The sequence below is a fragment of the Mchenga conophoros genome, linkage group LG15, assembly GCF_057382185.1.
Source record: "Mchenga conophoros isolate Kocher_MC1m ecotype Shallow Benthic linkage group LG15, M_conophoros_male_GT1.1, whole genome shotgun sequence".
Lineage (NCBI taxonomy): Eukaryota > Metazoa > Chordata > Actinopteri > Cichliformes > Cichlidae > Mchenga > Mchenga conophoros.
In genome coordinates, this window is record NC_140540.1 from 33,924,040 (window position 1) to 34,054,934 (window position 130,895).

At 41.6% G+C, this 130,895-nt stretch overlaps 3 protein-coding genes across 4 annotated transcripts; 1 reads left to right on the top strand and 2 right to left on the bottom strand.

Moving 5' to 3' along the window:
* Positions 1–72,812: 72,812 nt before the first annotated feature.
* On the bottom strand, positions 72,813–77,428 carry gja1b (gap junction protein alpha 1b). Its single transcript, XM_085246196.1, has 2 exons — positions 77,290–77,428; positions 72,813–75,891 (listed from the first exon to the last, which is right to left on the bottom strand). Exon 2 carries the CDS (start codon positions 75,873–75,875, stop codon positions 74,709–74,711), a length of 1,167 nt encoding a protein of 388 aa, XP_085102322.1. The 5' UTR covers positions 75,876–75,891; positions 77,290–77,428; the 3' UTR covers positions 72,813–74,708.
* Positions 77,429–80,681: 3,253 nt separating this feature from the next.
* LOC146558715 (gap junction Cx32.2 protein-like) lies at positions 80,682–83,836 on the top strand. The gene is made up of 3 exons (XM_085246536.1): positions 80,682–80,748; positions 81,561–81,644; positions 82,133–83,836. The coding sequence occupies exon 3, from the start codon at positions 82,142–82,144 to the stop codon at positions 82,910–82,912; it is 771 nt and encodes a 256-aa protein (XP_085102662.1). The 5' UTR covers positions 80,682–80,748; positions 81,561–81,644; positions 82,133–82,141; the 3' UTR covers positions 82,913–83,836.
* Positions 83,837–84,490: 654 nt separating this feature from the next.
* On the bottom strand, positions 84,491–117,046 carry mcm9 (minichromosome maintenance 9 homologous recombination repair factor). Of its 2 annotated transcripts, none has more exons than XM_085246534.1 (15): positions 116,938–117,046; positions 116,049–116,238; positions 113,876–114,041; positions 111,480–111,586; positions 108,395–108,601; positions 108,151–108,232; positions 107,659–107,859; positions 107,446–107,571; positions 106,246–106,365; positions 94,749–94,923; positions 91,517–91,719; positions 91,167–91,370; positions 90,306–90,388; positions 86,821–86,966; positions 84,491–86,382 (listed from the first exon to the last, which is right to left on the bottom strand). In XM_085246534.1, the coding sequence occupies exons 2-15, from the start codon at positions 116,217–116,219 to the stop codon at positions 84,864–84,866; spliced, it is 3,510 nt and encodes a 1,169-aa protein (XP_085102660.1). In that variant the 5' UTR covers positions 116,220–116,238; positions 116,938–117,046; the 3' UTR covers positions 84,491–84,863. The 2 variants fall into 2 exon arrangements, with proteins under 2 accessions (XP_085102660.1, XP_085102661.1); XM_085246535.1 differs by lacking the exon at positions 116,938–117,046 and adding an exon at positions 114,520–114,700 and having other exon boundaries at positions 116,049–116,169.
* Positions 117,047–130,895: the final 13,849 nt, after the last annotated feature.

The following is a 130,895-nucleotide window of genomic DNA, read 5'->3' on the forward strand; positions in this document are numbered from 1 at the left end:
ATCAGATTAATCACAGGATTACAGTGGATTAATTTAGATTAATCACGATTACATATAATTCATTTTTATTGCATATTAATCGCATTTCATTTTGCGTGAACAAACAGACTTGAGAAAAAAGAGAAAATATACGCACGTAACATGTTGATTGAATATCTTGAACATTCATGTTAACAGAAAACTCTGTAAACATTTATCCACTCTCTCTCTCATTCACTCTTTGGGAGGCACTTCAAGTCCTTGAAACGAGGAACCAAAGCTACGTAGATAGAATAGAACAGAATGCCTTTATTGTCACTATACAGTTATTGTCACTATACTGGATCGGGTGAGGAGAAAACAGCCTGTACAGGTAGTGAGTACTGGGTGTGGAGCTGTAGAGGGCTACTGACGAAATGAGCTACTTCTTGAGTTCAGATCGGATTTGCAGAAACCAAGCAGATAGATATTTCAGAGTTTATCTGTGAATGATTTCCACTGTAAATAAACATTTCACTGGTCTAATTTTTTGGATCCACCTCTGTGACACGTCACATTTTATGACTAAACTAGAGACATAAAATACAGTAGGGAACTAACATAGCTCAGAAGAAAATCATAAGCACAAGGAAACCAAAACATACTTATAGGATCTAGAAACAAAAGCCATATCTCACAACCAAAAAAGATTTGAAAAGATTTAAAACAGACTTAAAAGTTAAAACACAAATACTACAAGTTGTTCACAGCTGAGGCCTTTGAAACTGCCATCACTCTAGCAGTCCAAAACCAAAAGGCAGTTGAGGTGGCCTGTCACAACAGGGACGAAGGTACTCAGGGAGCTGGCTTCATACACTTCACGCAATTTAGCTTTTTTTAAATATATGAAAAAAAGTTTATATGTTCTGTGGGTTTGGTTTTGATCGAAAGAAAACACAAAGCAAAACTTGCAAAACAAATAAGAGAAGCCTTAAATTGGAATTTTTTGTAATTAAAAAGAAGAGAATAAAAAAGACACAAAGAAAAAAAGAAGTCAGCATGTAATATTTTCTGTTGACTGACCTAATAATCATTTTTGGCAAACATACTGTGCATTGGAAACTTGCAAGCTGAGGACAGCAGAGGATACAGCTTAATAAAACATGAGATAATGTTCATATTGTGTAAATGAAAAATAATACTTTCTTCCATGAAAATATTAGCTGTGTTAATACTTGTGGGAACTCCTCTCCTACCTGAGTGGTAATTTCATAACTGAGCTATGTTCAGTAGGATACGTGGAGGGCCCCACGCTCTTTGTGTTTATATGTTTGGGATTGTTACAGCTGAAAGCAGGATGAACCCAGATCAGAGTACCCCTGTGGAAACACTATAGCTGTCTTGGTGCTTTTCTCAGTTAGCCTCTGAGCCTTTTTCTGTGTGTCTTTCTGTGTGTGTCTTTTCCTTTCTCTGTGTGTTTCTCTCGCTGTATTGCTACCATAATGAGTCATTGACCAGACAGGAGAAATATCTGCTCTTTTATCCTTCCTGCCTCTGTACACCTATTTCCTAGTATTGTTTGGCACATGCAGTAGATGAGTAACAGGGAAGCAAACATGCATGCACACACACACACAGACACACTTATGGGAACCACAATTTTCCGTGCCTTCTATATTCCAAGGAAAAAGAACCAGTGGTTGCATGTATGCAATCCCTTCAAATTAGGTTATTATACGAGTACCAGGTTAAAATTTCTCCAAATGAGCAAAAATGAACTTTTAAAAAGCAAATGAATATGACAAAATCCAAAATATAACAAATTTCCCATTAGACTACTAATTTAATGTTAACATTCCAGTCTACAATTCAAGAACGCGAAAACAACAGTTTGCTCACATACAATTTCTTGTTATACACCTTGACTTTTCAGTAAACAGTATCCCACTGGCTCACAAGATCTCTTTATCAAACTCCCTGCAATCACGTCTTAATTCCTAAAGCTCCTACAGACTGCCATCAGATGCAGCCTTGCTGACACCACTTCTCAATCTCTTATTTCTTTCAGATTGCACCTTCTGGGTAAGATTTCTGTATAATTCATCTGATATTTATTTACTTGATATTTATTTATACTCACCTCTGTTAATTCTTGATATTTATAACTGAGTGATTTGTATATATTAGTGCTGTTTCTTAAATTTGTCAAATCTGTAACATATTGTATTGTTTAAATCAGTGGTCTCCAACCGCCGGGCCATGGACGTATTGGTCCGTGAGTCGTTTGGTACTGGGCCGTGAGAGTTGAGGCTCGGGTGTGAAATTTATGGTTTTCAGGGTTTTTATCAGTTTTTATTGTTATTTTTTTAATCGTTTTTCTTATTACCTCGGTTTCCCTGGCTCTTTTCCCTCCCGTGTGTTATGAATAAATCTTCTTTTTTGGTACCGGTACTGGTTATTTTGTTGTATTCATCCACGAAGCCTTAAAGGCCGGTCCGTGAAAATATTGTTGGACATAAACCGGTCTGTGATGCAGGTTGGGGACCGCTGGTCTTAATAGTTTAGTCGGTTACTGTTACAGTCTTGGAGCAACTGTTACCCACGTAGTTTTTTTTAGGGATTAATAGTATTCTGATTCAGATTAAGACTTCCTTCACTCTTATATGTTACGCTATAGTCCTCACACAAAATCCACAACATCTATCCTTCTACATATTTCTCCTTAACACCTACCCATGCAACACTTCTGTTTCCTTCCCCTACTTGTCTGTTCTGTCCCCCAGAGGGAAACTCTCTACCACTTAATCCAACTTATTTCAGAATAAGGCTTTCTCTTCTAACTGGCATGTGTGTCACTGACAACATTCAACATCACCCACTTTCAAATTTGTGATCCTGACACTTTGCTCCATCCACAACACCATTCATATACTCTTCCTTCAAGGGTAAATCTACTCTCTACTTTCATTTCCTGTCTACATGGTAGAACAGCTTGAATCCACCTCCAGTAATCCAGGCCTTGCTTTGCTTCCACCTGGTTCCTGAACAAATAATATTGTATATCTACCATCCTTCTCTACATCATATCAGCCAGCTCATTCTGTTTAGTAATAGTCCCTATATTTAACCCTATAATGCCCTTTGTCATATTTGAAGCATGAGTTTCTGAGACCTCTATCTAATCAGTATGATCAATACTTGCCATAACGTCAAAATGTTGTGAACAAAAAAACCCCAACATGATATAGCAAAAAATAAATGTGGATTTTTTTAGAAGGGTTAATAAATATCTCAGTTCCCAAAAATCAGAATTTTCTGGCTTATTTTGATGGGTTGGGTCTTACAGGGTTAAACTCCCTACTCCTGACCTTCATACTTTCTTCTCCAGCTGCCTCTTAGCATTCTTTCCTCTTCTTTCGTCTCCAGCCAAGTAGCACAGTTCCCACCAGCACCATGTTGGCCGTTGTTAACCTGTGCTTCGACAAATCTGGGATGGAAGTCTCATTCTTGATAAGCTACATGTTTGATTTGAATTTTACAATGATTTACACAGATTTTACACTGGATTTCATTCCTGATGCATGGACGTGTATCCTGGCTTTCTAGATTTCTAGAAATCTGGTCCATCCCCCAAAATGTGACTATCCAGTGTTGAAACCAGGAAGCAGAGTTGCAGTCTCACACACCTCTATGTGTTTCTCTTCTCCAGTTATCCCCCCAGACCCCATCCAAAAAACCCTAACGTCTCTACTGCCGCAGATGTTAATTATCTTGTTATCAGTATTACATTATCACATGTAACTCATAAACTGGAGAGGAAATGGCATCTGGCTAATTTAGAAAATCTTCATCTATCCTTGAAAAATACTTTATTGCTCCATAAAAAGCCCTCTGTAAAACTCGAACATCTTACTATTTATCAGTGATTGAAGAAAATGAAAACAGCCCTAAGTTTGTCTTCAGCACTGTAGCCAGGCTGACAAAAGAGTCAGAGCTCTGTTGAGCAAAGTAAAACTTACATATAATGGCCCCTATCATTTGTCTTCAAGAAATGATAGGGGTGAGGAGAGACAGACAGACTAAAACCACAGTGCAAGTAAATATTGCAGGGAGAGAGACAAACTGTCTTATGGACACAAGTCACATCTCTACTCCAGTCCTTTTATGAAGAACATCTTGCAGATCTGACCAATCAAATGATCTACTTGAAGTGGAGGTTGCTTGTTATCAGTCTGTCCCCTATTTATGATATATTGAGCTTACCATCACGTTTTCTAAAGAGTTTGTATGCTCTTATATTGAAATTTACACTTTGGCCTTGGCTATTTCCCACCTCCGCTCTGCAAGCCATGAGCAGGCACTCATAAACACACACTCGATGTCCTCTATTCTGACTACCAGAAGCTCCCACCCTTTCAGCCTTTATTGAATTGACATCAGGCAGTTCTGAAAACACTTGAGATACGAAAAAGAAACTTAAAGAGCTGTTGTCCTTGAACAGCCATGGCTTAATGGTTTCAGTGATTGCAGTCACTTTACGATGCCTATGGCTATGTCACCTCCCTGTTGTATTAAGAAATGACGAATCAATCATGAAATTATCATACCCCCCAAAACAACATTAGAAAAATATGTTAATGTTAGTGATATAGTGCAAGTGCTATACAAAAAACAAACTGTTAGAAAACATAGTGACAAAGTCAAACACTATCAAGCTCAGTGATGTGGATGGTGCGAGACAACACTTACCGGAACGCCTTCATTCTGATGTCATACAAGAGTCTGAGTCCCCATTGTTGCTGTTGGCACAAAGAATAGTTCTGTTCGTCTTTGTGTAGCCTACATAAAGCTTAATCTGCAAACCATAAAGGATGCCTACGCTCTTCCAAAATTGCTCTTGTCGGTTTTGTGGTTCTTTGTTCTAGACCTCAGGTGCAGTTACTATCAGGCCGAAATAGAGGAAGCAGACAACCCTAAGACTGTCATGATGTGCTGTGGAGGCAGCCAGGATTGGACCCAAACGCTGGACTCGTAAACCGGAGGTTAAACTCAAAACACGACTTTATTAACAGAAAGGCAAAGGGCGATATGAAACTACACTGGGAAGAACTAAAACTAACTCACAAGGCGGCATGGGGAAATGCACACAACACTGAGGGACGACGCGACACAGAACAGAGGGAGATTCTGACATAAGTACACAAAAGGTAATGAGGGATGTGGGAACACACGGGGAGCATAGCTGAGGACAATTACGCATAACAAGGCAGGGAGGACACTGAAAATACTGACCCATACTGACCTTAAATGTAACACAGGAAGAACACAGAGATGCGGAGAGGAGGGGAGGGGAGAGGGCACAGAGATAACGGGCTGGGGAAACATGGAATAAAACACAAGGCACAGGAACTCAGAGCTATATGAACACAGATACACAGAGGAAGACACAGGACCAAAGACATGGGGAGATCTAACAATCAAAAGCTAAACATAACAACCTAGGGACTAAGACTAAACTTTAAACTAACAAGGTGGACTCAAACCAAAACACAAAATGACAAAAAAAAAACCCCGAAAGCGCTGGGTCATAAGACCCAGGATCATGACAAAGACTTTATTTGTTTGCCCAATTTAATGGGATGCCGCAGGGGTTGAGAAATACACCTTCAACCTTCAAGATATTGATGAAGATGTGCATGGGCCATATGAACCTAAAACTCGGTAAAATACCTTGCCATATTGTTTCTGAAAGAGGGGTGGAAACTGACCCCGAGAAAGTTGAGGTCCTAAAGACCTGGACAATCCCCTCAAATCTTATAGAACTTCAGTCCTTTTTAAGATTTGCTGGATATTACCAGAGGTTTATTCATGGGTACACCATCATTGCCAGAGCACTTAATGAACTAGCCTCCGGCTTGTCACCACTTAGGAAACTGAATAACAAACCAAGGACAATTGCAAACTCAGATTATAACAACCAAAGGGAGCCCTTTGGTCACTAGTGGACACCCCTACATCAGGAGGCCTTTGATAATAACAAAGCTAAAATAAGCTCCAGTCTTTGGATTTGCGGATTATATACGGATGCCAGTACCACTGCCCTAGAAACTCAATTGTATCAGGTACAAGATGGTCAGTCATCTTTTGCAAGTCATAGGCGTTCAAAGAGTGAGAGAGTGTAAGGTAGTACCCAGCTCATAGGTTCGAGTTCTTGGCCATTAAGTCAGCAGTCACAGAAACATTATCTGACTACGTATTAGGTTACAGACTTCACGGTATTGATTGACAGCAACCAACTTATGTACATTTTGACATCCACAAATCTTGATACAACAGGGTATAAGTGGTTGTCCAGTTTTTTCACCTAATCATTCAGTACAAAGAAAAACAAAATCTGGATGCCAATGCAGTCTCTTGCTATCCTTATGGTATTCCATAGAATGATTACGCAGCCAAGAAGGAAGGCAAGAGAATCTGGCAGTTCACAATGTAACATCATGAACATTAGCTGTAGCTATTGTTGGAGCCACCACTTCTGGGTAGACCTTAGTTAAATCCCTCACTCACCAGTCCATAGCCATTCCCGACTGTTTCAAGCAGGAGTAAGTGGATGGCCTTCCCATTACCCATTCATTTTCAGAGGCACTAAGGCAAAAGCAGACATTACAAACTGCTATCAATGCAGTAGTTGGACTCTTAAAGTGCTAATCACTCTGAGTACTCTTAAAGTAAAATTCCATCTCCCAGCCTTAGGCTGGAGGTACCTATACTTACCTCGTTACTTCCGGTAAGGTAGTCCTAACATCTTACATCAAGTTATGCTACCTGAGGGGTTAAGAACCACAGCACTTAGACGCCTTCATCAGATATGGGCTACCTTGGAGCCAAACGAACAGTAGATTTGGTAAGAGCCATTTTAATGGGTGAAGATCTACATGGCCACAGAAACTTTTTTTTTTCTGGGTGATGTGGCAGTATGGGCTCAATGTATTATCTAAGACCTGACCTTGGAAAGAATATAAAAGAAATTAGCTGGTCTGTTACTGTGTCTGGGTCTTCAGGTTAGTAAACAGTAAGGGTATCTTCCTTAAGTCTTGAATTAATATTCTTTAGCAAAACCAAGGAACCGTAGGAGCTGCTTACAATTAGGAAGAATAGGCTAGTCTACTACTTCTTTAACTTTGGTCAGGTCAGTCTGTCCCTTCTTGACAAGGAACCAGAGGAATAATACTGAATCAATGTGGAACTCACATTGATTTAAACTCACTTTAAGGAGTTTACTTTCAAGGAGACTTTGGCGCACCTGATGGATGCAGAATTCTTGTTTGTGGGGGGATCATGAGAAGATGAAGCTGCATCAGAATAAACAAAGATGAAATGAAGTCTTGGAGGATTTTGTTTACAAGGGCCTGGAAAACAGTTGGTGTTTTATTTAGACCAAAGGACATTACAAAATATCCTAAGAAGTCCAAGTGAGTGTTGAAAGCTGATTTCCACTTCTTCCCCTGGTTTATTCTCACCAAATGGTAGGCATTTTAATGGTCCAATGAGAAGATGATGGCTCCCTGTAACAATTCAAAAGATGAAGAAAGAAGATAAAGGATATTTGTTCTTGACAGTTATTTTGTTGAAACCATGGAAGTCTGTACAGGGACAAAGAGGCTTGTGTTTCTTTTCAACAAAAAAAAAATAATCGAGCATCTACAGGACCAGAATATGTTTCAATTATTCCAGCTACAATACAGGCAGTTTTATTGTTTTCCATGGCCTCTCATTCAGGCTTTGTTAGACAATAGAGTCTGCTAGTTGACAAGGTGGCCCCAAGGAGCAGATCAAAATGAATCAGCAAGGGTTGGCAAGTTGGGCAAGATAGAGAGGTGAGAAATGGGCCCGGCCAAGCTACATAGGCTACGTTCACACTGCAGGCGAAAGCGCATCAAATCCGATTTTTTTGACCCTATGCGACCCATATCCGATCATGGTGTGACAGTGTGAACGGCACAAATCCGATATTTTCAAATCCGATCTGGGTCACTTTCGTATGTGGTACTAAATCCGATACATATCCGATGTCTCAGAAAGCGACTGCTGTGTGAATGGTCAAGTCGCATTAAATCCGTCTTTTACGTCACTGACACAAGACAGACGCCAATTATCAGCACCCGAGACGACATCGCGAACGCTTCCTGGCCATCCGGTGAAACTGCTGGGAAGACAACGTTGGAGAAACGTTAACATTTTATTTGTACTGCATAACCTGCAGGTTCTGACAGAAATCTGCAACTATCCTTTGAAGCACCGCTCCTCTAAAACAGCAATAAGGATCATTATTAGGTTATCTACATTATTATGTAAATAACAAAATAACTTAAAGCAAAAATCGGGAAACATGAAGTCCGAAGTCTTTATATTAAGGCCATCAGTCAAACAATATAGTTTGTTCTGGGTCTAAACAGAGCGCGTTGTGTATGACGTCTTCTTTTGCGCATGCGGGCCGCTTTGAGCGTTCACACTAGAGAGCGTTTGCTGTCGCATTTTATTTGTAGTGTGAACGAGCAGACAAAAAAATCGGATTTGATCAAAAAATCGGAATTGAGCATTAAGACCTGCAGTGTGAACGTAGCCATAGACTGTACATCACTCTCTCTTGACTCACTTTCACTTCTGTCTTTTAGGTCCACTCCTCCAAAACAGGAATACAGTCAGTCCTGCTGACTGCTTTCCTGTTCCTGACCATTGAAGTTGTAGTTTCATGTTCTCAGATGCTCCTGAATGTGGTCATCTGATCTGATACACATAGAAATTAACCTATCTAGTGAGTAAGGGAAATCTAGTTAAGCCTTTAATTTATCATACAAACTATGAAGAAATGTGCCTTGGAGGGCCTTTTCATCCCAGACTGTATCCAGAAATCCACAGAAAAATCTGTCACACTTCTCTTAACTTGTGTGTGCAGGTTCTCAGTTATCCAGGTCATGATAATCTAAGGAGCTTCGAAAGAAAGCAACTGGACTTCTTTAAATTTCTTGACGATGTTTCAGCTTTCGTCTGAGAAGATTCTGAGAAGGGTGTGAAGAAAGGCATGGGTCATTGTCAACAATGGCTTCAGGTGAAACCATTGTGAGACCTTGCCTCACCCTTTATGTAACCTATTGGGGTCACCTATAACAAGTCTTGTAACAGGACTCAGTAGTACAGATGCACCTAAAAGATAAATGTGACTCTTTGGAGAATGATAATGTTCACATTTTGGTCAGAGAACACAGATAGTTTGCAAGATGAGTGAAACAGGCAATTTATGTCCACCCCCTCTGTTCAAAGGTGGATGACATTTGAACAGAGGGGGTGGCTTATGACACCAACAGTCTGCCACTTACAATGCAGTTTTGAGATCCCCTCCCAGACACCTCAAACACTGCTCACATCTTGAGTCAAGTGGCCTCAGTAGATCACATGATAGGGTGAGGCAAAGTCTCAAAATGGTTTCCCCTGAAACCTCTAATGATAATAACCCTTTTTCACAACCTAGCTCATGTGTCACACGATTAATAGTGGGTCCCTCTTTCGGGACAACAGCTACTAGGCTTTAAATACCAGGGAGTAACCACCATGTGGTTTTAAAACTGAAGAAGCTTCTTGGATTAGAGGTAAAACATTTTCAAGAAACTTAAAGAAGTCCAGTTGCTTTCTTTCCAGGCGTCTTAGACTCCTCTTAGCTCGTTTCAATGTGAAGAGTGGCTGTGTCAGGGTTCAAGCCTTTATGAAACACATTTTTGAAATTGGCAATAAGTGCACAAAAGAAATATTTGGATTAGTCTTTAATACCACCTGTCCCCATCTTAGTGCTTATCTCTACAGCAGTTTTACCAAAAAGGCAATTTTAGCACTGTAAGAAGCATGTTTTATTTTTCTATCAGAAAAAACAAAAAAAAACAAAAAAAAAAACCCCACTGTCTTGAGAATCACCAACTCCTCTCTGTCCTACCTAGAGAGACTTCTGATGTGGGTAAGGTTCTCTCGAGAGGATCTGAAAATAGTGGTGATCTGCTCATGTCTTCTAAGTTGAGCTTCCTGGATAGACCGTCCACAACGCAATGGTTCCAAGTTCACTGAGTCCATTTCTTGGCTGGATTTTTCCATCATAACAGCTCAGATGGATTGAATTAAAACACATGACTTCAAACTAAAAGTTCAACAAGTTTATTTACAAACACACAAATATTGAAATGGTTCAAGCAAAAGAGTAGTGCGATCCAGGGTTCCAGATAAAAAAAAACAAAAGTGGATCCTCATTTCCTTTTAGAATCTCTCTCACCAGATACAAGTTCAGCTCACTAGCCTCCAGACAATCTGCACAGAGGACAGCACGACTCACGGAGGCTAAAAAGTGCACTCCACACAGCTTTATTACTAAACACAACAAAAATAACTAAACAGAACACACAGTATGGGATGAGGTAGATCACAATACAGACCAATGGAAAAACAAGGCTTAAATACACAGAGGAAGCAATCAAGGAATGGGAGACAGGAGGGAAACACAGCTGGGACAAATCAGAGCTAACAAGACTCTGATTTGTTAACCAGACACACTGCACACAGGACAGGGACTATCAAAATAAGACAGGAAACACACAGAATAAACTCAAGACACGCAAGCTTAACACTAGGGACTGAACGAATGAAACAGAGACAAGATTCACAAAACATAAGACAAGGCTAGACACTGAGGGAGGTACACATAATTACTGACAGCAAGGAATAAACAACCTAACATAAACCACTCAGAGAACCTAAACTTAACATAAGATCAAAACAGGGATAGGTGAGTTCTTTACTACCAGATGTGGAACCAAAGAGCAGGAACCCTAGTTCCTCTCCTGAAACACAGGGATGAGGTCAACTCGCACACATGTACAAATAGACAGAGTAGAGGAGAGAGAGAGAGAGAGAGAGAGAGAGAGAGAGAGAGAGAGAGCGCAAGCAAAAAGGAAGAGAAAGACAGGAAGAGGTGAGCCAGGACAGGAGGACCAAGAGACCATAATTTGTGGTCCCAGCTCAGAAACTGTATTTAGCTTCGCATAACTTCTCTTTCTAAAGACTGTTGCTACTTGGGACATCCTCAGAGACTGTTGCACCAAAAAAGACTGAGCCTGACCCTATACCTGTCCCTGTTCCCAGGGTCCTGGGCAATCCCATCTCTTCAGCCATGAGCGGGCCTCTGTTAAGTTGCTCCTACTCAGGGCCTCTCAGCAGGCCCCTGGAGTTTCTCTATATTCACCACTGGGCTCCCACCCAACCCCCCTACGGAGTTGTACTGCCTCTGGGAAGCAAGAGTGTACTGGGTTCAAATCCAAAGACAGTGGATATTTGCACAAAGTATTTCTTTATCTCAAGAGATTACTGATTACGGATTAGGGTTAATAAAAGAGTGGTATTATCTTAATAAAATGGCCAACAATACATTTACCGTTTCAGAAATGTATGCACATTAGGTAATATTTTGCAAAGTCTCTCCTAAAGTTATAGATGATATAATGGCCAACACATGGAAAAGAATTGAGTCAAGAAAACCACTGTGGTTATGTATCTGGTGGAAAGTGTAAATATATGAATTTGTTTCTAACTGCATTAAATATCTGCTTCTCCCATTCAAATGTACATGTAGACAAAACTATGCCTAACTGCAAAGCTTTCTGCAATTATGTTGGACACAGTCCATTGAAGAGAAAAACTTCATGGCAGTTAGTTATTTGAAAAGTTAATTTTATTCCTCACATTGCTGAGTGGATCATACAATCATCATTGTATACTAATGATTATAATAACTAGTTTGCTATCATTTCTATAATCTTCACTTATTATTTTCAAATTCAGAAAACATACAGCCCCTGTACTTCAGTTAAATGAATAAGAGGCTCTGCTGTATCACTGTCTACATCCCAGCTGATCCAGTGGAATGCAGCAGCATGGTGCCAAAGCTCAGTGGTAACTGCACTGTTATGTATTTCAAAAAGAGGGGGATTCACCCTACTTTTATTGTTGTTCCAGAGGCCCCTACGAACCTTGGTTTTAGGGGAGATAACAAAGCTCTTAGCAGTGCAGATGGTTCTGTCCATCAATAAACAATATCTGGTCTGCGTTTTTGGCTGTTTGAGCAGATGTGTGAAGTCAAATAAATAGAAGGGATAGTTCATTAGATCCAGATTTCTCTCCAAGTCAGAGAACAACAACAAAAATTTCTATACAATGTTTGCATTGTGTTGATAGCAGAGGTCGGAAGGACTGTATTATAAACTCTTATAAATGCTTGTACTTGCTATGAACTAAAGAATACCTTTTTTTTTAATTATAAACTGGACCTTAAACATTGTAGCTTCTCATCATAATATTCACTGAGATCTAGAAATACAGTTTGAAAAGTATAGAAGCATAATCATTATGTATTCAAAGTGGACAATTGGGTAAAAAATAAATAATAACCCCTCACTATTATTTTTGCTCTTACATTTTGCTAAATACATTCGTTTATAAAACCAGTTATAAATAATTGAAAACCCTCTCTAGCCACTAATAGTAATAATTATCTCAGTAATCTTAAAGATGACTTACTCTGTTCTTATGCTGGATGTCGGCACACCAACTCTACGGTCAGTGTTAATGGCTGATTGAAGCATTGCATTTAACTTTATCTTTTTTAAATTACTATTCACTGTAAACCAAAAAAGATGGAGCTTTTAGACATTCATTTATTACTAATATAGTTTAAATTGATACTAAGTTTGCATGCAAGCATCTGGTTAATGTGCTCTGTTGTCTCCTTAAGACTATGTGGTTCATATTACATACCTTGTACATACCTAGTAAGGGTGCGTTTAAATTGAAGTTAGATGTCAGTGATGCAAAATGCATTGCATATCCTGACGTATTTCACTATATGCAAGTAGGCCCCAAGTTGGCATCAGTTTTCCTTTCTTAAAGGAGTGAAATTAAAACTGGAAGTTGTGTGAAAGGTTCAGGATTTCATCTTAAGATTTCTTCATAACTTGACACACACAGACAATAATACACAAAAAGTGCAGTAGTCATATGACACGCTATGAACAAGAAGGGAAAAGGTCCCTTTAAACAAGAAGAAACTTTGTAGAACTATACTCAGCCATCTGCCATGACTGGTTGGGGGCAAAGAGAGGGAGATTTGACAAAGGACACACTGTGGAAGATATCCAGAGATTAGTAGTAACTAATGATTAAATGTGAAGTGGTGTATAAACCACCACTCTTAGTATTAGAGAGTGAAAAGAGGTGAATAAACAAGAAACTGTGTATCGTGGAAAGCCCCCAGCAGTTCAGGCCTATTGCAGTGTAAATAAGGAAGGGTTCAGTCAGATGAGGTTTCATACAGTACTTTCAGAAATTAAATTTGTCTTGTGGCAACTGTCAGGCAAATTCAACCAAAACCATTTTTTTTTAAAAAGTCACAGACATTAACAACAAAGAAGAACTGCAGAAATATTAGCAAAAATCATTGAACAACTGTTGAACAAATGGGTTCAACAGTAGCTGGGTGCTACTTAGCTCATTTAGCTCAGCGGTTGCTGAGCTAAATGAGCTAAGTAGCCACATAGCTGGAGTGCAGCAGCTTGGGTTTGAGTCTGACCTGCGTCTTTGCTGCATTTCCTCCCCTTCTCTCTCTCTCTCTCTCTCCCTACTTTCTTGTCCATCTTCACTGCTCCACTATTCATGCAAAAATGGCAAAAAAATAAAACAAAACAAAAAAGGTGGAAGTTGTTTTCAAAGGTGCCAAAGGTGGTACTCTGCACCTGCTTTTGAAGGAAGAACAGGAGGGGTAAAGCTCCAAAAGTTCACTGTATTATTTCCATCATGTCTGTCCTCATATTACGTCAGTGCAGAGCCTGGGGTGGATAGAAGCTTGGGAACCACTGTCTAACTTTGTTCTCTGCTATTGTTCTCTTTCAGGATGTCCTTCAGGAATGTTACACAAGAGGTCAAAGGAGCAGCCCTGTATTACTGTGTGGAAGGGAGCCACTCGGGCTCAAATGCTCTGATGTCTTTGCGAGACAACAACAAAACATACTGCTTTTCTTTGACTGGAACTGGACCTTTGTATATACATTGACAACTGCATATCAGAATCAGAATACTTTATTAATCCCTAAGGCAATTGTGTGGGTTACAGTTGCTCCAAGACAGTAACAGTAACAGACTAAACTATTTAAATAATACAATATGGTACAGAGTTTACAAATGTAAGGAATAGCACTAATATATACAAATTGCACAATTATACATACAATTATTAAGAATATTACAGAGGTGATTATACATAAATATCAAGACTCTACCCTGTGAAGTTTGTCATTTTCTACACACACACACACACACACACACACACACACACACACACTTAACCCAAAGTCCCCTTAAAATTAAACACAACTGTCACCCATACAGCTTTGGACTATAAGATGTGCCTCTGTAGGTTCCTCCACAGTCTAAGGAGCAGGAAAGAAAGTGACTATAGTTCTCTATACGATGTGTATATGCAACCCATGAGGTTCATGGGGTTCAACCATTTACCACATTTTTTTATCAAAATAAAATAAAGTATGTCATTATAGCAATGACTGTTATTTGGTAAAATTACAAATAGATTTTGTGAATAGTTACTTTCATTTGACAAATCGTCGGCATGCTACACGTTCAGAGTCATGAGAGCCAGATGGAATTAATGTATAGATGTAAATGTCTTTTACATTCTGATCATTAATTGCTTTGGAAAACACTATGTGGTAGGGTTAAGGTTAGGGGTGTGGTTATGGCTAGAGTCTCTGCTTGAAGCGTGTGTTACCACCGGCATTCTGTTGGATTCAACAGAGGACCCGGAGCGTCCCATAAGGATGTGGAAGGGTACTTTTCGTGTTACTATGAGATGCCTCGGTATCGTCGGTATGTTACACATTGGGAATTAGAATGCTCTCTGTTAAAAAGACACATCGGCCCTAGAGGTAACAATATTATACAAGTACTTTTTCCTGAAGACTGATGATGAAAGGCTCAGTCAGTTATATTATTTTATATTATACAGCAGGGGTGGGCAACTCCAGGCCTCGAGGGCCGGTGTCCCAGCAGGTTTTAGATGTGTCCTTGAACCAACACAGCTGATTTAAATGGCTAAATTAGCTCCTCAACATGTCCTGAAGTTCTCCAGAGGCCTGGTAATGAACTAATCATGTGATTCAGGTGTGTTGACCCAAGGTGAGATCTAAAACCTGCAGGACACCGGCCCTTGAGGCCTGGAATTGCCCACCCCTATTATACAGTATATCATCTCATGATCTTTTAGGTCTATCTTTCTAAGTAGATTTGGTTTTATTTTTACAGTTTTATAAAAATCTTTGTCTCTATCAGTATAATGGAGGTAAATGAAGCGTCTATTACCTCTATCCATACTGTCATGCGTACTGTCATTTTGATCTTAAATTATTTGTAAATCAAGCTATACCTTCTTGGCTGGTTCTTTCTGACTGATAATCCCTTAAGTCCCTTAATTCCCTATAAGTGCTGCTGAGAGCAAAATAAACATAGATATTATGCTGGTTTTGACAGCTGGATTGATTAACACAAGTAGACACAGACAATGTGCTATTGGAATCCAAATTACAACCAGTGATGGTTGGAAACATCTGTCTTTGGTGTGGTTTCCTCTGATCTCTGTTCCCTGTTAATGGAGCGTGCTCTGCTCTGTAATTTGTTCTCAATGAGTCAGGGGTACTGTGACATAGCAAGAGGGCATGATTTGATAATTTATATTTGCGTGTATTTTTGTGTAATACTATGTAATACCATGTTGTGGGAACATACATCTGTTTACAGTCACATTATGAAGTAACCACGACATTATTCATTGTGTTTTAGTACACAGACTTGGTTTAAGGTTAGGGTATAAGTTAGGTTACAGTAAGTAGTAATTGTGTTTACGGTTAGGAAAATTTTCCAGGAAATGGAGGAAATTCATTATAGAGGAAGCATAACTGTATGTGTGTGTGCATCTGTGGTATTACTGAGTATTTCTTATGTTGTGGGGACCTAAATCAACTCACTGTCACATTACGGAGATGTGCCTTCCTTATACAGGGGGGAAAAGCGGTGGAGGTAAAGGTTAAATTAAAGTTAAATCCTTTGAAACTCTGCCTCTCTTTGTGTGTGTGTGTGTGTGTGTGTGTGTGTGTGTGTGTGTGTGTGTGTGTGTGTGTGTGTGTGAGAGGGGGGGTTTCTCATGTATGTATGTTAACATACATACATGAGAAACACACACACAGGCTCACACACTTTATGCATACGCTTGTAGGACCAGGCTAGACAGTGTTCTTCTTATCTGTCTATTTTTTTTTCGGTCAGCAGTGAGACAGTGTAATCTGTGCCATCTCATCATCCAGCCTAAGAACAGTAATTATCCACGTATGTAGATGTCAGGGCAAACATCAAACCCCCTTTTTAGTGCCTGGCTAGCTGCTGAAATCACACAGTAAATAATTATATTTTTCATTTCATGTCCTCATTGGCTTATGTTGTGGCCAAATTACTATTCTTCTCCCAACTCACTTAATTACAGTATAAAACCTGAAGAAAATGATAGTAATTATCTTAATTACTTTAATAGCTAGGAGTACAGTAAGAGACGCTGTGACTAATCTGAAGCTGTGTTTTCTTGTCAACAGTGAAGCAGATCTAAACAGCTAAAATAAGAAATACGAAAATTTTAGCCACCCCTGTTAGATCTGACCATTTTCCCCGTGTTCAGTCACTTTAGACTTCAACATTCAATGTGCTTGTTTCAATTTTACACAATATTTAATTCTCCACTTATAACTGGAACAATGATTCCATTCAACAAACAGGCTGCTGAGAAATGTGAAAAAGTGTACCTCAATCATTTATTATGTTAAAAAAACATTGCATTGGAACGGAGGTGCTGCAGAGCTCACCTTCATATGAGAATTTTCATGCACAAACGGTATGGACTGAGTGTTGCTTTTCACACTGCCAATTATGGCTTACTTATTGAGCATTTGGAACACTATGCAGGAGTCAGTGGCTTCAGTTCAATGTGATTTTAATTAGGGTGCTTTATACTGTAAGGAAAATACTTTACAGTAGTAGAGAGAAAACCCCATCACTCAGACAATCATCTACTGCAACCAGCTGGGGTTGAGGGGTGGAAGACAAGATAAAAATTACACAAGTTAGCCAGAGATGAATAATAATTGGAGATTATGCATCGGAATTTCAAGAGCGGGACCACGCCTCCAAACACGTGCCTTCCAGTTCTTATCTAGGTTTCCCCAGTTCTGCAAGCTAATCATTCTCGTTTACGTGCTCACCCTCCCTCCCCTTTTTAATTCTTTAAGTACATGAGGATCTGCCAGGCCCGGAAGCCGTCGCCAGTCGCCTTCGAGGCTTCCCCAAACCACTGCTCAATTCATGTCCAAGCATTCACCTTTTCCTACTGAAACGCTTTCAAACCTAAAATGAGGACGTGGGCCCAGCTAGTGAACTAATAATTAAAGGAGAGTGGTGTATAAATGCAAAAAAGGTGAGTGAAGAAAAAATACACCAGCCTAAGCCTGTTAGCAGGGGTAGCTGCAGCTCAGGAGAATCACGTACTAATCCCAAAGTTGGTGGTTCAATCCCTGGCTCCTTCATACTGCATGCCAGATACCCTAACTACAGTGGGGCAAAAAAGTATTTAGTAAGCCACCGATTGTGCAAGGTCCCCCACTTAAAATGATGACAGAGGTCAGTAATTTGCACCAGAGGTACACTGCAACTGTGAGAGACAGAATGTGAAAAAAAAATCCATGAATCCACATGGTAGGATTTGTAAAGAATTTATTCGTAAATCAGGGTGGAAAATAAGTATTTGGTCAATAACAAAAATACAACTCAATACTTTGTAACATAACCTTTGTTGGCAATAACAGAGGTCAAACGTTTACTATAGGTCTTTACCAGGTTTGCACACACAGTAGCTGGTATTTTGGCCCATTCCTCCATGCAGATCTTCTCGAGAGCAGTGATGTTTTGGGGCTGTCGCCGAGCAACACGGACTTTCAACTCCCGCCACAGATTTTCTATGGGGTTGAGGTCTGGAGACTGGCTAGGCCACTCCAGGACTTTCAAATGGTTCTTACGGAGCCACTCCTTTGTTGCCCGGGCGGTGTGTTTTGGATCATTGTCATGTTGGAAGACCCAGCCTCGTTTCATCTTCAAAGTTCTCACTGATGGAAGGAGGTTTTGGCTCAAAATCTCACGATACATGGCCCCATTCATTCTGTCCTTAACACGGATCAGTCGTCCTGTCCCCTTGGCAGAAAAACAGCCCCATAGCATGATGTTTCCACCCCCATGCTTCACAGTAGGTATGGTGTTCTTGGGATGCAACTCAGTATTCTTCTTCCTCCAAACACGACGAGTTGAGTTTATACCAAAAAGTTCTACTTTGGTTTCATCTGACCACATGACATTCTCCCAATCCTCTGCTGTATCATCCATGTGCTCTCTGGCAAACTTCAGACGGGCCTGGACATGCACTGGCTTCAGCAGCGGAACACGTCTGGCACTGCGGGATTTGATTCCCTGCCGTTGTAGTGTGTTACTGATGGTGACCTTTGTTACTTTGGTCCCAGCTCTCTGCAGGTCATTCACCAGGTCCCCCCGTGTGGTTCTGGGATCTTTGCTCACCGTTCTCATGATCATTTTGACCCCACGGGATGAGATCTTGCGTGGAGCCCCAGATCGAGGGAGATTATCAGTGGTCTTGTATGTCTTCCATTTTCTGATGATTGCTCCCACAGTTGATTTTTTCACACCAAGCTGCTTGCCTATTGTAGATTCACTCTTCCCAGTCTGGTGCAGGTCTACAATACTTTTCCTGGTGTCCTTCGAAAGCTCTTTGGTCTTGGCCATGGCGGAGTTTGGAGTCTGACTGTTTGAGGCTGTGGACAGGTGTCTTTTATACAGATGATGAGTTCAAACAGGTGCCATTCATACAGGTAACGAGTGGAGGACAGAAAAGCTTCTTACAGAAGATGTTACAGGTCTGTGAGAGCCAGAGATTTTCCATGTTTGAGGTGACCAAATACTTATTTTCCACCCTAATTTACGAATAAATTCTTTACAAATCCTACCATGTGGATTCATGGATTTTTTTTCACATTCTGTCTCTCACAGTTGAAGTGTACCTCTGGTGCAAATTACTGACCTCTGTCATCATTTTAAGTGGGGGAACTTGCACAATCGGTGGCTGACTAAATACTTTTTTGCCCCACTGTATACATTTTAGCAAAAAGGACAGTTGTAAGCCTGATCTTAAAGATAGAGAGGGTGTCTGTTCTACCAAATCCAAACTGGGTGCTGGTTTCACAGAACAGGGGCCTGAAAGCTTAAGGCTCTGTATTTTACTTTTAAATATCATAGGAACTATAAGAAAGCCAGCAATCAGAGAGCAAAGTCCACTGTTGGGGTGATATGGTGTGTGAGGTCTTTAAGACATGATGGGGTCTTTATGTTTGAGACCTTGTATGTGAGTATAAGGATTCTAAATTTGATTCTGGATTCTGGTTTGACTCTTTAAAGGTTTAAATCCTATCTTAAACAAATGACTTTCTGAGTTAACATTGTAAAATTTTAATCTGAATTAGCAGTTAAGACACTTGGAGTTTCAGAAATGTCTCTCTTGGGGCCTTATCCTTATCCTTCTACATGCTCATTCTATAACGATAAGTTATTTGCAAACATAACATCTGTTGTCATTGCTATGTAGAGGACTTACAGCTATATTTACTACTGACTTTTGTAAATCGCTGTAATAAAATGCACAGTGTGTAGAGGTGAGGCCCCAAATCCAAGATACTGAGTTCCAAAAGCAAATGTCCTGATTCAAAACACGGATGGCTTGAGGATAAAAGCTCCTCTTTAGCCTCTCTGTTTTTGCTCAGATGGTGCAGAACCTTCTGCCTGATTGCAGAAGCTGGAACAGTTTATTGCTGGGATTGGACGAATCCTTCAGTATCTGAGCAGCTCTAGTCTAGTATCTCCTGGTGTAAATGTCCTGCACGGAAGGGAGAGTAGACCTGCAGCAGCGTTCTGCCGTACGGATCACTCTCTGACGAGCTTTTTTATCCTTGACACAGCTGTTCCCTTACCAGGATTTGATGTTCTGTGTGAGAATGCTTTCCACAGCGCCTGTATAGAAAGTCCTGAGGATCCCTGGAGAGACCCTGAACTTCCTCAGTTGTCGGAGATGATACAGGCACTGCCTAGCCTTTTTGAACTGACCTGAATGTGGGCAGACCATATCAGGTTTGAGGAGATGTGGGCACCGAGATACTTGAAGGACTGCACCCTCTCCACTGGAGCTCCATTGATGATAATGGGCTTGTAGTCTCTATCCTTACTCCCTCTGAAGTCCACCACCAGCTCCTTGGTCTTGCCGACGTTCAGCTGGAGGTGGTTATCCTGACACCACGATGCCAGATTCTTCACTTCAACCATGTAGGCCGACTCATCATTGTTGGAGATAGCGCCCAACACCACTGTGTCGTCAGCAAGCTTCGCAATGGTGTTGGAGCCATGGGTGGCCACACAGTCTGAAGTATAGAGGGAGTAGAGCAGTGGCGATAGTACAGACCCCCGTGGTGCTCCCATGATGATGATGCTCTCCAGAGTAAAATTGTTTTTAGCGCAATTAAGGTTCTCATTACACTCAGGGTATGGGGTGGCTGGAGCTCAGGAGGTAGCAGCAGGTCATCTACAGATCACACCCATTCATATATAGGTAACTGTGACAGTATTTTGTATAAATGAATGCACTCATTCGAATAAGTTTGTCACATTTTTAGATTGATGTTTCCTTGTTGATATCCACACAGCAAGGGCTATTGAAGATATGCCATAGGTCATATTATATTGAAATTTATGTAAATTGGTACTAAACAGATGAGAATCTGGGAATAACAATCTGGAAACGAACCTCTTCCTATGAAGCGCCATGGTTTTGTTATATCTAGACTACATTGCTATAATACACTCTGCATTGCACTTGGTGTGGCATTTACCTTTACATTTAGATGATTCACTAACTTCAACATAAAGAGTTGGTTGCAGTGGTGTAAAGCACACCACCGCTGGACTAAAGCATGACTTCACTGGACTCTAGAAGCCTGTTTTCTGAAGTGACAAATTGCGCTTCTCTGTGGCAATTTGATGGAAGAGTCTCGGTTTGGCAGTTGCCAGGAGAACTGCATTGCGCTTCATCATAACTGCACTGTGCTAAATGCAAACTCTGTTAGATGGGGAATTACGGGTGGGGTTGTTTTCAGGAGTTTTCCTTAGTTCCAGTGAAAGGACCTCTTCAGCATACCAAGCATTTCAAGTCCCCAAGTTTGTGGGACCAGTTTGTGTATTGTGTTAGTGTTCCAACATGACTGCGTTCTAAACCAAATTCACTCATCCGTGTCTTAATGGGTCTTGTTTTTTGCACTGATGCACAATCATGTTGGAATATGAAGGCGCTATTCCCAAAATGTTCGCACAAACTTGGGAGCATGAAATTGTCCAAAATGTCTTGGTATGCTGAACTTTGCACTGCACAGTCAAACAATTACTGTTCTCCTGACAACTGCCAATCCCAGACTCATCCATCAGATTGCCAGTCAGAGATGCGTGATTCGTCACTCCAGAGAACAGGTCTCCGCTGCTCTAGAGTCTAGTGGTGACATTCTTTATGCCCCTGCATCCAGCGTTTTGCAATGCACATGGTAATGTAATGGAAACCCATTCCATGAAACTCTCTACACATTTTTTTCTTGAGCCAATCTGAAAGTCACATGAAGTTTGTAGGTCTGTAGTGAACAACTGGCAACCTTTGTATACTATGTGCCTCATTATCTGCTGAGACTGCTCTGTGATTTTACGTGGCCTATGACTTCATAAGGATATTTCATGAGTGGACTTGTTAAACAGGTGGCATCCTATCACGGTATCACACTGGAATTAACTGAGCTCCTGAGAGAGACCTATTCTTTCATAAATGTTTGTAAAGGTGTCTGCATGCCTTAGTGCTTGATTTTATACACCTGTGGCCAAGGAAGAGATTGGAATAGATGGGTGAAGGAATTATTTTTGCAAAATATTATATATGTGGCATCTAGTGTCTTTATCCAGAGAAAATTGTGGAATTGGCTACATTTGGACCTCTTACAGAACAAAAGCTACATAATCGACTACTCCCAGTGTTATCTTTGTAGTTTTCCACAGTGAAAAAGTAGAGATTTATCCATTCCTGTGTTGTGTATTAGTGGTATGTGGATAAAATATATAAAATTTGAAAATTCTGAATTAAATTGAGGCAAGCAAATATTTTCAAATATCAAATCAAATATATATATCAATTTTCTACTCTTCTTGAGGACTCAAAGCACTTTATAAAACATCCTTCATTCATCCATTCACATGAGTACTTTTCTATATGCCTAAGTAGCTGTTTATGTGCCACTGCAAGCTAATGCTAAGTTAGCCATGGAGCTGCGTTAGCTTCTTTAAAAAATGGCTAACAGCACACCTGGACTGTGCTGTGATCGAGGCAGGAGATTTTAACCATGCAAACCTGAAATCTGTCCTGTCTGGATTCTTTAAGAACATGAGCTTTCCAATGAGGGAAAATAACACACTGTACCAGGTCTATACCAACTTTCCAGATGCTTACAGAGTAGGGTTGCCAACTCCCTGAAAAATAAATAAGGGACACCTCGTGGCCAGGGCCGGGCAACCCAGTTGTCTTCACCCTTCCCAGTGTGGTAGCTCTTTTTTTTGTGTGTGAAATTATTTTTTAAGCATTTGACTTGAATTTGATTTAAGCAGATGCATATTCTTTGTGATATGACCATATGGGAAACAAATGATCATTTAGCCATTTATTTTTAGCTCAAAATGACAACATTAACACAGTAAAACAGGTCTCTTTCTTAAACAGAAGCCTGTCATGCTTAACTTTTGAGAATATAAGTAAATCTTTTTTTAAAAGAACTCCGTCCTGCTTAACTTAAAATTATATAAATTAATAGAAAGCAATAGAACGAAAAATATTCTTGTAACAGTGCACATATAGTGCATTTAGTACAATTGGCTTCAGTTGAGGTATTATTTCAGCTTTTATACAGCACTGAGCAGCTCCTTCAGTGGGAGACTGCGGCACCCACGGTGTGGGACGGAGAGATTTCGCAGGTCTTTCCTCCCCACTGCTGTCAGACTCCATAATAAAGACTTTAACTGATCAAGCACACACATCCATACATATGCAATAATACTAAGTGCAATAATCCTTTCTGTCATCGTTGTATTTTTACTCAGTTGTATATAGTATTTGTATTTGTATTCTATTTTTATCTTATTGTATATTTATTTTATTCTACTGTATATAGTATTTTATTTTATTCTATTCTGTACAGTTGTGTACTGTATTTATTCTTATTGTATTCTAATTTTTGCCTCATAACTTTTGCACTGTCCACTTCCTGCTGTGACAAAACAAATTTCCCACGTGTGGGACTAATAAAGGTTATCTTATCTTATCTTATCTTTTCTAATGCTAATCAGCTGCTCCTGTTTGTAAACACACTTGTTCCCATGATTACGCATCTTAACTCATCATCATTATTCATCTATGTATTACTTTTATGTATTAGTGATCTATTTGTTGTAATCATCTATCCTTGCAGTTGTTTATTACACAAAATAAGTTATATTATCACACTTCTGGCCACATAGCCCTGATATTCACTGCACATGCCCATATTAACCTTAACCAGAGGGTTTAAAAAAAACAAACCAATGTTTACATACCATATCTGCTTCTGCCGTGGCCTGGTGGACAAGAAATTGGTTAAGGGTTCCCCGAGCTTTCACGCCCCTCATGTTCTTCATGTGCCCACCACTAGAAGCATGCCTATGGAAAAAGTGTGCCGGCACACAGTGCAGTGCGCTGTATAGGTGTTATCGTGCACTTTTCCAGCCAGGTGTTTTCCTTTTCCCATTCCTCCCTGTACTTTTGCAGCCTTTTTTTTCTTTCTCTGAGCGAACAAACATCGCTGCTCTAATGCTGGGCTTACATTGTGCGATTTTTGGCCCATTTTGAGCCGATTTTTGCGACTGATTTGGTGATCGGCCCGATTTTGGCCTTCATCGTGCATCGTGTAGTATACGTGGGGTAACGAGAAGCGATTAACACCTCAGCACCAGCTCCCGATCATCAATCACGGGCAAACACGTAAACGTCGGTGAAAAAGATGGAGCAGCACGGCTGTGCAGCCTGTGATCTGGACCCAAGCGATGGAGGCACAACTTGTAGAACTTTGGAAAGCTCATCCGAGCCTTTTCGATGTGGCATCACAAAATTATCACGACCACAACAACCGTGAAAATAGTTGGATTTACATGCTGCTCAATCACAGCTGCCTGATCAATGTTTTTCATTAGCAATTTAGCAAAGTTGATGGTGGTGGTGTGTCTGTGTGAGTGAAAGACAGAGAGGGAGAGCGACAGATTTTCTGTTATAACCTTCATTTTATGGACGCACAGTGTGAGCACTCGGGTCGCATCGGAGCATCGGGCCGTATAGTGTGAGACCTGCATCGTGACCTATGAACTTCTAACCCCTGCGAGTCAATCGTGCAGTTTGAGCAGGAGCTGAATATCGCGACTGAAAAAATCGCACAGTGTCTGCCCAGCTTTAGGTGTACTGTCGTCCGAGACTTGCACCGCAGTGTCGGCGTTTGTTTCCCTGTTGGCCATGCTTCTTGTTGTGGTCATCTGTTGTCTTCTGGTATTTTCTCCGCCAGCGACCTTTCCTCGACCAATGAGATAAGCGGTAATCTGAATTGTCATACTCGAATTGTCATAAGTGTGCTGTCAGCTCATTGGTCACAAAGCAGGAGAGGGTCTGGGAATTGTGTTTTCAAACAAAGCGTTAATTCCATTAACATTTATAGACTACTTTTGATTCTCACTGTATTACGGGACAAAGTGCGTCCCTTATTAGCTCAATACGGGACGTGTACTTTTGTTTCTAAATACGGGACGATTCCGTTTTTTAAGGGACGGTTGGCAACCCTATTACAGAGCCACCCTCCTGCCCCATCTCGGAACCTCAGATCATCTCTCTCTGTGCCTGATCCCTGCTTATATTGCACCTGCTCCTTATAGACCTCTAATTCAAAGACAAAGACCATCTGTAAAAACAGTACGAGTGTGGACCGTGGAAGCCACCACAGCCCTACAGGATGGTTTTGACAACACAGTATGGAGTATATTTGCAGAACGAACAGGAGGGCCACACATCTGCCGTACTCTCATACGTCAACTTCTGCACTAAAAGTGTTATAACTACAACTACTCTTAAAGTGCTCCTCAACCAGAAGCCATGGCTCAACAGCCAGGTGCGAGCTCTAGAAAGAGCACGTGACAATACCTTCAAACCAGGAGTCCAGCAAGCCTACAAGGAGGCACGGCAATCCCTGCTTAAGGTGTCAAAGAGAAATTAACAGTTATAATAGAAAATGCCTAATCAAGGTATTAATTAGGAGGATGAGGTATTAATGATTTAAAGTTAGCTGTTAATTATGAAGTCCACAATGAATCATACAGCATAGGAATGAGGCATATAACAGCAACAGTGTCTCAATACAAAAAAGGACAATTTGTTTCCCTTAGTCCATAAAAAATTACCATCTTACCAACTTCAGTTTTTTATATCTATTGCAGACCTGTTGATGACCCAAAGTAATCTATCACCTTCTAAACGTGTTTTTAGTAAATAAAGGCGAATGACTTAAACAAGAATTGAGCTGTGATTTGGAGAAGTCCTCGATGGGGCCTAGTGGCAGCTCCTGGGCCTGGCAGATCCCCATGTACTAATGAGAAGTGAAGAAGTGAAAGAACTGAAAAAAAGGGAGGGAGGGTGGAGCATGAAAACAAGAATGAACAACTTGTAGAACTGAGTGGGCATACATAGATAAGACCTGGAAGGGGCGTCTTTGGAGAGGTGGTCTCGCTCCTAAAATTTAGACAGTTTATCTCCAATTGATTTGTGGTAATGCAGAGAAGTCAAATTGGAATTAATGAGAAATGTAGGTGATAGTACAGACATTTAATTGAATAGACCCATGTTCAAACACAATGAAATTTATTAATATACATTTATTTGAAGAGACAAGAAAGAAAAAAGATTGCTTTCTAAATGCTTTCTTCCTACGTGTATGCCTGGTATTTAAATGTCTTTAGAGATCAGCAGACTGCAATTAAGAAAAACTAAACTTTAAATTAATCTAACTTTTCTACATTTTTTTAGTTTTTTAGTTTTTTTTTAGTTAGTTTTTTTGTCCCTAAGAACAGTTTCTGCTTTAATGGTAGTATATGCTAGTATACTAGTAGATGACCAGAACTCCCGTGTAGTACTTCAGGTTGAAAAGTGAGTAGTTTTTTCCCCCTATTATACCTTGTTTAGTATTCCTCCTCCAGGGAACAAAAATAAAAGACTTTCCACTGTGTTTTTTTGTGTATAAATGTTTGGGTGGGTAAGTATAAGACCAAAGGGTATGATTTCTACAGTCTAAACAGTGTTTTGGTTCCTACCTACTTCCTTTTACACAGTATCTGTATATTGTAACCTTTATGGTATCAAGAAGTGCTATTTGGCAGGCAGGAAAAGGACCCCGATGCAAGACTCACAATCAGGCAGAAACTGGGAACTGACAAGCCTAAAAATGCTTGTTTTTTGAATATTTTTTTAAGAATGAACCACCCAAACACAATCAGCGGGCCCATTCTGCTGTGTGTAATAGACAGTTTAAATGGACTCTGGCGCTTTAAATTCTGAGGGGCTGTAACATGTATTTGCCAATTTACATGATTGACACCTCTTTTTAATCATTTGAGCCAACAGAATCCCAGTAAAGAGGCTGCGTTCACGTCACTTCCACCAACTAGAGGTTACAAGGCGTAATCCAGTCACGTGCGTAACTGGTCCTAAAATGGTGATTGTTGATGGAAGTGGCTCTAATGCGTTGTGTTAGCACTACCGTTATCAATAGCTACAGCGGCAATCGGTGGAGAACAATAGAGGAAACCGGTCCGGTACTGCTCTTTTAATCATTGCTGGTTTTCGCTGTGTTTGGTGCTTGTAGAAATAGTTTATATGACCATTTAGCTGAGATTCTAAGGTTTCTGTGGATATGTTGATGTTTGCATAAAAAAACTTGAAGTCATGGAGGCTTGCATACCTCTTAAGACATCATCATCATTAATATAATAATAATAATAACTATCAGGCCGTATTATTTGCCCAGGGAATTTACCCATGTAATCTTTGCTGCTAACCGCACAGCTGCCTGTGACAGTATTCATTCTGCCATAGTTACAGACTCAGCACCGAAGTGTCTTCATTGCTGTCTCGGGGTGGCTCAAACATGTCACCTTGGACACTACACTGCCAACTTTCACACAGTATGTGCTCTGTCACACCAGGGAGGAGAGAATTTCAGACTTATTTAATTTCAATTTGAATTATTTAGCACCAAATCACAACAACAGCTGCCTCAAGGCTCTTTATATTGTAAGGTAGACCCTACAATAATACATACAGAGAAATACCCAACAATTATATGACCCCCTGTGAGCAAGCACTTTGGTGACAGTGGGAAGAAACCTCCAGCAGAACCAGGCTCAGGGAGGGGCGGCCATCTGCCACGACTGGTTGGGGTGAGAGAAGGAAGACAGGATAAAAGATATACTATATGCTAATGTTAAGGATGCTTACAGTTCCTCCTCCTGCCCCCCACTGGGTAGGTCAGCTCATAACTCGATTCACCTTACCCTCTGCTATGTTCCTATTGTGAAAAGGGAGCCTGTGACCACTGGAAGTATTAGTAAGTGGTCAGATGAGGCCTTAGCAGAACTACAGACTGGGAGACTCTGCAAACCACACAGTGAGGACATCAATGGACTTACTGAGTGTATCACTGACTACATAAACTGCACCATAGACATCAAAGCCCTCCTCAATGACAGGAAGAAGGCCTTCAGTGTGGGCAATGGGGGGGGAGGTGAGAATGGGTGATTGAAGGGCAAAATCAGAGAGGCTAAAAATAATTACAGGAGAAACTGGAGTGGAAACAGCATGAGAGAGGTGTCAAGTGGAATGAAGACAATCACTGGATTCAGGCCATCCAACAGCAGGGGAACTGAGGGCAGTGAGGACAGAGCCAAAGAGCTGAATGTGTTCTTTAGCAGATTCAATACAGCAGTGAATGTTCACCTGACTTACCTGACTTATCTGTAATCAGCCTGCAATCCACTGTAATCACTCTCTCGCTGTGTCCTCAAGACCTGTGTCCGGAGTCCTTCATAAACTGTTTATGTTGAGTCTGAGTCTGCAGAGGGTCCCAGTGCTGTGGAAGATGTCATGCCTGGTTCCTGTACCAAAGACGCCGTGTCCCAGTGGCCAACAGGATTACAGGCCTGTGGCACTTACTTCCCAGGTCATGTTGGCCCAGGAAGACTTCAGATTACTCTGCGGTGGTTGGATGCATCAGCGAGGGTAATGAGACAGAGTAACTTGCTGTTGATGTGTCCTTTGTCACGTGGTGTGAGCAGAATCATCTGCAGCTCAATGTGACAGAACACCAAAGAATTGATTGTGGACTGTAGGACCAGGAAACCTGTGACCCCTGTTTCAATTCAGGGGGCCAATGTGGATATTGTGGAGGACTATAAATACCTCGGAGTACAAATAGATAATAAACTGGACCAGGTTAAAAACACCACTGCACCCTATTGGGTTGCCAGAGTCGTCTCTGAGTTCTTTTAACATCTGTCGGACAATGCTCAGGATTATCCATCAGTCTGTTGTGGCTGCTGCTATCCTCTATGCTGGTGCATGCTGGGGCAGCAGGTTGAGGGTTACAGATGATAAAAGACTAAATAAACTGATCCGCAAGGCCACTAATGTTGTGGGGATGGAGCTGGACTCCCTTAAGGTGGTGTCGGAGATGCAGATGTTGTCCAAGATAAGGACAATGTTGGAAAATACCTCCCACCCACTCCATGATGTGCTGGCCAGTTACAGTGCAATAGTTACACACTCTTTTGCACATCCTGTACAGTAAAATAAAAACTAGCAAAGTTTTACAGTTTACAGAGTAAATGGCAATCACATATATTTAATCTCTGTAATATTCTGGCTATTTGTATACATTAGAGCTATTTCTTATATTTTGTCTCTTGTTATATATTCTATTTAGTGCTGTCAAACGCAAACTAATCCACCATCACAGTCAACGCAATTAAAATTTTTAATGCAATTAACGCATCCGGAGTGCAAAATGACTTAAACTCCCCGAAATGTATCCACAATTGCCAAGTGGACTGCAACAAACTGCAGACCTATTAATATTGTTGAGAACAAGCGGTTTACATAACTTTGGTACTTGTTTCAAGGACTTGAGGTGCCTCCCCAAGAGTGACAGAGAGAGAGTGGATAAATGTTTACAGAGTTTTTTGTTAACATGAATGTGCAAGATGTTCAATAAACATGTTAAGTTCTTATATTTTCCCTTTTTTCCTCGAATCTGTTTGCTCACACAAAATGCAATGCAATTAATATAGAATAAAAATGAATGATATTTAAACGTGATTAATCAAAATTAATCCACTATATTCCTGCGATGAATCTGATTAAAAATTTTAAATTCTTTGACAGCACTAATATATATTTTATATTAGCGTACACTTGCCTATTGGTATATAGATTTTTTTTTTTTAAAGTTGTATTTCACAGGTAAGAACCAGTGTTAAAAGACTGAAGAAAACCCAAATAATTATAAAAAAGTGGGCGTTATCCACTAGTAGCAACATGCATCTAAGAAAAAGGCCATTGAGTATATGTTAAATAGTGGTTTAGCGGGTATAATAATAGCATACGGTATATAATTATTAGTATTAAATAAGCTGATACAGGTTGTTAAGTGATTACATCAAAATGGAAATGAGTTTAAATGTAGACATTTCTATGTCAGTCAGACAACTATGAAGACTTGACAGGAATAAAATACACAATAACGTAAGAAAATCATTCTCATTTAATACATAAGAATTCTGCAATTATAGCATAGAAAAATAAGGCTGACAAATATAACTTTATCGTGTGCAACAAATGTATGTAGGGTTTTTAGTATAGTATCATGGTATGTGTGGTATCCTGGCTGTGTCTAAGAGCATCAGAAAGAACTGGAAGAATATCACTCAAAGCCCACACACACTCAACAGAAGAAGGTCGAAGAATTTCAGATGGTAAATGAACTGGATACGATATTTGACTGTTTCTTGCAAGATGAGAATTTCAGAGTTGTCTTTCGACGATAAAAACTTGCAAGCAGTAATCGGTTTTACTCCCAAGGCCAGCCAATAAGTTTACTACTTTAGCAACTTGCTGACTCAGTCTTGTTAGTTAGAGTCAAGCCAGGCCACAAAAAGAAAGAACAGCTCTCATGTAAAACAACTGGATGCTATACAAGATCTCTCTCTCACATTCTCTTTGTGTGTGTGTGTGTGTGTGTGTGTGTGTGTGTGTGTGTGTGTGTGTGTGTGTGTGTGTGTGTGCGCGTGGGTCTTTGCTGCTCAGTCAGTGCTGTTCTTGCAATTGATTGTGCTGTGGTTTGCCAGCCAAAAGCAGTTATAAATACCCAGCCCAACCAAATGAGGTGCAATTTGTTTGTTTCTCTTCAAGCCTGTAAAGTGGAACCATGTGAAGCAAAGACTTATATCTGCTTAAGGTTCTTTTTTTCTTGTCTTCTTTGAAACTAATTGGAAATCTCGATATTCAAGTTACCACATTTCAAACATAATTACAAGCTGTGGGCATTGTTTTCTTGTCTGATGTGGTGCCATGCCTTTTTTTCCTCGTGTATAAAGAGGCTAAAGAGGATTGTACTTCATTTTTTTTCTCTCTTTTGTACTATCCTTTTATTAAAACTGTGCATCAGAAAATATTGAAAAAAAATTAAAAACCTCATTGTAAAAGCAGTGATTTTATAATTTATATACGTTTAGTCTTGATCTTTATGTCTGTTGGCATGAGTTGAGTCAGCCTAAACAAAAAATCTGTCTAGTCATGAACCCAACACTTCTGCTGACCAGAACCAAACGTGATGAAAGATGCTGGTCTGTCGGAGGATACTTCCTGGTTGCTCGTTCGACAACACCCATGTAAAGTGGTGAGATGGCTGAGATGAAGCTCAGCAATAACCCTATTGAAAACTATAATCAGCAAAAACTGTAATCACAGTAATCTGGTGTGAGCTGTTCTTTGACTCCTCTGTCAGGCCTGGAGCAGCTTTACTACTGGGTGAAACAGCAGAGGAAGGAACATAGTTTCATTTGTAGTTTAAGCATTGTAAGCTTGGGGGGGAAATTATGTGGAAATGGAATATTGGGAAAATATAGCTGTAGTCCTGAGGAAAAGTGCCAAGGATCAATTCAGTTAACTCATTCACTGCCAGCCATTGGCAGTGAATGAGTTAAACCCATTGACTCATTCACTGCAATTGATGGCTATAGACGTCAATGGCAGTGAATGAGTTAAGTTTATATATATATATATATATATATATATATATATATATACAGTAGCACCAAATATTTATATAGCAGCAAATCACAACAACAGTTGCCTGTTCATTATGAGGTAAAGACCTGTTAGGTGTATCCAAACAGAAAGAGGCCAAGGAGACTTGGTAGTGGGATGAGAAAATACAGAAACTTGTTGAAGGAAGAGGAAAAAGCAGGACAGTCAGTGAAGTGAAGAAAGTACACAGGAATACTTTAAGTGTACGGCAAAGAAAGAGGTGGCAAAGGTACAGGAATAAACTATAGTGAGGTTAGATATACAAACGCACTTGCATCGATTGGCTAGGCAGAGATTAAGCTAGAAAGGATGTACAACAGGTCAGGGTGATTGATTATCATCAGAATGATGCTGAATAAATATCTTGTAAATTATTGAAAAGTCGTTCCCTTTCCAGCTTAGGGGTTATTGTCATGTGTAATGAAGAGAAGAATCTCAAATATAATTAACCCTTCTCTAATAATCAGCTATGTAAGACAGGCCTTTCAAGCTGGCAGTAGTAAAGCCATCTCTAGATCCAGCTGTCAAACAGCTAACAGATCAGAGGAATAGCTTATTTGAAGAGTTTCGGTCAGGGTTCACAGGTCATCATAGCAGAGAAACGGCTTTTTTGGAGGGGACCACATAAAATTTCAGGGTCCAACATTTTTTGACTTCTTTTGGTTCTTTGGGTTCCTTCAGTGTCGCCTGCTCTGGTCCCTTAAAGACAATGAACAATGGCTGCTGGTGCCTCTAACTTCATGACACCGAAAACAAAGTAACCAATAACCAGAGTGTTTTCCTCATTGGGTGTGGCAGAGTAGGAAAAAGATTAAAACATGAACAAGTCCGGGGCTTCTGTTGAGGGCACTACTTTCGGTTTGATACATTTGAGGGGAGTTATTGTTTATATCACTGCAGGCCTTCACACATCAAACCGATTTGAGCCTAAACAGTAACGCATAAAAGGCAAACCTGTTCATATATTAATCGCCAGAAGATGTCCCAAAACATGGTTGAAAGAGGGAAAACCACGTGAGAGCTAAATCTACTCAGAGATGGAGAAAGACAAGAAAGGAAGGACAGGAGAGGAAGAAGAGAGGTCAGATTTAGAGGCAAGGACTGCTCAGTCGTATTTGATAAACTTGAAATTTAAAGTTTACATGTAAGTCCATGTGACATTATGTTTTTTCATATTGTGAAACATGCTTAAAACAAACTGCGATAGATGAACTGTGTTATCTAAAGGTTGCCTGAAAAAACTCTGCAGGTTAGTTTATATTACTTTGATTATACTGCCTAGTATACAGTTAGTGTAAACAGTATATTTCTGTGATCTTTTTACCCACAATGAGCCATTTTGATTATTTTTAGGGCTCCTCCACCTGCTGAAACCCACTTTAACCCCTTCTCTACTCATTTTCTTGTTTAGAGGCAAAGTCACCTTCTACAGTGCAGCCAGCTGGGGTGGCTGAAGCTCAAGAGGCAGCACAGGTCACCTACTAATTGGAAGGTTGGTGGTTCAATCCCCATCTGCTTCAGTCTGCGAAATGCCAAATATCCTTAGGCAAGATACTAATACCAAGTTGCTCTCTGATCCCTCCATCAGTATGTAAGAGGAAATGATAGGAAATATGCAAATGTTAGACACCAGCAATATATAGCAAGCTCTTACCTAGGAAGAGCATGGGTTAGTGAGGTAAAGTGCTTTGAGTGCTCAGATAGAATAGAAAAGTGCTGTATAAAAGCCAGTCCGTTTACCAAAATAGAGCAGTTTTGCTTGAGAAAAGAAGTTGAACTCATGTATACACATGTGCAAAATAAACTGGCCAATATTTCTGCTGTTCAGTAGCCTGATGGCTTTTCCTGAACCTGCTGGTGCGGCTGTGGATGCTCCTGTACCTCCTGTCATTAGGTAGTAGGATGAAGAGTTTATGGCTGGGGTGGCTGGGATCAGGGAAGATCCAGTGAGCTTTCTGGCAGTTCAAACCTGGCGATATGTTGTACAGACCTGGCCACACTCCACAGAGCTTTACAGACCATTACAACTGCTGTACCAGGTCATGAATCAATAGATGTTGGTGAGTATTCTGGGGTCCATGCCAAACCTCCCTTAGCCTTAAATGCAACTGATGATGGTGGTGATATCTGCATCTGTTGGAGCTGTGTGTGGCCTCACAGTTGTGGAGCAGTTTGTACAGCAGGGGACTGACCACACATCCCTGGGGGCACTGATGCTGAGTGTCAGTGTAGATGACATGACATGTCCAATCCTTACCACCTGTGGTCTGTCCGACAGGAAGTCTAGGACCCAGCAGCATAAAGAGACACTGATGCGCAGATTCCGAGCTTCGATAAGCCTGGATGGAACTGTGGTGTTGAAAGGGGAGCTGTAGTCTTTTAACTGGTAATTCTAAATTGGTGCAAGTGGCTGTCTGTCTCTCTGTGTTATCCCTGCGACAGACTGGTGACTTGTCAAGGGTGTACCCTGCCTTTTGCCCTGTGGTAGCTGGAATGGGCTCCAGCAACCCTGACAAGGAAAAGCAGAAGAGGATGGATGGGATTCTTGTTGATTTGGGGTTTTTTTTTCAAACCATTAACAAGCTGGCATGGGGTTTTTTTTCTTAGAAAGCAGAGACTTCCTCTTGGCAAGCATTTCAAACACTCAAAGGTCTTTATATAACATGCCTCTTCCACCCATTCACAGTTTCTTCTATGTTTAAGTGCTTTCTATCTACCAATCACACACATTCATTCATACATACTCCGATGGATGCATTGGAGAGCAACTTGGGGTTAGTATCTTGCACAAGGATATCTGGCACGCAGACTGAAGGAACCAGGGATCAACCTACCAACCTTTTGATCAGTAAATGACCTGATCTACCACCCCCAAGTATAAGTCAATGTCTTTTACTCTGATGTGATGGAAAACTGATTTTGTTTGTGTGTGTGTGTGTGTGTGTGTGTGTGTGTGTGTGTGTGTGTGTGTGTGTGTGTGTGTGTGTGTGTGTGTGTGTGTGTGTATACAGTCAACAGCCAAAAACATTTAACTGGAAAAGGATAATTTCTTTGTTTCTGTTTCATGCTGACTGCATTGCCTGGAAACACCAATTTCACAAGGCATTTACGACCCAGGAACATGATAACTACAAAATCAAATAAACAGTCTCAGCTACAGGCAACGAGTCTCAGACCTTTTATAACAATTTCACCGTCCAACCTTTTTAAAGCATAGGCATTTTTACACAAGTCAATTTAAACTTTATTATCCTTCATATGTTTAATCCTTCACTACTCATTTTGACACACTATATTGCCAAAAGTGTTTGCTCATGTGCTTTCAGACACATATGAACTTGAGTGACATCCCATTCTTAATCTACCAGGTTTATGATGTCAGCCCACCCTTTTCCACTATAACAGCTTCCAATCTTCTGCTATGGCTTTCCAGAAGGTTTAGGAATGTGTTTATGGGAATTTTTGACTATTCTTCCAGATGCATATATGTGAAGTCAGAAACTGATGTTGGACCTGGCCTGGCTTGCAGTCTCCACTTTAATTAATCCCAATGGTGTTTTAACAGGTTGAGGTCAGAACTCTGTGCAAGCCCATAAAGTTCTTCCACACCACTGTCGCTTATCGTCTTTGTAGACCTTTTCTTGTGCACTACGTCGCAGTCACGCTGGAATAGGAAGGGGCCATCCATAAACAGTTTTCCACACAGTTGGGAACATAATATCATCCAGAATCTCCAAAAGTTGATTCTGTTCATCTGGATGTAGCGTTTTGTACTTACCTGGATGATTGAGTGTGCATCAAGACATCATCCAGAATGTCTCAGTATCCTAAAGCAGTATCAGTTCCTCTCACTGGAATTAAGGGGCCGAGCCCAACTCCTGAAAAATAACCCCACACCACAATCTGCACAACCACACAAAAAAGGGTTGTTGTGTTTTCATGTATGTTGTTTTTGGCCAGATTGAACAGTTATACTGTGCTGTCTGATCTGAATAAAAACAACCTCAGCAACACCACAGCACTCAGCTTGGCCAAAGTGGTTATTGATTTAACGCCACAGAATGACCAATCAGGTACAAAAGGTAATGGCATTGTAGCTCCACTGGTGGTAGCAATGAATTCTTGTGAATAGTAACTGAGGAGTGGGTATGTTGGAGGCCTCTGGGCCTCCTATTGTTCACCACTTGAAAAAGATGTTTAATTCTTTTTTATTAGGTGCAAGGAAGTCTGTTACACTTAACAGCAGCACATAGGCATTTAAAGACACATAAATATTTATTTCACCTTTATAAAGCTTCACTTTAAAATATAAGTTAAAGTTGGTCTCTGACATTTGTATTTCTCTCTTTCTCTGTGTGTCACTTGGTGCATGTTTTGTACTATAACATTACACAGATACCTCTAGTAAGAAGTTATTTTATCAATGTAAGTAGATCAGGTAAGATAAGATAGACATGTGAATGTCTTATCTTAACTCTCCCATAACTGCTAAACAATTAGCTTTACTCTTTCAAAGTTCGACAAAGATAGTAATAAATGTGTTCTGTGGAAGCAACTTCTTCTTTCAGCAGCTTCAATTAGGGATCACCACAGTAGATCATCTTCCCCTATCTCACCCTATACCTAGCATCCTCCTCAATCACACCAATCCTCTGCATGTCCTCCTTACTACAGCCATGAACCTTCTCTGGGGTCTTCCTCTTTTCCTCCTGCCTGGCAGCTTCATACTCAACATGTTTTAACTTTCTTCAGTAAATCCAGAATCCCTCCTCTGCACATGTCCAATCATCCACCATTTCAGTCTTGCCTCCTTAACTTTGTCTCCAAACTATTTAACCTGCACCTCTGATAAGCTCAATTCTAATCTTGTCCATCCTGGTCAATTTAAAAGAAGATATCTTTAATTCTGCCACATTCAGCTCCAAACTCATTTTTTTGTGAGTACCATTGTTTCCAAGCTATACATAATAGCAGATGTCTACTGCTGAAATCTAGTAAACCACAGCATGTTGCAGGAAATCGAGGAAAAGGGCAGACTACCACCAAATATGAATTCTGCCAACATTAGTCTCCTGCTAAAACCAGGCAAAGACCCTTTATTTCCCTCAAGCTATCGTCCAATTTCTCTTTTAAATGTAGACCTTAAAATAATCTGCAAAGCTCTCTCAAAGAGATTAGAGAAAATGACCCCCCTCTTAATTCATCCTGACCAAACTGGTTTCATAAAAGGTCGGCACTCCTCAACAAACACTCGTAGATTACTTAATTTAATAGACTACTCATACGATAAAAACATCGAAGCCATAATATTATCTCTAGATGCAGAAAAAGCATTTGACAGAGTTAATTGGAAATTTTTATTCGCAACTTTACACAAATTTGGTTTTGGAAACTCTTTCATAAACTGGATAAGAATATTATACAATTCCCCAACGGCTCGTATCAGAACAAATGACCAGACATCCTCCAGCTTCTGTCTCCTGAGGGGCACCAGACAGGGATGCCCACTCTCCCCCTCACTTTTTGCAATTTTTATCGAACCTCTAGCAGCAGCATTTAGACAGGCTACAACAATTAAGGGCATAAAATGTAAGAACATAGAACATAAAATCAGTCTCTATGCGGATGATGTGTTGCTTTTTCTGCAAAACACACAAACCAACCTCTCTGAGGTAATTACTTTAATAAACTGGTTTTCAAGAGTTTCAGATTATTCAATTAACTGGCCAAAATCTACAGTTCTCCCCATTAACTGCTCCTTCCATAATTCTTCCTCTGCCCCACTGCAATCCGGAAATATTAAATATTTAGGTATTAATATCTCTCCTAAGCTTTCAGACTTAACTAAACTAAACCACATCCCACTTCTAAAGAAAGTAGAAGGCGATCTGACTAGATGGAAATCTTTACCCATATCACTCATGGGAAGGGTCGCCACTATAAAAATGATGATCTTGCCAAAAATAAATTACTTATTTTTGATGATCCCTAACAAACCATCACAAGATTGGTTCAGATCTCTGGATTCATATATTTCCAAATTCCTTTGGAAAGATAAACCCCCGCGTATTAGCTTAAAAACGCTACAAAGAACCAAGGATAGAGGAGGATTAGATCTGCCTAATTTTCACCAATACTTCTTAGCCAACAGGCTTCAGTTCATCTCAGAATGGTTAAAACATACCTTCTTAGTTGAGCCCTGGCTAGATGTTGAACAGGCACTATGCAAGGATCTAGAGATTTCAGACCTACCATTTATTAGCTCAAACATCAAAAGACATGAATGCTTTAAAAGTATCAACATCAGCTTTTCTCTAACAGCATGGTGGGAGTTTCTAAAAATAACGGAGTCTTCATTAATCCCATGCAAACGTACACCTATCTGGAATAACCCTGACATATTACAAAACAATAATATGATTAATTTCCCAGAATGGAGTTGTAAAGGAATTAAATACTTAGAACATATATTAGAGGGAACAGAATTTATTCCATTTGACAGACTAGTTGAACAATATGGGATCAACAAGACAAGGTTTTTAGAATATCAACAAATTAAATCCATAGTAAAAAAGAAATTTAACCTCAGTCAAGTTGAATTACAAACACCACTAAGTGCGGCACATTTTCTTACTCTTAAATCCCCCAAATTATTATCTAAAATATACAGAACACTTTCTAAATTAGATGAATCAATATCCCTTCCTACTGCAAAGTGGGAAGCAGATTTATCAGTCAACCTAGACCAAAACTTCTGGTCTCAGATTTGCTTAAAAACTTTTAAATTAATTAAAAATCCCAGTCTGCAATTAATACAATACAAAATACTTCATAGAGTGCACTATACAGGTCATCGGATGTTCAAGATGGGCTTTACATCTTCCAACAACTGCTCACACTGTCAAGGCAATACACCAGACAATTACATCCACGCTCTTTGGTTCTGTCCACCAGTGCAAAAGTTTTGGCGCGAGATATGTGAAGACTTATCAAAATGTCTGAAATGTAATATTCCAACCTCCCCCTTAGTGTGTTTGTTGGGCAGCTTAGATAATGTCACTTCAGAAAAGAATATAGCCCATATGATCTTCACTGCCCTATGCATAGCCAAGAAAACAGTCCTCATGAACTGGAAAAATAAAAATAATCTTAATTCTAACCAATATAGAAATTATCTATTAGATTACATTAGTCTTGACACAGCCTCTGCCACCACATCAGATCAATCGCTCTGGGCCCCTTTTATCAGCTCCATCACCTAGTGGGGGTGGGGGGTCATAGTTTGGTCCCGCCTTCACTGTTGTGATTGGTGAGGGGGTAGGGACAGGCTTAGGGCGTCGGGGGGTTCCCCGGAGGCATCTTCCTTGGGGGGCTCAACCCGGGGTAGTGGTCACGTCCGGTTGAGGGCTCTGTTGGCTCTCAGGTGACTGTTTCCTCGCGGCTGCGTGCAGCGGGGCTAGGGGAGGGTCTGTGCTGACGGACGCGGGTTACTGACCTGGCAACCTGGCTGCCCCTGGGTGGGTCCGGGATGGGCGTGAGGTTCTGGGGGCGCTCCGTCTCTGGGCTGGGGCCCGGGCCGGGCCTCGGGGGCTCGGGTCCTGGTTGGTGTGTTGCCGGGGTTGTGGGCGGGTGGGTGCATGGGGGCCCGGCCCTGGAGCAGGGTGCCGCCGGTGCATCGAGCCGCCTGGGGGGCTCTTCAACTGGTGGGGGGGATGGTCACATCTTGCAGGAGCTTTCTTCTCTCAGGAACTCTCTGCAGGAGGGGGAGATACAGGAGAGGTGGAGGAAGATCTCAGCCTGGGCGTTTACCGTCTTATGTAGTCTGGAAGATGTGTGGTTGGTGGGGTGGGTGCAGTTTTCTCTGTGGTGGGGTTGGGTGGACTGTCCAGGGCTCTGTGGAGCCGGGGGGCGCTACTGCACTGGGCCCCGGTCTGATGGGCCTGGGCCCCCCTTCCCTGGCGGGTCGCGGAGGGTGGGAGTGCCTACTGGGGTCAGCGGGGGAGCTGGCCCCAGGGAGGGGTTACCTGCCCCTCCCTTCCTTCCCTCCCCATCTCCAGCTGCCTCCCTCTTCCCGCTCCTCCACAACCACCCACACATGCAGGGCCTTGGAGTGGGGGTATGTCACCAGGGTGCAGAGGAGGCTACCCCCCCCCCCCCCCCCTGTCCCCTTCTGGCTGCCTCTGCCTCAATTTTATCCCACAACTTAGACATTCACATTATTCACACTCTCATTACACATACATAAAGGATCTTGGGGGTGGGCACAATCACGGAGTCCAAATCACCATCAGGGTGTATACCTCACCCCTGACGTCGTTGCCCACCTCTCAATTTTAAATACACTTAGTCATTGAGGGTTAGCAGGAGGGACTATGCGCTTACCTGCTGCTCCTTGGCAGGTAGCTCCATGCCCTCCTGGGTTTTAATTGCACCTTAGAACACATATGCATCAACACTACAATGAGCGGGTGGAGGGAGGTTTGGAGTCTTCTCCCACCCCCATTCTCTGCGGCCTGCTGGAGCGGGAGGGCTAGTAGGAGGAGTTGGCCGTCCGACTGCGGTCTGGGGTGTGGGGCCTCCCTGCTGCTGCGGAGTCGGGGTGGTCTGCCTCTCCCCACCGCAGGGAAAAGGGTAACACCACCTGGGTCTGGGTGCAATTCCCCCCTCCAGGGGCAAGGGTACCTAGACCCGGTTTGTAGAGTACGCTTGGGGAGTGTGATTGTGTGTACAGCGTCTCTTTATGTCTGTCTCCACGTTGGTTGAGTGTGGAATGAGTGCATATGAGAGCATGAGGGTGGGAATGGATGTTTGTGTCTGTGTGTGCCTGTATGTCTGTGTCTATATGTCAGGTTGGGTATCAGACGCCACCTCTCTGGGGACACCTCAGGCCCTCCAAGGTTTGGAGGCCTATCTCCACCCACCACCACTTCCCCTGCCGGTGGCGGACTCCCTCAGGTGTCGGTGTGTTGGTGGTTCTTTGTGTCTGGGGGTGGGCGTCCGGGTACACACCGGCTCACTCCTTGGCGGCCGCTTGTCGGGGCCTGGGGCCTGGGGCTCGCTCGGGCCCCTTTGGAGGTGGGGTGCCCCCGGCCTCTCGGCCTAGGGCTCGGTCACTCAGGCGCAGCTGGGGGCCGGCGGAGCTCACGGGCGCGTCACTGCAACTCCCCCTGACTTCTGCTCCGCGGCTGCTGGGCGAGCCCTCATCTGGGACTCTCCTCAGCTCTTACTGGAACAGTGGCGCGGCTGCCCCTCTGTGGCTCTTCCTTGGTCTCTTGTGTTCTGGGGGCCTCTGGATGTCTGGAGTTTTGATCTCCTCCATACCCGCTTCACACCCTGGAGGACGGGGCTGTGGCCCCCCCACACTCCCTAGCAGATCATTACATGGAGAAACCTTTGGAATGCAAGCATGCTGATCCACACAGGTGTACACACATGGGTATTCACAGACGCGGACTAAAGCTTTCTTGGCTGCTGCCTCAAAGCACACTGTGCGCTGTCTATCTTGCGTGCTGCACAATATCGTTTATTACTTAGTAAATACTGATATCTATGACTAGCTAGTTTATTGTGATGGTGCTTTGTTTTCTCTATTATTATGTTGCTCTTTGTTGTTTGCTGTCTCCTCTGTTTGTTTTTGTTTGTTTGTTTGTTTGTTTTTTTTCTCCATACAGGTGACCCAGGAGTTTTTTTTTTTTTTTTGTTTTTTTTTGTCTCTCTTCCCCCCCCTTCTCACCGTCTCTTCTCCCCTTTGGTTTTCTTTCTTTCTCTCCCCCTCTTTCTCTCATTCATTCCCCCTGTCCTATTTATTAAAAAAAAAAAAAAAAATGACAAAGGATGAACTGAAGCTCTGCCATCACGTAATGTCGCATACTGCTGTTTCTGATGTCATTTAAAAAAAAAAAAAAAAAAAAAAAAAAAAAATGAAATCTAGTAAACCATCTCTTTTGTTCTTGTTGCTACACACAAATCACTTCTGACACGTGTCTCTATTCGCTCCACGGTGCCTGCACTTTCTTCTTCACCTACTCTCAACTGTATGTTGTTTTCAATGGTGTAACACAAAATGAACCAACGAGTACAACCAAATTTGTGATTAGTAGCGTTATTTTCTGATTCTGCTTTATTCTGCTTTACTAGCATTAAGCAAAAAGTATAGATGAGTTTGTCCTGAAAAAGGCTCTTGCACCTCTCAAATGGTTGAAGTCATGACAGAGAGCATCTTAAGCATGGTCATCAACAGCTGGGAACATCGCCTCAAAAATAAGAGCAAGCCTCCAGAGCATGTCTTCTGCAATCGTAAATTCAAGAACTGAATTGTCTGTAACTTTTGGAAACTTGTTATTTTGGAGTGGAAAATAAAACCTTTTTTTTTTTTTTAATTTGACACTTTATTTGAACTTATATCTATTTGCACTTTTTTTTAAGCTTAAATACTACTAGCACTTTAATTTGTGTTATTCAATATTTTGTGTGTTGTTGCTGGACAGGTGGTGGACATGCTTCTTCTATGGTCACTCCTGGCTTTTTTATTCCCCTTTTCAGAACAGCTCAAGCAGCCCTGTACAGAGATCTGCTGCCTGACCTGAAGGCAGCATTGCGGTCTCTGAGAAGTGTGCCTGGCTGGTCATCTAGTCACAATATAGACCTTGATATATAGCCCATTGCTGATCCTGCAAATGTTTCTAGGACAGAGAGGTGGTTGGACTGGCTGAGGGAGGGGTATGGCTCTATATCCATGTTTAATGTTGGAGTAATCATGATCTAGAGTGTTCTCTCCCCTGGTGGGACATTTGACATGCTGTTAGAACTTTGGGAATAGAGTCTTTATGTCGGCCTTGTTAAAGTCACCTACAACTATGTGAACACCGTGAGGGTGCGCTTGCTGCTGTTTCTTAATTGTGTTCAGCAGGATGGAGAGCGCCATGTTTACATTGATATCAGGTGGAATGTACACAGCTGTGATGATCACTACTGTTAGCTCTGAGCCATGAGCAGCTGCAGCGGTCATATTAGATAGAAAAAAGTGCTGGTGTGAATAAGGAAAAGTGTGTTAAACTGCTTTGAGTGCTCAGACAGAGTAGAAAATGGTATATAAGAACCAGTCCATTTACCATTAAAAGTCAGTGTTCAGTGTCTTTTGACATGGCCACATCATGGTAACTTCTGCTGACCACATAGCATAACTGTGTTTTTGAAAAAAGATTAACTCAACTTATAAACTAATCCTGCTAGATAATGGATTCACCTAAAGATTTATCAGTTGCATTAGTAGGCTCTCGAGTGCCAGTAGTTTTCAATCCCAATTAATTTCACTTTGATCTGATGACAAACTACAGCTTTTTGATATTATGGAAGAGTGTCACAAATAAACACTCCAAATCTATCAAATATCAAGCTTAAAATTACAGTTTCTGATGCGTAACTAGCACTTCAGAAATAAACTGCATCTAAGAGTGCATCCCATGGTACAATAAATCCATCCATCCATTTTCTACTGCTTATCACAAAGGCATCCTGAGAAATCTAAACCTCACTCTGGTCACACAATCAATTCAGTTTATCCACTGCAACATTCCCAAGTAAACCATAAGATGTAATCACTCCTGGGTCTACCTTAGGTCCTCCTCTCAGTAGGGCAAGCCTGGGACACCTTGCCCAGGAAGCTTAAACCACCTCAGCTGGCTTATTTCACAACCAGATTCTTTTGGTTATTATCATAGGGTTGTAAACATAGGTGAGGATGGGTGTAGCTCAGGAGGTAAAGCAGGTAATTGAAAGGTTCGTGGTCTAATCCCTGGCTTCTCCAATCTGCATGCCAAACATCCTTGGGTAAGATATTAACTCCAAGTTGCTCTCTGATGCATCCATCAGTGTGACCATGTGTCAGTGTTGGACAAAAAGCACAGAATTAGCGACTGCCTTTAGTTTTCATTATATTTTAGTTTTGTTAAATGGAAGTTCAGTATTCAAGGGTAGAAAATAGGAAAAGAGAGAGTTTTCCACATTCTTATATTCTTTATTCATTCTTTATCTGGTTCAATATCATTAGTAAAACACACTAGAAACTATGAAATTAAAACAATAAAGTTAGATATGAAAAAGTAGAGAGAAGTGAAATACACTATAGATTTGGGGGGAACTTTGGCAATATAATATGAAGTATTTGCCATATGAGAGGTTGACCAAGCTTTTCTCTTTTGATAAACACAGAGAATGGATCCTAAATTTAGAAGGCGGGGGGATGTCCATGCCAGTCTCTTTGACACAGAAGAGACTAAGAAAGTAAAGGTGGAAAAAGGGGCCATGGGTCTGAACTTTCTCACTTGAGAAGATAAAAGAGTCAGCGAGGATGGCTTTTCTGAGTCGTGGTGGGGACGCTGATAATAAACAACATCTCCTTGGGCAACATCAGCTGCAGACTGGAATCTTCAAGAGCCAGACTTTTCAGTTGTTGGCTGAAAATGCAATGGGTTATGGTGCATATGTGGTTGCATCAGATAAGTCTGGAGCCTCTGATTATTGTATTAACATGTGAATAAAAGAGCCTTACAGAAGAACATGTCAGACTATCCTGAGGGTGGCTATACTATTCAGTTCAAGATAGAGGCAAGAGCCTCAAAAAGCCAGAGACAAAGCTGCTTCATTTCAAGCTGCCATTTCCTCACAGCCCTCCACTTCCTAGCAACAACCTTTACTATCTTTGTCTGCATTCTTTGTTAATTAATTAATATTTAATCATCAGCTCTGTCTGCTGAATCCAACTTAGATCTACTTAAACTAGAACTGCTGGCACTGACAGTGGGGTTTTACTGCTGTACAACAAATTAGGCCGTATGTATTTTTATGAAATATTTTTTCTCTTTCACACTCTCTCCCTCTCTCAAAAAACTTGAACAGATTTATCCCAGGTAACGATTGGACACTGTGACTTTTCCATATAATTTGTAAGTGAAGAATGTGCATCACATTTTCTAAATATTGTCATGCAAGAAATTACAGTCTACACATTTACTGCACAGAAACCCTGGCAAGTGACTCCTTTTTCTAGTGATATCTGGTTGATGGTATTGCAAGGTGCAGTGAGGACAGGAAAGCAGAAAGGAGAGAAGGGACACACTCATATAGTGGCCTTCTTGGGCATGCTGTGAAATAGTGGAATACACAGTGCCATGGAAATACATCAGTATGCATGTTGCTTAGGAGGAGCTTTGTTTGGAGCCACTTCATGTGGAGAATCCAACTGTTCAATTTAATGCAGTTCAGTTTTATTTATGCAGTGCCAAATCACAACAACAGTCACCTCAAGGAGGTTTATATTGTAAGGTAGACCCTACAATAACACATGCAGAGAAAAACCCAGCAATCATATGACCCCTTATGAGCAAGCACCTTGGCCACACTGGGAAGGAAAAGGGGGAAGGAACTCCCTTTTAACAGGAAGAAACCTCCGGTAAAACTAGGCTCAGGGAGGGGTGGCCGTCTGCTGTAACCGGTTGGAGTGAGAGAAGGAAGACAGGATGTCATGGTCTGAGTGAGCAGCTGGAAATTTCCATATGTGCCTAAGCATCCTTGGATCCGCCCGTGGGAAGGGCTACCTCAGCTTCACGCATCTGGAGCTAATTGGGGCAATCATCTCCTCCCGGCCAGTTCATCAGCTACCTGATGTTGGTAACTGGCTCTCACACACGATCTGATATCCTCGTGTCGGTATTGTTCCCACATCATCATAATAAATGTTGTTCCAGGTTCACCATTGCAAGTGACCAATCACATTGTTGTGACGTAATACTTTTGCGACTTTGGAAAAAACTGCCTTAAAAAAAAATCTGCTTAACTTGCGAGAAACCGCCTCTGTCCGCCAATCCAGCAATTTGAATTCTTTGCATTTCAGGATACTGTTCTTTAATAAATGGTAAGCATTATACATATTGTCCTTGCAACATTGGAATTTCATAAATGAATGAATCGCTTGGCTTGCAAAAGTATTACGTCACAACAATGTGATTGGGCACTTGCAATGTTGAACCTGGAACAACATTTATTATGATGATGTGGGAACAACACCGACACAAGGATATCAGATCATCCGGCTCGGCACGTTCATGCTTCTGTTCTCAAGTAGATTGACTCACATTGTTTCTTGTGCTTCAAGACTTTTCTCCAGTGTCGACTGCTGCTCACCAATTGGATATTGGTTTGTTTCCACACACTGGGAAATATCTCCAAACCTCACCTGCCTGCCCTGCTGCTCACTCACCACTTTGGATCCAACGAACCCCAGGTCAGCCGTTTCACCTTTTCCAAACTCTGAGGAATTACATCACCTCCCCCTCAATACCACACCTCCACCTCCTGCAAGTAAGCTGGAAAGACTGTTATACTCACCCTCTCTGGTAATCCACTTTAACCCAGCTCTAACTCTGCTCTCCTCTCTCCCCAGTGTGACCATTACTTACCTGCCCAGATCCAGGTGTCCTTACGTTCATGCCATTCTAATTCACAGCTACGCTTCCAAGCCACAGTTTGCCACGTCTCTGTGTTTACACCTGTATTGTACATTCACCAATAATTTGTGTTAAAACGCGCCCTTGCCTCTGCTCTGGGTGTCTGCGCTTGGGTTCTGTTCAAGTTGCTGGCCTCCGTCCAGTGTGACAAAGGATAAAAAACATGCTTGGAAGAGAGCCAGAGATTAATAACAAGTATGATTCAGTGCAGAGAGGTCTATTAACACATAGTGAGGGAGAAAGGTGACTGAAGAAGAAATACTCAATGCATCATGGGAATCCCCATTTAAGGTCATTACGATAAGATGGGGCCTGATTATTTAAAACCTTGTATGTGAGGAGCAGGATTTTTAATGCAATTCTGGATTTAACAGGAAGCCAATGAAGGGAAGGCAATACAGGAGAAATCTGCTCTCTCTCTCTTTCTAGTCCCTGTCAGTACTCTCGCTGCCGCATTTTGGATTAGTTGAAGGCTTTTCAGGGAGTTTTTAGGACATCCTGATAATATTGAATTACAGTAGTCCAGCCTAGAAGTAATAAATGTATCAACTCGCTTTTCAGCGTCACTCTGAGACAGGATATTTCAAATTTTCGAGATATTGCGCAAATGAAAGAAAGCAGGCTTACATATTTGTTTAATATGTGCATTGAAGGACATGTCCTGGTCGAAAATGACTCCAAGGTTCCTCACAGCGTTACTGGAGGCCAAGGTAATGCCATCCAGAGTAAGAATCTGGTTAGATACCATATTTCTAAGATTTTCAGGGCCGAGTACAATAACCTCAGTTTTATCTGAATTAAGAAGCAGAAAATTAGAGGCCATCCAGGTCTTTATGTCTTTAAGACATTCCTGCAGTTTAACTAATTGATGTGTGTTATCTGGCTTCATGGATAGATACAGCTGTGTGTCATCTGCATAGCAGTGAACATGTATGCTATGTCTTCTGATGATGCCTAAGGGAAGCATGTATAATGTAAACAGAATTGGTCCTAGCACTGAATCCTGTGAACCTCCATAATTAACCTTAGTGTGTGAAGAGGACTCTCCATTTACATGAACAAATTGGAGTCTACTAGATAGATATGATACAAACCACTGCAGTGCAGTACCTGTAATACCTACAGCATGCTCTAATCGCTCTAAGAAAATATTATGGTCGACAGTATCGAACGCTGCAATTAGGTTTACCAGGAGAAGCAAAGAGATGAGTTCACTGTCAGAGGCCATAAGAAGATCATTTGTAACCTTCACTAAAGCTGTTTCTGTGCTGTGATGAGCTCTGACACCTGACTGAAACTCTTCAAATAAACCATTCCTCTGCAGATGATCTGTTAGCTGTTTGACAACTACTCTTTCAAGAATTTTTGATATGAATGGAAGGTTAGAGATTGGCCTATAATTAGCTAAGATGGCTGGGTTAAGAGATAGGCTTTTAAGTAACTCTTTAACTACAGCCAGCTTGAAGGCCTGTGGCACATAGCCAATTATTAGAGATAGGTTGATCATATTTAAGACTGAAGCATTAATTAATGGCAGGACTTCTTTGAGCAGAATTCACTATGTAATTGTGTGACTTTATTAGCAGCATCCTGCTAATAATCATAATAATTGAGAGTAAGATATGTTACTATTCTATTGTTTTTCTTTTGCTGCTCTTAACTTTGTACTGTGCACTTTATACCATAACCAAGCAAATTTCACACTTGTGGGACTAATAAAGGTTTATCTTATTTCATCCTATCCTATCTTATCGTAATAATAATAATAACCAATCTTTTTGTTTGTTTGTTTTGCAGTGTTAATAACGATTGTTTCATATTTTACATAGGTTTTTTTTTTGCTTGTTCTTTGCAAATGAGGGCCAGAGTATTTTGTTTTTGTGAGAAGATTATTATAGCCCTCTAATGTCTTTGACTAAAGTAAGCAGTGCTTAACACAGCAATTGGTGGAATGACAAACAGAGCTAAAAATTAACAGATGGAATTAAAACAAGGTAGAGTAGAGCTTCTTGAAGGGAACTCCGTTGCTAAAATAGCTTCAAATGGTCTGGCTCAGTTTTTACTCCAAAGCACAAAACACACACACATGCATGCATGCACACACACGGTCAGCAGTGGAAGAGTGAGAGCAGTAGCACCAAGCTGAGAGAGAAGGCAAAAACAGGACTATACTTGTAACACAAGTCTTGTGTTAAATCACTCATTCTGTACAAAGACCCGTTTAATGATGAGCCATTAGAATTTGTAAGAAAATGACAAATGGAGGCAAGAATATTTCCTTTTGTAATCCATTGAAAAGAAAAAGAGTCACTTATTTGGAATTCTTCTGTATGAGTTAGGTGATTCCGTATGAGAGAAACTTTCACTGAACATCCTTTAACTAAATTTGTGCCTGTTTCCATTTTCTGCTCCTTTACAACAGTGGTCTTGTGCTTGGACTTAAATGTCATGTGGTTCCTCCTAATGCACTTAAAGCCCTTTTCAGTGCTTTGACACAGATGCATTGTTTGTTGTTACTGTCACTCTACGGGTGACACTGACAATTTTCTGTCGCCCATCAATCATCTACCAGTTAGTTCAGGAGGTAGAGACAGGTCATCTGCGAATCGGAAGGTTGGTCGTTCAATGCCTGGCAGCTCTAGTCTGCAAGCCAAGTATTCTTCTTCAAGATGTTAACACCGTGTTACAGCCTTTAGAGCACAGGTGTCGGACTCCAGGCCTCGAGGGCCGATGTCCTACAGGTTTTAGATGTGTCCTTGATCTAACACAGCTGATTCAAATGGCTAAATTACCTCCTCAACATGTCCTGAAGTTCTCCAGAGAGCTGGTAATGAACCAATCATTTGATTCAGGTGTGTTGACCCAGGGTGAGATGGGTACCCCTGCTTTAGACTGTGAATGTTAGAAAGTAATCAGTGAATGAGGTGTCTTTAAAGTGCTTTTTTGAGTCCTCAGAGTAGAAAAGTGCTAAGTTTGCAGCACTTCATTGCCCCAAACCTTAACAGCTGGGTTTCTTGCCAAGATTCCAGCTCAATTTACCATTAGCCAGTTTTGATGCTCTTCCATAACCATAAAAACATGTACAGGGAGTGCAGAATTATTAGGCAAGTTGCATTTTTGAGGAATAATGTTATTATTGAACAACAACCATGTTCTCAATGAACCCAAAAAACTCATTAATATCAAAGCTGAATGTTTTTGGAAGTAGTTTTTAGTTTGTTTTTAGTTTTAGCTATTTTAGGGGGATATCTGTGTGTGCAGGTGACTATTACTGTGCATAATTATTAGGCAACTTAACAAAAAACAAATATATACCCATTTCAATTATTTATTTTTACCAGTGAAACCAATATAACATCTCCACATTCACAAATATACATTTCTGACATTCAAAAACAAAACAAAAACAAATCAGCGACCAATATAGCCACCTTTCTTTGCAAGGACACTCAAAAGCCTGCCATCCATGGATTCTGTCAGTGTTTTGATCTGTTCACCATCAACATTGCGTGCAGCAGCAACCACAGCCTCCCAGACACTGTTCAGAGAGGTGTACTGTTTTCCCTCCTTGTAAATCTCACATTTGATGATGGACCACAGGTTCTCAATTGGGTTCAGATCAGGTGAACAAGGTGGCCATGTCATTAGTTTTTCTTCTTTTATACCCTTTCTTGGACTTGGACGCATGTGATGGAGCATTGTCCTGCATGAAAATCATGTTTTTCTTGAAGGATGCAGACTTCTTCCTGTACCACTGCTTGAAGAAGGTGTCTTCCAGAAACTGGCAGTAGGACTGGGAGTTGAGCTTGACTCCATCCTCAACCCGAAAAGGCCCCACAAGCTCATCTTTGATGATACCAGCCCAAACCAGTACTCCACCTCCACCTTGCTGGCGTCTGAGTCGGACTGGAGCTCTCTGCCCTTTACCAATCCAGCCACGGGCCCATCCATCTGGCCCATCAAGACTCACTCTCATTTCATCAGTCCATAAAACCTTAGAAAAACCAGTCTTGAGATATTTCTTGGCCCAGTCTTGACGTTTCAGCTTGTGTGTCTTGTTCAGTGGTGGTCGTCTTTCAGCCTTTCTTACCTTGGCCATGTCTCGGAGTATTGCACACCTTGTGCTTTTGGGCACTCCAGTGATGTTGCAGCTCTGAAATATGGCCAAACTGGTGGCAAGTGGCATCTTGTCAGCTGCACGCTTGACTTTTCTCAGTTCATGGGCAGTTATTTTGCGCCTTGGTTTTTCCACACGCTTCTTGCGACCCTGTTGACTATTTTGAATGAAACGCTTGATTGTTCAATGATCACGCTTCAGAAGCTTTGCAATTTTGAGACTGCTGCATCCCTCTGCAAGATATCTCTCTATTTTTGACTTTTCTGAGCCTGTCAAGTCCTTCTTTTGACCCATTTTGCCAAAGGAAAGGATGTTGCCTAATAATTATGCACACCTGATATAGGGTGTTGATGTCATTAGACCACACCCCTTCTCATTACAGAGATGCACATCACCTAATATGCTTAATTGGTAGTAGGCTTTCGAGCAAATACAGCTTGGAGTAAGACAACATGTATGAAGAGGATGATGTGGACAAAATACTCATTTGCCTAATAATTCTGCACTCCTGTAGTTTGTCGTCAGTTCAAAGTGAAATAACCTTTAAGGTGGTTTTAGAGTTCTCCATGGCAACTAAGACTAATTTTTATAATCTTTGCAAAAAAACAAGCCTTGTCCATTTCTCTACACCACCCTTACGATTGCGAAATCCGTGATTCTCCGGCCAGCTAAAGTCTACAACCTCCCACATCCCAATAGAGAAGGAATGGAAAAGTATATCAAGGAGTCACTGGCAGCAAGAATAATCCAATTATCTCCTTAAATAAGTGGATTAAGAATGTGCTGTTTTTTTCACTGTTAAAGTGTGCTGTGATTTTTTTCTTTGTGAAGAATTAAGAATAAGCCACTCAGGCCATGCGCAGACTACTGAAAACTGAATCATATCACTGTTAAAAACAAATACCCATTTCTTCAGCTTTTTGAAGAAGATGTGTAATGCATATCACCTAGTGTGGATAAGGGCAGACTGCTTTCATCACCCCCTTTGGACACTCTGAATATTTATCGATGCCCTTTGGCCTCACCATTGCTCCTGCAGTCTTCCAAGACCTTGTGAATGCCATTTTGAGAGATTTTCTTAAAGTTGTGCTAAAACAACTTCACTGAAGAATTTTCTGAGTGCCTTTCCTGCTGGGCAAAAAAGAATCGGTTATGGCCTTTAAGGACTGCAGCAGAGACACAAGCCACACCCTACCACAAGTAGATTTAGACAACAAGATATTCCAAAACCTGACTGACATGAATTATTTAAACTTTGAAAATTCTCCATTTTGCTTATTATGAAAGAGTTGCAAAGTCTGCTGTATTACAGAAGTGGACTGTTTTCTGGAATAGGAACCTGGATGCATTGGCCCTGTCTACTGATGATCATCAGTGTTGTCATAATGGTAGTAAGCAATAGTTAACAGAGGAGCTAGAGTTGCTATGGCTCTTGTACACTAGAAGGAGGATCAATCAATCAATCAATCAATCAATCTTTATTTATAAAGCACTTTTCATACAAAAAATGTAGCACAAAGTGCTTTCCATAGTTAAAAGCAGCCCACCCCACCCTCCAACTCACTCCCCACACTCTCATTAACATAAATGATGTGAATACACACATAGGAAGTGAACCAGTTGTGTACAGCACCAGAGAGGCCTACCATGTGTTTCAGTCTGTTTAAAAGAATAGCGTGGTCTACTGTATCAAAGGCTGTGCTTAGATCCAGTAGCACCAGGACTGAGAGCTTTTGGGCATCCCAGTTACATCTAAGATCATTTAAAACCTTTAGGAGAGCCGTCTCTGTGCTGTGGTTCACCCTAAATCCAGACTGGAATATCTCCAGGATCTGTCTATCATTTAGAAAATCATTAATCTGAGTAAAAACAAGTTTTTCTAAGATTTTACTTAAAAATGGTAAGTTGGATAGAGGTCTGTAGTTATTAAAATCATTACAATCCAAATTGCTCTTCTTCAGAAGGGGCCTCACCACCGCCGTTTTAAAGGCAGCAGGGAAGACACCCAACTGAAGAGAGCAATTCATCATGTATAAAAGCTCAGCCTCAAAAAATCCATAAAGTGTTTTAAAGAGTGAAGAAGGGATTGGATCTAAAAGACATGTGGTGGGTCTCACTGTGGAGAAAACTTTCTGAAGGTTCTCAGCATTAACCAGGACAAAGCTGTCCAGTGTCTCCTCAGGTACAATTGAGCCCTCAGATGTGTTTACAAACATATCGCGATTAGATAAAATATCAGATCTGATGGCGCTGATTTTTCCCCTGAAGTGGTCTGCAAACTGCTCACAGAGTGAGTCTGTGGGGGTTCTTTGGGAGCTGTTAAAATCAGGGTTAAATAAATGATCTATGGTGGAAAAGAGGACCTTGGGATTATTTTTGTTAATACTGATTATTTTGGCGAAGTATGAATTTCTTGACTTCCTTAATGTATTATTGTACATTTTAAGTTGCTCGCAAAATATTTGATGGTTGATAGAATTTTTATTTTTCCTCCACCTCCTTTCTGCTGCCCTGCAATTTCTTTTGAGTTTCTCCAGGGTGATACGTGTTTTACGTTAATCTTTTTGGTGGTGAGTGGAGCAACGGAGTCAAGGCTTTTCTTCAGTTTGCTGTTGAAATGATTAAAAATCAAATCGCAGGGTGCAGGTAAAATCACAGGGGGGCATTCGTCTAAAACCCTGGTAAAATTTGCAGCCACTTCAGAGGTTAGATAGCGCCTCTTCACAGTTCGCACCGAGGTCTCCCGCTGAATAAAACCGGTGATGTTAAAAAACACACAGTAGTGGTCAGAGACAGCCAAGTCAACAACAGAGGACACGCTGGTGGACAGCCCATGGGTGATGACCAGGTCCAGAGTGTGTCCTCTGTTGTGAGTCGGCTGCGTGACGTGCTGGGTAAAATCCAAACAGTGAAGAATGTTTAAGAATTCTTTTGATGCAGGGTCAGAAGGATTATCTATGTGCAGGTTAAAATCACCGGTTAAAATGATCATATTATATTTTGAATGTATGTTTGTTAAAAATTCTGAGAATTCCTTGATAAAAGCAGCACTGTCTTTAGGTGGTCTATAAATTGTGACAGATAAAACTGGAGGGCTGCTGAAAACAATAGCATGGAATTCAAAAGTGGTAAAATGATCAAATAAAATTTGTTTGGAGGTGAGTGTGTTGTTGGCTAAAGATGCAGTCCCACCACCTCTCTTACCACTTCTAATAGAAAAAGAGAAATTAAAATTTGGTGGGGAGGCCTCAGTGAGAACAACTGGTGCATCCGAACCCAGCCATGTTTCAGTTAAAAATAAACAGTCAAGTTTATTATCTAAAATTAAATCATTAATAATAAAAGACTTGTTCAACAGAGAGCGGACATTTAAAAGTGCCATACTGATTGAGACTGGTGGATTTTTGACAATAGAGTTCAGTGGATGTTGACATCTTTGAAGAGGCCGGAGGTTATTAATGTTTTTGGAGTTACTGGATTTATGATAATTCTGTTGCTCTCTGTTTGTGATTATGACAGGTATTGTGTTGACTGTGGGAAAGAGAGGTCCGAGTCCAGAGTTTTGTGTATTACTGTTAAAAGTGGAACAAATATAGGAGCTGGGACCAGGGGAACATCAGTCAGTGGCAGACAGATCAGCAGGTAATGTCAATTTGGGGTAGTGACAGGGCGATGTGCGGGAGTGCTGTACGCCAAATGCCAAATTGGCGGACAGCAAACGGCGTCCCCAGGCGTTGAGGTGGAGCCCGTCTGCCCCAAAAAGATGTCTCCTCTCCCAGAAGGCATCAAAATTGTTAATAAAACCCACGCCGTGGGAGACACAGGCGGAGGAAAGCCAGGTGTTAAGACTGAGCAGCCGGCTGAAACGGCCTATCCCTCTGCCACAGGTGGGGGTGAGCCCGGAGATAAAAGCACTCACCTGCAACTGACCAAGGAGGCTGAAGAGTTGGAGGAAGTCCAACTTCAGCAGCTCAGATTGCTGTTTGGGGATGTCATTGGTGCCGATGTGGATGATGAGCCGGTTAACCTGTGGGTGGGATGCCAGAATGTTGGGAATTCTGTCCACTATGTCAACAACAGTGGCTCCCGGGAACGACAGCGTGAGCGCCCCCCTTATCCGCACGTTCCTGACGATGGAATCCCCGAGGACCAGCGTGGAGAGAGGAGGTGCTACCGGGGGCTGCTGGCCATCTGAGACGCCCGCGCCGCGGCACCGGGGGTGTTCAGATGGAGATGCGCCAGCCGGACTGCGTGAGTGACTCCCAGGTAGCCGCGCTGTGGGTCCTCTTCTCCGAGAAGCCGGGGTAAAGCACAGCTCTCCGCGGTGAGTTTGCACCACAGCGTCAGGTTGCCCACCGCGGCTCCGGGGGCGTAGTGGTGGAGATGGCGCAGACCTCAGCGACACAGCGGGATGGCGAGGGCTAGCGGTCAGAGGAGGAAAGTCCACAGGATCCAGGACATTGAATTTATTCTCCAGTACTACCGCGCCAGAGGGGTGAGGGTGCGAGAGACTGATCCTCCTGCCCCCTCTGCAGCCACCACGCGTCTCAACCACGGTCCATGGCGTTGGTTGGAGTGGAGCTGACCAGAGCCTTGGATCTGGCCCCTAGCTGAAACCAGGAGTTCTCGTCCTTGGCAGAAGCACCAGCGACGAAAGTTGAGAGCCTGTGTTGACTGTTGGCGGGATCTTGGGACACAGCAGCTGGATGGTGCACTGTGTCGGCTAGCTCAGCGCTAGTAGCGGTGGTTTGAGCTTTGCCAAGGAGGATCGTGTCAAGTTCGCATTCAGCCCCCTGGATTTGGTATAGCGTGGATATCCTTTGTTCCAGCTCGATCACTTTTTGGCTCAGGTTGATGCAGCTTTCACAGCTGGATGTTGAGGTAAGTGGTGCCATTCCGGAATCTCTTACCGGCGACAGCGTCAAAAACAAAAACAGAAACTGCCACTTTAGCTTGCGTTAGCTAAAAAGTCAGTCGTGACGCAGCAAGAAAAGAGTTTCACTAAAAGTTCACTAAAATGACCGTGAACTTGGATGCCAGTGGATCTAAAAATAAACTCCACAGTTTTTGCGCATTCACGCTCAAGTTGCTTTGAAGGCGAAGGTGCAGATTGAGATTGAGTAGGAGGGATAGATGTCATGCGTACTACATCACAAAAGTGGATATTCCATCATTAATAAATACATGCATCAATTTTTTTGTTTTACATCAGCGAAAAGAAAATGAAAATCAGGAGGACCAGAAACCCCTCCCAAGAGAAATGTAATCAGATCTATTAAAGATCAGGCACCACAGCGCCCACGGAATTGTAGTTCTGTTCCACATTTCAACACAAGTTTTTTAACAAGGAATTATTTGACACAATTGTAAACAAAACTACTGACCTAAGGACAGTCGCTCCCTTTAGAGGGGAATTTTGATGCTTTTGGTCATATGGTTGATCTTGTCAACAGCCTTAATAATGACATATCACTATAAATGCCATCTGGTTAGGCTTAACCCAGGGGACAGGTAGAACTGTATGAATTATTATTATGGCTTGAATATTTTATACACCACTTAATTTAAACTATGAGGGCCTGAAGGCCTACCTTCCTATGAGGAAATTATATCTCAGTGGGGGTATACCACTGAGATATAAGTGGTAGAAATAAGTGGTAGAAATAAGTACACCACCAACAAGCTATAGCTTGTTGGTGGTGTACTGCCTTTCTACCTGCCCATCTGTTTTTAGATGGAAGTAGTGTCAAATTTTTGCAAATTTGCCCTCCGCGAATCGCTACCTTATCGTGGTGGAGGGGTTTGTGTGTCCCAGGGATCCCAGGGGCTATGTTGTCTGGGGGCTTTTGCCTCCTGTTAGGGTCTCCCATGGCAAATTGGTCCTGGGTGAGGGACCAGACAAAGAGCAATTCAGAAGACCCCTATGAAAAGACCATCAAGGGAACAGTTCACCCTGCCCGGGATAGGGTTACCAGGGCCCCACCCTGGAGCCAGGCCCAGGGAGGGTGCCTGAGGGTGAGCGTCTGGTGGCTGGGCCTTAGTCCATGGGGCCCGGCCAGGCACAGCCCGAAAAAGGGACATGGGCTCATCTTCCGTAGGGGTCGGATGCAATGTGAGTCGGGCGGCAGCCAGGAGCAGAGGCCCTGGCAGACCAATTCCCGGCTACCAAGACTGGCAATTGGGACATGGAATGTCACCTCTCTGGTGGGGAAGGAGTCTGAGCTAGTGCGTGAAGTTGAGAGATACTGGCTAGATACAGTCGGGCTCACCTCAACACATGGCCTGGGCTCTGGAACCAGTCTCTTGGAGAGGGGATGGACTCTGTCTTAGTCTGGAGTTGCCCCTGGTGAGAGGCGTCAGGCTGGGGTGGGTATTCTAATATCCCCTCGGCTTGCTGCTGGTATGTTGGGGTTTCTCCCAGTGGACAAGAGGGTTTGTTCCCTTCGCCTTCGGGTCAGGGAACGGGTCCTGACTGTCATTAGTGCTTATGCGCCAAGCGGCAGTTCAGAGTACCCAGCCCCTGAGTGGGGCACTGGAGGGACATGCTATGGGAGTATGGTGTGTCTGGTCTGTTGCTACAGGCCATTCAATCCTTATACAACCATCGCAAGAGCTTAGTCCACACAGCCAGCAATAAATCAGACACATTCCTGATGGACATTGGACTGCCCTTTCTCACTGATTCTCACTAATTTTTATGGACAGAGTTTCTAGGTGTAGCCAAGTGGCAGAAAGCCTATACTTGGGTGGTTTCAGAATCTTGTCTCTGCTTTTATTGGATAGTGTGGTTCTGTTGTTTCCATCAGGGAGTGCTTCCAGCTTGCACTGGAGTGGTTTGCAATCAAGTGTGAAGCGGTGAGAATGAGAATCAGTACCTCCAAGTCTGACGCAGTAGTTCTCAGCCGGTACCCACTCCAGCACAGGGGTGAGTAACTGCCCAAATGGAGGGCAAAATCTCTGGGTCCTCTTCAGGACTGAGGCTAGAGGGGAGAAGACAATCTACAGATGCATTACTGCAGCTGCAGTAATGCGTTCCATGTACCAGTCCATTGTGGAGAGAGCAGAGCTTAGAAGCCAAGCTCTCGATTTACCAGCCAGTCTATGTCCCCACCCTCACCTATGGTCACAAGCTTTGGGTTGTGATCAAAAGAGCAAGATTGCTAATACAAGTGGCGGAAATGAGCTTTCTCCGAAGGGTGGCTGGCCTCTTCCTTAGAGACAGGGTGAAGAGTTCAGCCATCCTCGAGGGACTCAGAGCAGAGCTACTACCCCTCCACATTAAAATGAGCCAGTTGTGGTAGTTTGTGCATCTGTCAAGGATGCCTCCTGGGCACCTCCTGGGTGAAGTGTTCGAGGACTTCCTATTCTACAGGTGCATGTCCCACTGAGAGGAGATCCTGGGGCAGACCAAGAACACACTGGAGAGATTTTATTTCTCTGCTGACATAGGAATGCCTTGGTGTCCCCTTAGACCAGCTTGAGGTGTCAGGGGAAAGCAAGGCTGGGTTTCTCTACTTAGGTTGCTGTCCCTGCAACCCAGCCCCCAGATAAGTCAAAGAAGATGGAAGACAAATACCTATGGATTTCCATAGGTATTTGTTTACTGACAGCTGGGGTTGTCTATAGGCCAATACAAGGCAAATTTGAGAGGGGTTTTCGACCTACACAAATGTGTAACATAACTATAATAATACAATTATATTATTATAATTATGTTTGGAACTGACCCAAACTTAATTTTTTTTCCATTTTCTCCATCTAGGCACTATCAGAGCAGATTCACTTCGATCTCCACCTCTACCTATACAGGGAGTGCAGAATTATTAGGCAAATGAGTATTTTGTCCACATCATCCTCTTCATGCATGTTGTCTTACTCCAAGCTGTATTTGCTCGAAAGCCTACTACCAATTAAGCATATTAGGTGATGTGCATCTCTGTAATGAGAAGGGGTGTGGTCTAATGACATCAACACCCTATATCAGGTGTGCATAATTATTAGGCAACGTCCTTTCCTTTGGCAAAATGGGTCAAAAGAAGGACTTGACAGGCTCAGAAATGTCAAAAATAGTGAGATATCTTGCAGAGGGATGCAGCAGTCTCAAAATTGCAAAGCTTCTGAAGCGTGATCATTGAACAATCAAGTGTTTCATTCAAAATAGTCAACAGGGTCGCAAGAAGCGTGTGGAAAAACCAAGGCGCAAAATAACTGCCCATGAACTGAGAAAAGTCAAGCGTGCAGCTGCCAAGATGCCACTTGCCACCAGTTTGGCCATATTTCAGAGCTGCAACACCACTGGAGTGCCCAAAAGCACAAGGTGTGCAATACTCAGAGACATGGACAAGGTAAGAAAGGCTGAAAGACGACCACCACTGAACAAGACACACAAGCTGAAACGTCAAGACTGGGCCAAGAAATATCTCAAGACTGGTTTTTCTAAGGTTTTATGGACTGATTAAATGAGAGTGAGTCTTGATGGGCCAGATGGATGGGCCCGTGGCTGGATTGGTAAAGGGCAGAGAGCTCCAGTCCGAGTCAGACGCCAGCAAGGTGGAGGTGGAGTACTGGTTTGGGCTGGTATCATCAAAGATGAGCTTGTGGGGCCTTTTCGGGTTGAGGATGGAGTCAAGCTCAACTCCCAGTCCTACTGCCAGTTTCTGGAAGACACCTTCTTCAAGCAGTGGTACAGGAAGAAGTCTGCATCCTTCAAGAAAAACATGATTTTCATGCAGGACAATGCTCCATCACATGCGTCCAAGTCCAAGAAAGGGTATAAAAGAAGAAAAACTAATGACATGGCCACCTTGTTCACCTGATCTGAACCCCATTGAGAACCTGTGGTCCATCATCAAATGTGAGATTTACAAGGAGGGAAAACAGTACACCTCTCTGAACAGTGTCTGGGAGGCTGTGGTTGCTGCTGCACGCAATGTTGATGGTGAACAGATCAAAACACTGACAGAATCCATGGATGGCAGGCTTTTGAGTGTCCTTGCAAAGAAAGGTGGCTGTATTGGCCGCTGATTTGTTTTTGTTTTGTTTTTGAATGTCAGAAATGTATATTTGTGAATGTGGAGATATTATATTGGTTTCACTGGTAAAAATAAATAATTGAAATGGGTATATATTTGTTTTTTGTTAAGTTGCCTAATAATTATGCACAGTAATAGTCACCTGCACACACAGATATCCCCCTAAAATAGCTAAAACTAAAAACAAACTAAAAACTACTTCCAAAAACACTCAGCTTTGATATTAATGAGTTTTTTGGGTTCATTGAGAACATGGTTGTTGTTCAATAATAAAATTATTCCTCAAAAATACAACTTGCCTAATAATTCTGCACTCCCTGTAGTTTAGCAGTGCTTCCCTGAGCTCACCTCCTCACACCTGAAGGTACTTGTTAATCGTGAGGGTTAGGAGATGGCTGTGGTGATCCAAAATCCATCCTGTTTGTTCACAGAACCCCTCTGTTCCTCAGCACAGCCAATAGTTTCTGCCTGCTCAGCTTGCCTTCTTCCCAGCCGCACTTTGAACAAAATATAAATAGAATACAACAGGAATAAATATCAAACAGGAGACATATATATGGTAAATGGTCTGTATTTGTATAGTGCTTTACTTGGTCCTAAGGACCCCAAAGCGCTTTACACTATACACAATCATCCACCCATTCACACACTGGTGATGACAAGCTACATTGTAGCCACAGCCACCCTGGGGTGCACTGACAGAGGCGCGGCTGCCGGACACTGGCGCCACCAGGCCCTCTAACCACCACCAATAGGCAACGGGTGAAGTGTCTTGCCCAAGGACACAACGACCGAGATATATATATATATATCTATATATATATTAAAAAAAAAACACCCAGTACGCCCCTGCGGGCGGTTTATCCTTCAAGCTCGGGTCCTCTACCAGAGGCCTGGGAGCTTGAGGGTCCTGCGGAGTATCTTAGCTGTTCCCAGGACTGCGCTCTTCTGGACAGAGATCTCCGATGTTATTCCTGGGATCTGCTGGAGCCACTCGCCTAGCTTGGGAGTCACCGCACCTAGTGCTCCGATTACCACGGGGACCACCATTACCTTCACCCTCCACATCCTCTCGAGCTCTTCTCTGAGCCCTTGGTATTTCTCCAGCTTCTCGTGTTCCTTCTTCCTGATATTGCTGTCATTCGGAACCGCTACATCGATCACTACGGCCGTCTTCTTCTGTTTGTCTACCACCACTATGTCCGGTTGGTTAGCCACCACCATTTTGTCCGTCTGTATCTGGAAGTCCCACAGGATCTTAGCTCGGTCATTCTCCACCACCCTTGGGGGCATGTCCCATTTTGACCTCGGGACTTCCAGGTTATACTCGGCACAGATGTTCCTGTACACTATGCCAGCCACTTGGTTATGGCGTTCCATGTATGCCTTGCCTGCTAGCATCTTGCACCCTGCTGTTATGTGCTGGATTGTCTCTGGGGCATCTTTACACAGCCTGCACCTGGGGTCTTGCCTGGTGTGATAGACCCCAGCCTCTATGGATCTTGTACTCAGAGCTTGTTCTTGTGCTGCCATGATTAGTGCCTCTGTGCTGTCTTTCAGTCCAGCTTTGTCAAGCCACTGGTAGGATTTCTGGATATCAGCCACCTCCTCTATCTGCCGGTGGTACATACCGTGCAGGGGCCTGTCCTTCCATGATGGTTCCTCGTCTCCCTCCTCTTTCTTGGGTTTCTGCTGCCTGAGGTATTCACTGAGCACTCGGTCAGTTGGGGCCATCTTCCCAATGTATTCTTGGATGTTCGTTGTCTCATCCTGGACTGTGGTGCTGACACTCACCAGTCCCCGGCCCCCTTCCTTCCGCTTAGCGTACAGCCTCAGGGTGCTGGACTTGGGGTGAAACCCTCCATGCATGGTAAGGAGCTTTCTTGTCTTTATGTCAGTGGCTTCTATCTCCTCCTTTGGCCAGCCTATTACCCCAGCAGGGTATCTGATCACGGGCAGGGCGTACGTGTTGATGGCCCGGATCTTGTTCTTACCATTCAGCTGACTCCTCAGGACTTGCCTGACCCTCTGCAGGTACTCGGTGGTTGCAGCCTTTCTAGCGGCCTCTTCATGGTTCCCATTTGCCTGCGGGATCCCCAGGTACTTGTAACTGTCCTCTATGTCTGCAATGTTGCCTTCTGGTAGTTCAATCCCCTCAGTTCTGACTACCTTCCCTCTCTTTGTTACCATCCGACTACACTTCTCCAGTCCGAACGACATTCCAATGTCATTGCTGTATAGCCTGGTAGTGTGGATCAGTGAATCGATGTCTCGTTCACTCTTGGCATACAGCTTGATGTCATCCATGTACAGGAGGTGGCTGACAACTGCTCCGTTCCGTAGTCGGTATCCGTAGCCAGTCTTGTTAATGATCTCACTGAGGGGGTTCAGGCCTATGCAGAACAGCAGTGGGGACAGAGCATCTCCTTGGTAGATCCCGCACTTGATGGTGACTTGTGCTATGGGCTTGGAGTTGGCCTCTAGTGTTGTACGCCACATCCCCATTGAGTTCCTGATGAAGGCTCTTAGGGTCCCATTGATCTTGTACAATTCTAGGCATTCCAGTATCCAGCTGTGGGGCATTGAGTCATAGGCCTTCTTGTAATCAATCCAGGCAGTGCACAGGTTGGTCAGTCTGGTCTTGCAGTCTCGGCTGACTGTTCTGTCTACCAGTAGCTGGTGTTTTGCGCCTCTGGTATTCTTGCTAATTCCTTTCTGTGTCCCACTCATGTATTGACCCATGTGCCTGTTCATCTTAGCCGATATGATGCCTGACAGGAGCTTCCATGTAGTACTGAGGCAGGTTATTGGTCGGTAGTTGGAGGGGACCGGTCCCTTCTTGGGGTCCTTGGGGATCAGGACCGTCCGACCTTCGGTTAGCCATTCCGGGTGTCTCTCGTTAACTAGCAGCTGGTTCATTTGTGCTGCCAGACGCTCGTGGAGTGCAGTCAGCTTCTTTAGCCAGTAGGCGTGAACCATGTCAGGCCCTGGTGCTGTCCAACTCTTCATACTGGAGACCCTTTCTTGGATATCTGCCACTGTGATGGTTACTGGACCCTGTTCAGGGAGGTCGCTGTGGTCTGCCCTCAGATCCACTAGCCACTGAGCATTGCCGTTATGGGTTGCGTCCTTCTCCCATATGCTCTTCCAGTATTGCTCTGTCTCCGGCCTTGGTGGTGCTGTTCTCTTATTATTGTTCCCTTGCCACTGAGAGTACACCTTTGCTGGTTCTGTGGAGAACAGCTGGTTTATTCTCCTGCCTTCTATCTCTCTGGTGTACCTCCTCAAGCGGCTGGCCAAGGCTGTGAGTCTTTGCTTGGCAGTTTCCAAGGCCTCAGGTATGGACAGCTTGCTATATTTCTTATGCACCTTCTTTGTCGCACCTTTCTGCAACTCCGTTAGTTGGCTAACCTCCCTCCGTGCTACTTTGATCTTGCCCTCTAGCCTCCTTCTCCATGGAGGGTACTGCCCCTTGTGGCTGTTCAACTTGTAGCCAAGCATCTCACTGATCACTGCTGCCGTATTGTAGATCAGCTTGTTAGTGTTGGTAATCGTGGTTGTAGGTATTGCCCGTAGTGCTGCATTAACATCATCTAGCAGACCTTCTGAGGGTACTTCACGTAATCTTGGTAACCGGCTACGGGGTATCCAGGTTTCAAGCTTGGCCATTATCCTATTTTTCAGGTCAGTTCCTCTCACACTCAACGATCCTTCTCCTATCGCACTTGGGGCTATGTACCCAATCTCGGGTGGGGGTGATGATATCTCCCCCCTGACCTGGCGTCCTGACTCCTCCTTGCCGTAGCATTTGTGTTGTACCTCGTCAATCTCTAGCTGTGAGAGCAGTCCCTTCTTTCGAATGTTGGAACACTGAGCTACTAGTTGTTTCGCCGTCATTGTGGATGTTGGGTATCGAAGAATCCATAGGTCCGTCATCCTATTCATGTAGCCCCTTCCGCCGGGGTTACTTGCGTAGTAGCATTCCAACAACGCCCTATATATATATATATATATATATATATATATATATATACATATACATATTAAGTCACGTTCTAAACATTAAGTCACGTATATATATATACATATAAATGAACCTAAAAAGCAGACTCAATATCACGATGCAAGTTTTTATATATATATATACAGTGGGGCAAAAAAGTATTTAGTCAGCCACCGATTGTGCAAGTTCCCCCACTTAAAATGATGACAGAGGTCAGTAATTTGCACCAGAGGTACACTTCAACTGTGAGAGACAGAATGTGAAAAAAAAATCCATGAATCCACATGGTAGGATTTGTAAAGAATTTATTCGTAAATCAGGGTGGAAAATAAGTATTTGGTCAATAACAAAAATACAACTCAATACTTTGTAACATAACCTTTGTTGGCAATAACAGAGGTCAAACGTTTACTATAGGTCTTTACCAGGTTTGCACACACAGTAGCTGGTATTTTGGCCCATTCCTCCATGCAGATCTTCTCGAGAGCAGTGATGTTTTGCCGCTGTCGCCGAGCAACACGGACTTTCAACTCCCGCCACAGATTTTCTATGGGGTTGAGGTCTGGAGACTGGCTAGGCCACTCCAGGACTTTCAAATGCTTCTTACGGAGCCACTCCTTTGTTGCCCGGGCGGTGTGTTTTGGATCATTGTCATGTTGGAAGACCCAGCCTCGTTTCATCTTCAAAGTTCTCACTGATGGAAGGAGGTTTTGGCTCAAAATCTCACGATACATGGCCCCATTCATTCTGTCCTTAACACGGATCAGTCGTCCTGTCCCCTTGGCAGAAAAACAGCCCCATAGCATGATGTTTCCACCCCCATGCTTCACAGTAGGTATGGTGTTCTTGGGATGCAACTCAGTATTCTTCTTCCTCCAAACACGACGAGTTGAGTTTATACCAAAAAGTTCTACTTTGGTTTCATCTGACCACATGACATTCTCCCAATCCTCTGCTGTATCATCCATGTGCTCTCTGGCAAACTTCAGACGGGCCTGGACATGCACTGGCTTCAGCAGCGGAACACGTCTGGCACTGCGGGATTTGATTCCCTGCCGTTGTAGTGTGTTACTGATGGTGACCTTTGTTACTTTGGTCCCAGCTCTCTGCAGGTCATTCACCAGGTCCCCCCGTGTGGTTCTGGGATCTTTGCTCACCGTTCTCATGATCATTTTGACCCCACGGGATGAGATCTTGCGTGGAGCCCCAGATCAAGGGAGATTATCAGTGGTCTTGTATGTCTTCCATTTTCTGATGATTGCTCCCACAGTTGATTTTTTCACACCAAGCTGCTTGCCTATTGTAGATTCACTCTTCCCAGTCTGGTGCAGGTCTACAATACTTTTCCTGGTGTCCTTCGAAAGCTCTTTGGTCTTGGCCATGGCGTCTGACTGTTTGAGGCTGTGGACAGGTGTCTTTTATACAGATGATGAGTTCAAACAGGTGCCATTCATACAGGTAACGAGTGGGGGACAGAAAAGCTTCTTACAGAAGACGTTACAGGTCTGTGAGAGCCAGAGATTTTCCTTGTTTGAGGTGACCAAATACTTATTTTCCACCCTGATTTATGAATAAATTCTTTACAAATCCTACCATGTGAATTCATGGATTTTTTTTTTCACATTCTGCCTCTCACAGTTGAAGTGTACCTCTGGTGCAAATTACTGACCTCTGTCATCATTTTAAGTGGGGGAACTTGCACAATCGGTGGCTGACTAAATACTTTTTTGCCCCACTGTATATATATATATAAAAACTTGCATCGTGATATTGAGTCTGCTTTTTAGGTTCATTTACAATAAAGTTATTACATCCATCTTAGCTTTTCTTCATGCCTCCTTCTTTATGCCTCCCTGTTAACCCTCTCCAGGCAGACGTTGCAGATTTGCAACAGTTAAGACCTAACAACCTGATTACGCCACATACATATTTTATGAGGTTTTTTTTACTCAGAAGTACCACTGCAGGACTTGGTTGTGCATTAGCAACAAAAAACTTAATTCGGGCCTGAGAGGGTTAAAACAAGAATTGAATTTAAAATCCTTCTCCTCACAAGGTCTTAATAATCAGGCCCCATCTTATCTTAAAGAGCTATCATATCATTCCAATAAAGCAGTTTGCTCTCAGACTGCAAGCTTACTTGAGATTCCTAGGGTCTTTAAAAGTAGAAAGGGATGCAGATTCTTTAGCTTTGGTAAACATCTTATACAGCGCTTTTCTACTCTCCCAGAGCAGTCAAAGTGTTTTATACAACATGGCACATTTGCTCATTCACACAATTACTACGCTTTATGTTTGCTTACTTAACATGCAGACTGGGGGAGCCAGGGATCAAACTACTAACCTTCCAATCAGTAGATGACCTGCTCTACCTCCTGAGCAACAGCCACCCTTCTAAGCTTTTAAGCCCCACTTCTATGGAACTAGGCCACAGTTCGGATATCAAAATAAGATCAGAATACTTTACTAATCCCATAGGAAATTATGTGGTCACAGTTGCTCCAAGACATTAAGAACAGTAACTAACTAAACTAAATTACTAAACTAAACTAAACTAAATATCCCAGTATAGGGCAAAATGAAAAGCAATTTGGTTTCGAAAGATTTGCCTGGTACCTTTTATCAGCTTGCTTCTATTTGTGTGAGACTTAATGAACACCACCAAGAACCTCAGCATTTCCCAAGCCTGTCAGTCGAAGTAGGGACCCTGGGGGGGTAAACTCAAGAATGAATCTTCCCTACCTCAGCTAATGAGTCCTGCAACTCAGGAATTGAAAATTACTCTATTCTTCTATGTGCTTTTAATGATTCTGGGGCAAAACAAAACTTTTTGCATATAAATCTGCCTTAAGAGCTTAACATCCCTCTTACATCTTTTTCCTAAGATCTTGCTACAACCAACCATAATACAAAACAAGTCTTGCTTCTGCTCTTGGGTAACCATTGTGAGTACTTAACTCTGTTCATTTTTGATGCCCCCCACACCTGTTGTCCTTGCACACCCCTTGCTTCAAAAACATAATCACTGATTGGTCCAACAATAAATGTCTGGCAGAAGCCCCCATCTGCAAGATCTTCAACCCCCACTTTTGACAGAGCTTTGACAGCATTCTGAGGGAGACTGAGAACATTGAGCCTGAATGGTCTTAACATCCCTCTTACATCTTTTTCCTAAAATCTTGCTACAACCAACCATAATACAAACCCCATCTTGCTTCTGCTCTTGGGTAACTATACCCATCACCATTTTATATAACTATAAAATCACCAATACACGTTCACGCTGCCATATATTGAACACACCTTGATTATCCCCAGATCGTGGCACCTAGTTTTGAACCTTCCCCATCTATCATGATCTTGCTGAAGTTTTTGTAAGAATCTGACTTTCTCTCTCCCTCCACATGAACTGTGACTGTGCAAGAGACCTTCTCCCTGGCACCCCACAACCCAAAACCTGAAAGAGAAGCCATGGAGCTTCTCTTTCAGAAGCACGTTGTGTAGCTCATAAAGCTTCTCTTCATGAGCCATGGCTCATAAATCCATGATTCATAAGCCATGGCTCTTGTGTCCTAACTCAGTTGAAAATAAGGGCTGATCACAAGTGAAGGAATGTGCAGAGCTATTTCAGCTCCACAAACAGCCAATCTGCAGTTTGTGGCAATACCGCAGACCTTGTCAAACGCAAACAAAAGTAAATCATGACACATAATATGATGAGTTTATGATGAGGTGAGCTGAAAAGGAGGAGAGTACAGAAAGAGAAAATATGGAACTGTTGGCAACATGTAGCACTGTTCTTGAATTTTAGAACGTGACTTAATGTCTAGGCAAGGTGTGCGTGTGGTGATGTCTAACCAACGGGAATTCCCCACATCCCCAAAACTACAGAATCCCCTTAGTTCAAATGTACATTTTAAATAAGTTATGAAATAAATACATGCTGGAATAAATAGTTGCATGTGTTTAGCTTGGAGTAATATGTGTGTCACAATGTGTGTCACAAATGTGAGGGTAACCTAACCTGCTGGCTCACTGAGCAAGGGGCCAGGTGTCAGCTGGGATGTGCAACAGAGGTCACTTCTGACTGCTACTTTGGCATTTTTGGTATTGAGTCCTGGTTCATTAGAAAGGGATTAAATGGGCTTAACCCTGCTGGAAATGCCAAATCTGTGCAAAATAACCGGACACTTCCAGGCAAGGTGTATGTCCAATATAAAGAAAAGCACACATGAGCGGGGTGGCTATCCGACTGTCATGGTGACTATGTTGGACTTGGACTGCACACAGACCCTGGTCCACCAAACCCTTGTTCGGGCAGGGGCATTGTTGGAGGCAGAGTGGGTGGAGGTCAGGTGTGTGCCTTGGGTCATACACAAATGTCCCATAGTGTCGCTATAAAATATAAATAAAATATAAGGGTAGAATATATAGAGTCAAGGCAGCAGTTAGCTCGCACCTGACACATTAATTCTGGGGACAGACTGGCTGGGATTTCATAACCTGTTGGGGTAATATGTGGGGATGTTTTTGTGACCAATTGTGCAGTGTAGTGTCTGTGTTGCACTCAGTGGGGAGACGAGGTTGTCCAACCTTGACTCTGTGGAGGAGACAGCAGGGCCTTCTTGCGAGGCCCTGCCACCTCTAGCAATTTACTCTAAAGGAAATTTCCCACTAGAGCAATTTTGTGATGAAAAAGAGATACTGATTTGACCAGGGGACATTGTTCAGGTTTCACACACTAAAAGAAATGTACAAATTACTGGGCATTAAATCTTTTTAGACCAGTGACTACCACCCTCAGACTGAAGGGTTGCTGGAGCAGCTGAATAAGACTTTAAAATTCATAATTCGTACGTTAATTAACACAGACGGACGCAATTGGAACTGCTAATTAGATCCTACGTTGTTTGCAGTGTGGGAGGTTCCTCAGGCCACCATGGGATTTTCGCCCACCGAGTGACCGTTCAGCCGGAAGTCACAGGGGATGTTGGACCTAATTAAAGGAAACTGGAAGAAAGCTCCAAGCCCAGCTAAAAATGAAATTCAGTGCCTCCTGGACCTGAGAGCAAACCTGCACATGTTGGAGAGGTTGTCACAAGAGAATGTGCTCCAGGCCGAGGAACATCTGAACATCTGCACTGTGGTGCGGCCACAAGGTGGTTGGTGCCTGTCGTGGTGGTAACCCCCGAAACAAATGGTGGACACTAGAGGTGAAGGAAGCCAGTAGGCTGAAGAATGACAGGTACTGACAGGCCAAGTGGAATGCGGATCGGACAGTGGCTAAGGCCAAAACTTGAGAGTGAGAGGAGTTTAGAGAGGCCAAGGAAAAAGACTTTCAGACTGCCTCAAAGACATTTTGGCAAACCGTCGGGCAACTTGGGAGGGGGAAGTGGCGTTCTACCTGTACTGTGTATAGTGCAGGTGGAGCGCTGCTGACTTCGACTGAGGACCTCCTTAATCCCACTGGCACGTCTTCCGTGGTGGAAGCAGGGTCTGGGGACAAGGGGGATGACTCACCTAACTCTCGGGGTGAGGTCACTGAGGCAATTGGATGGATGTTGTAGGAATGTCTTGGTTGACACAACTCTACAATGTTGTGTTGAGATCAGAGGCAGTGCCTCTGGATTGGCAGACCGGGGTGGTGGCTCCTATCTTAAAGGGGGACTTGGGGGTGTGTTCCAACTATGGGGGAACACACTCCTCAGTCTCCCTGGGAAGGTCTATAGCAGAGTGCTGGAAAGGAGAGTGCATCTGTGAGTCGAACCTCGGATACAGGAGGAACAATGCAGTTTTCGTCCTGGTCATGGAACACTGGATCAGCTCTTTATCCTTTCAAGGCTACTTGAAGGTGCATAGGAGTTTGCCAAACCAGTCAACATGTGTTTTGGACATGTATAAGGCATGTGACCGTGTGCCTCAGAGTGTCCTGTGAGAGGTGCTTCAGGAGTATAGGGTGTCTGGGCCCTTGCTACGGGCAATTCAAACCATATACAACCTTTGCAAGAGCTTGGTCCGCATACCCTGCAATTAGTCAGATTCATTTTCAGTGGGTGATGAACTAGGTCAAGGCTGCCATTTGTTCCCGATTTTGTTTAGAATTTTTATGGACGGAATTTAGGAGTAGCCAAGTGGTGGAAGGCTTTCACTTGGGTGGTCTCAGAATCTCAACTCTGCTTTTTGTAGATGATGTGGTTCTATTGGCTTCATCTAGTGATGGCCTCCAGCTCACACTGGAACAGTTTGCAGCCAAGTGTGAAGTGGTCGGAATGAGAATCAGCACCTCCATCGTCCTCAGCCGCAAACGGATGGAGTGCCCATTCCAGGTCAAGGACGAGTTCCTGCTTTAAATGGAGGAGATTAATTATCTCGGGTTCTTGTTCACTAGTGACGGGAGAAGGGAGCAGAAGATCAATAGATCAATAGATGGATTGGGGCTGTGGCCACAGTGATGCAGACGCTGCACCGGTCCGTCGTGGTGAAGAGAGAGCTGAGTGTGAGAGCTCTTCATTTTCCAGTCAATTTACATCCCCACCCTCACCTGTGGTCACAAGGTGTGGGCCGTGACTGAAAGAACAAGATCGCAGATACAAGCGGCGGAAATGAGCCTCCTCCAAAGGGTGGCTGGCCTCTCCCTTAGAAACAAGGTGAGGAGTCCAGTCACCCAGGAGGGGCTCAGAGCAGAGTTGCTGCTCCTCCACATCGAAAGGAGCCAGTTGAGGTGGTTTGGGCATCTGTCAAGGATGTCTCCTGGGCGCCTCCTGGGTGAGGTGAGGAGGAGGACTCAGGGCAGACCCAGGACATGCTGTAAGGACTATATCTCTCTGCTGGCATGGGAACACATGGGAACTGGTGTTTCCACGGACAAGCTGAAGGAGGTCATCATCGGTGTCTGTAATAAAGCAACAACACATGTACCAAGCTGAGTATCTAATAAAGTGGCAACATGAGTATCTGAACAGATATGATTACGATTAAGTGCACTGCATTCTCTGTTGTGGCTATGGGTTGTTTATAACTCCTGAAGGTCTGTCTAATAATTTGACAATAAATTTTAAGTATGCTGGTGTTAGATTTGTTGAAACTGACTGTGTGATTTGCTGTTATTTGCTAATTTCTGAGGCAGGATTGACGGACTGGTGATAGAGAAAGTGATTTTTTTAGAGCATAATATATTATTTCGGGGATTCCCTTCTATTACATAATGAACCTTATAGAATAATGTTGTTGTATTATGGAAGTTGGGCGTTTGCCATTTGTAGTGAGACTAGTTCTTAAACAGCACTTTTCTACTTTACCTAAGCACTTACATGCCTCATTCACACAAGCACTTTTTCCAAAGCGTTCCAGCAAACATTCTCTCTGATGTTAAAACTGAGAGTGGACCACTATTATTCCATTAGTCTTTTTGTTAACTTTGATGTGTGTGTGTTTTTTTAAGGTGTAACATACAGACAAGACTGTGAGAAATTTTGTGGAGGCACCCAGTGAAAAGTTTTTAGATAAGTATACTCAAGACTATCTGTTAAACAACTGCTCAGAATTATAAAATAGGTTTTGGGAATAAAGTCTTAAAAGAATGTGTGAAAGTACATTGTAAAAGTATTTTAATAATAATTAAATGTGTTGTGTGAGGCTTTAGATATTGCTTCTTCCTCAAGGACACTGAGGACTTACCATCGTTAAGCCCTGGAGTTTTGTTTTGTGACTTTTTTTGAAGAAACTGGAATTGGAAAAAATAAAAGAAGCTTTGGAAAAGGAAAATCTAAAACCAGTAAAAACCAGAGGTGGAGTTTAGTTAAAGAAGGCATGCTGAATGATGGTGTTGTGCACATGGACGTTGGGCATTAAGTGTCTGGTATCTGATTTTCTGCATAACTTGTAGTTGTTCCCTAAATTTAATAAGAGCGATTCAGAGAGTTTTTTTTCAGTGTTTGAATGTTTGGCTGTGGCTCTGTTGCACTGGAGTTTTTACCAGCAATACACAAGGAGGTTATTCTTCTTTGAGCAACACAGACTGTTTTAATCTGCTGTTCTGAAGTAGTACTAGATGAAAGTAGCCATGTGACAGATTTTCAGGTGAGACAGAATTGGCTGTAGCAGAGGAATGCTCAGATTTTGCTCAGTTCAGGTAAAAATTTGTACATTTTGTCAAAAGTGAAGAAAAATGGTTCTGGCTCAGAAGGCTAAAGGAAAGAATAAAAAGTTCAGCATACCACTGACCCCATCACAAGACACACACACACACACTTACACTTCTTTGTCTTTTTAACTTGAGTCACATGTGGTCTTCAAGCTGCACCTTAGCTCTCTGCACACATGTGGTTTGATTTAGTGCTGTGGAAAGATTAAATGGGAAAGTTGGAAATGTGAAAAAGAGCCATGTCCTTCCTATTATGAAATTTAACTCAATTTGTCAGAAACCAAAGGTACCCTTTAAGAATAACTACCTCTGGAGCCAAACAACTCTCATGGATCTGGATTATGACTTGGTTTAAGAGGTGATCAGAAAGTGTTGAAAGCATTAAGTGTAGACTATTCTACAAATGCCATCACAGTGACGTTATAAAACATCTAATCTTAAAATTGAAAATGTATGTCTGTTTATATTTGGTAGCGCAAGTCACATGGCACATTCTTTGTAATCTTGCCTCTGTACACCACAAAAGTGGATTTTAAATGAAACAATCAAGATGTATGTGAAGTGAAGATTTTGATCTATAATTCAAGGAGTTAAATTTTTATGCATAGTAATACATTTTAGCAATATATAATTCACCAAACAAGTGAAACAAACTACAAAAAACATAAGCATATATCCATCCATCCATTCGCTTCCGCTTATCCTTTTCAGGGTCGCGGGGGGCGCTGGAGCCTATCTCAGCTGTCAGCTGAGGCGGGGCACATTTTTTTATTCAAAAATAATAATTCAAGAACTTTAGCTAAGGAAAAAATATTAATTTTACTTGGCAAACCTTTTGACAGCTCTAGCAATAAGAGCTGTCAAAAATATAAATTAGTCACACTGTCTGACAATTGACCTGCTCATCTCCAGCTACATGCAGGACTTGCAATTGGCAAGTGTTATTTCTCTTTAAGCTTGTAAAACAAAAAATAAAGATAGAAAAAACTGAAACCTAACTTACCATAAAAGTAAACTGTAATGACATGTTGTACAATAAAGGGCTATTCTATACATGTCTAAATATGTCTGTTCTAAAAATGTTAAAGATGAAAAATATTTTTTGTAGAATAAACCTTGACTAACATAACATTAATCAACACCAAAAATTTTATGTGAGGTAAATAAGTATTTTTGAAAACATCTTAACATAGATGACATAATGTACTTTAACAGTTCTTTATTGGCAGGTGTTTAGTTCTAACAACAGCAATGGCTAATAATGGCCACATATTAAAAAAAAAAATCAATCACTGCTTAAGAAAGAAAAATGTTTATTGGTTAAAGAAGTATTTAAAAACGTTTTATTTTACCGTCATATACTCACACTTTACAGCAGTGGACCCCACACATGAGCATTGTCTGAATACTTGCAAGCAGTAATTATTGCTTCTCTTCTGTCATTGAACAACATTACTGTACCTCACCGAGATATTTGGTGATTAAAAGTCTGATGTTATTGATTATAATAATGTCTGTGTTATAAAATAAATTAGTAACATGTTCATCATGTCATCAGAAAACCACATACTATGTGTATCATAATGCTTCTCAGTCTCCCATGTCTCAGTGCAACTCCTATTGTAGCCAAAATATCAGTTACATATGCAAATACTCCAAAACAATGACCAACTGGCAATTGAAGCAAAATCGCAGTAAAAGACATTCAAATTGAGATTTATCTTAGTGTTTGGTAGTTGTGGAGCTACACTGGCATATCTTTATTAGAAATGACTAAATATTAGTCCGCATCTATAAGCAGTCTTCTACAAACTCACATTTTGATTGCGACACAGTTAGCTTGATTTACATTCCTAAATATCTACTTCTCAAGCAGCAAATTAAATTGAGCTACACTAAGTTTGAAAAACAAAAAAAAATCGAATATGTAAAATGCAGAAAATCATTCGAGTGTCTTTGTTTCTCACAATAGGTTAAAAAAAGGAACACATTTCAGCAAATGACTGACAGTAATAAAGCCTTTCTTAATAGAACAAACATATTTTGCTGAGTGACAGCAGCTTGCTACCATCATCCCTGCCACCCCTGTGCACACTTCAAAACATGATAAAAGCACTAAAACCTTACACTACACAAATTCAAAGTTTATCAGATAATAAACAATATTATCTGACATATTACCTGATAATAAACGGCAATAAACAGTTTGTGGGGGACTTGTTTGCTTTACTGAGTAGTAGTCAATTTTCTGTCTTAGTGGTAGTTCTCCTAAAGATCCTGGCAATAAATATTAATTTACAAAACATATAAACCCTTTACTGTTAGTCACTGTCAAAGAATTAACCAAGTTATTTATACAACAGCATTGAGCAATAACTTTGTGTTGTGACTAGGGCAACTGACAAATTAGAAGAAATCAACACATCTTTGGGTGAATGAAAATGAGAATGAAAGTAAAGAAACTGAACCAAACTGCACTGATTGGTTGTGGTACCACACTTCATAACTGCACTACAAAACTCAATTTTAAACAGTGTGTTTTTGTTATCCCAAATTCTCTATTGCATGACATTTATATCATTTGACAACATTAGGAAATTTAGATGCACAGGTATGAAGATTTGTGGCTCGCTGTCGTTTATCAGACAAATACAGTGTTCACTGATCTCGACTAAACATAAATGAAACTGAGTGTGTAGTAGCCACTTTACAAAACATTAATGCTGCAAAGCTACTAATGCTTCATACTATCGTATTTCATGAAAAAGGACATCATCAACTGGAAAAACATGAGGAACATTGAAAGAAACAAAAACAGTAAATCTTTTATGTAATATCAGTAAATTGAAACCAAAGCTGTCAACTTATGGGGCTGTGTTCTTGAACAGATTATTAATGTTGGTTGTGTTATACTCTTTCAAATCCCAATTCGTGTGGCTACAATATTCTCTTGAGGCTGGGTTAAAAGCACTAAAAAGTAAAACTCAGTCAGAAAATACTTGTACCTTTGATATTATTACATAATGGTTTTAATGTTTCTTGAACTGACTAAAAGTCTCTATATTGAAGACGGTGATTGAGATTAGTCACACCTCTCAAATAAACCTATGTGATAAAGTGTTTCCTGATGTTTCTGGCTTCAACCAGAAATTCTGTCAGCCAGAGAGAGGTGGAAAGAGACGAAACCGTGTTTTAAACATCCAGGTCATCTGGCCTGGCTCGGCTGCTCATTCTGCTGCTGGCCCTGCTACAAGGCCTGGCATCCATCAACCCTATCGGCTGCAGCTCGTGTCCTGCTGAGGAAGACAGTTTCTTATGCTCGTGGGTATCATCTGGGAAATCAAAGGCTTGTGCGTGGGAGTTTGAAATAGTGCTTCCTCCACCAGTCTGTCCAAGACGGTTCTGTTCTGTAGAGTAGTTAGCCCAGTTCTGCTCGTTGGCCTGCTTATTATAATTACGGCACGAGCCAGTTCCCCGCTCCCCTGTGGCAAGCTTGTAGCCAGGGGGGGACATTGGTGAGAGTGGGGCAGTTGGGGATGAGCAGCCATTATAGTAGGCATACTTCGTAGTAGAGAGTTCTTTAGGGGTAGGGCTTAAGGTGCCTCCGCTGGGGTAGAGTGTGGGTTGTTGTTTGCCTTTTACACGATCTTTGATCCTCTTAAAGAACACATAGAAAAGTTCAATGACATTGAGCAGCAATGACACCAGTGAGACCACCAACATGAAAATAATGAATACGGTCTTCTCTGTGGGACGAGACAAGAAACAGTCCACTCGGTGTGGACATGGGTTCCTCTCACAGGTGTAGACTGCACTCAGACTGAACCCATATATGTACCACTGAATAACCAGGAAGCCCACTTCAAACATAGACTTGAAAAAAATGCTCACTATATAGGTTCTAAGGAGGGCTCCTTTCATCTTGACTTTGCCATGTTCCTCAATACCATACTTTAGCTTTTTCATCTCAATTTTCTTTAAAGGTATGTCGACGTCACCTCCGTCATTTTGCACAGCTTTGAGATCCTCTTCTTTCCTGTTGAGTTTCTGCTCTTTCCTGTTCAGATAGAAGACATGAGCCAGGTATAGAAGTGTAGGTGTCGACACAAAAATAATCTGGAGAACCCAGAAGCGAACGTGGGAAATGGGGAAGGATTTATCGTAACAGACATTTTCACACCCAGGCTGCTGGGTGTTACACTTGAAGGCTGACTGCTCATCTCCCCAGGCCGATTCGACTGCAGTACCGAGCACCAGGATCCTGAATATGAAGAGCACCGACAGCCAGACCTTCCCACCAGCAGTAGAGTAAGCCTGAACTTTGTCCAGCAGACGACCCAGAGCACTCCAGTCACCCATGTTCAGGGAGTATTAGCTAGTGGGAAAAAAGAACAATGTTGAAGTGGTTGCAGTGTACAAACTGTGTTACACAAACAGTTATCAAAGTTAGGAGCAGGAACCCTGTTTTTAGGAAAGATCCCTAAGATTCTTGCCATTAGCTTTATTTTGGGTTATTTTTTCCACAACTATCCAAAAAACTAAATTGCGCTGAATAATACAAAGTCTGATGTCTCATCAGTACTCAAAATAATTTGGTATATTCAGTTTAATGTCGCCTTTGAAAGAGGTCATACTATTTTAAGACGTCACGGAATCGTTTTCAGCAGGCACACCAAAAAGTAGACTGTACTGTTAATTATACTACCAAATGATAAATCACATGCTTGTAACACATAATACACACACATTAAGACATGTTACTTCAGAGAGCAATGGCAGCGTTGGATATATGTTTGTAAGGCAACTTTTGCGGGGAAGTGTGAAACAGCAGCCTAATCCCCATGGTGCCTGTAGTAAGTAAGTAACTGCATGTGATCTCACTTATACATGTAAATGGTAAATGCACTGGTGCTTTCTATCTAATATTACACACATTCACACTCCAGTGGACATGTCTCACGCAGACTAGTGCAGCCAGGAGTTGAACCACCAGTCTTCAAATTAGTAGATGACCTGTTCTGTCTCCTTAGCTGACAAGTTATACACAATGCAATGTATTTCTGTGAACATTAATTGGAAATGTGAAAATTAACTTTAGTTTGGGAGTGTTTGGCCTTTATATTTAAATATAAGAAGTGCAAAATTTGAGCTACTAAGAATTTAAGATAAATTAAGCTTTCATTGGTATTAGATAGGGAACACATCCCGCCACTTTCCACATGAATGAGTTTGTTTGAGTGAAATGATCAAGACAAAGCAGAACAATGGACTCCAACACAATGACCTACTCAGCAAACCACTCAAAAGTACTAAGAGTACTATGGTTTTCATTGAAAAGAAACAATGTTCAAGGGAAAAGAGAGTGAGCCCTAACTCTGAGTTTCCTGACTTCAGTGGCTTTTAAGCAAAGCAATAAATGCTACAAGAGAGGCAGAGAATTTGAAATATAAAAAGAACTTTCATTAAATTAAAATCGAAAAGAGGTCATTGGCCCACTACATAAATAAAAAATCGAGATAGTAAAAACACACAAATAAATAAATAAATCTGGCTTTTATCAGCCATTGCTCCTTGTAGATGTAAACCAGGTTGTAAAAACGAAAAAAGCTGACAAAGCATTCACCTTGGAGAAAGGGATACTCAAAGTTTCTAAGACAAGACGCATGTGGTCTAGAGCGCACCGGAGTTTATCCGAATATTTCTAAGAGCAACAGGCGGACAGCGTTTTCCTTCGGACGCGTTTTTTTTTAAAGCCAAACTTTCTTTTACTTACCTGGAAAGTTACAGAGACAAAAAAGGTGGCCCGTTCCCCGCCACTTGGCAAAGTTAAAATCCAAGTTTGGCATCAGTAGGAAAACTGAGTCGAACTTGTCAAACTTCCCTTATAACGGTGCCGTCAGAGAAGTTACAGTCACCTGATCTCTACGTCAAGACCGAAGCCCCTGCTGCTGGGAGGGCAAAGAAAAAAAGACTCCTACAGAAACAGCCAATGTGTGGTGTTTCGGGCTTTATTGCTTCATAAGCACATGAGAACACGTACCATCACGTGGAACTAATGTTAAAACGCAGGGTTACAAATACAAAATACCTCGACCCAACAGATATACCTCCTGTGTGCAAACTACTTTGACATGTATTTGCGTCAGTACATCAGTAGGAGAATGTAACTATGTAGCTACAATTCTTCTTCACATTTCTCTGGCAGCTGGGAATACTTGCTACTGTGCAGATGATAGTTAAAAAAAAAAGATAAAGGGGTCCATGTGAAAAAGACAATAGGTAACGTACACACCTGCCTATCAGTTCAAAAAAAAAACACAAACACTTTAAAACAGGACCATCTACTACTTATATACTCATATATACTTGGGCGGTTTCTGTTTCACTGTGTATAATATAGTGCTCATATTGCCAATAAAGCCCGTTTTTTAGGCCTTACACAGGGTCCTGGTTATGCTTCACCGAGCACTCAAACTGAAATTCCTCATTTAATTTTTAGTAACTTTCCATTAAACCATTCTGGGCTCCCATAACACACTTGATTGGTACACAGCACCATCTAGTGATGAAAATAAAATAATGCAGGTGTTGTATCAAATAGAATAGTGTGTGGTGCTCCACACCAATTGTGCAGGAACAAAATATAAATAGAATACAACAGGAATATATATATATATATATATATATATATATATATATATATATATATATATATATATATATATATATATATGGGTGACTGGAGTGCTCAGAGATCTCTACTCATCTCTGTGAGATGTTAGACGGATCAGCTGCTAACTGAGATTTCTTTGCTTATTTTTGCCATGTTAGATTCAAGAGGATTTGGATTTCTGTTGTCTTCCTGCTGAATTACAACTTCCAAAGAATTCTACTGTTTTTCTATGGATTATAACTTTGAGAAGATTTCCACTGTATTCTTGCTCGATTGAATCCACTGGACTATTATTATCAACATGAACCAGAGATAAGTGCATCTTCAGGCCTGGATAGATTGTTCTCTCCTCAACCTCTCTCATCTCAAGGACCACAACAAATGAGAATGGAGAATTCAAGTGCTTTGATTATTTTATTATTTTTGATTTGGCTTTTGCTTTTCTCCTACTAAATGGTCTAATAAAACAATACTGCATTCAACAAGTCTAAATTGTGGACATTCCTATTTTAACCTCTTGTGAAGGAGTAACAGTAAAAACCTGCATATTATAAGATCACTCAAAGGGATTCTTACAGGTTACAAGATCCTTGGGGTCTCCCATTAATTTAGTGTCCAGGCTACCAAGTTAAACCCAGTTAGTTACCAAGTACACATATTTAGAGGAGAGCTGCTGATAACAGGTGTGGCTAAAGATTTTCTACACCAGTCTTTGACTGGGTTATGTTGTTGAACCAAAGGAAAGTGTGGGGAATCAAAAATAAATAGTGATGTACTCACAGTGGTTTCCTGAGAGATGAAGTGAGATGGGTTTGATGTGAAGTATGATGTTGGTGAGATCTTGGCCGTTCAGAGTCTCGGGGAGAGAAACCAAGGGTGTGCCTAATTGCTTAGCTAGATTAGAATCCAAAAAAAACGTTGCTCTACCCTGGAGTTGACTAATGCCTGGAGTTAATATTTTACAATGGATCGTAACAGGAATCAATAATCAAGGTAGGGATGAGTTCATTTATAACAATCACCCTATTTCCAGCCACTATCCTCCTGCTCTGCTCCTCAAGTGTCAAATGAAACACTTTAAAGAGCAGCACTGCTCAACACTTCATTTGAAACAGTTATTCATTCCAGTGAGAGATATCTCATTGGAATTAATAAATGCCTGTGCCCACTGCAGCACTCTGCCTCTCATGCAAAATCAGAGGCACAAGTTTTGCAAAGCCATTCAAAGATCATCATACACAAAGTTATAAAACCCAGTTTGTTTTCTCCACCTCACCAGAGAAAGTTTCGAGTTATGTCAGAACTTTCTCAGTGGGCTCTGGCAGAGAAAGCTGAGGTGGAGAAGTAGTTGAATTAGACAAAGCTAACTCCACCGCAAGTCACAGGAGCTTTGATTGGCAGGTGCAGTCTGCTGTGAATTGCAGAGAGAGTAGGAACGCTGAGAGGAGGTCCACCATTTACTTTCTAAAAGCAAAGAGTGACTGTTTCAAACTGACAGCTGGACTAACCAGCTGGCATTTTTTTCCCCAGTAAGTGAAATCTGTGTTTTCAAGGCTAATGTATGTCCTTAGCTAGGTAGCTAAAATGAGCCATTGGCTGTTGGAAAAAGTTCGTGATATGAATATGAATGAAGCTGCCCTTACTAAAGAAATCACTCCATTGTCCTTAAATGTTAATAAAGTCATGGGTTAGATATTAAAGCAGCAAGAAGTTTAGAGACCTGCAGCAGGCAGCTGAAGATGAGGCAGAAACAGAAAAGTCACTGGAACTGCTAAGTGTCCAACTAACTTTACTGTAATAGTAATAATTATTTAGCTGAACTTTACTTCAGCCTTCTGCGTAGAGCTGATCATTACATATGTGCAAACAGAAGCGTGTTTCTGTCTCTCTCCACACAAGCATTAACACCAACACTAACATTTATAAAATGGTGCACTACGATCTCCTGTTAACGGCCGATGTAATGCAGCTTTAATGGAAAATGAATTACTGAATGGACTGAAAATGTTCTCACTGTATTCTTCACTCAAAAACTGCCCATAGTATCAGATCCAGTTTACTAAAATCTCAGTTTGCTGATAACTCACAAAAAGAAACAGGATTCATGAAAAAATATTGCAAAAACTAATATTTATGTGCTGTAACCAAATGGTGACATTTGACATGATAAAGCAAAAGTTATGTTTAAGTTTTCCAGTTTGTTTCAATTATTCAAGCTAAAAACCAGGTTAAATTATTCTTAATGAGGTATTGTTAAAATATACTGCACAGCTTACATCCTTTTAGCGAAATAATATGAATATGATACATTACCATGTCGTTAATAATTATAATTGCTGTTGGTTAGCCACTCCAAACTGGATGAAAATGGCGAAGCTGTCCCTGTCATTATAATTGGGTGACAGTAGTGACATCAGTAAAGAGTGTGGGTGGGACAGTCAGGCAGAGCAGGGAGGAATCTGATGATTTAGCAAGATTAGCCTGAATTATAACAAGGAAGTGAGAATAATCTGAGTTACAACCCAAGAACTGACTGGACTAGAGAGGACTCTTAGCGAGGTAGGAAAGTTTTCAAAACAAGAAGAGTCAATTTTGTATAAATAAAACTTAATCTTTGTTTGTATTATGAAAACAGAATTTAATTCTCTGATTATATTTGACAGTGTTCAGGAATTTAATTTTAACCGGATTTCACACATACACACAATCGGATACTGTCGATGTAATTCAGAATCGAAAACCTTTATAACATCCTTCTTTACTCCTTTACATTAGTTTGGTTACTATCAGCAAAGAAATATCTGCGGCAGTAAATTAAATTTCACTGTCTCTTGGTGGAACAGGAGAAAGCATATGATTGGGTGCCAAAAGAGGAACATGACATGAGGAAGTCAGGAGTAGCAGAGAAGCATGTGATAGTGATACAGGATATGTATGAAGAGTGGGGTTGGATTACATCTGGGATCGGCTCTAAGCCCTTTTTTTCTGCAGTGATAAAGGACAGATTAACTGATGAGGTGTGGTAGGAGTCTCTGTGAACTATACAGGTAACAGACATCATTATGAGGGTAGGGAGCAGGTGGAAAAGAGCCTGGAGGAGTGGTGGTATGCTCTGGGAGAGAGGACGAATAAAATTCAGTAGAAACAAGACAGAATATATGTATGTAAATGAGAGGACGACAGAAAGGTGAACATGTAAGGAGGAGAAATAGTGTGGGTAGCTGAATTTACATGCCTGGGTTCAGCCGTCCAAAACAACAGACAGTGAGCAAGAGAGGAAGCCAGGCAGGCTAGAGTGGGTCGAGTCTTCTCCATTCTGCCTATTTGCCAGTTTCAAAATTTGTAATTTGTTTCAGCTTTTGTGATTACAGGTGGAGATAGCTTCCAACAGGAGGACTTTGGCTTCAGGACAACCTTGAAGGCAGCATATTCTTTTCATTTGAATTGCACAAAAAGTAATCATTTATTTAAAAATTATGTTCTAAGTAGTACTTAAAAATAATTATACATTTAATTACGTTTTACAAATTATGTATGTGTATATACAGAGACACATGTATATATAAATATTGTATTATATATGTAATATTATATGTTTAAAGTGTGCCAATTACTCCCTTGTTCAAGTTTTAGCTAATGAGAATTGAGAAGCCTAAATTCAGAAAAATATACGTGGTAATGTAGAAGTCATGGGTTGTATTATAAAGTGGAGGTTGAATGATCAATAAGCAGTATTCATAATTGTATTACTATAATAATACATGTAACTCCTGAATGATCCATCATTGTTCAGCATACATTTGATTGAAATTTGTATGAATATATCACCTTAAATAATCCACCCAGTTTCAAATATGACTATATATTGCTCGTCTTTTTCTCGAGGTGGACTTTTGTCACACAACTGCATATTCATTGTTGTGTTTTGTTTTCTCTCTTAAAGGCTGCTATTATGGGGGAGTGGTCCTTTCTGTCCGATTTGTTAGACAAGGTGCAGTTTCACTCCACCTTCTTGGGAAAGGTCTGGATGAGTGTTCTTTTTCTCTTCAGGATCTTCATTCTGGCAGCTGGTGTCGATAAAATATGGGGAGACGAACAATCAAACATGAAGTGTAATATCCTAACGCCTGGATGCAAGAATTCTTGCTATGATCACACCTTTCCTTTGTCTCATACACGCTTCTGGGTGCTCCAGATTCTCACTGTCTCCACGCCAACGCTTATCTATCTGGGCCACGTCTTACTAGTGATTCGTAAAGAGAACAAACGGAGAAGACGCCTGGAGGAAAAAAGGAAAAAGCAGGAGATGATTAAAGCCCCCAAGTATTCAAATGAACATGGCAAAGTGCACCTCAAAGGCGCCTTGCTGGTCAGCTACACGTTTCAATTGCTGTTCAAGATTTTGCTTGAAGTAGCATTCATTGTAGGACAGTACTACCTCTATGGCTTCATACTTATGCCAAATAAGGTTTCTTGTTTCAAGGACCCATGTAAGACAGAGGTACACTGCTTCATTAGTCGCTCCACAGAGAAAAGCGTCTTTATTATCTTCATGTTAGCAATGGCTGGGTTTTCTGTCATTTTAAACATTGTGGAGATATTTTACCTGATGATCTCAAAGATAAAGGAGAGGAAAAGAAGGACCAGCAGCTCCATTCCACCAGAGGGATTCAATCTCAACAACCCAAATCCCAATTCAACTGAGAGAGTTACATGGTGTTGAAAGACAGTGAGCTGACGTAAACATTGACATAGGTCACTATCGTTAGTTACAACATCACTCAACATCTTCAATTGAATTTTACATCTTATTTCAGGTTTAAAATAAATCACCCACATCGGTTAAATTGTACATAGACAGCCAACGAGGTTAAATGCAGAAACTACTGAAAATGAGATGTGCTCGTATTCAAAGTTATAAACTGCCGGTATTAAACGCTCACATACTGATCCATCTATCTTTAAAAGTACTAGTAGTTACTAGTAGTTAGGGGTTATCATGGCTAAGCAAGCACACACCTGACATGTACACTACATTCCCATGTTGCGCATCAATTTTCAACCGGAAAACCAGAAACGTAACCTTCTCTTGAACATGATCTACAAATGTCATTTGCAAAAATGTTGGGATTCTAATATCTGTTATTTGGTCATTTACTTCAACTTTCATCTAACAGCGAAAAACAAAATAAAGTGTCCAAGAGCACCTCAATCATGAACAAAATTAAACAGGTTCTAGATTATAATTCTCTCTGGATTTTGTGTTGTTCTCTAATTCTCCCGTATTTAACTTGTTGTGTAGAGGTACGGGGAAATAATTATAAAAATACACTAAATTCGCTTTTCATATTACAAAAAAAGGACAATTGGTATTACACAAAGTTCAATATCCTCTTCATACAAACTTATTTTTACAGTCGAAATTATTAAAAGTTCATGACAGGGATGAGAGGGGTCATTAAATGACAAGAGGTGTTTTCAATGTCACAAGTCATCACTGTTATATATTGTTGTTAATGTGTATTACATATACTCAGGAAGAAGCTACATAACTACATGACTGAGCTATAAATATGTGAAGGGAGTGGGAGTAAATGCTCCATTTTGTATATATGTATTCATGTGCTCTAAATAAACCATCAATCAATCAAACACTGAAATGCTATGTGTCAAGTTGGTCCTGGTATTGGAAATGGTGCACATTTTAAAAATACAAGTCAGCAAAGTTCAGGAGCAGCATACTGTTAGCCAGTTCTGAATCTTGGCTCCCGTGTATGAGCACTGACCCATGTAGTAAGCCTTAATTATACAGTGTTGATGGGATAGCTAAAGGGCGCAATGGCAGAGTAGTCATTCCTCTTATATTTCTTTGAAGTATGCTTGATGATCGGTGTCTGGGTCGCTTACACAGTTTGTCCTTTGTAATATAACGTCTCGGTGAACCAGTCTGCGTAGTCACATAAACTCCATGCTCATTGTGTGATGATAAATTTTTTGCAGACGTGAACCCAAGTTGATCCTAGCTAACTTGCAGAAAGTATAATCAAGGCCTTATCTCTTGTTGCAGGTGCCTAGTTAAACATTACCAAATATTCTCTGAATAACATTTTTTTTTAAATTGATTGCAGTTTACATTATATGTTTGAAAATATGTGTTCCAGAACACATATTTTCACATAATAGGCTAAAACAATGCTAACAAAAAGCTGAAAAAATATATACATAATTTTTTAGGTTCACTTAAAACTGAATATAAATAAAGGCCTTTAAGAAAAATATTAACAAAACACATGGATGTGTCTCACATTATGTTTATTTTATTTGCTGTACATAAAGATCTCGGTGAGCAACTCACTTTTAACAGGTGTTAAACGTGTTACACGTAGGTGTAATACAGAACAAGCAACTAAAAAAAAAAAAAGTTGTATTGAGCACATGTAAGGAAGGATATCTTACTATTATGAACACAGTACTTTTTCATTGTACAGGAGTAGAAAAAAAAAAAAAAAATCACACTGCAGCTAGCTGGTGAAAACTGTGTGACTAGACACTATGCTAAAGAGCTAAACTCAAGTTTATATCCCAGGAAACTTTTCTGTCAAACTTATTCATTTCCTACAACCAGATTATGTTTTCTTCAGGAAAAAAGTTCTTTATCCACAAACGTTGTGATTTCAGACTTTGGCTTTTTTCAAAACCTCTTGGTCCCAGTCAGTGTCAAGAACATCATTATTTAACTCGGCAGACTCAAACAGAGACAATCCTGAGAATAGGCCTTTGGAACCACTACTATTACTATCCTGAGGACTCGTAAAACACTTTCTCTTTAGACTGGCAGTCCTTTGACAGTTAACTGAATCCCTAGTTACCATTTTTACAGTGTTGTTTTCAGTATGACTGAATTTGGTCTGTTTTACTTTGCACTCGGACATTGTTGTACTCGTTGACTTCATCCCTAGTTCACATTTCTTTGCTGGTGTGTAATCTGTTGCTGGGGGTATGGTTTGGCACTTCTTGCCTATGTGGTTGGCGATGTTTAGAATTTTGTGGACTTTTGAATTAGCTCTCAAACAATCAGCATCACCTTTTTTAAGCGTACTCTTTTCCATTTTTGTTTGAGCTGTTGTGGGTTCACTTGTCCAGATAGATGAGAATCCTGAGAGTTTAATTTCTGAGCTTGAGGAAGTTATACTGGTCTTCATCTGTTCTGATTGTAATGTAGTTTGATTAGTGATGCAAGCACTTGATTTTGAAAGTGGGGTGGAAGTAAATACATCTCTGTCATCACCAGTGCTGACTCTGGTTCTCTGACACAGGTGTGCGTCATTATGACTAATTGGTTTCTTTGTGTTAACGTTCACTGTCATTTGCTTTTCTGGACTGGCATTATTGTTATGGTTGTCAACTGAAGTTCTCATCTTACTTGGTTTGAACATGAATCTTGACAACTTTCCACGCAAGTCTATGTGTGTTTCAGCTTCGACTGCCATTTTCTCCCTTGGAACAGCGCTGCTCTTCCTACTTTCAGTCAGGTGCAATTTGTCCTCCTTTACATAGCTGTCTTTGTCAGTGGACAGGTTTGTCTCTAGTACATTTTCACTTTCATCCCCAAACACCAGCCTTTCTCTGTGTCCTTTTCCAACCTCTTTGTGAAATCGCTGATGTTTCAGGTCCAGTTGCCCAATGCCTTTATCTCCCATATTCTTAGAGTCCATTGTGCTTCTAGAAACCTTTTGAAAATGATATCCCAATGGCTCTGGATGTGCTTCATGCTTCTTTCTCTCATATTTCAGTATCTCCTCTTGGCTTTTAGAGATTTCTTCTGTAACGCTTTCATTTTTCTTACCTTGTATGTTTTGTTCTGAAACAGAGGTAATATTTCCAAAAACAACTGGAGCAACGGTCCTTCTCGAAGTCAACTTTTCAGATCGACAGCTTGATTGTCTGGTTACTTTACACACGTCTGTTCCACTTGAAATAGTTTTTGTATTTTCTTGAGGTGTAGTTATGGGTGAGGTCCTATCATTTGGGGACAGTGACAGAGAGGTGTGGAACCAGTTCGAGTCACTCCTCACTGTATTACCACTTTCCAAATTGCTAGTGTGTGTTTTGGAGTTTGCGTCACTGAGTAGATGCTTCAGTTTAGTAGTTGATGAATCACATTCAGGAGACTCTGATGTCTGGCTTTTTGACCTTAAGAGAAAAACAGCCTGCAGTTAAAATGATGATAGCTCCAAACACTCATGTGCACAAAGTTGAATCCATAAATAAACATTTCAAATCTGCTCCCAATTTGAACTCCACTGGCTACATTCATCACAAAGAATCATGTCATTAAGTGTCAAAGAATAATTATCTTATGTGTTTTTGTATACGTTTTATACAAGTAAAGACAGAAAATGGGGCCTAAAAGACTATAGATTATCAGTGGACGTCAAATCATTAGGTCATGATTTTGATGTCATGGGGGATTTCTTTGCAGAAAAGAGACAGTTACTAGCAGCACTGCTTATGCATTCAAATGTTGTGTAGCAGGAGGTAATAATCTAACATTGGGATTATCTTTGAAAGTTAACAAATTAAAAAAAAACAACAACAACAAAAAACAAAACAAAACACCAATTTACTCACCTGGATAGTCTGTCTCGCTCCTTCTTAAGGAACAGTGGGAGGTTCAGTCCTTCGAGCAGTATCTGACACTGAGTTTGATACTGCTCAACAGGGTCAGCAGGAAATGAGGTGAATAAAGTATTCACATTTCCCTGCAGAGCGCCACCCTAAAAGAAGAACGTAATATGCAGTTACAGACTGACACAGCAGCGTGATGACAACACACCACAAAGTGAATGATATCAACCAGCTGGAAAACAAAGGAGACTAGAAGTGAGAATGTCATCTGTAAACTCATTTTACATTGTGGTCCACATACAGCCCACTTTACTTTTAAGTGGGCCAGAATGCTGAAAATTAGTATATCAAAAAGAAGTGTGACTTCATCACTCATTTACAACAAGTGAATGCTGCTGTAACTTATGAAAGCTCTGTCAGCACTCACTCTTAGATAGTGATAACTTTTCACTCGTTTAATTGTTTATCCATTTCTTGATTACTTTGGTGTAGTATGAATAGCTGTGAGAGTCTTTATAAGCACTTCACCAAAATTTATGGAAATACAATTCAAAGTTTATGTCCTCCTCTACATTTTCAGAGATGTCCAGTGGGCCAGATTGGAGTCTTGCCAGACCAATGCTGCAATTAAAGTGGGAGCTTCAACACAATATACAACGAACAGATTGCTTGCAGTATTGTATACAACTTTAGGCTAAAGCATCAAGTCTAAGCTTCAATGTGAGTAGATTTTCAGCAAGTAAAACTGTTTTAGACACGGTTATGTTAGGATTCTGTTTCAGTAAAGGCAATGAAAACCAAAAAATTAGGCAAGAAATGATCAGATGTGGAATTTATTTTTTCAAACTTAACAGCTGGTTTCATTCAAAAGAAATTGCACAGACTTTAGTATCCTACCTTTAGTAAACACCGCTGCTAATTATTTTAGTATAATGATCATAGTACATACAAGTGGTGTGAAAACGTGTTTGCCCTGACTGAGCATAAATGCCAGGATCAGTACTACAGTCAACCGATAACAACAATTTTTTCTGGCAAAACTTCTCCTGTTTCTCCTAAGAAGTATAAAAGAGGGCTATGGTATCCGACCCTAGAAAACCACCAAGTCATTGGTCCAGGTATGTGGATGACACCTGGGTGAAAATCAAATTTCAGGATGTGGAACAATTCACGGATCACATTAACTCGCTGGAAAACCACATCAAATTCACCAGGGAGGATATGAAAAGTTGCTGGTTAGCCTTCTTAGACTGTGAGATCGCCATCAGTAATGGGGGACATTTAAAAGTTGATGTGTACTGTAAACATACGCATACGGATAGGGCTGTGCGATATGACCAAAATCTCATATCCCAATATAAGACATCTACCGTCCGATAACGATATAAATCACAAAAATTTTACATTTTCTGTAAATTATGTGAATCTCGGGCAGCTCGACTTGCGTGAAGTGTTTCCAGCTGGGCGTCGTGTACCTGGACTCGAGTGTTTAACCGATGCATGAAACGATACATTTTTAGACATAAGTTGTAATGGCCGCCGTTTTCCTTGTGAGTATTTATTACACGACGTGCTGCCGGGAAAAGCCTGTTCTAACGTTTGAGTCTAAGGTTTATTTTTTAGCACCTGACGGCTCTTTTTTGCTTCTCATCCGTAAATAATCTGCTCTTTCGCGTGATTCAGTTTATTTTGAAAAGTCTCAATAGGATCTTGAGCTTTATTGTGAAAGGTTTATGTGGAAAATAAACAAGTGGACACGCGATGGTGTTACCGTCGTTGTTGCTAACGACAATGCATAAAAACAGGCGCTTGTCCGTCTGTAGTGTGGTTATATTAAATATAAGAGAAAGAGAGAACTTTAAGAAATTAATATAGCCACTACAGTGACCATCAAAACGATGAAAAAATATTGCCATAAACGGTTTATTTTGCGACACCACAAAACAAATGATTGCGTAAAATGAAACGATAGACATTTTTATATCGTCATCCGATATATATCGTTATATCGAACAGCCCTACATACAGATTAGTATTTAAGGTTTGACTCTCATCTTCCACTGGAGCATAAACTTGGAGTCATCAGGACACTACAACACAGAGCGAACGCCAACCCCACTGACACAACGGCCAGGGAAGCAGAAGAACATCACATCAAAAAGGCCCTGAGTAAATGTGGTTATCCTACACAGCAAATTCAAAAGTGTTAAATGTTTGGTGTTAATAGTCTTCTTGCAAAAGTAGAGTTAATTTTACTCTAAGTAGAGTCACATTCTTTTAATGTAACTCTGAGGTGTAAAATGATAGTAGTTAAAATCGAGTGTTAAAAATGAGTGTTTCTCTGTCAAATCTGGAGGTGTTACAATGGAAACATTAACTCTTGACCTCTTAACTCTGAACTCCTAGAGGGGCTATGACACCAACAGAGTAAATTCACAGACTCCGCCCCCAGCACCATAGGCTCCAATCGAAGCTGAAGTGAAGCCGTTTCAGAACATTTTGCTCTACATATTTGAGTTGTTTGCCATACTTGGTAAGTCATTTTTTCAAAGATTGTTTCAATTATTATTATGAGCTTTTACTTCTGTAGCTCTTTGGAGTTGAGACAAAGCTGTGTGAAAGGCATTAGCCATGTTGCTCGGTGATAGCATAATATTCTGTTTTAGCTAGCTGAAAGGTATTGTTTGCGGGCAAATACCACAGCCTTGAAAAAAAGCTTGCATGTGAATTTTCAGTCAAACTTTTGGTCAAATACACCTAAAACAATGTCTAGAATGTGAAACGTTGGTATAATGGTGCTACTTGAAGCCTGAAAACGATCGCCCATAAAACAAAACGAGCAAACAGCAGTAGCAGACGTCCTGACTGGATTCTACGTTAGCATTTAGATCCCTCCAGAGTTTTGTGCACACGGTTTAGGTAAAAATGAAAAAGGTTGAGGTTTTACATTTAGTTCAGTATTACCTGTTGTCTGTGTCCTTGTCTTTTGGGAAAATACTTTACACAAGTAATGGCTCAAAGAGGATTCCTTTTTTTTTTACTGTGCTGCAATTGTTTACTGGATTATTTGTGCCATTAATTAGTGTCAACTAATTTTTATTCAATCTCCACATAGGATATGCTTGTGAAGATGTCCCTCTCCCCTTCTGTTTTTCTTTTCCTTCCTCTTTCTTTCTCTCTTTCCTATCCCTCACTCATGTCTGTCCCGTCTGTAACAACTGAAAATAAAATAAAATAAATAATAAAAACAAAGGTCGATCAAATGGACCAATACAGCAATGCCACGATGATCCATTTGGCAAAATAAATCCATTGGGTATCCTTGTTGGTCTTCAGACAACAATTCTGACGGCTAAAGAACCAAATGGGACAGGCAAAAAAAAAAAAAAACCTTTTGGGATTTCCTGCTAAAATAAATACAATGAATACAAAACCCTTTAAATTGAAAGACAGGTTTTAATTTTCAAAGTAACAAATAAAAGCCTTACCTGCATAGAGCACTCCATAACAGAAACAGCAATGACAGCGTCTTCTATGGTAACTGTCTCTCTGTACATGAGCTTGGCATGGGCTGTAAAATTAACAAAAAAAGTTTTCTGCCACTGCTGCCGTTCCACTTTTTTCAGATTTGTATATGCAACAAGCTTTATTGTTATTACATATCATCAGCAACTTCATAGTTAACAAAACTTTAGTTTAAAATCATTTTGCTTTTAAATCATCATATGATGAATGTTTAGTAACTAATTACAATATTTGATTAAACAAAAAAAAAAAAAATCTCCACTTGCTCCTGTGAATGGTCTTTAACCTTCAAGATCTAGTCCTCTAACTGAATCGAATTGATTTTAGAAATCAGTGACAATACCCAGCCCTAAGGCAAAGCATGCTGTGCAAAGACACCCCTGAGACAATCAAGCACATAACAGCAGGGTGCAAGATTCTAGCAAACAGGGCATACGTGGAACGCCATAACAAAGAACATGAACACCTGAGCAGAGTTTGAGAAGTCAGAAGGCCAAAATGGGATGCAGTTCCTAGGGTGGTTGAGAAAGGCTAAGCTAAGTCATGTGGACTTCCACATACAAATGGATGGCTACAAACCAAACATACTAGTGATGGACAAGCAGAGGAAGGAGGCTACAGGGATAGATATAGTTATACTAAAGTGGCAGCAACAACAGGAAGAAAGAACACAAAAACAAAAAACATCTTGTATGCCTTTCGGTGCTGCAAGAGCAGCGTGTAAAATATTATCAGAAGACTCGTTTTAGACCTGACCACAATCAATGACTTGACTTATGAATAAATATGACCAAACTAGTCTGAAGTCAAACTTCTCATCTTACCTTCAGCCAGCCTGCTCAGACTCTCCAATGTGCGTATAGTTGTGCGGGCAGCACTGCTGCTATCACTCCGTCTTTGTAGCTGGTAGTAGCGTGTCAGTATACAGTTGGCTTCTTCTGACATCACTGGTTTTAAATGCTTAATCAGGCTGAAATAAGCTTTCATTTTCTCCATAGACCACAGACTCGAACACTGATCAGGTAGTCCTTAAGAAAAAAAGAGAAGGGGCATTTTTACCACGTTCTCCCCATTGAAGGGTATGTGAGAGAACAATAATAATCAATTATTTATAACAACAGACTTTATTGTTTTAGTCATATTTCACTTCCAAACTCAAAAACATGTCTTCTACCTCTGTCCTCCATAATGAAAGAGGAGATGATGTGGTCCCACTCTGCATTTCTGGTATCCAGCAGAACTAAAACCAGGTCAAAACGACTTAGCAAAGGACTGGCCAGAGCTACGTTCACAGACAGTGGCTCGTTGGGATCATACTGGCCTTTAGGGTTGGTAGCTGCCAGAATGGTAGTTCTGGTATTCAGTTTACACACCATGCTGCAGAAAGAGAGAGCAGTGGATCACACAGAAAAAAAAACGAGAAAAAAAAAACAGATGAGTAAACACTTTTTTTTTTTTTTAATTAAAATGATCCATTTAAATAATCCAGTATGTGGATTAGGAGATTTATTAGTTTATCAAGGTTCATTTTGTATTAGATTCCCCTTGTGTTTTCTACCCCTGTGTTAAGTTTCCCTCGTCCTTTATGCGTTTCATGTCTGCATGTCTTTTGTCGTGAAATTCATGTTGTCATGTCTGCGTTTCATTATGTTTCCTGTTTTATTTTGAAGAGGTCCTATGTTCTACGTTCAATGGGTTTAGTTTTACTCCTCCCCTGTGACGTCATTATGTTCATGTGTGTCAGCTGTTTCCCCATGTGTTCCCACTTCCCTCATAGCTGTGTGTTATTCTCCCTGTCTTCCATGAGTTTGTTGTTGTTAGTTTCCCAGTTTAGTTTTGTTCTTTGTTTCACCTCCACGCTTGCAATAAAGCTGTGTTTTTGAGTTCACGTTTGCCTCGGTAAGGTTTGCGTTTGGGTCATTTTCCTGCCTGCACACAGCCGTTTTGTGACAATGTATAAAAAAAAAAAAAGCTGTATAATATTACTGTCAGAGTTTGAGTACAGTATTGTCGTGTGAAATAAGTGTAAATAAAAAAGGAGGGGAAAGGAAAGAGTTGTTAAGATCTCAGTGCTACTTAGGAGATGTTTACAAACTTACAAGGTGAGTAAATGTTTAAACAATAGGAAGGAGAGGAATGTAGAAGACTGTAAATGAGACCCATGAGCTGAGCTGTTGTTTGGGAAAGTGGAGTGAGTTGGTCCTGAGGCCCCGTTGATGAGAACCAGAAAAAACAAACCAAACAAAAAAAACTGTCGGCTGGATTAAATGATGTTCTATCCAAACTGGCAGCTCACATGTAGCTCTTCAGCAAAATGAGCCAATAGGATAAAGAAAAGAGAAGATTCTGCTGAATACCAATGAGCATGCCTTTAGTAGACTAGGTCATAAACAAGGTCTTAACAAAATGAGCCACTTGGCACAAGTAGAACAAGAAAAAAAGGAAACCCTGCTAAACACCCATGAGTGGACGAGGTCATAAACACAAAACGAGCCACTGATAACCGTGACTAGATGCCAGAACCTTATGAACATACTTAAAAGTGGACATTGTTAAAGGAGAGTTTGCATAGATATTATAATGACTAAAATTACTTCAGTAGGAGAATTAATTAATGCCCAATGCAGATTATATTTAGTAGTAGTGTAGAATATTTGAGAACAGAAAAATGAGGTCATTTTTTATAAATCGTTAAAATAAACAATACTAAACAAAAAAAAGTTTCAACAATAGCAAAATCAAGACAATAAGACTCCAATGATAATAAACGACATTATCAAAAGTAAGTAAATATTAATAAGGCAAAGGTCTACAACTGAAACGTCATATTTGGTCAGTCTTAACCTGCTGGTCAGCAATTTTGAATTTAGAGTGTATTCCCCCAAAACCTGCATCTCCTTAGAGACTGTGTCTGCCCCAAAACCAACAAAAAACACTTTGAGAGTCTTTTGCTGATATACGGCATTGAAAAAAAAAAAAAAAAAAAAAAGTCATTTTAAGAGTATTCCCTGAAACCCCTCTCAGCTGACACTTTGAGTAATCTTTGAGTTGTTTTTGACCAGGATATAGCCTTCAATGTGCATATTAAATGATTTCATCTACTTTCACAATATCTCTAAATGAGAAACATCCTATCTCAAAGTGATGCTGAAAAACTAGTTCATGCATTTATTATTTTTAGGTAGGACTAATGCATTTTGTTATTAAGAAGATGTCCTAAAACTCTACAACTAAAAACCATCAGTTGATCCAAAATTCAATTTATTTTAATTCAATTCAATGTTATTTATATAGCCCCAAATCACAACTCAAGGCATTTTAAATTGTAAGGTATATCCTATAATAAGAATGCTGCAGTAAGAGTACTGACAGGGACTAGAAAGAGAGAGAAGATTTCTCCTATATTGGCTTCCCTTCGTTGGCTCCCTGTTAAATCCAGAATTGAATTTGAAATCCTGCTCCTCACATACAAGGACTTAAATAATCAGGCCTCATCTTATCTCAATGACCTGATAGTACCATATCACCCCATTAGAGCACTTTGCTCTCACACTGCAGGCTTACTTCTTGTTCCTAGAGTATTTAAAAGTAGAATGGGAGGCAGAGCCTTCAGTTTTCAGGCCCCTCTTCTATGAAACCAGCTCCCAGTTTGGATTCAGCTAGGGTTAGGGAGAACCTAAACAGGTTCTCTTCCTCCACACACTCCTCATTCATAAAGTGCTTTACAAAACCAAACATTACAGCTAACAGGTGCACTGTTTGAGTGCAGCTAGCCAAACAGCGTAGAGCCACTTGCTGCTAAAGAGACAAAGAATGAAAGTGGACACTCTATCCTTGGTTTCTTAGAATAAAACTCATTGTTGCTGTCAAGGGCAGTACTGGAGTGAGCCCTTTAATCTGATTTTTAGTTTTAGTGTCCTTATTTTCCTCTGACTTGTAATTTCTGTCAGTAGTTAACTAACATAAACTAATGTGTGTCAATTAGCCTCAACCAACCAACCACATGTTCGGTACTGACAGAAGCTGGCGCTAAACATGTTTTTAAAACCTTAAGCACTTATTTCCTAAATCAAGCTTAACAGACAGTGCTATATTTCCATTATGTAAATTAGTTTTTCATGTTCTCTTTAATTCATGATTTGACAGTTATTTTTCCCCACAGGGCCAGGCAGGTTTCCTGTGATAAATGAAATCATTATTTAAGTTATGTTTGTCTAGTATTAAAATTTGTTTGCTGATTGGAAACATTCAAGTGTGACAAAGATGAAAAAACAAAAACAAAGAAAGAAAACCAGGAGGGGGACAAAGAGTTTCCCACAGCACTGTATACGATCGTGGTCATTCTGTGTTTGAAATTCCTAACTTCTGGTGATGTGAATTTATATGTAAATGCATGAGAGTCCTACCCAGCTTTAGCAACACTAATAGATTGTTGCTCCATAGCTTCATGGATGCTGATGCGATCCTGCTCCTTGATGCTGTTGAATTCATCAATGCAGCACAAACCACCATCTGCCAAGACCAGGGCTCCTGCTTCCAGGTGCCAGTCACCTCCATCCTTCACAGCTGCTACTGTCAGTCCTTTGGAAACACATTCACTTTATGAAGTAATACATTGGTATTATATGTAAAAATATATAGTTAATCACATGTCCGAGTCACCCTTCATTTCTTGACATTGCTTCCAACAAGGCAGATTTTATTGTATTTTTTTTTTTTTTTTTAAATCATCATGAGCGATACTTCTCGGGCCTTTCAAAGTTTTGGGGTAAATTGGATGTGTTTTACCTCATTTTCAGTCCAGTCCATGTATCAGAGGAATATTTTATTGTTTGTTAAGCCACTTAACACAAAAACATGTAAAGTAATGAATCACTGTTGTGTCTACTCAAAGAAACAACACAGTTTGAAAAGCAAAAAGTAGTATTTTTGCATCAACAAGGTGATTCCAAAAGAGCTGTTAGCCCAAAGCCTGGTATATTTTGTATACTTTATTAATCCCCTGTTGGGATATTACTCTCTGTATTTAACCCTCAGTGAAGCCGTGAACAGCAAATCAAGCGCCCAGGGAGCGGTGTGTAGGGACGGTACCTTGCTCAGGGGCACCTCAGGGTAGCCGTTCGGTGGATTTGAACCCCCGACCTTCCGATCATGGAGCGAACTCTACGTACTGAGCTATCTCCACCCCAATATTTCGAAAAGGTTTCAATGTGTCTTAAACAATGTGAGAAAGGGGACAAGTAGAGGACAAAAGTGGCAGACCTAAAAAACTGCTTACAACAGATGAACAGCATCTGAAAGTTGTTACAAACACACATGACAAAGAAGTCAAGCTATACATGACCATAAATTAAGTTATGTGTAATAATGGGCCCCATCTATGAACTCGGGTTAGGGTTAGCTCATAAAACTACTTTTTACACCTCTGTCTGAAATCTTGCAGGGGAGTATCTGGTCATGGCGATATTTTGTTTTTTCACCTTCTGAGAAGTGGAATCTTGCAAATACAACACCTTTGTATAGGCCATCAGTTGAGACAGAGCCAGATAATATTAACTCACAAGTGTTAAGTGACAGGATTGTTTTCTAATCTGACAGATTTTAGCTGGTGCCATGTCTTCCCATTCCTTTTTGCACCTATTTTTCTTCATATGCTCAATACTTTTCCCTACCTTTCATTTTTCGTTAATACACATTGGTTATGTGCCCAATAATTTTATATAACTGTAATTGGAATAGGTTTCAGTAAACAAAAAAAAAAAAAAAAAAAAAACCTGTCTCAGTGTCCAAATATATATGGACCTAACTAATCCTAACAAGGATATGAATACACCCATGTGTATTCATATCCTTATGGGGACATCTCATTGACATAGTGCTTTCCCTAGCCGCTTAACCTAACCCTAGCCGCTTAACCTAACATCAAAACACTAAAGGTCAAAGAAAAGACACACACAGTGTGTCAAAGAAAAGTGAGACACAGTGTGAAATCCCAGTAACTCTAGGCTCCCTCCACAGAATTGCATGGCAGCATTTGTTTGAACAAACAGATTTAAATACTAACAATATGTTGTCATATTGTGATTTATTAACCACATGAGTGTGTAAATTATGTTTTTTATTATGAAAAAGAAAAACCAAAATGATAAAACTTTATCTTTGGAGGCTGAATCTCCTCCAGAGGGTGTTGAGAGACCTAAAGGGCGTACTTTACCATACTTTGACGGAGATCACAGTGTTTCGAGAGGATTAAAGAAATGGCGGTGATGGACAAGGTTAACAATACATGAGAAGGTATGCACAGGGGGATGGCGACAGAAAGAAGAGGAACCAAAGGGAAACAGGATGGTGCAGCCGATCCCTAGGACCGTGCACCGAAGTTTCAAAGAAAAACAAACTAAGCCAGAACTTCTAAATACCCTAACCAGCTGTGCCAGGGGTCTGTGTCTGACATACTCCCTGAAATGAACTGAAAAGACATTTTTAATAAAAAGAATTGTTTCCTTCAAGGTCATATGGGCAGGGATAGCTCAGTAGGTAAAGTGGTCGCCCCATGATCGGAAGGTCGGCGGTTGGAATCCACTTAACGGCTACCCTGAGGTACCCCTGAGCAAGGTACCGTCCCTACACACTGCTCCCCGGGCGCCTGCTTAGTGGGCTGCCCACTGCTTCACTGAGTGAATGGGTCAAATGCAGAGAAAAACAAGTAATTTCCCCATGGGGATCAATAAAGTATCCATTATTATTATTATTATTATTATTATTATTATTATATTGTGCCCCTCCCCAGGTTACACAAACTGTTTGGGTGATATCAAATGAATAGATTGAAACCATTGCTTTCTTTTTTAATAGTGGTTAGGATGAGAGAATTGCAGGAAATTATGACCCGACCCAGAGAATATAACCCGAATTTTAAACTTTTTTGGGAGGGCTGGGAACGGACCATGGGGGAACCTTAAGGAGGAAGTCCCATTCTGGGACGTATAAAGACCTACACCTAACCTCTTTGTTTAAAAGAACCCTCAGAGTCTGTGAGATTTTTAGAAGATAACCCTACTCAGGCTGTATGACCCTAAGCCTAACCTTTTTGGGGACCTGATAAAGTTTATGACAAACCCTGAGGAGAAATAAGCCTGCTCTGGGATGTTTAAAATCTAAAATTTAACATCTTTATTTAGTCAACCCTCAGGCTTTAAAAGACATTTGTGAGACCCCTAGAGGAAGTAACCCTTATTGGGCCACATTAAAACTCTAGGAGATATTGTATTCCTCTAATTCGGTGGGACAGAGAAGAAAAGGAGAAGCTTAGGGATCATAAAGCCTAGTTAAATAAGAGAAACTATAAATGGCACATAAGCAATCTGCTTTCCTTGTTTTTGGGCCTTCCGCTGACCGACAGGGCCAGACTCCTGGTTTTATTAGGGTGAGTGCCTTCCCCCAAACATTTCCTTGTGATTGAGATCGCTGTCAATATGGTGTGCATTCATATTGTAAAGCTAGACAGGTGAAGAGAAGTGGTATTGTTTTTTCCGAGGGTGCTTGAATGCATCACAGTGATATCTCCTGGGGGGGGGGGTGTCCCTTTCTACTTGGTTTTTATATTGATTACTTATTTATCATAATTTTAGTGATTTTTTTGTCATATGGATTTTTATTTAGTTATTAATGTTCTCTATTTAGGTATAAATAAGTGAATCTTGGTTTCAGTTCAGACCTCGGGTTCTCCCCCTTGGTCGGCGACAGTCCTAAGACTCCCTCACGGACCCCACTCCCCTAACCAGTGACTAATTAGTGTCTCGGTTTTAGTTTTAGTTCTTTTTTATCCCCCCCCCTCCTTATTTTCCTTTTTTCAGATTTATTTTGATTAGTTTTGTTACTGAACAGTCTCATTTTATTCACACAGATGAGATATCTAAGTAACACCCCGAGTAGAATGCATGACAAGGTAGGAGTGACACCACACAGTTTTAGGATTTTTGTTTTTGGTACCTGAGAGGAGCATGTTGCATGGGAGCACAATAGGCGTTCCCATGTGACTTAATGGTAACCTATCCTGGGAGAGGCCCACAGGATTGGGCGTCTCTCAGGAAATGATTTAATCCCTCGTTCTCTCCTGGCCCCAGTAGCATGTATCCCTCTGAGGAAGCAGGAGATCCGCAAAATGTCAGAAACGCGAGACCAGACCAGTGGGAGAAATTTTGGGTGGATTAGATCGAATGTAGCGGTGGATTTAGATGTGGATAATGATATTCTGCCTGCTTCTCTGTGTTCTCCCTCTGCATGCTCTGTGGGTGCCGCGGGTTGTGACCCCCCCCCCCGGGCCGCTCCTGCTGCGATGCTCCTTCAGGCCCTTTTTCGTCTCCTCCCATAGGCGAGCGAATGAACATGGAAGCTCCACCCGTGGAGGACGCGTCCGCAGCGAATCAGCAAAAATGGTTAAAAATCAAAACTATTACTCAAACAGGTGAAGAGGAAGTCGGTGAAATGATAATCGAGGTCCCGCAACAACATGACCAGGCGGCCAATATGAGCAGTGACTCGCTGGACCGCACAGATCCCGACCATTTGAAATTAAATGTAAATTTCCACCTGAGTGAGGACGGCAGGGAAGGTGACGGGTCTGCTGACGATTTTAAAGCCTTAAGGCCAAAAAATGCAAGCGATGGAGCACCTCCAGGTAGATTTGACACGGGACGAGGAGATGACCGGGCGAGGTGTCGGAGCGGGGAATGGCGGGGTCGCGTGGCACACACCTACATACCATCGGGCGCGAGCAAGCCTCAAGTTACAGGATTGGAAAATTAAAGCAAACAAGCCTATGGTGTTTGGGGAGAAACTCCACTCCCCCACCAGATTTAACTTGGTCTTCCTCTTCTAATATTTTAAATTTATCAAGACTCTTTACTCCGTCTGCAGCACAAATAAGCTTATTAGAAAAGGGCCTGACTTTCATTCCAGCGCCATAAAAATTTTCACGTGAGGAGTTTCGCCGGGACCTACATTGGTACCATAGAAGACCGAAACTACAAGACTTTTTTGAAACCGACAACTTCCACAGGGATCCCTTCGTCCTACCATCTGTGTGGGAACTGGAGTGGGGGGCGTTGAGCGAGTCGCTCAAAGAGCTAATAAAAAAAGATATTCGGTTGTTCCACTCGTTAAGGCCGCAGGTGGGGAGGGAGGGTAGTCTTATGGTGGAGGAAGAACGGGCGCTTAGAGAATTAAAAGTTAATCAGAACATCGTGATTAAACCGGCGGATAAAGGCTCAAAAATTGTAATTATGGACAAGCAGCAGTACAGACTGGAAGCCCAGAGACAACTGGGAAATGAGAAATATTACAAATGCATTTCAAATTCAATCCAGCCCGAGGTGCAGCAGCAAATTAGGAGGATTGTCCACTCACTACATCACAAGAGTTATTTCCACAAAACAGCGCGACTATTTCTTAGGTCCTGATGATCCCCACCCACGCTTATCCTATTCTGAGATCCCACCTGGAAGACCTATAGTCTCCGATTGCAGTGGTGCAATACATAACATCTCTCAGTACACTGAGAGCCCTCTCTAATAAACATCTAAGTTATCTTAAGGACACGTATCATTTTTTATTAAATTCACAATAGATATAGACAGTCTGTACACTAATATCAATACATAGACAGGACAGAGTCGTAAGTAACATCTTTCAGCGGTACCCGGATGCTGTGCGCCCTGACGCGGCAATTCTCTGGCTTTTGGAGATTTGTCTCGTCAATAATGATTTCCAATTCGACAATAGGTTTCATTTGCAGATGGAAGGAACGGCTATGGGCCAGAGATATGCACCGTCCTACACAAACATATATATGAGCGAGTGGGAGACAGAAAGGCGCTGGCCAAGTGCTCATTACAACCGGTGTTTTATTTGTACTTTATAGATGACATCATAGGCGCATGGGGTCACAGGGAGGATACGTTCCAACAGTTCGTACACATCTTGAACACACATCACCCGTCTATAAAACTTAAGCAGGAGCACAGCGACTCTGAAATCAATTTCTTGGACACCACGGTCTTTTTTGAGGATGAGAAGGATGGCAAGAGGTTGCATGCAAAAGTTTATTTAAAACCCACCGACACGCATGCGCTCCTCCATAAATTATCACCCGCCACACACATTTCGAGAAATAGTGAAATCTCAAATATTGAGATTTTACAGAATAAGCAGTAAGGAGGTGGATTTTCGCAATGCTACTTCCACATTGTTTAGGAGTTTGAGGAAGAGGGGGGACTCACGCTCTTTTTTTGAGGAAGATACACAGGGAGACGCTCTCGGGACTTCGTACGCCTAACGCATGGACACGGGGTGATTTTCGGGAGGGGCGGGGTGGCGCAGGAGAGCGAGTTGATGCTCGGCGGATGGATACTGAACTTGGGACTCCTTTTAATTAAAACACCATCGAGGACATAACGGGAGGGGAGAGACTTTTGCCCTTTGTTAGTACTTTCCACAAGAAGTACACGCCATTTCTCAGCAGTATCCACCAAAATCTTTGTGAAATGCGGACCTGGGGGTATGCATTCGAAGCGCGGATGATCAGAGGCTTAAGGAAAAACCAAAGCTTGGGTGACCTTTTGGTTAGAGCTAAATTGGAGGGGAGGGTAAACGAACCACCTGACACATTGTTGCAGTTTTTGGTACAGAAGCACATCATAAGTAATCTGTACAGTGGAGCCTCTTAGGCGATTAGAGGGAAATTCTCTCTAGAGATACAAAAAATGTAATTTATGCCATTCAATGTAACAGGTGTGGGACGATATATGTGGGAGAAACTGCGGTTCATTTGAGAGCGCGGCTGCAACAACATCTATATGCCATTCATGCAGCGGAGTCGCGTACTTTAGTGGCCACCCACTTTAAAGAGCATGCAGTGGGGGCTCTGATTATCATGGGCTTGCAGGCAAATCCGCGATGGTCGGTCGGTCAGCGGAGAAGAATGGAGAGGGGTTGGATAGACAGATTCAACACTTATGCTCCATTGGGCCTGAATGTACAGTGGGGCAAATAAGTATTTAGTCAGCCACCAATTGTGCAAGTTCCCCCACCTAAAATGATGACAGAGGTCAGTAATTTGCACCAGAGGTACACTTCAACTGTGAGAGACAGAATGTGAAAAAAAAAAATCCATGAATCCACATGGTAGGATTTGTAAAGAATTTATTCGTAAATCAGGGTGGAAAATAAGTATTTGGTCAATAACAAAAATACAACTCAATACTTTGTAACATAACCTTTGTTGGCAATAACAGAGGTCAAATGTTTACTATAGGTCTTTACCAGGTTTGCACACACAGTAGCTGGTATTTTGGCCCATTCCTCCATGCAGATCTTCTCGAGAGCAGTGATGTTTTGGGGCTGTCGCCGAGCAACACGGACTTTCAACTCCCGCCACAGATTTTCTATGGGGTTGAGGTCTGGAGACTGGCTAGGCCACTCCAGGACTTTCAAATGCTTCTTACGGAGCCACTCCTTTGTTGCCCGGGCGGTGTGTTTTGGATCATTGTCATGTTGGAAGACCCAGCCTCGTTTCATCTTCAAAGTTCTCACTGATGCAAGGAGGTTTTGGCTCAAAATCTCACGATACATGGCCCCATTCATTCTGTCCTTAACACGGATCAGTCGTCCTGTCCCCTTGGCAGAAAAACAGCCCCATAGCATGATGTTTCCACCCCCATGCTTCACAGTAGGTATGGTGTTCTTGGGATGCAACTCAGTATTCTTCTTCCTCCAAACACGACGAGTTGAGTTTATACCAAAAAGTTCTACTTTGGTTTCATCTGACCACATGACATTCTCCCAATCCTCTGCTGTATCATCCATGTGCTCTCTGGCAAACTTCAGACGGGCCTGGACATGCACTGGCTTCAGCAGCGGAACACGTCTGGCACTGCGGGATTTGATTCCCTGCCGTTGTAGTGTGTTACTGATGGTGACCTTTGTTACTTTGGTCCCAGCTCTCTGCAGGTCATTCACCAGGTCCCCCCGTGTGGTTCTGGGATCTTTGCTCACCGTTCTCATGATCATTTTGACCCCACGGGATGAGATCTTGCGTGGAGCCCCAGATCGAGGGAGATTATCAGTGGTCGTGTATGTCTTCCATTTTCTGATGATTGCTCCCACAGTTGATTTTTTCACACCAAGCTGCTTGCCTATTGTAGATTCACTCTTCCCAGTCTGGTGCAGGTCTACAATACTTTTCCTGGTGTCCTTCGAATGCTCTTTGGTCTTGGCCATGGCGGAGTTTGGAGTCTGACTGTTTGAGGCTGTGGACAGGTGTCTTTTATACAGATGATGAGTTCAAACAGGTGCCATTCATACAGGTACCGAGTGGGGGACAGAAAAGCTTCTTACAGAAGACGTTACAGGTCTGTGAGAGCCAGAGATTTTCCTTGTTTGAGGTGACCAAATACTTATTTTCCACCCTAATTTACGAATAAATTCTTTACAAATCCTACCATGTGAATTCATGGATTTTTTTTTCACATTCTGTCTCTCACAGTTGAAGTGTACCTCTGGTGCAAATTACTGACCTCTCATCATTTTAAGTGGGGGAACTTGCACAATCGGTGGCTGACTAAATACTTTTTTGCCCCACTGTACCTGCATGAGATGCGGGTTGTAAAAACTCTTGTTTCTCTTTGACCTAAAGGATCATACATGTGGGTTGAGAGTGTTGTTTCTTAGAAGTCTCTTGTAATAATTGCCGGAGGTATTGTGAAAATGAAGTATAATGAATATATGGTACTAATGAATCCATCAAGACCCCAAGGTGAGGGAAAGGGAGGGGAGGTGCGGTGGATGACCTGCTGTGAAACTCCTGAGCTCAAAGAAGCCATAGGTATATCTATAGAGGTATAGTTGACAGAGGAAGAGTGTGAAATAAATAAATTAGGAAGCTTTAATAAAGAAAATGGACTGAAGGCCTGCTGTTTTGATGCTATAGGAATAGAGATCAGGGGATGGGAGAAAGTGGAATAAACATCAAAATCGCCCTTAACAGATTTATTTCACGGTATGAATTTCATTGGAGGGGAGGGCAAATCAACCACCTGAGACACTGAGGCAGTTTTTGGTACAGAAGCACATGATCAGCAACCTTCATAGCCTCCTGAGCGATTATGGGGAAATTCTCTCTGGAGATAAAAAAAAATGTGGTTTATGCCAAACAGGTGGATGATATATGTAGGGGAGACTGGGGCCCGTTTGAGAGTGCGTTTTTCAACAACACCTATATCCGTTCGGCGGAGTCGTGTACTTTAGTGGTACAGTGGTACACCCACTTTAAGGAGCATTGATCATCATGGGTTTGCAGGTTAATCCGGGGTGGTCGGTCGGTCAGCGGAGGAGGAGGGAGAGGGGGTGGATAGAGCGACTAAACACTTGTGTTCTGTTAGGCCTGAATGTACCCATATGAGATGTGGATTGTACTTTTTTTCTTCTTGAATTAAAGGACCACATATACAGTATTAGAAATTAGAAAATATATTCCTTTTTTAAAATTTTTACAGTTCAGTAAGTTACTTTTTTTTTTTTAAACGTTTAAGCAGGATTTTACCTTACCACCGTCCAAAGACATGCAGCTTGTGGGGATAGGTTAATTGATTAATCCAAATTGTCACTAGGTGTGAATGTGCGAGTGAATGTGAGTGTGAATGGTTGTCTGTCCCTGTGTGTTAGCCCTGCGACAGACTGGCGACCTGTCCAGGGTGTACCCCGCCTTTCGCCCTATGACAGCTGGGATAGGCTCCAGCGCCCCCCGCGACCCTGAAAAGGATAAGCGGAAGCGAATGGATGGATGGATGGATATACAGTATGGGTGAAAGGGGTTGCTTTTTAGTTGTCTCTTGTATTGGTTGCCTGAGGTATTGTGATTATGATATATAATGAATATGTGACACTAATGAATCCATCAGGACCCAGAGGGGGAGGGATGGGAGATGGAGTGGATGACCTGCTGTGATACTCCAGGAGCCAAGATTGGAGGACCTGCCCGTATATTGGTGGTTTGTCTGTTCTTAATCTTTGTTCTGACCTAAATAAAGGCATAGGTTACATCCATGTGATGTATGGTTAATAGACTAAGAGTGTGAAATAAACAAAGGAAGCTTCAAAAAAAGAAAACTGACTGAAGGCCTACTGTTTCGGTGCCACAGGAGCAGAGATGAGGAGATGTGAAAAACCACCACAAGTGCTTCATGTGAGAAAGTGAAATAAACACCAAGAGAGCCCTGAACAGACTTATTTCATGTGTATGAATCTACCAAAAAAAAAAACAAATTAATTAAAAGGTTAAGGATGTGAGAGCTGTTGTGAGAAATCCTAGTAAACACAGGCTCCCTCCACAGAAACTGCATGGCATTTGGCTGACAAATAGAGTTTAAATACTAACAGTATGTTGTTATATTCGGTGATTTACTAATCACATGAGTTTGGAAATTGCAATTTTTAATGAAAAAAATAAAAAAATAAAAAACTAAAATCAAGAAGTTCAAGAAATCTGTGGCTGAATCGCCTCCAGAGAGTGTTGGGGGGGAAAAAAAGGGGGGGGGGGGGGATGAACAATATCAGTAATACACAAGAATGGTATGCACAAAAGATGACGAAGAAGAGGAGGAGAATGGTGGTAGAAGGAAGAAGAGGAACCAAGGGGTAACAGGATGCTACAGCCAAACCCTTAGACCGTGCACCGAAGTTTTAAAGAAATACAAACTGAGCCACAATTTCTAAACACCTAACCATAACCTAACTGTAACCCTGACACTAAAACCACATTTTGAGTCTCAAAATTCTCTTCAAACTTGTGGGGACCAGGATTTTGGTCCCCACAACGACTGTTGGTCCCCACAAGTATGTCTAAACAGGTACAAACACACACACAAAAGAATTATTATTTTTTCACCTGTTTACTGAAACATTCCAATTATAGTTATAATGGACATGGACAGTGTAGACTCTCAGCTTTCATTTGAGGGTATCCACATTCGAATTGGATTGATCATTTAGGAGCTTCTGCTCCTTAACATGTGCCACCTTCTTTTTATAAGGGATCACAAGTAATTGGACACTGGACTGAAAAAAAATTCCCTTCTTTCATGAGAAAGAAAGAAAGCACTGGTGAACTTCAGTAACGCAAAAAGACCTGGATGAAGACCCGTGACTGTGTGAAAAATTGATGACACCCTAAACCTAATACCTGGTTGGGCCACCCTCAGCAACAACACCTTTTTAAAAAAAAATAATAACAATAAAATTAAATTAAAAAAACAGCCCTGTGGAGGAATTTTGGCCAACTCGTCTTTGCAGAATTCAGCCACATTGGAAGGTTTTCGCACATGAACCACCTTTTTAAGATCATGCCACAGGATCTCAGTCGGATTCGGGTCAGGACTTTGACTAGGCCACTCCAAAGTCTGCATTTTGTTGTTCTTAAACCATTCAGAGGTGAACTTGCTGGTGTGTTTTGGATCATTCCATTTGTGGATAATGGCTCTCACTGTGGTTCGCTGGAGTCCCTAGGCTTTAGACATGGCTTTATAACTTACTTCATTTCTCACTTATTCCTGAGTTTCCGTGGATCGCAACATGATGTCTGGCTTTTGAGGATATTTTGACCTACTCCACTTTGTCAGGCAGGCTCTATTTAAGTGATTTCTTGATTGAGAACAGCTGTGGCAGTAATCAGGCCTGGGTGTGGCTAGAGAAACTGAACTCAGTTTTCCGAGATGTGATACAATATTTTTTTCCCCTTAATAATAAGAAGCGGCATTTTGTGTCTCCTTTGTGTGTGTATATATAGTTTCTTTTGTTTGTTTGGGGTTTTTTGTTTTTTTGTTTTTTAAAGGGAAAAGCAGGACCTACCTGCACTTGTTGAGCCAATTCCAGCTGTGAGTACAGAACGACACATAATCTTGGCAGCATATTTCAGGAACTGAGACTTCCCTGTACCTGGGTCACCAACCAGCAACATATGACACTCGCCTAGAAGGAGCAAATCATGAATACACACATTTCACAGAGGGCCATTTGTAAAACACAAAAAACAACATAGAGGCACTGATTTGTCAGAGTTTACATTCTGTCACAAGACAGTCACAATTTTAATTTTCATGAAGCTATTTAAAGGGCCCGAAAAAGCAACATGGGTCTGTCCTCCTGTGGGCTGACCATCTCTGTGGCCCCTCCTGTGGGTGGTGAGCCCACAGGTGGCCTCAAAATCTCATCATTGCTTTTTGAGGATGATGTGATTCTCTTGACTTCATCAGGTGAGGAACTTCAAGCTCACACTGGAGCAGTATGCAGCCAAGTGTGAAGCGGCGAGAATGCGAGTTAGCAACTCCAAGTCTAAGTTCTCAGTCGGCAAAGGGTGGAGTGCTGATTCCAGGACACGGATGAGTTATTGCCCCAAGTGGAGGAGTTCAAGTATCTGTTGTTCACGAGTGAGAGGACAGGGGAGTGCGAGAGTGACAGACTGATTGGAGAGGTGTCTGCAGTGATACGGATGCTATGCCAATCGGTTGTAGACAAGAGAGACCTGAGCATAAAACGAAAGTGGTCCATTTACCAGTCAACCTATGTTCCTACACTCTTGTTGCAAGCTCTGGGGAGTGACCAAAAGAATGAGGTTCCAGACACAAGCAGTAGAAATGAGTTTACTGCAAAGCGTAGCGGGGCTCTCCCCTGGAGGTAGGGTGAGGGACTCAAAAGGAGGTGGTTCTTCTGACATCTGACTAGGATACCTCATGGACTTCTCCTAGGTGAAGTATTCCGGTTGTCTTACCAGGAGAAGGCCCAGGAGGAGGAGGTGGCTGGGGTAAGGGAAGTTTCAGTTTTTCTGCTCCAGCCACGACCAGAACCCAGATGAGCAGCAGAAATTTGATTGATGGTTGGTTCAAAAGAAAATGAACTGCAAAGGGCCAGATTCCACTTCAAAGGCACAGCTTAGAAATGTTTTGGGTTTTTTTTTAAGTTTATTTACTGGTTTGTAGGAGTCATTCTTTGCAGATACTTAAGAATATTAATATGTATTATTTAAAAATTTAAAAAAGAAAAATTGCATACCCCTAATTTTGGTCCCAGAAGAATCTATTCTCTGAACTCCCCCAGCCAAGACCATGGCCACTGCCAGTTTAATTACATACATGCCAAAAACCTGTGGACACAGGCTCAATAAGATATGGTTCCTACCTACAAATAAGAGAGAGGGAAACAAAATAAATGGATATAGAGCAAGATACACAAATATAATAGTCTTACACAGTAAATTATACATACCAGCTATAGGATTATGTTTGTAGCTATTCCAGAATTCTTCAAATTCTTCCTGAGCATCCTTTACAAGCTGTCCAGCAGCAGCCTGCTGGTTGTTTACCTCTATATTGTTAGCTTTGAGGACCAACTCCACATCACAAAGTGCACCATCATAAAAGGTTTTCCAGCGCAGACACATCACTCCATAAACAGTGACATCATCTCCTGGGAGCATACAGTCCAAAAGCCAATACATGAGATTAATTATTAAAATTTTATTTTCAGTTCTGATTTTGGCAAAGTAATCATAATACAACTACCTTTGTTGCATCGTTTTTCACTACAAACATCTATTAAGAGTTAGAAAACATACATTTCCAGCACTGATGTGGATTTCCAGTGACAAACTTATGTTTGCTTTGCTACTCATTTTAAACTCAACTTGCCTTGAGCCACAAACTGTAAGCTATCAGGAGAAGCGTATCTGGACAGTTCTTACACATTAATGTTTCTTACCAGATTTACAACTGTCGACGAGGTCATTCTCCAGAACTACCAGTAAAGAACGAGGAATACTGCCCACTGAAAGTTTCTGCACCTGTTGTAAGATGGGTACAATTCGATAAAAATGACATTTTACGCACTCAGCATGTGAAGTTTTAACAACATAACTTAACGCTTTAACTATGTTTAGAAATTTTTAAAATCAATACATAAATTAATTAAATAAAATCAAGAAGCTCATGTTTAAAAGCCTAACCTGCTCTTGAATTTTGATCTCCTGGTAATCCCTGCAAGCAGCAGGTTCAGATCCTTCAGACAGACAAGTGAATTTATATGAGTTACAGCTATCGGGGTTAGGGCAGGCTACGGGTGGGACAAACGTGTAGAATTGCTCAAATTCTGCCTGCACTGTGAAAATATGACGACACTTTGTGCACATGTAATCACGCTCATATTCCAGAACCTACGAGAGGAGGAAAAAGACACGGCTGTCAGTAAAACTCAAAGAAACCAAAGTGGATCTGCGTAAGGCTCTGCTCCTTGTCCAAACACCACCTCAACGTTTACAAAGTGACTTTTTGTGTCTCGTTGAATTTTTAACTTGCATTCAATTTTTTAATCGAATAACTGTTTCAACAGTTAAGCTTAACTGTAGAAGGCTTGTTTGACATTAAGAAACATTTACACATAACTAACAATGGTCATGAATAAGAATAAAAACTGGAAGTTGTCTGTAGGGAGGTGTGGTTTTGGCTAAGCTGCAGAGGAGGCATGGAGCAGTGGGTTTAGGGTGGGACGTCAGGGGAGGCTAACCCACACAGCTGTTCTCAATCACTTTTTTTTTTTTTTTTTTTTGCCTGTCCCGTTTGGCTCTTTTGCCATCAGAATTATTGTCTAAAGGCAAAGAAAGATGCCCAACGGATTTACTTTACCAAATTGACCATCCCAGCCTTGCCGTAATGGTCCATTTGATTCACCTTTTATTGTTTATTTTATTTTCACTTGCTGAATACAGGACAAATTTGATTGGGGGAAAGAAGGGGAGAAAGAAAGAGGGAAAGAGAAACAGCTGAGAAGAGGGACGACGGGGGAGAAGGGCAAAAACCAAAAACCAACAGAATGGGCAGAAAAAAAATTTAAAAAAATGCATATATCAATCACCTGGATCACCTGTTGAGAAAGAAAAAAGAAAACAAGCAGAAGAGAACAAGAGTAATAGAATAAACAGCATCACAATGATATATGGGAATATGACAGTAAATACTAAATATTAAACATTATTGTGCAGCACGTAAGATCGACAGAACACAGTGTGCTTTGAGGTAGGAGCCAAAAAGGGTGTAGTTTGTGGGTGTGATCACCCGTGTGTACACCTGTGAGCATGGACGCGCTTGTTTTTTTTTTTAAAAAGGTTCCTTCATGTAATGATCTGCTAGAGGGTGTGGGGGGGCCACTGCCCCGTCCTCCAGGGCATGAAGCAGGTATGGAGGAGATCAAAACTCCAGACATCCAGAGGCCCCCAGAACACAAGAGACCAAGGAAGACCGACAGAGGGGCAGCCGCGCCACTGTCCCAGAAAGAGCTGAGGAGAGTCCCAGATGAGGGCTCACTCAGCAGCCGCGGAGCAGAAGCCAGGGGGGGTTGCAGTGACGCGCCCGTGAGCTCCGCCGGCAGCCAGCCGTGCCTGAGTGACCGAGCCCCAGGCCGAGAGGCCGGGGGCACCCCACCTCCGAAGTGGCCCGAGCGAGCCCCAGGCTCCAGGCCCCGATAACCGGCCGCCAAGGAGTGAGCCGGTGTGTACCTGGACGCCCATCCCCGGACACAAAGAACCACCAACGCACCGACACCTGAGGGAGTCCGCCACTGGCAGGGGAAGTGGTGGTGGGTGGAGATAGGCCTCCAAACCTTGGAGGGCCTGAGATGTCCCCCAGAGAGGTGGCGTCTGATACCCAACCTGACATATAGACACAGACATACAGGCACACAGAGATACAAACATCCATTCCCACCCTCATGCTCTCATATGCACTTACTCCACACTCAACCAACGTGGAGACAGACATAAAGAGACGCTGTACACACGATCACACTCCCCAAGCATACTCTACGAACCGGGTCTAGGTACCCTTGCCCCTGGAGGGGGGAACTGCACCCAGACCCAGGTGGTGTTACCCTTTTCCCTGCGGTGGGGAGAGGCAGACCGCCCCGACTCCGCAACAGCAGGGAGGCCCCACACTCCAGACCGCAGTCGGACGGCCAACTCCTCCTCCTAGCCCCCCCGCTCCAGCAGGCCGCAGAGAACGGGGGTGTTCTCAATCACCTGATCATGCCTTCCCCATTTCAGTAGGATGCCGGGACCTGACGGGAGGACAGCTGGGAAGTTGTACAAACCAAAAAGTGTGCTGTATGTATAATATCAATCGACTTGCAATGCTGTGTGCTTCGGGTCTTTTTGTCACAATGATGCCGAAACCCAGTCATGGGATGATGGACCGCAACCTATTCGGCTGGTGGAAGTGCTGGCGAAGATGGTGGTGGAGCTAGCCGCTATGCATCAGTAGCAGGCTGCAATGCATCATCTGCAGAGCAGCACCTGATGGTTCATCTAACCCTTTTCCCCTCTACAGACACCATCCTCCACTCACCGGGAGCCGCTGGGGCAGGAGTGTTGAGTGCGGGGGGGGGGGGCCAGGACACGTCTGCTGGGAGCGCCCACAGACGTGTGAGATAGATGTTCCATTTTGCTGGCCCTCCAACACCCTCCTTCGGTCTAAGAGGTACGTACAGCATAACGGTAAGGTGCGAAGGGGGTACATGCCAGTCTATGGTGGATATGGGTTGCATGCACACCCTGGTCTACCAAATCCTTGGTGGACACTGACCCCCTGTTAGGGCAGTGTGTGGGGATGCATTCACAACCAGTAATGATGTGTAGTGTCTGCATTGCACTAAGCGGTGACGTGGGGTCATCGAACACTGACTCTGGCCTGGAGGAGACGGCAGGGCCTTCTTGTGATGCCTCATCAGCTAAAGAAATTCCCTCCATGGAAGACTTCCCACTAAAGCAGTCTTATGATGACACTATATGCTAGGTCTTTGACCAAGTGATAAAAAAATGATGGTCACATGTTGCACCCTGACCTACCCAAAAAAGACGGGTTGTATCAACTGGGTCCTTTCACAAATATTTAATTCAAATATTGACACGATGTGTGGGCGTCTAAATCTCTACTCCACTATTAACTGGTGGCTTATATGTATACTGCTCATGTTTTTTGCAGTGTTGGAAGCAGCATTCCATTTAATTGAATAGCACATGTACATATATGAAATGCTGTTACCTTGGCAATACTGGTACGTATTACAGTACCAGTTACAGACAAAAAGTGTCCTACATCTCTAGTCCTAGGAATTGTATCTCTTGTTAGCTCTGGGCACACTGGCAGACCTGGACACAGGAGAAAAAAAAAGTTATGTGAAGTGACTCAAACAAGCAACAGTGAAGAGCAGCAACGCTCGAAAACCCTCAAATGTGGCTGTATTACAACAATTCTGCAAAGATGAGTGGGCCAAAATTCATCTACAGTGGTGTAAAAGACTCATTACCAGTCGACACAAATGCCTGATTGTAGTTGTTGTTGCTAAGGGGGGTGACCCCGAAACGGTCACAGTAGATGGCTGTCTCCCTGAGCCTGGTTCCACAGACAAGGGGCCTGAAAGCTGAAGGCTCTAACTCCCATACTGCTTTTAAACTGGACATGAAACGCTACAAGTATAAAGGGTAATTTACACCCTGGAGCACTGCACTGAAAAACTGATACTGATGTAACACTGTCTGTGAAGCTGGATTTAAGAGAGAAATGCTGATAGAACATGTTTAGTGCCATCTTGTGTCAGTACAAAACATGACGTGACCAGCTTGGTTGGTTGTGGTCAATAGACTTTAGTCTAACATTACTTTATGTTAGCTAACTAGTGACAGAGCCGATAACTCAGGTGGCTCCTTATTTTTAGTCTTATTTTCTACTAAGAGGGGGTCAATTTTGTACTACCATTGGCTGTAGCAATGAGTTTTATCTTAGGAAACCAAGGATCTACTGTCCACTTTCACTGCTTGTCTCTTAAGCAGTCAATAGTTCTTTGTTGTTTGGCTAGCTGCACTAAAATGGGAGAATATAGCTGTTAGCCGTAATGTTCAGATTTATAAAACTAGGTACACCATATAGGAGATGCAAAAACTAAGTGCAAGCACATAAACACTAGATCAGGCGTCTCCAACTCCAGTCCTCGAGAGATACTGGCCGGCAGCTTTTATATGCATCCTTGTTCCGACACACCTGAATCAAATGAATGGCTCGTTACCAGGCCTTTACCAAACTTGATGGCATGCTGAAGAGGTAATTCAGCCATTTGATTGATTCAGCTGTGTTGGAGTAGGGATGCATCTAAAAGCTGCAGACAGTAGCTCTCAAGGACTGGAGTTGGACACCCCTGCATTAGATATATACATAATTCCAGTTTTGGTTATTTGGACAGCTTTACTGATATAACTGTGGGGACTTGGACTTAGAGCTTAAGGCAACAACTAACGTACAGCTGCACGCTGAAATCTGGGAACTAAGGTTAAAAACATTTTGAGTGTCATTCTCTAATATATTTTTCTTTGTGACGGCATAACCATGTTTCCAATAGTTGGAATTCTGTTTCCAAGTTGGGATTCTGTGTAAAATTTTGATCTCTGCCAAGAAGGTTATATTTTCAGTACCATTTGCTCCATGTGTGCCTCTGTGAATACAACAGCTCAAAAGGTTTTGAATGAATTCGAATAAAAGTTTGCAGGAGTACAGAGTGGGGTCATTGCGTTAAAATGTAGCTTGCATTTACCAGCGTCTTCAAGGTCAATTATTAGTCGAAAAAGTAATGTGCCGAATAAAGATTTGAAATAACTGACTTCTCCTTCACAATCAAACTGATCTAAATGTCAAAGTGATAATAAGCCTATATTGGACTCTCAGATTCTTACTGCCACTGTTTGCATTGACAACATATAAACTATTAGAAAATGATATTTGGGGATTCAAGGTCAAATAGGGTCAAACTGGCAATATTTAGAAAATCATATGAGAATTCTAAATATCACATTATAGTTTTCAACTAAATACATCACATTTGACCTCACCTTTACATTTCAGAAACAAAAGGAACATATACAAACTAAAATTGGAAGTTAATACTCCCCAGAGAGATTGAGCTACCAAGGCAGAGGTTTGTACTCAGAGTGCTTCTTGTTTTTAATATAACATTAACATGAAATATTTTATATTAATATAAACTTTAATTTAATTTGAATGCACCTGCTAAACTATCAAACTGGGAAATTGTATTGTTATCTTTATTAAAATGTACACATCTGATTAAGCACTCAAACTCTTTATGCAGACAAAGAAAGGCAACTATTCCTAGTTAATTAAAATAACAGTTTATCCAGTTAAATATTTTAAAAATCAGACTGATATAAAGGCTTTTTCTTAGCTTCCTGAAAAATACAATAACAAACTTGGTCACCATCTTTAAAAAAAAAAAAACTGCTTTTGAAACTATGTGCTGCTTTCGTAGAGAGTGACCGGATCTATAGCATAGATTTATAACTCAGTTTATTTAGGCTTGACAGCATTTTGGTTGACATAGACACACAATCCAAATTGAGAGCTGTAACTAGTATAACTGCATGACTAACCTGTGATGCGAGCATGAAGAGTGTGGACCAATCTCTGGTCTTGTTTTCTTTGCCCTTCATTATGTTTGAGTGAGCCGTCGTCTGTTACCGCTTTGGCTTTTCTGTTTAATACTTTATCAAATATAGCCAGGATATCAGTGGGATATGCATTGAAATAGTCCCCAATCTGTGGGAAGACAGTACAATAACCATGACATTAGTGCAAATCCACATTAAATAATGAAGTGTAAGTACGTCAAAATAATAAATGAGTGTTTGGATAAGAAATACTTAGAGGCTAAATATTCAAGAAAGAAAAACAATGTTTCAAAATGAACTGCTCACTGGATTCCAATTTAGAAAATTCCTTTTTAATAGTTTAACTGCATCTGTTAAAAATATATAAATAAACATTTTAAGAAAATTTTTCTTAAAATGCAAAAATTAAAAAAACCCAAGTACAGACATGTCAGCTAAGCCATAAAATAAGATACTTTTTTGTCTTTTTACCAGATGGAGCATCATTGTTGAGAAACAAATCTGATCATGTGGGCCTGATCATTTTGTTAACATATTACTGTTCGTTCTATTAAAGACGAAAGGATGAGATCGCAGGTACGAGTGGCGTAAATGAGATTTCTCTGAGGGTTGGATGGATCCTTTACCGATACGGTGAGGAGTTCAGTCATTGGGGAGGGGCTCAGAGTACAGCCACTGCTCCTCCACATTAAAAGGAGCCACATGAGGCAGTTGCCTCCTGGGTAAGCTGTTCCAGCTGGACATGTCCTACCAGAGGAAGGTAGGACAGGGAGAGGGAGGTTTGGGCTTCCCTGTTTGGCCTGCTGACTTCAAATAAGCAGAAGAAAATGAATAGATGATTTATCGTTTTGTTACTCAAGCTGTCTGCCCTAATCTTAGTATATCACGTTTGCAATTTATTTTAATAATCTGGTGCCAAAAAGCAGCACTCCCCGCCACCCCAAAATAAGTTTTTTTTGTTTGTTTTTTTAAACTATGCTATCAGTTTTCAATTGATTGCAATATCCTCTAACTATACATAGTAAAATATCTTTGTATAGTCAATTGAAAATTAATTAATTTTAACATATTTAATTTCACTTTGGTCCACTGTAAAACCATATCTCCTTTATTAAGATATGGGATAGTAGCATTTAATGTTTAAATTTATCCAGTTTAAACAGCAATATAATAATTAACTAATAAGTAACCACTCTGTGCCCTAAGTCCCAAAAGGATTAATCTCTTGTCTCATGTTCGACGGTGTTCCTAGGGATGATTTTTGTGTATAAAAAGATTAATGAACTGAAGAAGACCCCTTTTATATGAGCGTTCACAGAGGCTAACCCAGAAAGCCCGGCTTAACAGAAAAAAAAGTATCCCCACCGTCAATATACCCTAACTAAGACAAATAAAACTTTGATGTGAAACATTTAAAAGTGACAAATATGCAGAAAAGGAAGAAATCAGGAAGCAAATAGTTTTTCCACATGCCATTTGTTGATGGCATGATGAACTATACTCACAAATAGTGTTTTCTGGCAGTGTTCCTAAGCACATGCTGACAGTGCAGGGCCACCTGATGGCCTAAAGATCACAAGCTTCCAGACTTGTCACACAAAGACTTCTCCTGCTCCTCAGAATTATTTGATATTATGTACTGTATTATAAGGAGATATAAAAAGTCTATATTCCATAATTTGTAGACATAGTGTTTGGCGGATGAATGGTGAAACCCTGCTCATGTTTATTTCTGAGAAACATTAGCTCTCCAAGCTCTTTTCAAACCTAATCATGTTACTGACCTGTTGCCAATGAATCAAATTAGTTGCAAAATGTTTCTATGATTGCTTCACTTTAGTATCATTTACTTTTCCAGCCTTTTTTTCTACAGTTCCCAACTTAAAATGTTAAATTTGGTCAGTTTAAACATTTGATATGTTTTTGAGGTGCTTTTGTGAATAAATGTGGGTTTGAGATTTAGAAATCATTGCCTTCTGTGTTATTTAAACTTTACACTCCAATGCCCATCATTTTAGGAACCGGGATTATAATAATACTATTCTGAGTTTAACCATGACACATGACTTTTTTTTTCTTTTTTTAAACAGACATACAAATCTCAAGGAGCTTACTTTATCTATATCCCAAACACAGAAACCTGTGTTAACATTACCTCCATATTGGCCTCAAACAATGTCATGGCATTAACCACTAGAGGGCGATGAGTGTCTTCATTATCTTCAGTCTCTTCAATAAGTTGAAGAATGTCATTGTGATGATGATCTGTCAGATAGGTTTCAAACACCCGATCAATCAGTGCCTCCTGTTCCGGGCTTATCAACATGATGCAACAATTTGAATCCCTGCAAGAACATAAACAATGAAACTGACGTTTATAAAGACTAATGTTACAAACACGTTGTGTGCTGGTCTTAAACATCATTTTAAATATTCCATATCCATGTGCATTCACAGTTAAAGATCTCTCTTTATGCGTGGTCATCAGTCAAACAAAGATGTTAAGCTGCTGGCTAGCTGCACACAAAAGACATGGAATACAAACGTGGACAGGTCTATTGGCAGCAGAGTGGCCCACTCTCAATATTAATATTAATATTAAAAACCCGTAACGTTAGAAAATATGATTAGGTTAAACACATAATTGCAACACAGCTATTGCACATTTAAAGAAGCCGTGTGGGAGAGAGGAAACAAAATTCAAATGCAATACTGCTCTATTAGAAGTTATCACCTTTGTTCTAACTGCCTAAAACTGCGCGACAAAGCAACAAATAATGTTCCCATGTCTTCCCGGTGCTCATCAGGCAAAGACAGAGATTTTAACTATAGACACTCCTACTGTCTACCCGAGAGTTACAAAAGGCACTTCTTTGTAATTGGATTAGTACACGTCAGTCACATTGATTTCAAACAAAAATACCACTTTACATGTCATCTATTAGCGTAAACACCCTGCATACTAAAAGTTGTATAACAAGTTTCTCCCGCTGATAATTACGTTCATATCCTGTCTCGCTGTAATAATGTAAAGGCTCACATACCGTTTGTCAGACACACGAACATTTTCTAATAAGAAACCCACTTGTACAGCCACAGCGACTTGTGCTGCGCGGGCTTACAGCTGTCTTCTTCTACGTCTAAACTGGCTTCTGCTTCTTCTTCTTGTTTGTAAACGGTTGGCAAACAACAAAAGAGTTTGTCATTGCCGCCAACTGGTATGGAGTGTGTATCGGCACATTCTCATGCAGGAGCTTGGAACGGTGTGTATGGAGGGCTACAAGTGCCAAAAGGATATAAATAAATAATTACACAGTTAATTTAATATTTCATTTATTAATAATGAAGGTAGAAAATAATAATTCATTAAATATTGATTTATTTCATTTGAAACATTAAATAAATGTGTTTATTTGTAATTTCCATAAAATATTGACATATTTAGTTCAAACATTTTGACACTCCTGGCGCTGATGCAGTGTTCATGAATTTCAACCTTGCTCATCAAAGTAACAAGGCGGGGTCAATGCCGATTTGTTTAGTGGGCATTTCTCAATACCCAAAGCTCATTTGGACTTAATGGAACCCAGACTGTCAGTAATCTTTTAAAATACTACTGTTTTTGTGTCAGCAAATACACTTCTGATATTTTTTTTCTAGGCAACAATTTTGTGATGTAAACTTCAACCATCTGGGCAATCAGTCGAAATGAACCCTATATGCAAAAGTGCTTTGGTATTTTCGGAGATGTTGTTCCCGATGTTTCTTCCCACTAGTCTAACAGCCAGCTTTATGGTTGGAGCAGACAACACCCAGGTCCCTGCACACAAACCCTTGCTGACCCTCACCTCTTGAAGACTAAACAGGGAACTCAGAAACATAGACTGCTAATGAACCTTAAATCGTGATCATAATGCATAACAATCACAAAAACACAAGAAACTCAAAATGCTGCGACCAAGACAAAGAACCATGAGAAAGTGTGCAACATATTGAGAGATGTTCTGCTTGTTCCTAAATTAAAATCAGAATAAGAATAACCTTATGTGTTAGGTTTGTATTTTACTTTTTCATAATCTACCCCCAAGTCAAAAACATACAAAAAAGTACACTTTACATAGAAGTTATAATGTATTATATACATAATTGTACCCGTCCAGTGGTTAATTTCATAACCACGTGGCAGCAGGGATTTCGCAGCACAAGCCTAACCCCAAGACTCTCTAATTCCCTCCCTGGTCACCCCTACATCACAGCCTAATGTGAGTAAGAATGATCAGAGTGCTAAAACAGAGCTTTTCTTTATTTCCTCATAATAAAGCATTTTTATTCAGAAACAAAGATAAATCAAAATAAGTTTGATCAATATATAAATGAGAAATTTAGGTTGAGTAGTGAAAATGATTGTCTGTGAAAACTAATATCTAAGCAATGAGTTTATCATACACATAATCCTAAATTAGAGAAATAATGTTAACTGTTACACAGAGCCTGGTGTAGCCCCATTTTTCTTGTGGTAAAGAAAGATGGGTTTTGTTAGGATTAAATAAAGCTGTTTTTAATTATTTTTATACATTGCTATGTGCTCATTAAAGAGTTGGCACTCCATGAAATGAGGGTCAAAAGCTTAATTCAGCTCTATGACTGAATTGAATTATCATGACTGTCATGTAGAAGTGCAGAGGGTTTTGCAAAACATTGTCACAGACAGCCAGGGGCCAGCACGAGAGGTTCGGATCCAAAAGCAGACACCATGAGCTCAGCTGCATTTTACACAAGTGATTTATTAAAGGGTGACAGTGAAAAACAAAACACCCTAATCCTCAGTGAACTAACCTAGTTCAGTTCAATTCAATACTTTATTGTCCCGCCAGGGGAAATTACACTCAACAAAAATATAAACGCAACACCTTTGTTACTGCTCCCATTCCCCATGGGATGGACGTAGAGACCTAAAATTCATTCCAGATACACAATATAACCATCCTTCCCAAACAGTGGTCACAAATCAGTCCAAATGTGTGGTAGTGGGCACATCTGCTATATTGAGATAATCCATCCCACCTCACAGGTGTGCCACATCAGGATGCTGATCTGACATCATGAGTAGTGCACAGGTGTACCTCAGACTGCCCACAACAAAAGGCCACCCTGGAATGTGCAGTTTTGTCTCACAGCAAAATGCTACAGATGCCACAAGCAATGAGGGAGCGTGCAATTGGCATGCTGACAGCAGGAATGTCAACCAGATCTGTCGCCCGTGCATTGAATCTTCATTTCTCAACCATAAGCCGTCTCCACAGGCGTTTCAGAGAATATGGCAGCACATCCAACCGGCCTCACAACCGCAGACCTCGTGTAACCACACCAGCCCAGGACCTCCACATCCAGCAGGTTCACCTCCAAGATCGTCTGAGACCAGCCACCCAGACAGCTGCTGGAACAATTGGTTTGCACAACCAAACAATTTCTGCACAAACTGTCAGAAACCGTCTCAGGGACGCTCAACTGCATGCCCGTCGTCCTCATCGGGGTCTTGACCTGACTCCAGCTCGTCGCCGTAACAGACTTGTGTGGGCAAATGCTCACATTCGATGGCGTCTGGCACGTTGGAGAGGTGTGCGCTTCACGGATGAATCATGGTTCACATTGTTCAGGGCAGATGGCAGCTGAGAATGTCCCAGTTCTTGCATGGCCAGCATACTCACCGGACATGTCACCCATTGAGCATGTTCGGGATGTGCTTGACCGGCGTATACGACAGCGTGTACCAGTTCCCACGAATATCCAACAACCTCGCACAGCCATTGAAGTGGAGTGGACCAACATTCCACAGGCCACAATTGACAATCTGATAGACTCCATGCGACGATGTGTTGCACTGCAGGAGGCAAATGGTGGTCACACCAGATACTGACCGGTTCTGGGTCCCCAGACCCCCAATAGCGCAAAAAACTGCACATTCCAGGGTGGCCTTTTGTTGTGGGCAGTCTGAGGTACACCTGTGCACTACTCATGATGTCAGATCAGCATCCTGATGTGGCACACCTGTGAGGTGGGATGGATTATCTCAATATAGCAGATGTGCCCACTACCACACATTTGGACTGATTTGTGACCACTGTTTGGGAGGGATGGTTATATTGTGTATCTGGAATGAATTTTAGGTCTCTACGTCCATCCCATGGGGAATGGGAGCAGTAACAAAAGTGTTGCGTTTATATTTTTGTTGAGTGTAGTTTAGCTGCAAGGGCAACAATAAGAGTAAACAAAACAATAATAAAAAGGTACAAGACAGTTATTTGCCATTAAGGAGACGGGTTGCAGTGGGGATAAGGGAAATATGGAGTCTTTTGGTATTCCTCACAGGTACTCTAAAACGACGACCAGAGGTCAAACTCATTGTAAAGTGGATGGTTAAAACAATTAATAGAATAAGCCTTTCCCAGCACGTGCTTGTTATAAATGGCCAAAAATCCATCTTGCAAACGCCTTGAGAGTTTGCTGGGAGTTTTTACCAAAAGTCCCAACCAATTCTTGTTCTTCAGAGTCCTGTTACCAAACCAGGCAGCGATACAGAAAGAAAACATATTTAGTAAAACTTTTGTAAAACAAGGACAACATAATAATAATAATAATGGATTGGATTTATATAGCGCTTTTCAAGGCACCCAAAGCGCTTTACAATACCACTATTCATTCACTCTCACATTCATACACTGGTGGAGGCAGCTACAGTTGTAGCCACAGCTGCCCTGGGGCAGACTGACAGAAGCGAGACTGCCATATCTGGCCATTTCAGATAAGACATTAAAAGATCTCATTTTTGATAAAAAGAACAGACTTTGCTGAACTTTTTTGGTACTGGCATCAGCATGAGGTTTAAAACACAGTTTGTGGTCAAGAACAACCCACAGATACTTGTAACTCTCCACAATCCCAATATCAGCAGTTTTAATGATAGTAGGTGATGGGCTATAAGAAGACTCCCTAAAATCAATAATCATGTCTTTTGTTTTTGACACATTTAATGAAAGGAATGCCTTATCACACCAAGCAGCAAAATCTTCTGCAACCGGCCCATGGACTGTCTCGTTTCAATCGTTCTGGCCAACGACGTTGAGGTCAAACAACGTGCGACTGCTCTTAAGTGTCAGTCTGAGGTCCAAGCTGAGCATCTTACTTACTGAGCATCTTATAGAGAGCAGGTTCGATTCTTTCAAGGTTACTGCTGAATTCCACAAGGGGCTCCACAGGGGCTCTGGTCTGGTGTTTTTATGAACCACACAGGCCCGGTCAAGCACAGTGGATCCAGCAGGGGAGATAACTGCACCTTCTGGTGCTAATGTATCTTCGGAGATTATCTTACAACTGTCGTGGCTTGTGTTTAGGACAGAGTGCAGGGGATAAAGTTCGATGGATTGTTATAGACAGTCAGAATGCAGACATTTTATGTTTGCAAGAGACAGGGTTGTCCAAACAGGACTTGGGAAAACTCAATTGCCTTAATGCAAGATTTTGGGAGTGGGGGGAATCAACAACTGATCCCAGCACAACTATAGTCAGAAGCACAATACCAGAAGGGGTTGCTGTTCTCTGGGACAAAAAATAGACCCTGTGATAAAGCCCATTAGATTGGATGTAGACTGGTGTATTGGTATACAATATACACAGAATAATAATAGCTTTATTATTCTTAATGTTTTTACTCCCTATGAATCTTTTGAAAATGAGGAGGAATACCTCAGTAGTCTGGCTTTTATTAATGCATTTATTCAAGATAATGATACTTACAGTATATATGTTGTGGGTGATTTTAATGCCACTCAGACATCAGTTCTCGGTTTGCTAACCACTTAATCCATTTCTGTGAAGATAATAATCTTATCCTTTCTATCAAATTGTTACTGCCTCCAGATAGCTACATATACATAAGTGAAGCCTGGCATAGTACATCATGGCTGGACCATTGTATCTGTATAGCTGATGTACATGCAACTTTAGAAAACAGCAACAACTGTAAATAATATAGCTAATATTGCTACCAATGTAAAATTAGACTGGCCAGCGTTTAGTGACTAAACGCGAGACTCTGTCTTCAACGCAAAGTCACTAACAAGAATTGAGGCATGGAATGTAAGAACTTTCCTCCAATGCAGGAAACTGGCCCAATTGCTGCTTGAATTCAATTGGTACACAGTACCGGAACACATCAGAGGAGTAGGCATTGTCATGTCCAAGAAGGTGGGGACAGCTCTCGTAGGCTGGAAGTCTGTCAACGACTCACAGCCTGATTTCGCACAAACGTCACGAAGATCACGATCTTCCAAGTATATGTTACACTGCCAAATAGACCTTCTACAACCACCTTCATGAAGCCTTACGCGAAATCCCTCACCATGACATAGTCTTGCTTATTGGAGACCTAGACGCAAAGATCAATAAAGAGCGGCGTGGTTTGGAACACTTTATCGGTCCCCACGGTTTGGCCTCTTCAGTTGCAGCCGCTTATCACGTGGCCAACCCCCTGAACTGTTAAGTCACCACCCCTCCCCACGAGGCCGACCCCCTGAACTGTTGAGTCGCCACCCCTCCCCACGAGGCCGACCCCCTGAACTGTTGAGTCGCTACCATTCCCCACGAGGCCGGCCCCCTGAACTGTTTCACTTGCCCTCCTGGTCAACCCCCGGAGCTTCTTGGCTTTGGACAATTGAGCAGTCAACCTTCGGGCCGGCCTCCAGAATTGTATTTTTGGACTCTGTTTTGTTTTTGCTCGTTGCTCCGACTGCTCCAGTCGTGCTCCATGTTCCCTGTGTTTAGTGTCAAGTCCACATCTGTGTTATTCTTCCTGTTTTACTTTGACAGTCCCTTGTCTGATGTTAGTGTGTCTAGTTTTGCTTCACCCTGGTGTCATCATGTTGATTGCTCCCAGCTGTGCTCCCCTCATGTGTCTCATTTCCCTCAGTTTATTTTAACTCTGTGTTTCTCTCTGTCAGTTTCACGTTGTCCCCTCACCATGCTGTGTGTTTCTCCTTCTGTGTTCCCTGAGATTTCTGTCCCTAGTTTCCAGGTTTCCCAGTCACGGTATTACAGAGTTTTTAGTTTTAAGTTTATTTTTGTGAAAATTATTCAACTGCTATAAAGCAGCCTCTTTGAGTTTATTTCTCCGTTGAGTGTCTTGCGCTTGGATCCTACATCCTGCCTACCACATAGCCATACCCTGACAAAAAGTGCGATTATTCTTTTGTTGTATTTCAACACTTCTGTTTCATCAAAGCAATTTTTTTTCTGTTAGGGAGTTACACATTTTACAGATTTCAAAAATTTTGAGAAAATGTAAATTATGTCAACCAGCAATACTTTTAGCACTGCCTAGTATTGAAATCTTGTATCAAACAAATCTAAATTGTGTCTATGTTCTATATTTGTGGGTGTGAAATTGCACTACTTGCATTCTCTCACTACTGCAGAAGACTATTTTCATATACAGCCAGCTCACCCATCATAACAGTGTGGTGCTGAAGAAACTAGTTTCCAAGAGTTTAGAATTTGTCTTTTTGCAGACTATGTACCAACCAATTGTCAACAATCATAACAAACAATTTTAGCTCAGGCCTCCATGTTTCCATGAATTCCTGAGATATACATACTCTTGTGTCACAAATGCATGTCATGGCACCACCAGTTACACAAAAAGCCTACATGTCATCTTTTGTAGTTTTCAAATAAATATGTGATATTTAATAGCAGTTTTTACTCTACATTAGGCATACATTTTTGAAGTACTCTTTCCAAATTCAGACAGCTTTGAGTTAGAGTATGAAATCGTTTGGTTTAAAAGTCTTAAAACTATAGTAAAAGGGTTTTTATTCACCATTCACTGAGACAAATCAGTGACTGACTTTCCATTTTTGACCGAAAGCTTTTAATAATTTTACTTTACTTTGTATTTTGTGAGCATAACTTATGAAATATGCCTTAACTGTTTTGATAACTGCATTAACTGTGGTGAGAATGAACTTGCTCGTGTGAGAACAGCACCAAAGAAATCCATAAAAATTGTAATTTAAATATCTATTATATTTGTACTATACAGTAGGTGCTATGCTATGTTAAATAATTTAAACAATTTGTTCTTGTTTTACCAAAGCATGCTCTTAAGTTGTTAATTATTTCACACTCACACTGGCAACTTGAACATGTCTCCACCTTCAAAGGAAGAGAATGACTCTGTATTCCCTCAAACAGGTTGGATTTTAAATGACTTTCCCTCTATGAACACAGTGTCTCTAGTTACAAACTATGTTTATTTGCCAAATCTACTGTTATTTAAAGGATGTTTTGGAGGCCAGTGAGGACAATGGCAATGTCCAAAATGTTTCTGCTGAACTGAAACAGCCACACACTGATGGAGTGGAATACAAATTCATCGACCAATAGTAGTGCTGACAGTAATGCCGAAGAGGATTTTTTTCAAATGCTCTTTGCCACAGCAACCATTTTGGGTTTTTTTTGTCATTGATCAGAAAGAATGGCAAAAAAACACAGAAAGGGAGGCTTTTCCAAGGTCTGCAGTGGACTAATGTTATAGCCACTGGCATAAAGTCAGTACACCCCTTTTGCATTTTGGTATTTAAGAGGCAGAGCATCAAAACCAGTCAGTCAAGGACTAAGGCACCTGTATTTTCTTGTACGGCATATTGCCGTATTCAGGATTGTCCAGTGACTATGGGAAACAATGAAAAAACCCTGAAGTGTTTTCCCAGGAGGTGAGATGTGCCACAACACAAAAGAACTGAAAACAAGATGCGGTGCGTGGAGAGTCCAGAAATGTCATAGTGGAAAAACTGGAACCCAAATTACCACAAAGTCTTTACCTGGATTCTCATCCTAAAATCCCAGAACATAAAATCCCAGAACAAGAAGCAGAGTGTCGGGATGAGGCGCCATCAAAAGATGTCCTTTAAAATATTTCATGGTCACACAGAACAAAAAAAAAAAGACCTCATTCAAATGAGATGGCCAAGTATTCATAGACAGACAGCAAGGATTTCCAAATGAAGTCATTCAAAGCGTGCTCCTGCATCCTAAGGGGATAAACACTCTTTCAGTCTTTTACTAGAGGTGCAAAGAAGTCATTGTTTCCTTTGATGCGACAGCAAGAATTATCTGTAAAGATAATTCTTCTGCTACTCCGCACTATGTCTGTGAAGTCATCGTGAGAAATCCATTCAAGGGATCATCACCACTACCAGTTGCAACATATGTGACATGTGACCACACTACTGTGTCTGTGACATATTTTCTTCAGGCTTTTCAAAAAGAGATTATAGGATGTATAGAAGTAGGACAAACAAAAGGCCAGTGATGATTATATGTGATGGCTCTCTTGTGCTTCTACAGTCCATTTCAATAACATTCTGCAGAGTAGCTTTGGAAGACCTTCTGGAGAGATACTTTCAGCTTATCACTGGACAGAGACACAGACAACTTTGATATACTCATTCTCTCTTTTGGATGAACTGATGCTACATGTCTTATATCATAGTCCCAAAAAAATTTAGGAGTCAACAACACATACATAAAGACCTTATGTCCCAATTCCTAAGCCACATTTGAAGGCCAATTACGTCACAGCCAGACTCCCAATTCGAGGGCTTCTCCAAATGCATCCTTCATTTCCCTGGATTTGAAGGATGGGTCGGGTGTATCTTTCGTGGTCCAGTCTATCCCAGAATTTATAGTGCGGCCCAGTCAATTCACTTTCCAACAATGGCGGCAGCTACGGAAGCGGTAGAAGGGGCAGCAGAGGACAACTACATTTTTAAATTTGAAATACATATGTTAAGGTCGAGGGTTTTTTTGTTTTTGTTTTTTTTTACAGTCATTAGACTTACGTGACTGTAGATCAGGGGTGGGCAATTCCAGGCCTCAAGGGCCGGTGTCCTGCAGGTTTTAGATCTCAACTTGGGTCAACACACCTGAATCTGTTAGGATGCCTGGGTCGTTGACCCAGGGTTTTTGAGTTTATTATATTATTTATACTTTCTAGTCTTTGGTTTCTTTGAGTTCTGTCTTATGGTTTATGTCTCTGTCCTCTCTAGTTGCTCTGTCTCCCCTGTCACCTGTATCCCCTTGTCTAGTTCGCATCTCTGTGCATCCTTAGTTGCTATATCCCCGTGTCCAGTCAGTGTCTGTGTCTGCCCTGGTCCCACGTCTCTGTTCCCTCTGTTGCAGTGCGTGCGAGTCTGTGTCTTTAGTTCAGTCTGTGTCATGTTTCCTGTTTTATTTTGAAGGTCCTTGTCTGAGGTTAATGTATCTGGTTTCGCTTCCCCTTGTCTCGTTAGGCCTGATTTGCCCCAGCTGTGTTTCCCTCCTGTTACCCATTCCCTGATTGCTCCCTCTGTGTATTTAAGCCCTGTGTTTCTCTGTGTTGCGATCTACCGTTTATGTTGCTGTGTGTTTTGCCTGCCTGTATAAGTTATTTGGATTCTTACTTTTGTTCTGTTTGAGTTCAGCATTAAAGCTGTTTCAGTTTACGTTTGTCTCTGGAGTCTGCACCTTGGGTCCTTTTCCTGCCTGCACACAGCCGTCACATAACAGAAGATCGCAACCAGAACATGGACCCTGCAGACTCTTTTTTTTCCTCGGAGTTCAACGGCGAGATGATGCGGATGGTGAGTCTGCTCGACCGCATTGCCCAGTCACAGGATATACGGACTATGGCAGTCGGGCTAAGTGCAGTAGATGCCACCATTCGTCATAACCCTCAGCTTTCTCAGTTTGCTAAGGACACTAAGTTGGATGGCACCATTACTGCCTGGAGAGAGCAAGTCAAGGCTGGTGAGCTTGCTCTCTCTCTCACTACATCTTCCCCACCGCTGCCCCAGGACAACACACACTCTCCCCCTGTCTCAACATTGCCACGGACTTCCTCTCCCTCCCCACAACAGCCGGGTTCTCGTTCGCCTGCCTTTTTCCTGGCGGCTATGTGGTCGGAGGATGAGGAGGAGGTCTCTTTTTCTCCACCGGTTCTTCTTCCCTCATCCCAAAGGAAACTGCGTTCAGGCCGCCGCCACTCCAGAACCGTTGAACAAACTCCTCTCGGGGGAGACGGTGACTGTTTATTGCACGCTCCATTTGAGCATTCTGACTCTGGACATTCTGACATCGCACCCACTGTGAGTAACATTGTGTTTCACTCTGAGGAATCTGTTTCACCTGAGCCAGCTAATACAGAGACTGTTAGCAAAGTTGCTTCTTTGGATTGTTTAGTTTTCCAGTCATCTGTTCTGCAACCTGGTCTTGCTGGAGGGTCCGAGGGGTCCGTCCGGCCTTCATCTGTTGGTCCCGCTGGGGGTTCTGGAGAACCGCTCCAGCCGTCTTGAGTCTCCGCTAGAGGGTCTGAGTGGCCCGTTCAGCCTTCTGTCTCCACTGGAGGGTCCGAGGGACGGCTCCCAAGCCGTCGCCTGCAGCGCCAGCCTCAGCGGCTCCCAAGCCGTCGCCTGCAGCGCCAGCCTCAGCGGCTCCCAAGCCGTCGCCTGCAGCGCCAGCCTCAGCGGCTCCCAAGCCGTCGCCTGCAGCGCCAGCCTCAGCGGCTCCCAAGCCGTCGCCTGCAGCGCCAGCCTCAGCGGCTCCCAAGCCGTCGCCTGCAGCGCCAGCCTCGCTCCGTCTAGCTTCGTTTGCGCCTGAGGTCCCCATGCTGTCCGGCCTGCTCGTCCTGCACGTCCTGTCCGGCCTGCTCGTCCTGTTCGGCTGCTTTCCAGGCCGATGACTGGACGTCGTTGCCGTCATGGACGGCCCCCTGAACTACGTCGCCGCCGGTGCCTCCCGCCTGCCCGGCCCCCTGAACTGTTTTCTGGGCTCTTGGGCCGTCAGCCTCCGGGCCGGCCCCCTGACCTTTGTGTGAACTGTTTTTCCTGGCCGCCTGTGCCTGTCGTGAGCCTGTGTTTTGTTATGTTGCTTTCCGGGCTCCGGTGTTTGCGCCTTTTTTTTTTTTTTTTTTTTTTTTGTGTTTTGTTTCTGGCTCTTTGTTTGGTTTGTTTTGAGCCCTCCGTCCTGTTTCCCCCCCCTGTCATTGTACTGCTTTAATCATACATCAGAATTTAAGTTAGTAGCTTTGTCACTTGACTGTATATTGGCAATGACTGTACTTTCATAAAGATGTCACAGACAGGAAAATATTAGGAAATGTTGTGGGTAATGATAACCACCATGACAGGCTATCGTGTCACAAAGTAACATACATCAATATACTGCCAAATTGTACAACTGGAGCTCACTGAAATACAGTGAAATTTGATTATGTAGATCCTTAAAGTTTGACTAACTGTTTCACTTGTGCTGATAGGAGGATGGCCCAAGCTTTGCATCTACCAATGGCAGTGCTGAATGCACAGGTAACAAAGCTCTGTATTACCCTACATTTTGCTTTTTTCCTTCATTGTTGGTAAAACTGTAAATTGGCTTCTGTCATTTTTAAATTGCAAATTGTACAATTGGTTCCAAACCTGAATATATCAAATAAATGCAGTTATAATTCTCATTGAGGTAGAACAGCAAATCACCAGAGAAATGAAAAGCTACAATTCAGATGTGTCTTCAGCAGATACTCTGCTGTCACTGTAGGTAAATAACATGAAATTTTTTTTTTTGTTAGAAATAAATTTGGTGTAAGTAGAGGTTGTGCAACAACTATTCTTTTCCAATAAATTCAGCCTTTCAAGTGTTTAGGCTATTTTAAGGCAAAACTCAATATATTGTAAATTAAACACATTGCTCAAAGACAGTCTCAACTTGCTATTGTTAGTTCATCTTGAACCAAGTCAAAATTTGTAATTTTGCAGTTGCTGATGGGACAGATGCCTTTAACCCTGCACACAAGAAAGAGGTAGGATATGTCATCTTTCTTTGGTTCTTAAAATGGACCAGTAAACCAGCTGTGCACTTAAACAGCTGTGATAGACATTGCACATTGTTAACGCTGACATATTCACTTTACATTATTATTTAAGGAGCAGTTTAGGGTTGTTTGAGTTCTCATCTACACATTATACAGCTGTCAAGCCAATATTGCAATTAATAATCCATTAATATTGAAATTTTCACTATTCATTCAGTGTACATCATGCTAGAATGACTAAGAATGATTGCTGAAAATATCACATGCACACATTATGTTTTTGCCGTTGAAAATAAACATTCTGGGATAGTTTGATGTGTAATATGTACAGTTCATTCAGCTTAAAGCAAAGGTTAGACTGCAGTGTGTTTAGACGGTTAAATTGGTAGAAGGATTAAGTAGGCAAACTCCTCCAGTTTGGACCTCAATATAAAAGGTAGTAAATTAGTTTATGCACTGCAGATACATATTCATGATTTCTGATGTGATAAATATTCTTAGTATTTGTTTTCATGATTGGGTCCATATATTTTATTTATGTCAAGATATGTACATCTTGTGATGTGAGAGCTAAGTGGAATCAAATTGTGGCCTTGATTTTTATGTTTTTTCTTAATTTTAATTTAAAAAAATTACAAATGTCAGCCACATTAAAATGTTTGAGGACAACGTTAAAAACAAATCATTCATTGTAATACAGTTGTTTAAATACAAGGTATGATTAGGCCTTGTCTCAGCAGTAAGGCTTCTTTTCATACCTAGGCTTTTTGCTGTTTGTCATTCCCTCTTTGTTCTGTCTTGTCTCTCCACTACTATCTAATAAACCAAAAAACAATAAAACAAGGGTTTTGATTTATTTCTTTGTTTACAGGTTCAAAGTTGTGGCTTGCCTAGCCTCCAGAAACTCAGGAGACATAGTGTATGTGAGCAACGCTACGAGAGGGCACATAGTAAAAAGTTAAACGACCAGAGGGAGAGGACCTTGTTTCTACACCGTAGCCTCAATACGAAGGTCAGTTGTACTACTACTTCTTTTGGATCCTCCTTTTAGGGGTCGCCACAGCGGATCATCTGCCTCCATCTCACTCTATCCCTAACATCCTGCTGTCACACGCTCTTGACTTGTTAGCACATCTCCATTTCTGTCTTTAATCAGCCTAACCTGCTGCGCATCCTTTCCAGCTCGATCTCTGTCTAGCCAATCAGTACAAGTCCTTCCTTCGATCCTCACATACAACTCACTATAAGCCTTTTTCTTCTTTGCCACCTCTCTCTTGGCTGTACTCCCAATGCTCATGTCTACTTCCTTAATCTCTCTGACTATCACACTTTTTCTTTGCTAACCTCTTCATTTGGACATTTTCCTGTACTTCACAATACCATCAGGTTTCCTGTCATCTTTTCTCTGTCTAGAGGATACCCCAAGCGCTTTCTTGGCCGTTGCCCTCCCACTTCAGCTGTACTTTCCCAGTCATCTGGTAACTCTTCTATACTGCCCAACGCCTGTCTCAGCTCCGTCATGAACAACTGTCTTCCTTCCTCATTTTCCACTATTTAATTTTTGCCTCTGCCTTCACTTGCTTCTTTGTCGTTACGTCCAACTTCATCCTACAGACTGCCATATGATGCCGCTTAGCTACATTCTCCCCTGACACCACCTTACAGTCTCTTATGCACCTTCTGCACACTTGTGTGCACCTATCTTCACTCTCATACATCACAATATGTTCCTCCCTCTTCTTGAAGTATGAGTTAACCACAGCCACTTCGATTCTTTTGGCAAAATCCACCAACATTTGTCCTTCTGCATTTCTATCCTTAACACAATACCTAACCAATAACTCCTCATCACCTCTGTTTTCTTCAACTACATGTCCATTGAAATCTACTCTAATCACCAGTCTCTCATTCCTAGTAAAACTCTCTACTACTTCATCTCACTCACTCCAGAACTCCTTTCTCGTCTACCTGACATCCAACCTGTGGGACATACACACTGACAACATTCAACATAGCCTCTCTCTTCAGCTCTACCACACTATTCACATACTCTTCCTTCAGGATTATCCGTACTCCATTTCTCTTCCTATGAACACCCTG

Coding starts and splice junctions, on each gene's coding strand:
- LOC146558715 (XM_085246536.1), top strand. CDS start 82,142: ATGGGGGAGTGGTCCTTTCTGTCCGATTTGTTAGACAAGGTGCAGTTT.
- gja1b (XM_085246196.1), bottom strand. CDS start 75,875: ATGGGTGACTGGAGTGCTCTGGGTCGTCTGCTGGACAAAGTTCAGGCT.
- mcm9 (XM_085246534.1), bottom strand. CDS start 116,219: ATGTTGATAAGCCCGGAACAGGAGGCACTGATTGATCGGGTGTTTGAA. Junction 106,366..107,445: donor TTCTGGGACCAAAATTAGGG/GTATGCAATTTT, acceptor TGCTCCTTCTAG/GCGAGTGTCATATGTTGCTG. Junction 94,924..106,245: donor AATTGGCTCAACAAGTGCAG/GTAGGTCCTGCT, acceptor GTGTTTCCAAAG/GACTGACAGTAGCAGCTGTG.